This window comes from Dama dama, chromosome 4, assembly GCF_033118175.1.
Source record: "Dama dama isolate Ldn47 chromosome 4, ASM3311817v1, whole genome shotgun sequence".
Classification (NCBI taxonomy): Eukaryota; Metazoa; Chordata; class Mammalia; order Artiodactyla; family Cervidae; genus Dama; species Dama dama.
Window position 1 is genome coordinate 60,126,786 of NC_083684.1, and position 138,445 is coordinate 60,265,230.

General features: G+C 53.3%; 5 protein-coding genes and 3 non-coding genes across 13 annotated transcripts; 5 read left to right on the forward strand and 3 right to left on the reverse strand.

Annotated features, from left to right (window-relative positions):
• Positions 1–4,385: 4,385 nt before the first annotated feature.
• On the forward strand, positions 4,386–78,751 carry BICRA (BRD4 interacting chromatin remodeling complex associated protein). 5 transcript variants are annotated; one of them, XM_061139714.1, is made up of 16 exons: positions 5,357–5,491; positions 37,802–37,970; positions 55,169–55,269; positions 57,045–57,090; positions 57,189–57,231; positions 59,341–59,406; positions 61,372–63,342; positions 63,892–64,068; positions 71,980–72,624; positions 72,793–72,973; positions 73,273–73,382; positions 74,468–74,529; positions 75,565–75,713; positions 75,826–75,920; positions 76,140–76,242; positions 76,728–78,751. In XM_061139714.1, the coding sequence occupies exons 4-16, from the start codon at positions 57,050–57,052 to the stop codon at positions 77,849–77,851; spliced, it is 4,767 nt and encodes a 1,588-aa protein (XP_060995697.1). In that variant the 5' UTR covers positions 5,357–5,491; positions 37,802–37,970; positions 55,169–55,269; positions 57,045–57,049; the 3' UTR covers positions 77,852–78,751. The 5 variants fall into 5 exon arrangements, with proteins under 5 accessions (XP_060995696.1, XP_060995697.1, XP_060995695.1 ...); XM_061139713.1 differs by lacking the exons at positions 5,357–5,491; positions 37,802–37,970 and adding an exon at positions 4,386–4,631; XM_061139712.1 differs by lacking the exon at positions 37,802–37,970.
• LOC133055126 (proline-rich proteoglycan 2-like) lies at positions 6,428–53,832 on the reverse strand. Its single transcript, XM_061140579.1, has 3 exons — positions 53,601–53,832; positions 7,633–7,685; positions 6,428–6,925 (listed from the first exon to the last, which is right to left on the reverse strand). The coding sequence occupies exons 1-3, from the start codon at positions 53,830–53,832 to the stop codon at positions 6,428–6,430; spliced, it is 783 nt and encodes a 260-aa protein (XP_060996562.1).
• Positions 21,394–21,522, reverse strand: LOC133055362 (small nucleolar RNA SNORA11). The gene has a single exon (XR_009692647.1). It is a non-coding gene; the product is annotated as a small nucleolar RNA SNORA11 (small nucleolar RNA).
• A 4,829-nt stretch (positions 78,752–83,580) lies between the features above and the next one.
• On the forward strand, positions 83,581–102,107 carry EHD2 (EH domain containing 2). The gene is made up of 6 exons (XM_061139717.1): positions 83,581–83,711; positions 85,896–86,356; positions 86,903–87,000; positions 91,444–91,856; positions 97,384–97,548; positions 100,271–102,107. Exons 2-6 carry the CDS (start codon positions 85,953–85,955, stop codon positions 100,820–100,822), a joined length of 1,632 nt encoding a protein of 543 aa, XP_060995700.1. The 5' UTR covers positions 83,581–83,711; positions 85,896–85,952; the 3' UTR covers positions 100,823–102,107.
• Positions 102,108–103,840: 1,733 nt separating this feature from the next.
• On the forward strand, positions 103,841–112,286 carry NOP53 (NOP53 ribosome biogenesis factor). 2 transcript variants are annotated; one of them, XM_061139718.1, is made up of 13 exons: positions 103,841–104,089; positions 104,521–104,585; positions 106,214–106,322; positions 106,914–107,113; positions 107,482–107,552; positions 108,612–108,707; positions 109,926–110,030; positions 110,110–110,310; positions 110,646–110,821; positions 111,035–111,101; positions 111,733–111,809; positions 111,905–111,961; positions 112,226–112,286. In XM_061139718.1, the coding sequence occupies exons 1-13, from the start codon at positions 103,866–103,868 to the stop codon at positions 112,230–112,232; spliced, it is 1,455 nt and encodes a 484-aa protein (XP_060995701.1). In that variant the 5' UTR covers positions 103,841–103,865; the 3' UTR covers positions 112,233–112,286. The 2 variants fall into 2 exon arrangements, with proteins under 2 accessions (XP_060995701.1, XP_060995702.1); XM_061139719.1 differs by lacking the exon at positions 112,226–112,286 and having other exon boundaries at positions 111,905–111,965.
• On the forward strand, positions 111,140–111,249 carry LOC133055349 (small nucleolar RNA SNORD23). The gene has a single exon (XR_009692636.1). It is a non-coding gene; the product is annotated as a small nucleolar RNA SNORD23 (small nucleolar RNA).
• A 4,990-nt stretch (positions 112,287–117,276) lies between the features above and the next one.
• TRNAM-CAU (transfer RNA methionine (anticodon CAU)) lies at positions 117,277–117,348 on the reverse strand. The gene has a single exon. It is a non-coding gene; the product is annotated as a tRNA-Met (tRNA).
• Positions 117,349–125,929: 8,581 nt separating this feature from the next.
• SELENOW (selenoprotein W) lies at positions 125,930–129,984 on the forward strand. Its single transcript, XM_061139721.1, has 6 exons — positions 125,930–126,058; positions 127,785–127,809; positions 127,936–127,989; positions 128,172–128,246; positions 128,349–128,447; positions 129,589–129,984. Exons 1-5 carry the CDS (start codon positions 126,030–126,032, stop codon positions 128,427–128,429), a joined length of 264 nt encoding a protein of 87 aa, XP_060995704.1. The 5' UTR covers positions 125,930–126,029; the 3' UTR covers positions 128,430–128,447; positions 129,589–129,984.
• The last annotated feature ends 8,461 nt before the right edge of the window (positions 129,985–138,445 follow it).

A 138,445-nucleotide genomic window follows, 5' to 3' on the forward strand; every position in this document is an offset into this window, starting at 1 on the left:
GGTCATTGAGGTGAAGCAGCTCTTTCCTAACGCGTTCCCACTCCCCAATACCATTGTGGGATGCAGGGAGCGCAGATTGGGGGTCCATGGCCTCTATAGCCAAGTCAAGAGTTTTCCTAGGGGCAGTTGCTTCGAGATATGAGATACGTGGGGAGAGTTCTCAGAATTTAATATTTTTGTTTACCCCGTATGTCTTTGAATAGGTGCTACAAGTTGCTAACTTTACAAAGGTCCGAAGTGATCTGCCTTACACGCACCTCGCTCTCTCTCTCCACAATCTGCAGTTAGTAGCTTGTTTCTGCTTTCGAAGATACTCTGTGTTTAACAAGCAGAAGCTTATATTTTCTCACCCACCTTAAATTATTATACACTCTGCTTCCTTTATTGTCTTTTCCCCTTAGCTGAATTCATAGCTCATTTCGTGTCAGTTCATGTATTACTTCCTCATTTTATGTTTACTTTATGTCCCACTATGGGCCACTCCGAAGCTAAGTCGCTTCGGTAGTGTCCGACTCTTTGCAACCCCATGGACTGTAGCCCACCAGGCTCCTCTGTCCATGGGATTCTCCAGCCGAGAATACTTGAGTGGGTTGCCATTTCCTTCTCCAGGGGATCTTCCCCACGTAGGGATCGAACCCTAGACTCTTAGGTGTCTGGCATTGGGGGGCGGGTTCTTCACCACTAGCGCCACCTGGGAAGCCCACTATGGGCCAGATGACAGCTTATTTGAGTCCCCTATCCATGGGCAGCTAGATTGTTTCCGGGTTTGTTTTTCCTTATGCATTTTTATGGAAACAAAAACAATGGTCCCTACGCCCTTGGTTAGCATTTATCAAGGAGCCAGCGGAAGGCTCAAACCTGCCGGCCCCCGCTGCCCGCACCCGCCCAGGGTACTCTCGTCTCCAGGGTCCCGATGCTTCAGCTGCGCGTCCGGCGCGGGTTCTGCCTTGCTGAAGCTGTCAGGCTCCCGCAAGGGCCCTCTGGAGCCCCGCCCCGCAGCCGGCAGTCGGGCCGATTCAAATCCAGCCAATAGCAGAGTGTAAACAAACCCCGACCCCGCCCCATGGTGAATAACTCCCCCGGCCGGCGCGAAACCTATTTAACTTGGCGGAGAATGGGGGCGGGACGAAGACGTGACCCCGCCCCCAACGCGGGCCAATGGGCGGCTGGGCCCCGCCCCTCGCACTTGCCGCTCTGAGGACCCGAGGTCGGGCTGGGCTTGTATCTGCCTGATTTGCGGCCCCTCGCTGTTTTGGCGCTGCCGGCGAGCCAGCGTCTCTGAGAGCTAGGGCAGCGCTTTCCTGCTGTACGCGGCACGTTTAAAGGGCGCGGTCAGAGGGCGAAGGTCGCTCCGGAGTCAGTGCCCTCCGAGCCCTATTCTTACCCACTTGGCGGCTAGAATTCGGATCCCTGACGTTGGATTGACCGAGACGTGAAGGGTCCGCAGGGGTGTTCGGGGCAAGGTTTTTTGTTTTGTTCCTTCTTGTTATGGAATCATTTATACGCCTCCAGAAAGTGCACAAATCCTAAGCGTGCTGTTCAGCTGAGAACGAAAAACACCCGTGGAAACATCCTCCCAAATCAAAAAGCAACTTGAGTTGACCAAGTTTTAAACTTCGCAGCTGCGGGTGCGAGGGAGGAGCTGCGATGGGCGTTGTTTTGATTTTCAGAGGCACAAACCGCTTGTTTAAGAAAAAGAGAAAAAGGAAAACCACGCCTCTCTGTAGAGAGATGGTAATCAGGCCAGACTCTGGTCAGGCTCCCGCTGGGTAGAAGCTGGGCTGTGGGACGGGTAGGAGGAGGTGTAGGCAGTTAGAGATAAAGGGGATTAGGGTCTGGTAGAGAGTGGGGTGGAGGACTAGAAATGTGAGGGGGTGGGACAGAAAGTGCGGTGGGGGAGGGAAGCCTTCTGGGCTGGAGTGTTGGGAGAGCCTGGGGGACTTGGAACCGGTGGACTAAAAGTGGAACTAGGCATCCTGGCCACTTGGAGAGGGCAAATTAGTTCTCCAGTGTCCTGCACTTTTCCATGGCAAATGAGTGTGTGTGGGGGGTGGGGTGGGGGAGGCGGTTTCCAGCTATTCTCTTCTGCTGCACGATTATAATTAAAACAGCTCTTAAATGAGATGAGGGGCCCGGAAACCCAAGCTCACGTTGGCTACAGGGATGTAGCATATTTGCTTACTGAGAAAAGTTGGGTGCATCTTCTCCAGTCCTAATTTCTTACATCTGAATGCTGTTTTGTCTCTGCCTCATAAGAGCTTCCGCATGTCTTGTATCCATTTCATCCTCCGGGTGGTGTTCATAAAGTCTGGATTCTGGGAACAGACAGAGCTGGGTTTGAATCCCCAGCTGTGTGACCTTGATCTGGTTTCTTACCCTGTCTGGTTTCTCATTCACATACAAAAAATGAGAATTGAGGTTTAATTCTCTGGCTCAGGGGCTTGTTATTACAGTAGTGTTAACCATGTGTTTGGGAGAGATACACAGATGTGTGCAATGCATCAAAAACGAGACGGATTTGATGAGCGGATAGAGGCACAGGTGTGTGACACAGCAAGAAGAGGAACGTGCTGATGGTCGAATGTGCTCGTGGCGGGGATTTTGGTGTTCGCTGTTCTATTTCTTCCACTTTTCCATGTTTGAAAATGTTCATAAGAAAATGTTGGGTGAGGTGAATTCTAGTGTTTGATTCTACAGTCCCACTGTACAGATGAGAACATGGAGGAGCTGCAGAAGTGGCTTGCCCCAGGTTCATCTGGTGACTCAGAGACAAACAGAACACCCAGGTGCATTGAATAAGTCCTTCCCCTGGCTGGGGATCCCTGGGCCAAGTTGCTGAACCTTTCTGAGTCTCACTGCCAACTCCATTCTGAATCTTGAACTCCCAACTTGCAGCTCACCCGCAAAGTAAAGGTGTGTGTCACTCCCCTGCAAAAGATAGCAGGTCTGTTTCCATTTGGGCCCACATTGACCCCTCCTCTGGCCTTGGACATTTGACCTCCCAGGGCTTTGCCAGCCATGGCTAGACTGGGGGCTTCTTTCATACCCATGCCTATTCCTGGCCACCTGGTCCTACGAGAATGCCTGTGGAAGGGTGGGCATTATCTCATGGTTTCGTAGATCTTTCTGGAGCGCTTACTAAGTGCCAGGTACTGTACTGGGGTGTGTGTGTTGGGGGGTGGGGGGTACCACAGTGCACCAAAGAAGCCTGGGACCTGTCACAGAGGGCGGGGGAAACTGAGGCTAAGCGACTTATTTGCTCATCATCAGATTGCGTACTGGGGCAGGAACCAGGGTGCTCTTGGTCACAACTATATTCCTGGCAGACTAGATACTCATAAACAATACTTCCTGTATGAATGAATAGACTTGGATAGTCACCCCCGCAATGCCTCCTGTCTGCTAACTCTGAACCCCAGTCAATTCCCAAGTCCCCCAGGATTGGCATCTCTGGGACATCAGCGCCGCCCAGCTCAGATCAGGTCCCGCTTGCTGGCTGTGTGACCCTGGGCAAAACACTTGCCCTCTCTGAGCCAAGTTAGTTTTCTACACTCTAAGGGGGGAGGCCTGGTGGGCTGCACTTCATGGGGTCACTAAGAGTCAGACACAGCTTCCAGACTGAACAGCAAGGTGGGAATCACTAAAGACCTCCAGATGGGGGTCCCTGGAGGTCTCTTTTCTGGTGAAGACTGGAAAAATCGCACATACATGAATACTCAAGATGTAGCCCCTGAGGCTCAATCTTGGCAGATGAAAGGCAAACTGCACAAAAATAATGTCCATGTATACTGCTGTTCCTGGAAGGATCACATACCTCCACGGACTGTGGATGACCACTGTATAACTTATAGATTGACTACTGTCTTATGTTTGGGGCAATACATGTGCTCACATCTGGAAAGGATGAAATTTCCTTTTTGCTATAATAACAGCACTTATCTGCACTTCCTGTCAGGTGCTGCTCTTCATGAGAACATTCTCTCCTAATGACCCTATGAAATGAGGCCTGTTATTGATTGTCCCCTTAGAAACGGAGGTACGGAGTGGTGAAGTAGTTTGCCCAAGGTCACACAGCAAAGGAAGTGGGAGGATGTGAACCAAGGGCTCACTGGTTGGAGTCAGGGCCCTGCACCTCCGTGGTCTCTTCAATAATATGCATAGTGCCACCAAGATCCTAGGATCAATTCTAAAGCTTAAAACACAAAGCTTAAAACAATCACTCGTTTATTCAGCACACATTATTACTGAGTCGCTTCGGTATGCACGTGGCTTTTCCAGGGCACTGGGGAAGCGGAAGGTAACAAACCAGAGTGTAGGTGCCGTTGGCCTGTGTGCCCGGGGAGGGTAGCTCCGAGCTGTCTGGGTGCTCAATGGGGCCCGGGCACGGCGCCGGGCACACTGCAGGCGCTCTGCAAGCGTTCCCTGAATGAACGCTCGAATCGAAGTGTCACGCCCGCAAGGCGTACACGGCCCGGCGAGGCGGAAACAGACCCAACACCACCGAGGCGTCCCGGGGCTTCTGGGAATCCCATCTGCGCGGCCCGAGAAGCCTTGAGGAGGCGGTGAGAAAGGTCGGACCCGCATCCCCGGCGCCCTCCCCGGGGCCGTAGCAGCTCAAAAGGCCGACTGAGGTGAGTGACCAAGCCGCGTTCGGGGTCCCGGCGAGGAGCCCCAGAACACCCTCCGACCCCGCGCCTTCCACCCTTTTAACTCCGACTCCCGGCTCCTTCGCGATTCCACCTACGGGGCCTCCCATCTCCTCCATCCTCGACTCCCGCTACCTTTTCGAACCATCGGCGTTGCCCCTGCTCACGTCCTCCCGCCCGGCGACCGTCCCCCGAGTCGGGGCGCGCCCAGGGCGCACGGCGCCCCCTCCCCAGCCGGCCCAGCCGAGCCCGAGGTCCGGGAGCGCCAATCCCGCTATTAGCCTTTCTCTCTAACCCGGAGCATCGCTCGATGCTGTCGGTCGACTCCACCAGAGCCTGGGAAAGCGCGCCCCCGAACCCCCGGGACTCCGGCTGGGGAGGGGGCGGCGCCGGCTCGGAGGTCACCCTCCCGGGGAGTCCGCAGCCTCCCATTCGCTCGCGGGCCCGCCGCTCCGCGCCCAGAGCTCGAGCTGGTTCGCCGAGTCGCAGGGCGGGGCCTCCCCCAAGCCCGTCCCTCGGTGAGGGCGGAGGGAGGAGGAGGAAAGGGGGGGCGGAACACAAAACCTGCAAGGTTTTTTTTTTCCTTTTGCATTTAATTAAAAAAAAATTTTTTTTTTTTTTTTTTGCAAACCCGAGGGGTCCCGCCCGGAGCGGGCGCGGGTCCGGCGCGCCCGGGCCGCGGCGCGGGGCGGCGGCAGGGGCCTGGCGGAGGCCGCCGGGCGGCCGCCATGCGATCAGGCAGTGCGCTGACCGGCCCGGCCGGTCGGCCCCTTCTGGGTCCTCCCTTTGCAGCCCGTGCGGGGCCGTCTCGGAGACCCCGCGCCGACGGCTGCTCAAACATCAGGGTGAGTTTCTCACAATGTAGCAATTTCTCTTTAAATCTCTTAACTCTCTCTACCTGCGAGTCGGGGCTGTGACAGGGCGCAAAAGCGAGGGGGGAGTGGGGGTTGGCGGCGAGGGTGTGTGTGGGGGGAGCCGGAGCCGGGGCCGAACCCACCCCCCCGACACTCACACACTCAGCCCCCCAACCGGGGCGCAGCGCCCGCTGCCTCTTTTTCTGCTCCGCGCCCACCACCCCCGACAGCTTCCCCCCACCCCCCGCGTCTCTCCCACCATCACCGCCGCGCTGATCCTGCGGGGACCCCCCCACCCAACCACCCCGGGCTCCCCTGCCCAAACCCGGCGCCCGGTGCCTCCCCGGCCCTCCCGCCGGCTGCCGGAGATACAATGGAGCGGCGGAAAAACGAGACCTAACGTTCCACGGGGGGAGGGGCGGGGAGACCCCCTCCCCCGACCCGGGGGCCCCCTCCCCTCGCTCCGCTCCCCGCCTTTCGGAGAAGAAGAGAGCCATGGGGGAGCGGATGGTGGTTTCCCGGCCGGAGCCGGCGAGCCTTCATCTCCCCCCTCTTCGCCCCGTGCCCTGCGCCCCCTCCTCAAATCACTCCCGGGGGTGCCGGGGAGAAACGGGGTTCTGGCAAGCTGGTGGGGGGTGGTGGATGCGGAAGGAGGCCACTGGGTCTCCCCCTCCCCACCGACCCTAAACAATGAAAGGAGTTGACTTGGTCCCCCACCCCCCAGCAGTGAAAGGAGTTGACCCCCTCCCCCGCTAGCTGGCGGGTCCCGGAGGGGGCCGTTACGGGGAGGGCGGTGGGGGGGAGGAGGGAAGTGAGCCTTACCCCTGTCACCTCCCGAGATTTGGGGCGGCCCCCCATCTCCACCCCCTCGGCCGGGGAATGGGAGGCACCAGGCCCAGCCCGGGCACCGCGCTCGGGTGGTGACCTTTAGACAAAGGCAATCTTTTCCCCGGGGTGAGCCGGCCGAGCCGGGCCCGAGGCCGCCCCGGGCCCCTGCGGAGGGCGGCCAGGCCGCGGGCACCCGGAGGGAGGGATGGAGGAGGCGGGAGGAGGGCCGGAGCCATCTGGTTTTCCCATCCCTGGTTGCCCCTCGGCGGCTTCTCCGGCTCCTGTCACGGGCGGCCCGCGGGGAGACAAGGGACCGGGGAGCTGCCCAGGCCTTGGTCCGCGGCCAGCGGCGAGCGGGGCGAAGAGCCGCGGGCGGGCTGGGGAGGCAGCGGTGATTGGAGCCTCGGCGGCTCCTTCCTCTCCGCACCCCTTTGTTTTGCTTTGTGGTTCTGAGCAGCTGAACTTCCCGGGAGGTGGGGTCAGAGGCCGCTGTGTCAGCGCTCCCCGGGAGGCCGGGGTGACAGGTCCTAGCGCTCCGGTGTGCCCGGGCCGGGGATGCGGCTGCCGGTGCCCGGACTTCTGCCGGCCAGGCGGCCCCTTTTGTCACAGTCCGCCGATAGTGTAATCATCTGGGGGGATGTGTCTGCTTTCCCCTCACACCTCCTTTCGCCGGCTGCTCCTCAAGGAAACAGTTTTTCGGAACACCCCAGACTTCACGGCCTGAGGTTTCTGATAAGCGCTCCGTGCTTTCAGCCTCTCCCCTGATTTAGGATTTGCCCGGGGCGGTGGGGGGGGGGGGGGGGGCCTCCGTCATCTCTGACCTGCTGGAGTGATGGGAGAACCGGAGAGGTGGGCAGATCAGGGGCCACCCCCCCCCCCCCCCCCCGCGTGCCAGTGTCCAGCGGGCCTTAAGGGGTATTGCTTACCTACACCCCCCCCCCCCCCGCCCCTCCCTCGGAGCTCCCCCACTCCTAGAAGCCAGAAATAACATCTCCCTACCCAGAGAGACTAGGGATTAGCTGCTGTTAGGTGAGCTACACACTGGCTACAACCCAAGGAGGAAGTTGGGGGATCAGTTATGTGATTCCCATTTTGCAGACAGGCTAATGGAGGCTCACAGCAGTTGAGTGACTCGCCCAGGGTCACACGGCCCCAATCTGTAACTGTCTCAAGTTTTCCCTAGCTCAGCTCAAAACTGTTAGGTCTGCCTGTACCTGTCTTTGGCATTTTCGTCCCTTTGACTTCAGTTGGGTCTCAAATGTAGATGAGACTGGGAAGGAGTCGCCACATTTTTTTTCCCCCACCGAGTACCGGTAAGGGAAAGGGGTCAGCTGGGCTGAGGTCAGGGTGCTTTCACCTGTGGCCCAAGCAGAGCATTTACTTGCAGGAGCTGAGGGTTGAAAATGTGGGGGTTGGGAGAAGGGGGGCCCCAGGCCTTGCTGTGTGGGCCTTGAGCGGGGTGGGCACTTGGCGGTTGGCTCCTCCGTCATCCTCTTCCTGCACCTGAGCTGGCTCTTGGCCCAGCTTGCTGCTCCTCAGCCTTGCTGGTAGGGATGCTGAACTACTCGGGACCTTCATTGTCGCTCTGCCCTGTGACCCTGTGTGGTGCCATGACACAAGCTGGCAGAGAAGTCCCTGCTGGTTCTCCCCGTGGCCCCGGTGGCAGGCTCCTTGTCCCACCGTGTGACCTCAGGCACTAGATTCAACTCACTTGTCCTCAGTTTCCTCATAGGCAGATGGTGGGGGGAACCATTAGAGCCTCTTTAACTGAACTCACAGTGGCTGCAAGTTTTATCCACGCGTGTTATTTTTGTTTCCCCCTCTCCGGAAATATGGCTGGCCTGTAGGGGTGGGGAGGAATGTTGAGGGACTGGGTATTTGAGGGTGACCAGCAAAAGGCATCCACCCAGGAGGAATTCCCTGTGGTGGATGAGCGCCACCACACTGTAAATAGTTTCACTTTGGTGACCTCCTTCCTCCAGCTTTCTGGGACCCTTCCCCTTCAGCACTTACTGCTGCCAAATAAACCCTTGGGTGGGTGGCATGAGGGAGAAGGGCTGTGGAGGGCCCAACCTACCCCGGGAAGGAGGCTGTAGGGGTGATCTCGCCATTTTACAGATGAGGAAACTGCAGTCCATGGCTGAGAGGGGATTCCAACCCAGACTGCAGGGATGGAGGGGCTTGGGGTGCCGTTGGAGAAGGGTGAACACTTTCAGGGACCCCTTGCAGATACCTTCCTGAGGTGACAGGCATAATATGTCATAATAATTCCTGTGGGGTGGGGGCAGGAGGGGCGGGGCTGTGGGCCTCTCTGGAGTGAGTGCTTCCTGATTTTGCGGGGTTGGGAGGGAAGTGGGGGAAGCATGAGTAAGGCCCAAGAGTGACAGGCCTATGCCCCGCCCCCTTATTTGCCAACTTCCTTCCCAGAGGCCTCCTGGGCCTTCCCCAACTTTCCCTGGGGATGTGGGGGGGGGTCTTCCCCCTCTCCCCTCTGAAAGGGCCCAGGGGTCAGCACCAAGCCCTGAGAGCCTGGCTGGAGGGGTCCTGGGGTGTGTGTGAGGGTCCTGGGGGGGTCACCTTTTCTCCCCAGGCCCAGCCACCACCAGAGTTTGCCCTCCCCAGCTCTCCCCCCGTGGCTGTCTTGACTCCTGGTCTCAAGAATGCAGAGGGCTGCTGGTGGGGGGAAGTTAATTGGAAACAGGAAAACATGGCATTCCTTTCTAGACGGCCTGGGCTTGGAAAGCAGTGAAGGGTTGCCTTTCTGCCTCTCCCGCCCTGCAGGGGAGAGGGGTGGGGGGCATGGTTATCTTGCCTTGATCTCTTTGGGGTCTCTCCCTCACCAGGCTCCCTGACTTTTACTGGAAACAGCAAGTTGCCTGTTTCACATCCATGGTATGAAACACTCTTCTCCGCCAATCACAATCACTTGGGCGGCGCCACCCCCCCCACTCCCCCCATTCACTGGTTCATATCCATGTTTGTCCCCCGCACTCTGAGGGCGGAGGGCCTGAGTTGGCTCTCCAGTGTAGGATGTGTCACTCTTGAGACACGTGGGAAATGTTTGGTTAACTGGTCCCCGAGGATTCCCTCCTCCTTCCTTCCCTAGACTTCTCCCCTGCCTGGGGTACCACCATTAGAGTTCTGTCCCCATCCACTGAAGCCTTTGTGTCTCAGCGGCACGCAGGATCCCCCAGTGGGAAAGAGAGAGGGTTTTCTAAGACATCTCTGGCTTGGCAACAATGGGTGTTGTGTCCTGAGTTTATGGATATTCACTGATGCTGGGGATCTGTTGGCAGGAGAAGCTGGAGAGAAGGCCTTTGTGTCTCTAATTGTTCCTAATCAAACTTCCTGAGGGTCTTCTGTGTGCCTGGGCCCCAGGGCCCAGTTATGATATGGGGACCCAGTTCAGGAGGAGAGCAGAGAGAAGAGTTGTCTTCAAGGCTGCTGGAGAACTTGATCCATTCTGTCTGGGTGGTTTGCAAAGGCTCCAGGGAGGAAACACCTTTTTCTCTCTCTGTGTGTTTTTTTTTTTTTCTCCTGGATACCCAGGACAAATTCAAGATGCCAAACATAGCAAGTCTCCCCTTTCCTCCTCTGGGATATCCCCAGTCTCCTAGCTCATCTCCCCTGAGGCGACTCCTCAATCCTGATGTTCTGTGCACAAACATTTGTGTACATGTGTATGTCTTAAAAAATATGTATTTTACACATGCTGGCACCCTCTGCTCATTGTCCTGCACGTTGCTTGTTTTGCTTCATCTCCCTGGGAGATGTACACAGTACCCAGAGGGTTTCTTCTGGATTTTTCTCGACTGTGTTATATTCCTTGGTGTGGGCAAGTCCTCCATGACTCAACATGGATATGGAGGTGTTTCCTGATGTTTCTACCTGCTGAGCAGGAGGACAGGCATCCACCTGGCGTATCAGGAAATGGGTATGTCGGCAAGATATATTGGAGGCAGGATTGATGGGTCAAGAGCCTGCGATTTGTCATTGGGTCACACGGAGGAGGCACCTGTGCAGGTGAATCTTGGAGGAAGTCATTCCCCCTCCTGTTCAAGTCATCCCGCCAGTCCGCCCCATTGTCTTTGCTTCTCATGACCTCCTTGCCTCCTCCTTCCTGCCCGTAACCTGCACCCACCCCAGGTGGGCATGCATGGTGTGGAGGTCAAGGATGTGGGTGCTGTTGTTTCAAATCCAGGTTCTGCCACTTGCTGGTTGAATGGCTGCAGGCTGGGGGCTTGCTGACTCTGGGCCTCAGTTTTCCCTTCTGTGAAATGGGCCGGTCTCAGTACCTGTCTTTGGAAACTTTGTTATAAGGATTAAATAATATCTACCAAGTCAGCTGTCATTCTGCGGCAGTCTTGTCACCTGGGGGCAGGAACCCCTTAATCCTGGGCTGTGAACCCCCTTACTGACAGGCAGGGGAGGTGACTTTTGCACTTATCTGCAGTGAGACCTTGGGCAAGTGATCCTTCCTTGGGTCTTGGTTACCTTGTCTGTGAAATGGGCTCATGACATCTCCCCAGCAGGTGGGCTATGAGGGCAGAAGGAGGCAGTGCCCTCCCCAGCTGGGCGGGCAGTTGGCATTCGGGAATCAGCATCTGATGTTGCTGTTATTTTTGCTATGATTACTCTTCTCCCATGGGCCCCATGCTGACTTCCCTGCTCTGAAAGCTTTCCATTGTCTTCTAAAAAGGCACATAGGGAACATTGTTGGCATTCTATACTGCTTGGCTGCGGAGGGCACAGGGCAGACTGCTCTGGCATGAGGCAAGGCTGCGTGGCGCTGGGGACAGACGGGGCTGCCCTGCTCTGGGCCTCGGTTTCCTTACCTGGAAGAGTGGCTGTGACGGGAGACCCACCTTTGTGTTCAGTGCCTCACACGGTGCCTGGCATATCCCAAGTGCTCAGAAAACATTCGTGGTTGTGGTGGTGATGATGATGGTAATAGTGGTGATCATGGTGGTGATGTTGATAGTGGTGGAGGGAAGTACCAAAGTCTCCCATGGAATTAGATACGAAGTCCTTACCTCCTTCCCCTGAAAACCTGGGCAGTCAGTGTTGGCCATTTTAATTGAAAAGAAGAATCCAAGGGAATCAAATACCCCTCTGGGCCTCAGTTTCCTCATCTCTGACAAAACTCATGGGGTCACTGTGAGGCTTAACTGAGTGAAGATGTAGGAGAGCTTTTAAGACAGACCCTGGCTTGCAGGAGCGCACAGGGAAGGTTTGCTTTGCTTGTTGTTATTTTAACTTTTTATCATGGAAAATTTAAAGCACCCACCAAGAGTTGAGAGAATAGAATAATCAACCCCCATGTATCCATCTCCACCTTTGCCAGTTTTCTCCTGATCTTCCCTCCCCATTTCTGCCCTTTCCTTTCCCTTTTCTGCTAAAGTATGTTAAAGCAAATTCCAAACACTGTATCAGTTCAACTGTAACATTAATGTTATTAATGGTATTATTATTTTTGGCATCCAGAATCTACTTCATCACCTCTGGGATCTGTCCTATCCTGTGAGGGAAGAGACAGTAAGCCCATTTCACAGGTGGGGACAATCAAGGCTGCAGGCAGTAAGCTGTGGTCAGGTTGTCCCATTCTGTCTTGGCCACCCCAGGCTTTGCACTCTGGTAGCTGTTTCAAATCACATAGGCTCGGGGATTTATGCCTGGATGTGTATCGTGTGGGTTGGGGGTCCTGATATATTCTGTGCAGAAATCACAGAGAAGGTGGGCTGTTGACAGGGGGATGGATAGACGACAGTGAGGGGTTCGAGTCCTCTTTCTGCTCCTCCTGACTTTGTGACTTGGAGGCAAGTTACTATCCTCCTGAACCAGAAGTACAGGAATAATAACTAATGCTTCTTTTGAGAGCTGTTGCATTTGGTAAATAAGGTCCCGCGTGGAAAAGTGTTTTGCAAGTGCCTGGCTCCTCTTAAGCGCTTGGCAGGTCACCATTGTCACTGTCGTGATTACTTCCAGGTGTGCCCCAAGGGGACTGTAACCAAAGGCTCCTTCTAGGGTTCAGAGATCAGAGAAAGGGTCCACATCTCTGGAGTCCCCAGGCAGGCCCAGTTGCCTTTCTCCCCTCCTCTTGCTCATTCCGTCTCTCTGTAATTCTCATTTAAAGTGTTTCTTGTTCTTGCGGGGCAAAAGGGTTGCTGACTTCTAGATGACCCCCCACCCCACCCCCTGTGTCCCATAGGTCCCAGCGTGGCAGCCTTGGGAGCGGAGTGAAGGAGTAATGTCTGGCTGTGGCTGTAGGACCCTTGTTAATGACCCCTGGGGCCCTGGAGGGAGCCCTGGTGGCCTTCGCAACCTGTTCCCCCAGGACACCTGCAGATCGAGGGTCCCTGGGTCCCCTTTGTCCAGAGGAGGCATGCTGTCCTGCCTCTCGTTCACCGTGTGGTGCTGGGCAGGCTGATGCTCACAGTACCGACCTCCCGGGCGCTTGTGACAGTTGACTGGACTGTGTAACCACCCTCCTGCCCTTCAAGGAGGCGCCTCACCCATCCTCAGACACCCAGCCCCCCAGGTGAGGTGGGGGAATTGCTGGAAGAATTCTCAGCTCTTTACCTGGTCGGGCCAGGCTTCCCTCATCCTGGCAAGCTCTTGCCACGCTGGCTTCATTTCTCTCCCCGGAACCTGCCCAGTGACCTCCTGGTTCTGTGGATGTGCGTGTTCTTTCACAGAAAGGCGCATATTTCCCTCTATCCTTTATACTGGATGTAACTGACATACACAACGAAACGCACAGAGATGACCGATGCTTCTCCCCGAGTCTTGCCAAACGGTAGCCGCCTGTGTAATCCACACCCCGTCCAGACCCAGAGCGTTTGCATCACTGCCAGAAAGTTCCCTTGTGCCCCTTCCTCGTCAACACCGCCTCCCAGAGCATCAGAGCCACTGGCTTGCTGCTCCCTCATGTCGGGTCTTGCAGATCTGCCTTGCCTCTTCTCAAATCCCACAGACTCTCGCAGACCCGCCTGGTCCTTTGGGTTGAGCATCTCAGCATCACTGTCTTGAAATTCGGCCATGGAGTTGTGGTCTCAGGACGGCCTGACTGGTTTTCACCAAGCAGGAGTCCTTGGGAAGGTTTTACCTCCTTTCTCTCCCGAGTGAGAGATCTTCCCGTTCCCCACCCCCGTGAAATCTCATCATTCAAGAGCCCCTCGCCTGGGTGCCTTCCCCAGCCTCAGCCCCCAGTCTGGGGATGCTGCCTCTGCTCACTACACCGCCCCTTGTAGCTCTGTTGGGATGTAGATGTCCTGTGAGCGTCCCTTCAGGCCTGGCTTTCTCACTTGACTCTAAACTATGGAAGGAAAGAAACAGCGTGCCCATGTTCCCAGCTCCTGGCATGCAGTAGGAATTTCAGAGATGTTTGTTGACTGACGAGCTGACTGACTGAAGGATGGACATGTCACAGGGGTGAAGAAAGCCGAGCAAAGAGCCTGTGTGTGAAGTCACCATTCTGTTTTGTAAAAAGTGACCCATTTGCTTCCAAAGCACCAGCGGTGTTTGTTAACAGTGCCAATCCCTGGCTCCCACTTGGAACTTATCTCTCAAGAGAGTCCTGGTGGGTGGGGCCCGGGCCAACTCAGCCACCTTCATCACTGCCCTGGACCCATCCCCTTAGCACTTTTATCATCCCCTACTCCTGAGTGCCCCTTCCTTGGCTCAGGATGCCCAGCCCTCAGAGCTGCAGGGCTCCGGACAGGCAGCCACTGGTCTCCCGGCTGCTTGTGACCCTTGCTTCATAGGTGCTGTTACATCCTACCCTGGCTGCCTTCCCGGTGCCCAGTAGGCGCTCCCTAACTATCTACAGGGAGGGAGTGAATCAGGGCCCATGGGGCAGGTCAGGACGAGAGCCTGGCCCTTGCTCAATGGAAAGACTGAGATGCGGGGCGGTGGCGGGGGGAGCTCAAGTGTTGTCCCCCCGAGTTTAGTCACAGACTGGAAACCAGCCATTCTGTGTTCTGTCAAATCTTAGCTGTCGCTTGTAAGTTGCATCTCCTTTTATAGACGGATGCAGACTCAGGTCTTGAAGTTGGTAACAGTTTTGGGAGACTGGCTCCTCCGTTCTAGCCTTTGGGTTTCTGCAACCCTTCTGGCCGCCCAGGTGGCTCAGAGGGTCTCCTGCCTGCAATGCAGGAGACCCCAGTTCCATCTCTGGGTCAGCAGGATCCCCCCTGGAGAAGGGAATGTCTACTCATTCCAGTATTCTTGCCTGGAGAATTCCACGGACAGAGGAGTATGGTGGGCTGCAGTCCATGGGATCGCGAAGAGTCAGACATGTCTGAGTGACTCACACTTTCGCTTTTCTGAATGCCTACGGTTTGCCCCCTACGTCTCAAAACTACTTCATGAAGTGTTGTTTCTCTTTGTCAGATTTCTGTCTCCTTAGTCGGACGAGCAGAATTCCCTGACGTCCGCCCAACTCTTTTCCCTCCCCGCCTTCCTTCCACAGTCCTGCTTTTTTTTTTTTTGAGATCATTAAGGAGCAGGGCACTGGGTCTCCATTTGTCACAGGGACACTGAGCCCATTTCTGGGCCAAACTCTGTAGCAGGAGTTGTTGTTGTTTATGAAGTCATGTCCGATTCTTTGTGACCCCATGGACTGTAGCCTGCCAGGCTCCTCTGTCCATGGAATTTCCCAGGCAAGAATAATGGAGCGGGTTACCATTTTCTTCTCCAAGGGATCTTCCCAACCCAGGGATCAAACCTGAGTCTCCTGCATTAGCAGGTGAGTTCTTTACCACTGAGCCACTGGGAAGGCCCTGTAGAAGAAGAGGGAGATTTGTTTAAGGGAGTTCTTAACATAAGCCTGCTTTAAGCAAACAGGCAGTAAAAAATATATATATATATACACACACACACATTTCCATATGTTCTGTATCATTGTACTTTGTATAATAGTTTAATAGTAAATGTAAATTTAGCACTATGATGAGCATATAATAAATGTATATATTATATTCAAATACCTGCAAATATAGATTTATAAGTCTGTATAAAATTCCCTTTTATTCCCATCCCCTTCCCTGGCCCTCTGCCCTGGCAGATTGTTCGGTGCCCTGGCAAACTGTTCGCTCTGTGTGGTGGATTTTTGCTTTCTCCAGAGGCTCCTGCTGTATTTCTTCTTCTGTGTCTTTTTTGCCCAGCACTCCCACTTTCAGGCCCCGCCCCGTGTTGCCACTAGTCCATCTCGCCTCCTGCTTCTTCCGGCTGTGGGACTCCACTGGGTGTGGTTATCAGAGGTGAAATGTCTCTTCCAAGGTCAACACTGCTAGCTGCTAGTGGAGCAAGGATTTGAATCCAGGTGCATCCTGCTAGTTAATTCAGACCTGCACAGCAGGCCTCTCCTGTCCCTGGTCTCAGAGCTCTACCCTCAGGGACTGGGAGGGGAGTAAGCCCCAAACACACCCATCCTCCCAGCTAGGTGAGATCTGTATCTTGGGAGTGTCACCTGGGCTGGCCAGGAGGAGGCAGGACTGCTGGGGTATGTTGATACATCAGGGCAGGCTTCCTGAAGGAGGGGGCTTCAGGGATGGAGGGTTGGGAGGGGGCTTTGGGCTGTAGGCCATTTCTAGCAGAGGACCCTGGGATGCTTTGCATAAAACTTCCAGGGAAAGAGGGCCCAGGACACTGGGACTGAGATCTGGGGGTGCCCTGATTTTGTTGATGGGACATAAGAGAAAGAGGGTTTCTGGGATGATCCAAGGTCACTGCCTTGAGTGACTGAGTGGATGCTGGTACCCTTTCCTGGGACACTGTAGCGGTGTCTGGTTTGGGGAGTACAAACCCCAGAGAAGAGAACTCCAGCACCCTCTTGGCTGGTGGAAAGGTGCAGACAGGAGAAATGAATGAACTGGAGGCGTCGCGAGTGAGAAACGACGACCTGGATTGATCACTCGAGCCCCAGGGATGGGGACAGTTCCTCAGGGAGAGGACAGGAGAGGTGGGAACTTCTTTGGCCAGAACTGAGAGGGAGGGAGGAGCCTGGGTTTGATGGGCAGATAGGGGCCTGAGGCAGACTGGAATATGGTGAGGAGTTGAGAAAGAAGGATGGCTTCAGGGATAGAGGGATGGATGAATGGAAGATGGCTGGATGGATAGGTGGATAAATAGATAAATGGATGGATGGAAGGAAGGCAGGCAGATGGAGCTCTTGGCAGCCTGAGATTGAAAATATTTGTCTATATCTATACCTATATCTATATATCTGCTATCCTCTATGGCTCCCTAGTGTTCTCAGGTGAAAGTCTAACCTTCCCCTCCCTTCCCCTCCCCTCCTGAAGCCCAGTAGTCTGGCCTGGGCTTATCTCCTTGACCTCATCTCTTACCCTCCCACCTTGCTTTCTTCAGGCACCCAGCTGGTTCCTGCCCCCTCCCACCTTTGCTCTTGCTTCTCCTTGCCCTCATCTTCACCCACTCCTTCCTGTCTCTGGGCTCCTCGTCCTGTCCTGCAGGGCTCAGTTTAAATACCCTCTCCTCCAGGAAGCCTTCCTTGATGACCCTGTCCAACTTCATTCACGTCCCTTGGTTTATTTCCTTGTCAGAATTCGTCCTTCGGACCTGACTGGAAATAAGTCAAGACTCAGTATTCACTGCATGAGAGAGGGGACAGGCTTAGAGACAGAGATTCCTTGGATTGGAGCAGGCTTAGAGAAAAAGAAAGGAGAGAAGGAAGATTCTAGAAGAGGCAGGAGGGGGTGGTGCTGGTTGGGCTCAAGAGTGAGGTTTCCTTACAGGTCAGGAGATGAGGAGGAGAGGGGAGTGAAGGCAGAAGAAGGGTGTTTGTGTAGTTGGGAAGGAGTTCAGGAGGCCAGTGTGGACCTGCTTGGAGATGGGAGGAGAAGGTTGAGGGGAAGCTGGTTAGGTATTGCCAGCTGCTAGGAGGGAGGGAGCTTTGGCAGTCCTGCTGCTGCTGGGAGAAGGCAGCCGCCTCTTATCTTTAGAGGTCTTAAGAACACGTGCTGATGCTAAGTCACTTCAGTTGTGTCTGACTGCGATCCCATGGACTGTAGCTCACCAGGCTTCTCTGTCCGTGGGATTCTGCAGGCAAGAATATTGGAGTGGGTTGCCATCTCTTTCAGGGGACCTTCCCAACCCAGGGATCGAAGCTGTGTCTATTATGTCTCCTGCATGGGCAGGTGGTTCTTTACCAATAACACTACCCGGGAAGTCCCAAAGTGAAGCTGTTTCTGCCCGATTAAGAGCAGGTGGTGGTCCTTAGTTTGGGGGAAGGAGGATTCTTTGGGGAACCTGTTTGGAGGCCATCGACCCTCCCCCCAGAAAAATGCATGCTTGACTCTACATCCCAACCTTTGGTGGAGGATTTCAGTGGGGGTGAGGGAGGGGTGGGTCCAGTTACCATAGCAACACTAATACTAGCTCACTCGATTCTGGGCACTGGTCTAGGGCCTTCACAAGTCCTGACTCAGTTACACATGTGGAGACTTAGGAGTGGGTGCAATGGGCAACCCCATTGTACAGAAAGCTTGAGGACCAGAGAAGATGGGGCAACTGGATGAGATGGTTGGATGGCATCACAGACTCAATGGACATGAGTTTGAGCAAGCTTCGGGAGATAGTGATGGACGGGGAAACCTGGCGTGCTGTAGCCCATGGAGTTGCAAAGAGCAACTGAACAAGTTACACGTTGTACAGATGAGGAGACTGAGGCCCAGGGAGATTAAGTGACACTTGCCCGGAGTCACACAGCTGCTGAAGAGTAGAGGGGATTCCCGCCCACCCCTCCCCCCAACTCTGCCTCCCAGACTACTCAGTCTGGCCCCAGAGCCCAGGCTTTTAGCCATAAAGCCTCACTGCTTGCTTGTTACAGGGGCCAGGACCAAAGCCCACAATCCAGAAGCTGCCCTTCCCCCTTCCCACTATTGCCCTGGGATCTGGCTCGGGTGGGTCTCAGCTCAGCCAGTGGAGGCCTGGGCTCAGCAGGAGGCTTCCCTCCCTCCTCTTTCCCTCTCTCCCCTCCTTGGTGTCTTCATTAACATAACCTTGCGCTTCCTCCAGGCAACGGATGTGTTTGTGAGTTTGTGATGGAGCCGGGTGGGTGACTGAGTGTGAGTCAGCAAGGCCTGCCCAAAGGGGTCAGGACTCTGGAAGGCAGATCTGGCTGGGCACAGGGGCTCCTCCACCCCTCTCAGCCTGTTTCCCCATCAGCAAGAGGGGCCTGGAGCCTGCCTCACAGAGGTTTCATAGATGACGTCACATGTCAGCAGAAGTGCTGTAAATTTATGGCAATAACCAGCTTCAGTGGTGTTTCAACATTCAGAATATTTCAGAGCCAAGAGCAGGCTAGATGAGGTAGAACAGCTCCCAGCCGGGCAGGGCAGCTCTCCTTCCTCAAAGAGGCTAAAGATTTTTGCAGCAAATACTATTTCTGCTGCTGCTATTGGGTGGGCCAAAAAAGTTCTTTCGGGTTTTTCCAGAACAGCTTACTGAAAAGCCTGAAGCAACTTCACCCAGTATATCTGTGACTGTTTATACTAAGTGGGATATGGAAGGATAGTCACGGCAGGTCAACTTTTGCCTCCCCCCATTCCCCGTCCCCCAATGAGAGTAAAAGGGGGAAAAAGAGGGAGTTGGTTTTTAGAGAGTTTTGGAGGTCGGAATTGCAGAAATGGGGTTGTAGACAGAAACGATCTACCCATTGGGATGTCTGTGGAGTTTCATTGAGATAAGGCACCATCCAGGGCCTGACACTCAGTAAGCCCATTGTAAGTGTTGGTTGCTGTTATTAGCCTTTAGTCTGTACCTGCTGGTGTGGACAGGTTGGGCTGTGTTGCAGGTCAACAGTTTCTCCATCCTGAGCACAAATCCCCTGGGGAGCCTGTTCAAGTACAGGGTCTGTGGCAGCCCTCAGACTCTGCATTTCCTGCCGGCTCCCAGGGGACACTGAGGCTGCCCTTGGTCTGGGGCCACACATTTGAGTAGCAAGGGGTAGAGTGGTTTCCGGATGATTTCTGTGTTGCTTCATGGGTTCTGCACTGGATACTGAGGCTAAAGTGAAAATGTGAATTAGTCGCTCAGTCGCTCAGTCGTGTCCAACTCTTTGTGACCCCACAGACTGTAGCCCACCAGGCTCCTATGTCCATGAGATTCTCCAGGCAGGAATACCGTAGTGGGTAGCCATTCCCTTCTCCAGGGGATCTTCCCCATCCAGGGATCGAACCCAGGTCCCCTGCACTGCAGGCAGATTCTTTACCATCTGAGCCACCAGGGAAGCTAATGTCAGATATCTTTAACTCTTGTTGTTGTTCAGTCTTTGCAACCCCATGGACACCAGGCTTCCCTGTTCCTCACCATCTCCCGGAGTTTGCTCAAACTCATGTCCATTGAATCGATGATGCCATCTAACCATCTCATCCTCCGTTGTCCCCTTCTCCTTCTGCCTTCAGTCTTTCCCAGCATCAGGATCTTTTCCAGTGAGTCGACTCTTCGCATCAGGTGGCCAAAGTATTGGAGCTTCAGCTTCAGCATCAGTCCTTCCAATGAATAGTCAGGGTTGATTTCCTTTAGGATTGACTGGTTTGAGTTCCTTTAGGATTTAACTCTTCAAAATTAAAAGTGAAAATGTTAGTCACCCAGTCATATCTGACTCTGCGACCCTGTGGAGCCCTGTCAGGCTCCTCCGCCTATGGGATTTTTGCAGGCAAGAATGCTGGAGTGGGTTGCCATTTTCTTCTCCAGAGGATCTTCCAGACCCAGGGATTGAACCTGGGTCTCCTGCATTGCACATGGATTCTTTACCATCTGAGCCACCACTCTTTGGGGCTTATCAATTTGAAGGCAGATCTATATGAATTATTATACAGGGGAAAAAAAGTCATATATAGCCCTGTGAAAGTCTTTTCACTGTCTCCTTATCCTGTCCCCTCCAGAGGGCCTTCTGTGAGGAGTTTGGGTGCATTCATTCTGCCCCTCTTTTCTATGACTACATTTTTCTCCCCTCTTAATCGAATGTTTCATATGAATCATTTTACACCTGGCTTTTTTTTTTTTTTACACTTTAAAAGCACAAATTTTATAGTATTTTATATCACAATCCAACAAACACACACATATGTAATATGTATACATACATAAAAGCAAAAAAAGTTTTGCCAAAAATGTCTATCCTGAGTGTTAAATTTTTTTTTTGAGACCTTTTTTCTTTTTTTAAAGTAGTTTTAGGTTTACAGTATGGAGAAGGCAATGGCACCCCACTCCAGTACTCTTGCCTGGAAAATCCCATGGACGGAGGAGCCTGGTGGGCTGCAGACCGTGGGGTCGCTACGAGTCTGACACGGCTGAGCGACTTCACTTTCACTTTTCACTTTCATGCATTGGAGAAGGAAATGGCAACCCACTCCAGTGTTCTTGCCTGGAGAATCCCAGGGACGGGGGAGCCTGGTGGGCTGCCGTCTGTGGGGTCACACAGAGTCGGACACATCTGAAGCGACTTAGCAGCAGCAACAGCGGGTTTACAGTAAAACTTGACAGGAATGTACAGAAATTCCCCATATTCCCCCTCCCCTCACGTGAAACAGCCATTATCAACAGAATGGCACCTCTTTTTTTGTTGTTTTTAGGCCAAGGATGACTGCATTGACACATAATCAAAACGTCCCCAAGTTCACCTTAGGGTTCACTTTATTTATTGTTTTTCTTTTTTTTAGGGTTCACTTTAATGAGCAGAGCAGTGTTGCATAGTCTGTGGGTCTGGACAAAGTATGACCACATGTATCCATCATTGTAATGTCTCTCAGAGCACTTTCACTGCTCATGAGAACATCTATACTCTGTATATTCCTCTCTGCAAACTCCTGACAGCCACTCATCTTTTTATTGTCTCCAGAGTTCTGCCTTTTGCAGAATGGCACACAGTTGGAATCTTTTTCTTTCTCCTTGAAATGAGAGATTTGGACCATTTATGAGACCACTCCTGGCCTACCCAGGAGTGGACTGGACAGGCTCCGGTGGCAAGCTCCCCCACTGTGTGCCGAGGCTTTCCTTCCAGTATTGGCCCTGCCCAGCCGCCACGTGGAGGAGCAGGGTGCACGTGTCGGGTTTCTGCCCATAGGAAGGCCACACATTTTGTGCCACTTGTCACAGTGAACCAGGTTCCTGTCGGGTATGTTATAAACAGATGAGCCATTTCTTCAGGCCCCCTGCTCTGAGCACACCGCACACCTGACTTTTCTAACTTGAACAAATGTCTTAGAATTGTTTCCATGACAGCAATCCAGGACTCCATTTTTTTTTCTATTTATTTATTCATTTTAATATTTATTTATTTGGCTATGCCTGGTCTTAGTTGCACCATGTGGGATCTAGTTCCCTAACTAGGGATCAAATGAGAGCCCCCTGCATTGGGAACTCAGAGTCTTAGTCACTGGACCACCCTCTTTTTTTTTTTTTCCTTTTTAATTGAAGTATAGTTTATTTATAATGTGTTAGTTTCTGGTGTATAATAAAGTGATTCAATTTATATATATATATATGTGTATATATATATATACATACACATACACACACACACATTCTTTTTCATATTCTTTTCCATTATGGTTTATACAGGCTATTTAGTACAGTTCCCCGAGCTGTAGGCTAGGACCTTGGTGTTTATCCATTCTGTATGTAGTAGTTTGCATCTGCTAATCCCCAACTCTGAATCCTTCCCTCTCCCCTGCCCCGCTAGAACTCTTTCTTTTAGCAAACTAAAAGAGGAGTATTCCATAATTGATTTAACCTCTACTCAATGGATTTTTGTTTTGTTTTGTTTCAGCCACCAGGTTTTACTGTGAGCCTGTATGTGTCTTTGGGCTTCCTGGGTGGTTCAGTGGTACAGAATCTGCCTGCCAATGCAGGAGATGCAGGAGACAACAGATTCCATCCCTGGGTCAGGAAGATCCCCTAGAAGAGGAAATGGCAACCCATCCCAGTAGTCTTGCCTGGGGAATCCCATGGACAGAGGAGCCTGGAGGGCTACAGCCCGTGGGGTCGCAAAGAGTCGGACACGACAGAGTGACTCAACAAAAAGGGTGTTAGGTGGCACAGTCTCCTGATCTTGTTGAGCCTCCTCACCAGTATTTGAGCCGTGCTTCCTGCAGTGTTTTCGGATACATACCTGGGAATGGAATCGCTGGGTCATCTGGTAATTCTCTTTTTACCTTTCTGAGGAGCCACTGTTGACCACGGTAGCTGCACCCTTTCACATTCCCACCACAGTGCACAAGCGTTCCAGTTGCTTCACATCCTTGCCAACAGGTGTTGTGTGGTCTTCCCCCCAACCCCGCCCCACACTCAAGTGTTTGAAATCCAGTGTGTATTTTCCACTCAGGACATCTTGTTGGACCAGCTCTGTTTCTGGGGCTAGGAAGTCATGTGAGACTGCTCCGAGTGGACGGTGCAGGGTTGGACCATTCGTGTTTGCCCTCATTACTGATGTGGCCGCATTGAAGTCTCCCATCTTGCTGTTAGTTTTCAGTTTATCTCCAGGGTCCTTTGTTCCTTTTTCTCTCATTTCCCGACTCCTTTAGTTTGAGCAGTTTGGCATTCCATCTTACCTCCACTAGGAGCTGAACCACGCTGTCTCTCTGCTACCCTAGCGTTTCCATTCTGCATCTTTGACCAGGACTTGGGCTCCCATTCAGAGGGAGATGGGAGCCACAGCAGGCTTTCGAGCTGGGGAGTGACCCGACCTGGACATTTTTGTATCTGCACCTGCAGTGGCTTGTGCAAGAGGGTTTCTATCGGCCAGATTCCTGGAAGAGGACTTGCCAAGGCAAAGGGAAGCATGCACTGAGGTTTGGGGAGGCAGTGCCAAGTGGCATTCCAGAAAGGCCTCACCATTCTCAGCCCTGGCAGACAGCAGCCAGAATTTACTGAGTGACTGCTCAGTGCCAGGCATGTGCCAGACCCTGGAGTTGCTGTTGAGAATCAAGCCAGGTCCCGCTGCTTAGATAACTTTTGTCCTGGAGATGTGGGGCAGCCTCTGGAGCGGCCTCTGACTCAGAGGAAGGCAAAGCTTTCAGAGGAACCAAAAAAGGAGAGGCCAGAGGCCCTTTTAGGTGGTGGAAGGAGGCTTGGCCCAGCCTGGGTGGCGTGAGTACTGACTGGATCCGGAGATGGACTCTATTGGTCTGGAGAACGTGTGTGGGGGTTCCCCCTCCACGTGGGACATGTCGGGGTACAGTTGAGGAGTAAAATAATAGTACCTCCCCCTCGGGGCTTGTTTGGGAGGGTTCAGTGGGAGGCAGACAGCACGTGGTGGTTGTTTGACTAATTTATCCCCACTGGGAGGGGATCAACATCAGGAACTGGGCGGCCTGACCTAGGGGCTGGTGCTCTGGATGTGTTTAGGGCCTGTTGCAGATACACTTGGACTTGGAGCCCCAAGCTGTCTCCTTCCTCGGGCCAACTGCACCAGGCCTCTGTTAAAAGAGGATTAAAAAAACAGATGCCGCTTCCCTGGAGGGTGATAAGGGTCCAGTCAATGAGGTGGTGGCCACGTGGCGCTCGGGGCCCCCTGTACCAGTCAGGCTCCATTGTTTAGGCACTCGGTCATGTCCGACTCTTTGCGATCCCACGGACTATAGTCCGCCAGGCTCTTCTGACCATGGCGATCCTCCAGGCAAGAATACTGGAGTGGGTTGTTATTTCCTCCTCCAGGGGATCTTCTCGACCCAGGAATCAAACCTGCAACTCCTTCATTAGCAGGCGGATTCTTCATCACTGAGCCACCAGGGAAGCCCTTCCATAAAGGTTAGCTTCTGTTACTGTTATTGCTGCTGTCATCATTATTAATTTAAGGCTTATAGGCAACAGCCAGCTCCTTCCAGACCCCTCAGGACTGAGACCCCAGAGAAATGAGGTCAGTGGCTTGGTGTCAGAAAAACTGCGGTGCAGGGATCTGAAGCCAGGTTTGTCTGACCTGGGCTCAGGGGCGCCCCGCTGCTGGACTTTGGGGAAGCCTCATGCTTAACATAAAGACCCTTCCCTTCTTACAGCAGCAAGAGCAAGACGAACTCTCAGGGTAACACCACCTCCATCAGTGGCCATAACAGGCGTTCACCTGCGGTGACTCGTCAGGCACCTGACCTGAAGCCAGGCTATTTATAGTCTGTCTCTGTGCTCTGTGTGAATATTCATATATTCGGCTGCAGAAATATTAGCGTTTGAGTCCCGGTGGCATCCCACAGCCAGTTGTGGGTGTTCCATCATAGACACGTGCTCATCGCAGCACCTGGCCAAGTCTGTAGAAGAATCTGCTGCTCAAAATGCATGTCCCCTCCAGGGTTTTGAACAAAGCCTCGGGGACCTCTAAGCACATGGATTCTGTCACCCGCTGGCCCACCCTGCAGGGTGCATGTTGCCCATATAGTGATACTGGGTGGTGTTTACTATTCAGATTCTGCGCTTCTCCACAGACCGTGCAAAATGAGCAGCCGCGTTGAGCCTCGGTGGGTTCCGAGGGCAAGGACGCCGGGTGGGTGGGAGGAGTGGGTAAAGAGGCTTCTGGAAGCCTGTACCCTGAAAGCTGGGAGTCTGGAGTCTGTGTTGGGCCGTGACTGGTGGTGAGGGAGGAAGGGGGAGTGTGATGAAGGGCCAGCCCTTGTGATACGATGCTGCTTGTGCCTATAGACACGGTGTCCAGGGAGGCCACGCTGTGGCAATGGTCATGAGAGGAGTTAAGGGCAAGCGGGCCAGGGAGCAGAGGTTATTCACTTTTGTCTCCAGCCCCTCCAGCTCTTGGGCTTCCTGGGTGGCGCTAGTGGTAAAGAACCTGCCTGCCGACGCAGGAGACGCAAGAAACCTGGGTTCGATCCCTGGGTCGGGAAGATCTCCTGGAGAAGGGACTGGCAACCCACTCCAGTACCCTTGCCTGGAGAATCCTCATGGACAGAGGAGCCTGGCGGGCTACAGTTCATGGGGTCACAAAGAGTCGGACACAGCTGAGTGATTTAGCATGCGCACATCCTGCTCTGCTGAACACTCCCCTGGATTGTTTCATAGGCACCTCAAACCAAACACATCTGACACCTAGCTCCCCACTGCCTACCACGCCCCCTCCCCACCCCGACACACACACACACACACACACAAAATAAACAGCGGCCAATAAAGCAAAGCCTGCATCTTTCCAGTTTGTCACCATCTCGGTCCATCCATCCTCCCACTGACCTGGGTCAGGTTCTTTGGCGTCATCCTTGACTCTTCTTTCTCTCTCTAATTTGTCTTTTTTTTTTTTGGCCATGCTGCGCAGCTTGTGGGGGTCTCAGTTCCCTGACCAGGAATTCGGACTTGGGCCCTGGCAGTGAAAGCGCCGAGTCCTAATCACAGGACCGCCAGGGAACTCCCAATTTGAATTTTTCTTGTTGGGGTATAAGCAACACATGACACGAAATTGACCACCCCCACGCCTCTGTTATTCACATGTTGTGTCGATGCCTGTCTTCTGTCCCCCGTTGGTCCACCAGCGTAGCCTGTGAGCTCAGCCTGCAGAAGACCTCCACGATCTGTCCCCTCTCCCCACCTCCTCCGCAGCCCCCAGCCCCGTGCAGCCACCATCACTTCCCGCCTGAGATCAGCCTCCTCCTCCCGCCCGGGGCTCCCTCCATCCCCTGCCCCCTACCGGCCTTTTCCCTCACTCAGCCAAAGGGACCCTGTTATAACCTGAGTCAGCTCACATCCCTTCTGCTCAGAGCCCTCTCGTGGCTCCTGCCAATCAGTAAAAATGCAAGAACTCTGCTCGTCAGAGCACTGCCCACTGGATGAGCTGTGCGTTTTCAAGAAGAGAAAAATGCTGGATTTCAAAGCCTTAGAAGGAAAGGCGGAAAGAGTCAATCCCGCATTAACACTATTTTTATATTGATGACACGTTGAAATGATCGTATTTGTTTATATCACATGGTTGGTGTTTAGTCCCTGAGTCATGCCTGACTCTTTTGCGACCCCATGGGCAGGTAGCCCGGCAGGCTTCTCTGTCTCTGGGATTTCGCTGGCAGGAATACTGCAGTGGGTTGGCCATTTCCTTCTCCAGGGATCAAACCCACGTCTCTGACATCTCCTGCTTTGGCAGGCAGATTCTCTATTGATAAATAATTCTATATATGACAAATTCAAATATCTATTAATGTTTATTCAATAAATAGGAACTAAATATGTATATAAATTAAATATTTGTAAATAAGAAGTTGAATATGTTATACTGTTCTTTTTTTGTCTCGATCCTTACCCTCCTCCAGAACATAAGCCCCAAGTGAACAGGGATCTTTGTCTTGTTCGCAGCCGTCCCTCCAGCTTTTAGACCAGAGCCTGGCACGCAGCACATGTCCCGAGCTTTAATTGCTGAACGGGTGAATATTTAGTGAATGAGGAACTTGGGAGGATGTGAGTTAGCCATAAGCAAGTGTATTGAGCAGGGAGAGAAGAAGTTGGGAGGAGCAGAAGAAAGGCCCTGAGTGGGTGTCAGGGACGCTGGGGAACAGACTGGCCGAGGAGACAGGGTGAAGCCGGGGAGGGGGTGTCTGCGCTTCATCTGAGCTGTGGTTCCCTCACGTATGGGGTAAGCTTGAGTCAGTGACTTGCCATCCCTGGTCCTTATGACCTCATCTGTCCAAAGGGAGAAGAGCAGCTGTTTGCTCATGTATTCAACAGATATTTCCTGTTTTCCTGCCAGTGCCGGGCACTGTGATAGATAAAGTAGGCGGTGTTTGTTGTTGCTGTTTGGTCCCTGAGCAGTGTCTGACTCTTTTGAGAACCCACGAACTGTAGCCCACCAGGCTCCTCTGTCCATGGGATTTCCCAGGCAGGAATACCAGAGTGGGTTGTCATTTCCTTCTCCAGGGAATCTTCCCGACCCAGGGATCGAACCCGCGTCTCTTGTGTCTCTGGCGTTGACAGGTGGGTTCTTTACCGCTGAGCCACCAGGAAAGCCTAGTAGGTGGCGTCTTCACCCTCCTTTGACCTAGCCTAGGCTCCCACTTCCGGGGTCATGTGGAATTAAATTGAGCACTGTTATGGCCTGTGGTAAACCTCAATTCCTGTTGTCAAGTTGGCTCTTGGCTTCAGCTTTCCTCATTGGTAAAGTAAGGATGCAGGGGTTGTCATGAAAGCCTGAATCACTGTGTTGTATACCTGAAACTAACATGACAGTTTACATCAACTTCAGATCATTTCCGGTAATGGTGGTTTCTAAATGGGCGCGCTTAATTTTGATGTGGTCTTGGGCTGGAGGTGCAACTTGTGTCTTCATCATGGAGTTTGTGTTTCTTTTCAAATTAAGAACCTGTTGTGACTTAGAATGCATTTTGTGGATGTTACATCTCTGTCCTTGAACGTGACCCTGATGCTTCGCAATAGGCTCTTCTCAGCCAGGCACACCTGGTTTACTCTGGGACGTGCAGAGAATCAGTTTCCTTTCGTTCCCTCTCTGGAACGTCAGCAAAAAGGTTCTTCATTTGGCAGGCTGCTGAGTTAACCAGCTTTCATTTGGCTGCGGGGGCGGGGGGCGGCGGCGTTTATAAGTTAGCACAAGTAATGCTAGCCTCTGTTAACAAATAAGTCCTTTATTCTCCAGTGGCTTAAGTGTATTAAGCAGCTTAAAAGTATTTTTCTCCCACATGTTACAGACCAAGGAGGGTGTTTCTGTTGGGGCGGCCTCACTTGCATCCATCCAGAGAACCAGGCTCCTTCCCTCGTGTGGTTCTGCCCTCCCCTTAGTCTTTGGGGTCCTCTGTAGATGAAGAAGTGTGGAGGGATGTCTTTTGTGCCAGGCCTGGAAAACCCGAGTGTCACTTTTACCTATATTCTGTTGGCCAGAATTCAGTCACGTGACTACACCCAGCTACAAGGGATGCTGGGAAATGTAGTCCAGGAAAAGAAAATGGTTGGTGGTGGGGGGAGGGGGGGGGAGAGACCTACAACAGTCTTCACCATATTGGGTGTATATTTGTAGTTGCCCGGGTGGACAGTCGAATGAGTGGGAAGGCCTCAGATCTGTGGGAAGGGATATCTGGATTAGCTGTTCTCCTCACTTTTGAACCTGTAGTCTCTGATGAGACATATTTCACACTGTGATCCAGGAGAGATACACACATATACCCCTGAAACAAAGTTTTGTGGAACACTTAGCCTAACCACTTTTGAGTCCCTCAGCAATCCGTTTTTCCAATTTTATTCAATTGTTTTTCCTTCATTGTTTCAGTGATGGTTGAGACCCACTACACTGATTGCATCACTGCTCAAATTTTGCAACCCACAATTTGAAAAACAATGAAAAAAATGAAAGTAGAAATGTGAGAAAATTTGAACTGTTGGCAACTTCTAGACTCTTGAGAGAGTACTGCCTTGGTCCCCTTATATATCCCAGGCTCAGACCCAGAAGCATGTTGGAGGCTTTGAGGCGCTTCTGGAAGGTTAGAACACTTAGAACCAAAGCCCCTCACTTCCCCGCCTTACCTGTCCACCGTCCTCCCCCATCCTTTCTAATACCTCCCACCCACTTCACAACGATCTAATTGTTCTTGTTGCCAGTCAGGCACATTCCTCCCTCAGGGCCTTTGCACTCACTGTTCCCTCTGTCGGGGATGCTTTCCCCCCACCTATTTGCCGGGATCCCTCCTCACTTCAGGCTTCCCAGGTTGGCTCAGTGAGTGGTCAAGAATCCACCTGCAATGCAGGAGACTTGGGTTTGATCCCTGGGTCAGATCCCCTGGAGGAGGAAATGACAACCTACTCCAGTGTTTTTGCCTGGGAAATCCCATGGACAGAGGAGCCTGGTGGGCTACAGTCCATGGAGTTGTAAAGAGTTGGACATGACTGAACAATGACTGCTGGCCAATATCACCTTGTAGGTGACTTTGTTTACCAATTTAGGATTTGTTTCTTCCATGAGGGGTCTACCAGGGCCTGGGGCATAGTTGGTGCTCACTGCATACTCCTCGAGTGAGTGAATGTGATGTTTTTGGTTTTGTTTTTTTCTCTGCCTGGTGGGAAAGCAGCTTCTCAGCATTTTGGAAAGGTAGATTGTCCTCGGGGCAAGAGGGGCAGGGTAGGGATTGGGTGGGCTTCAGAGAGGTGAGCTGAGAAAGGGATTCCCAGGAATGCTATGGAATCAATAGCTTGAAGCAAGTTGCTTGAAGCAAGAACTTAGTCTGTAGATTATTATTTCATCAAAGGATCATTGAAGGAACCCTGCAGGTTTTCCTGTCCCCTCCTGCGGAAGTAACAGTCCTAAATCTCACCTCTTAACCAGCTTCACCTCGTGAAGCACCGCAAAGCCGGGGTAGGGGGTGGGAGCCAGGGGTGGGGTGGGGGTTCCCTCAGGTCCTTTCCCTCCAGCCCCTTGGGCCCGACTTGCTCTGTGTGGCTGTGTTTTCAGTTCTTGCTGAAGCAGGAAGTTTCCTCCGTGTGCTGGGTTTTGTGTTTTTGAAGTCTAAAGGCATTTATGCCTCTGCGATCAACACTTTACACACTTAAGAAATTCTACAAACGCAGCACATTTCACAGGCCTTTGTGGTTTCTGTGTTTTCTTGCCCATTTTTGGCTTTGGTGGGGTTGGGGCGGGGGCAGGGTGGGTGGAATGAGAGGTTAAAGCTTTGTATTCAGCCCTTGTAGGGGCCCTCCGGGGTCAGCCAGAGGGAGGCTTCCCAGGGACCTGCCTTGGCGATGGGGTTCCCACCCGGATCCTGTAGGGCACCCAGGAAGTACAGCCAGGACTGGAGGCTGGGGTCCAGGTGCTCCTGTGTGTTTGACTGGGTGGGGGGTGTCGTGTTGAGGGGACATGCTCTGGGAGGATGTGTGGCCTGGGAAGTGCGGGTTGGGAGTCAGGGTCCAGGTGGTGGGCTGCATGACCAGTTTCTTTCTTTTCTTTTTTTTCACTTGCTTAAAAATTTTTTTTTTCTTTTCTTTTTGCCTTTCTTCTTTCCCTTGCTTATTTATTTCTTTATTTCTCCCGCACCTCTCAGCATGTGGGATCTTGGTTCCCCCACCCCCTGCATTGGAAGGCAGAGTCTTAACCACTGGACCGCCAGGGAAGTTCCCCTCCTTGCTTCAAATTGTAAACAGTTGAATCGAGATATAGTTCACATACCGCAAAATCCCCCCATTTAAGGAGTTTGATTCATTGGTGTTTTGTATGTTCACGGAGTTGTGCAGCCATCCCCAGTCTAGTTCCAGAATGTTTTCATCCTCGCTGATAGAAACCCCAGTTCCCTTAGTTGCTCCCCATTCCCCCTGCCCTCCAGCCTCTGGGAACCCCTAATCTGCTCTCTGTCTCTTACGGGCTTGCCTCCTCTGGACTTTTTATACAAATAGAACCCACCACTATGCGGCCTCTGGGGTCTGACTTCCACGCAATGTGTTTTCAAGGTTCACCCCTGTTGAAGCATGTCTCAGAGCTTCGTTCCCTTTTCAACACTGAGATACTTGCATACCATTCATTTCTCCCCTTTAGAGCATTTCATTCAGTGGGTTTTAGTACATTCACAGAATTGTGCAACCGTCACCACACTCTAGTTCTAGAACAATTTCATTACCCAAAAAGAAACTCTATATCTATCATCCCCCTGCCCCTGGCACAAAGCCCCACTTTCTGACTCTGGGGCTTTGCCTTTTCTAAACATTGGAACCAACAGAATCGCGCAACATGTGGTCGTTTGTGTCTGGCTGCTCCCTCTTTGTATAAAGGGGTTCGTCCACATCGTAGCATGGATCAGTGCTTCCTCCCTTTTCCTGGCTGAGTAGTATTCCATTGTATGCACGTACTGCATCCGCTTCATCCATCCATCCATTGATGGACATTCGGGTTGTTTCTGCTTTTTGTCTATTATGAATGAAGCTACTTGGTGGCTGTTTTCTTCAGCCAAGGTGGGAGACGGCGTTTCCAGCCACCCCCTGCCCAGGCCTGCTCTTCCTGTGTGTTCTCACAGGTACACAGACCTCCCCTGCCGCCTCCTCCCCTTCCTCCCCCAGTTCTTCCTGAGCTGTATCTCCCCCTTCCCCAGCCTCAGCCAAGGGCTCCCAAATCTGGAAATCATTTCCAGGGAGCCCTGGGCAGTCCCACAGGGTAATTTTGCTCTCCTTGCTAAGTCTCAGCCATGCCTGCCCCCCGCCCCAACCCGCCACTTGCCACCCCATCCCCAGAGGGAACAGAGGGGACCACCTGATCCTTCTATTCCAGTTTCAGAGCAGATGTGTGGGGTCAGGGCCACACTTAGGAAACCGATCTTCTTCGGTGCTTAAAAACATTAAAAAAATTAAATAAAAAATAGGAAACAACGCTCCCAAGTGTAAAACTCAAATAACATCAAAGATTTTTAATGAAAAGCCTTCCTCCCCGCTCCACCACCCCTGCCCTGCCCCTCACCGTCTCCCAGCCACCTGTATCCACGTCCTCTTCCCAGAGGTAAATGGTTATGGTTTGGGGACCTCTTTCTAAACAGACATTCTGCCTGTGTTAGCATCTCTCTCTCTCCCCGCCCCCCACTTTCTCTTCACATCCCCCTATTTTTTAAGGTACTAATGGCAAGTTATTCTAACACGGTTCTGCCCTTTGCTTTTAACTTTTAATAATATATCCTGGAATTAATATATTATTAATTTTTAATAATATACCTATATATAGGATATATAATAACATATCCTAACTTGTCAAATTCTGTGTCTTTCTCAGCTGCATAGTATTTATTCCACTGGTGGACCCTAATTTACTGAAGCTAGTGCCCCTCTGCTGGACACTTTGATTAGTTCCAGGCTATGTATGACAAACAAGACTCCAGTGAGGCGCTGTGTGTACAACTGTTGATTTGCATCAATATGAGTGTGTGTGTGTGTGTGTGTGTGTGTGTGTGTGCACTTAGTCGCTCAGTTGTGTCCAACTCTGTGACCCCATGGACTGCTGTGCCCATGGATTCTCCAGGCAAAAGACTGGAGTGGGTTGCCATGCCTCCTCCAGGGGATCTTCCCAACCCAGGGATCGAAGCCAGGTCTCCAGCATTGCAGGTGGATTCTTCACCATCTGAGCCATCAATGTGAGTAGAGTGTAAGTTAAAATCCCATAGGGGGAATTGCTGGACAAAGGATGTGTGCAGTGAAAAAAAAAAAAAAAAAAAATGTTATCAATGTTATTAATGAAAAGTTCCAAATGTACACAGAATTAGAAAGAACAGTATGTTACTTAACAGCCTGTTACTTATTCCCAGGTTCCATAGATCAAGATCCGTCCACACTTTTCATGCAGCATGTGAGATCTTAGTTCCCTGACCAGGGATCAAACCCATATTCCCTACATTAGAAGTGCAGTCTTAACCACTGGACCACCAGGGAAGCCCGAACCTGCTCTCTAGACCAGCTGGAGTTCTTCCTCTGCTGGCTGGTCGTCTTATTCTGCTTCCAGCGGCTGGCGTGTTCATTTTTTGACAATCCATTACGCTTCTAATACGAGCATCTGGGGAGATGTGTGATGTCAATAAAAAGTTAAAGGAAAACACAGTCTCTTAACATGCAGCAAGTAATGCAAGATCATTAGAAGAAATAAAAGAGGGAGGGCAGGGAGGGGGAAGAAATTGGAATATACAGAGTTCCAGAAACGCTGAGAACACGAAATGGACTTGTTGTTCTGTCTCCCAGGGCAGAAAAGCCTTATTAACATTTTGGCATCCTTCCTCCCCATCAATCTGCTTTTCCTCTTGCCCTTGGGACAGTCATTCTTGCACAGTTGACAAGAGTGACATGTTTTGAGAGCTGAGGGCAAGAGCAAATTTCCGGAGGTCAAACTCAGTACAGGGGAGTTTGGGGAGCTGGCCAAGTGGGTGTCTCCTGGGTGGGGCGTGCACACTGGGAGTTAGTGCCCCCTGAGCTGTTCCCAGGGGAGAGGCTCAGAGGCTGTGTCCTTGAGGTGAGCAGGCAGCGCTGGATCCCTGCTGGAACGGCCCCTAGATTTCCAGGGCTCCTCACGAATGCTCTAAACCCAAAGCTGAACATGTATGAGGCTGGTAGCATCACACTTAACAGTTTTTAAGTGTTTTCATTTTTTTAATCTTATGACTATGAGAACAACCAGGGAAGACATTATCATTCCTATTTTTTTAAAAAATGCATTTTGTTTTTGGCTGTGCTGGGCCTTCCTTGCTGTGTGCAGGCTTTCTCTTGTTGTGGGGGGCGGTGGGGGGCTAATCTCTAGTTGCGATATCATTGCAGTGGCTTCCCTTGTTGTGGAGCATGGGCTCTGGAGCATGCAGGCTTCAGTAGTTGTGGCTCACAGGCTTAGTTGCTCCGCAGCATGAGGAATCTTGGTTCCTGGATCAGGGATCGAACCTGCGCCTTCTGCAGTGGAAGCACGGATTCTTAACCACTGGACTGCCAGGGAAGCTCCTGTGTTTTATTTTTTGAAACCTGAGCCTGGGGTTTGGGAATAGTAGTTACTCCTGATGATAATGCATATTCCTCTAGGACAGCCTCAGCACCCCAATCTTGTACTCTACACATATTCATTCATTTAATCCTCGTACAACACCATGGAGGTGTTATGGTTCCCTTCAGAAGTGGAAACTGGGGCGCAGAAAGAAATGACTTGGCCAAGGTCACACCGGTGCTTAGAATCAGAGTGGAATCTGAACCTGGGCAGTCTGGGCGCATCTGAAGAAACAGTTCACCTGTTTCTTTAATTATGGCCACCACGAGGCTGTGTGTGTGCTCAGTCACTCAGCCGTGTCCGACTCTTTGCAACCCCATGGACTGTAGCCCGCCAGCCTATGTGGAACTAAAAACAGACACCCTTTCTTATGACCCTTTTCTGCCATCTGTCAGAAAATTGTCCTTATATATATACCTGAATCTACAGTGTCCTAAAATAGGAATGCCCCACCCTCCCTGGCCAGGGTTGTGCAGTGTACGACCTGCACAGCTGTCCATGGTTAGCCAAGGTTTAGCCAGTATTTCCCAAGTGTTTACTTCAGAGACAGACAATAAACAAGTAAGTCAGTAAAAGATTTACTATGTCAGGTGTCAGTAAGTTTCCTAACAAAGATAAAGCAGGAGAACGAGGGATCAGGGTGCAGAAGGTTGGCGCTGCGCTTCCAAGGCAGGGGTCAGAGCAGGTGAGGTCACCGCAGAGGCGACATTTGAAGGGAGATACCTGAGGTTGAGGAGGCCTGTGTTGCCCGAGCTGAGTGGACACAGGAGAGAGGGCAGGGGATGTGGGCAGAGGGGGCAGGGGAAGGTCCTGAGGGGCCTGGTGGGTCACAGAGAGGACTTTACTTTGACGAATGAGACCAGAACTCTGCTTGGATTCGGAGGAGAGCGGGTATGGGAGGTGATTTGGGTTCAAACCAGGTCCCTGAACTGGGGGTGGGGGCAGGAAGACCTGTGAGGAGGCTACTGAAGAAATTCAGGCATAATGTGGGTTTGGGGAATATTCACTGATTTTGAGGTGAATGAAGGAATGATTTTGGCAAAGAAGCAGGCAGTCTTTGCTGGCACAAAGGCACAGGGGAGAGGGCTGGAAGGTCTGTCCCAGCCACACCCCCGCCACCAGCCGGGTCTCTCCTGTTTCTGCCTTCCAGAATGAAGCAGGGTCTCCAGAGGACCCAGCCCCCTAACAACCCAAAGCCTGGCTTCTGGGCAGACCCGCTCTGTGACCTGGGGCGCATTCAGGGGGGGTGTTGCCTCAGTGTTCATTATGTAAAATGGGGAAAATCAAGTGACTGGGTGTGGTCACCCGCAGGATCTTAGTTCCTGACCTGGGATTGAACCCATGGCCCCTGCAGTAGACGTGCAGAGTCTTAACCGCTCGACTCCCAGGGAAGTCTCTACTTTTCTTTTTAAATTGCGAAATAGAGGGTTCATACAGAAAAGTGGAAAACATGTGTTCTACCCAGCAATGGTAAGATAACACTCTCATGGTTACTGTTTTTTAAAAATAACTTTATAGAGCTTCAATTCACACACCATACAGTTTACCCATTTAAAATGTCCAACTCTTTGGTTTATAGTATATTCGCCGAGGTGTGTAACCCTCACTGTAATCCATTTACAGCATTTTCGTCACCCCCAAAATGAACCCTTTGCCTCTGGGCCATCACCATTATAAATGCCCAGTTGGGTGAGTTTTTGCACATTGGACACACCCATGTAACCAGCTCCCAGATTAAAAAAACAAACAGAACAAGGTGGTGTGGTGGTGGTTTAGTCACTAAATCATGTTTGACTCTGCAACCCCACAGACTGTAGCCTGCCAGGCTCCTCTGTCCATGGGATTTCCTAGAGTGGGTTGCCAGTTCTTTCTCCAGGGGATCTTCCTGACTCAGGGATCGAAACCGCTTCTCCTGCATTGGCAGGCAGATTCTTTACCACTGAGTCACCTGGAAAACCTCCTAAAAGATGCCTCAACCCTTTCTAGTCCCTCCATCCACCCCCCTGCCCGCAGGGAACCACCGTCCTGATTCTAGCTCCACAGTTAGAATGGGTGTATACTTTGTATATGAAACCACAGAGGGGTGTTTTCTTTCAGCATGTTTGTGAGATGCTTCTATGTTATGTGTACCAGTAGTTTGTTCCTTTTTCATCGCTGTGTAGTATTCCATTGTGTGGACGAACCACAGCATATTCATGCATTCTTCCATTGATGGGCATCTGGGTTGTTTCCAGTTAGAGGGTGGTGTGAACATTCTAGAATGTTCTATATCTGCGCCTTTATTCACAAGAGTGGAATTAAGAGGAGCCCCTGGCTTCATATAATGCTAGGTAGATATTGTCTGTAGGCTCTCCTCCCTTGACAGAGGTGTGCGCCACATCCCGTGTTCTAGAATCCTCCTTCCTGGGTGAGGATTGAAATCCACCCTGCAGATCCCGCTGCTGTTGTGACTCTTCAGGCTTTGCTCTGCGGATTGGAGAAATGTCCTCTTCCACAGAGCCCGTGAGCAAGCTGTCCTTGTGAGCAATGTCCATGGAGCTGCCTGAGGTTCTGGCCCCAGTGGACGGTGTCCTGACCAGCTTGATGGGGTTCATCCGGACAGGGTCTGCAAACATTCTGCACACTTGCCTGGAGTTTTTGTTGTCTTCTGTATTGGGGTGGCTCCTGGCATTTGGGGCAGAAGCCACTGGTGTAGACTGACCGGATTATTTTGCCTCCTGGGTTGCTGTGCTGGGCAGGGGTGGGTGGAGAGTCCTGTGGGGCATTTCCCCCCGCCCCGCCCTGTCCTGGAGAGATGCGCCCACCTCCCCTCTCTCTCCCTCTTTTTCTTTCTCTCTCTCTGAGTTGCTCTCTGTAGCGCTGGCCCCATCAGCCCCTCTGCTCAATTCCTCCTTCTCTGATCAGCTTTCTGTGCTGAGGTCCAATTCCCACCCACCCACCCCCCGTGACCTTTCACCCCTCCCATCTGCCACTGACAGGTTCCCTCTGGGTCCCTGCTCTCATCCGCATGGCCAGTCCCCCATTCCGAGCCCAGCCCCACGGGTCCCTGGTCTGCCTGTGGCTGTATGCTCCCCCCGCCACCACGCCCTCCCCCAAACCTGGTCACACACCACCTCTGTTCAGCGTCAGCCGTGACCCCTGAGAACGTCCCCCTCTGTCGTTCAGTCCCTGTTATACACGGTGGGAACAAAACAACTGGCTCTCACCCCTCCCAGCCGATCAGGCAATGGATAAGATCAATCACAGTCACACTGAGATGGTGATCAGAGCTTTGAAGATAAGCAGAGCAGGGCTGAGGGAGGTGGAAGTGCTGGGTGAGGGGGTGGGGCCCGCAGCTGTCCACAGGCGGAGCATCTCTGATCTGGTGCAAAGGTCCGGAGCAGGCGTGTGCCTGATGCCTTGGAGGGATGCGGAGCAGGCTGGTGTGGCTGGAGGGGACTGAAGGAGGGAGAGGGGGTGGGAGGCCAGGCCAGAAGCGAGATGGGGGCAGAAGAACTTAGACTTTAGTGAGGCAGGCATCACAGGAGGGCTCTGAGCAGAGGACAGCGTGAGCAGACAGGGTCCCTTTGGGCGCCGTGTGGCGGTGAGATTGTAGGAGAACCAGGGCAGAATCGGGGGGGACAGAAGGCATAGGACCTGGTCGAAGTTTGTCATAGCCAAGCAGCATTCCTATCAACCCAACTTCAGAACCGATTCCGATTTCCTCAGTTTTCCCCTGATGTCCTTCTTCCAGGACTCCACCCAGGACACCCCATTACATAGATGACATTATGTGTCCTTTTGTCTCCTTAGACCTCCCTCTCCTGGGCTGTGACGGTTCCTCAGACTTTCCTTCCTTTTGGTGACCTTGGCATCTGGGGGGACTGCTGGTCAGGAGTTTTGGAGAATGCGCCTCTTTAGGGATTTGTCTGATGTTTTTTTCCCTTGTGATTGAGCTTCCCTGGTGGCTCAGCTGGTGAAGAATCTGCCTGCAATGCAGGAAGACCCAGGTTCGATCCCTGGGTTGGGAAGGTCCTCTACAGAAGGGACCTACTCCAGTATTCTTGCAGAAGCAACCTACTCCGGTATTCTTGCCTGGAGCCTGACTGCAGTCCACGGGATCACAAAGAGTCAGACACACGTGAGCAACATTCCCTCGATTACACAAGGGCCTAGGGGTTTGGGAAGAAGACTGCAGAGAGGAAGTGCCCTTGCCCTTCCCATCTTATCACATCAAAGGTATGTACAATCAACTTGACTTATTAGGTTGATGCTGACCTTGATTGCCTGGCCAGGCTACAACAGCTTTTGAGTCTGCATTCTTGGCAGTAAAAATGGTAAGCGTGTGCCTTATGCATATCTATTTACATACGTCCATTCATTTTAGGGCTCACAACCCTCTGATGTGGGCGCTACTTTTAATCTTATTTTACAGGGAAAGAAACTGTAGGGAAAGAAAACAGGGAGGTTGAAGTAACTTGCCTGAGGTCACAGGTCAGTTAAGTGGCAGAGGTGGCATTTGAACCCAGAGGGTCTGGTTCCAAAGTCCAGGCTCTTAAGCGTCACCTGCTTATTATAAAACAAGTAAGGAAGATTTTTTAGAAATCAAACATTTTAAATAATGTTATATTTATCCGTAGTTATCACTAATGATAAAAACTGAAGTCAGAAAACAAAAAAACCTAAAGTCTGTATTTTGAATAATGTTCTTGATAATTAAAGTTTCAGTCAACTTTTTGTCAGTTCTGCTAAAAACATTACTGATTTTATTATTAACATTGTTTAGAAAAAGCTTACGGGGCTTCCCTCATGGCTCAGACGTTGAAGAATCTGCTGCAATGCAGGAGACTTGGGTTCGATCCCTGGGTTGGGAAGATTTCTCTGGAGAAGGGAATGGCAACCTACTCCAGTATTCTTGCCCGGAGAATTCCATGGACAGAGGAGCCTGGCAGGCTACATACAGTTTATGTGGTCGCAGAGTCAGATACAGCTGAGCAACTACCACACACAGACAGAAAGAGCTTATAGTAGGAACAGAACCGTCATCTTTATATTTACTTACTACTTACATTAACTTTGTTTTCCTTTTTTGAGTTAATATTCACATGGCATGAAGTTAGCAGTTTGGGGACGAAGAGATAAATTAGGAGTTTGGGATTAACATAAACACACTACTGTATATTAAAGATTAACAACAAGGACCTCCTCTGCAGCACAGGGAACAATACTCAATATTTTGAAATAACCTATAAGGGGAAAAGCAATCTATATAATCTGAAAAGTAATCTATATAAATATAAAAAACTGAATCACTTTGCTGCCCACCTGAAACTAATAAGATTGTAAATCAGCTATATGTCAATTAAAAAAAATAACCAATTAAAACTGTACAAGTCAGTGGCTTTTAGTTACACTAATAATGTTAAGCAGCCTTTGTCTAGTTCTGCCTTCCCATCTGTCTAGGATAATTTCCCTTTCCCAAAAGGAAGCCCTATGCCCATTAAGCAGTTTATCGTCATTTCTCATCCCTGCAGCCCCTCAGTTCAGTTCAGTCACTAAGTCGTGTCCGACTCTTTGCGACCCCATGGACTGCAGCATACCAGGCCTCCCTGTCCATCACCAACTCCCGGAGTTTACTCAAACTCATGTCCATTGCGTCAGTGATACCATGCAACAATCTCATCCTCTGTCGTCCCCTTCTCCTCCCGCCTTCAATCTTTCCCAGCATCAGGGACTTTTTCAGTGAGTGGGTTCTTTGCATCAGGTGGCCAAAGTATTGGAGTTTCAGCTTCAGCATCAGTCCTTCCAGTGAATATTCAGGACTGATTTCCTTTAGGATGGACTGGTTGGAATTTGCTTTCTATCTCTATGGATTCACCTGGACATTTCCTATCAATGGAATCATATGGTATGTGACCTTTTGTGTCCATAGATTATTATTTTTAATCTCCTGGTTTCTTTGTGAGTACTTTTTTATGCCTTCTGTCTCTTTCTGTGAGGATAGTTTTGTTAAAGGTTGGCAGTGTGATATTCGCCAGCTTACTGAAGGCTGTGTCGTCCAGCAAAGGGACATCAGAGTCTCTGCTTTGGGGACCTTGTGCTCTCCCGAGGCGTCTTGCTGTCTGGACTGTGCCTCACATCCTATGCCGTGTCAGTCCGTGGATTGATTGCCTGTCCAGCTGATTACGTTTTATCTCTGAGATTAGGGAATAAATTGAAATTGACATTCTACCAATGGAATAGAACAGAGCCCAGGACGAGAGCCAGACCACGTATGGACCTCTGGTGTGAGGCCAGAGTAGCCACTGGTCTCACTGATGGGAAAGGAGAGACTTAGTAAGCCAAGCTGGGGACCAGAAGCTACTCACTCATTTGCAAAAAGACGAAATGGGGTGGGTCCATTTGAAGAAAGAAATGGCATCCCACTCCAATACTCTTGCCTGGAGAATCCCATAGACAGAGGAGCCTGGCGGGCTACTTACTGTCCACGGGGTCGCAAAGAGTTGGACACGACTGAGTGACTGAGCACCCTAACGCACACCATATACCCCCAGGTGGTTTAAGGATTCAGAGTTGGATCTAAACTGTGAATCTCAGTTTAGACTTTGGGGAAAGGCCAGACTCTGAAACAAGATACACAGAGAGCTGCCGGGTGCGGAAAATTTGGAGGTCTTGCTTGTCTCAGCTATTCCTCTCTGTCTAGACACTGAGCAGCTCCGCCTGCTTTTGCCCCAGGTGGGAGGTCAGTCCTTCTCCTAATAAGATAATTAGTAGCTGTGAAGTAATTAGCCTCCAACTAATAAAAAAATTTAAAAAAAAAATTAAGAAAAAAAAAAAAAAAAGATAATTAGTAGCTTTGGGACCATCAGAATACCTAAATGAGAAATGGCCTTAACTGGAAGGTGCTAGGTCAACCAAGAGAGCTGATACAAGAGGGCGTGTGAGCCTGGCAGGCTATAGTCCATGGGGTTGCAGAGAGTCAGAGACGTCTAGGCGACTGACACTTTGACCTGTCACCATTCTCTCCTCTCTGGGCTCCCTACCCCCATCCTCCCCTCTTGCAATCCACTCTCCACTCAGCAGCCAGAAGGACCCTGTGAAAGCCCAGGTCCGGTCACCTCCCTGGACTCACGCAGAATAAAACCCCAAGTCCTCCGTGGCTTGTCCTCGTCACCTGTCTGACCCCACCCCCTTGACCCCGCTTCAGTGCCTTGCGGTTGCTTAAGCGTCCCCAGCACATTCCTGCCACAGGACCTTTGCATCTGCTCTGCCTTCTGCCCAGAACGCCCTTCCCCATTCGCCTAACTCGCTGCTTATCTTCTGCGCATCAGCTCAGATTCCATTCCTCGTGTGGACACCCTGACCACTAAAGATGCACCCCCAGCCACACACCCTCCCCCCAGCGCATCACCTTTCTCCTGAATCCTTGCTTTTCTCCGTTCAGCGCGATGTCTCTGTTTCGTGGTCTGACTCCTGCCCTAGGCTGTGCCGGAGAGCAGGGATGTCTGTTGTCCTTGCTGCTGTCTCCCCAGCACCGCTTTGTTAGTGGGGTTCGGGGGCAGCAGAGCGTCCTGAGAAGGGGAAACCATGTGACCTCTCAGGGCACTCATCTTGTTGGCCCTGGAGTGGGAGCTGAGTTGAGAAGGGACTTGAGCAGAAGCAGGAGGCTGAGGCCGGTTCACAACTCCCCTTCAGCCTTCCAGCTGGTGAGCACAGACAGGCCTAGAGGAACCATGCTGCCTATGAGTGGGCTTCCCAGGTGGCGCTAGTGGTAAGGAACCCGCTTGCCAATGCAGGAGACATAAGAGACGCGGGTTTGATCCCTGGGTCAGGAAGATCCCCTGGAAAGAGGGTGTGGCAACCCACTCCAGTATTCTTGCCTGGAGAGCACATACGCATGCACGCTACTTATGAGTAAGCCCTGGAAGGGGGTGGGGGGTGGTCTTCCCTGGTGACTCAGATGTAAAGAATCAGCCTGCCAATAAAGGAGACACAGGAGACTCAAGTTTGATCCCTGGGTTGGGAAGATCCCTTGGAGGAGGAAATGGCAACCCACTCCAGTATTCTTGCCTAGGAAATCCCATGGACAGAGTAGCCTGCTGGGCTACAGTCCACAGGGTTGGAAAAGAGTCGGACACAACTTAGCAACTAAACAACACAGGAAGGTGCAGACATTTGTTAAGAAACAGGATGAAGTGTGGCATCTTGAAGCCAGGATTGTAAACTCGTGGCTGGCTCAGGATCTGCCCACCCAGCTCCCCGCCCCTTCCTGGCATGGGCCTCTGGCTTGCACTTCTCAGGATTCTCCTGTATTTCTGCCTCAGTCATCATGTGGGAGAAATCAGGCCATGATTAGGAAGGCTCCCTCCAAGTTCAGGGAGAAAAGAATTTCTGCTGGGGAAAGGAAGGGAGGTCATGCCAGCAGATGGCCGGATTCCCAGCATTTTCACAGGCACTGGAAATGGGGCAGGGCCGTGTCCTGGAAGGCAGTCCAAGGCTTCCACAGAATCTGGGTTCAAATCCCAGCACTTGCTGTTACCACTGGATAGCTTTTAGTTTGTGTGCGTTTGGCTGCAAGTAATAGCGGATCTGATGAGCCATGGTGGGAACATTCCTCTTGTTGTTTTTTAACCCATTTTTAATTTATTTCTGTAACATTCTTTCTATTTATTTATTTAACTGCCGCTGGTTCTTAGTTGAGGCACATGGGATCTTGGTCGCGTCATGCAGGACCTTTCATCCAGACTCTAGCAGTGGCTCTCGAGTTTCTGTAGTTGTGTGCGGGCTTCGTTGCTCTGCAGCATTTGGGATCTTAGTTCCCCGACCAGGGATGGAACCCACGTCCCAGTGCAAGGCAGATTTTTAACCACTGGACCAGCAGGGAAGTCCCTAACCCAGTTTTTAATATTTGCATTTTTGGAATGATTAGGACATTGGCTGAAAAACCAAATATTATTTCTGAAAAATTCGCAGCAGAATGTCTCCCTCCCATTTGTCCCCATCTGTGGGTCCCCCATCCAAGTTCATCAGGTTTTACTAGAGGATCAGGCCCATGAGGGACATCTCCGGGTAAAGAGTAAATGTGTTATAATCCTGATAATAATTTCCCTATATGGTCGATTCTTGTTCCCTCTTGCCGTTTTTGTGAATTCATCTACCTGCTGAAATTTCTTTGTAAGCCCCAAGTCAGCACTCATGATGCTTTCCTGATCGTTTGCAGACATGCGCAGAGCAGATGAAAGTCTTGAGTTGTCCCCGTGTGCCTGTTCCTAGCTGAGATCGACCGCGGCGACACTCTGACTTCTTGTTTCAGCTCTTCCGTCGCAGACAAGTGGCTTTCTCTTGGTCTATTTAGTGCCACGTTTTTCCCACTCGGGGGCTTTTCGCTGGTGATTCATTTCACTGAAACGCCCCAAGCATCATGCAGAAGTGTCGGCTTGTGGTCCTAAGCTCCAGAAATCTGTGATGTGTCTCAGATGAGCTTCGTTCAGGTGCGGTACAGTGCCACTGGTTATGAGTTCACTGCGAATGAATCAGCAGTATATATCAAATCAGGTGTCTTTAAACAGGAACACTCGTAAAAACAAGGTTATGTATTGATCGGTTGATGAAAATGTTGGGACCAGAGGCTCATAAGAACCTGTATTTCTCTCTGGAGCAATAGTTCCTTGTTCTCTAATTCAGTGTTTGTGGCAACTCTGTAGAATGTAACTACCACAAGTAACAAGATTTGATTGTGTAGGCTTTATTATTTTAACACAGTAGTTGTGCTTTACTGGGATACAAATTAGATATAATAAAATGTACAAATCTTACATGCACTGCTTGATGAATTTTGGCAAATATTACCTGGGAAACCATCACTCAGATCTAGCTATAGACCATTTGCGTCATCCCAGAAGATTTCCTTGTGGATCTTCCTGGTCAGTACTTAGCCCTCTACCCTTCACCCCACCCACTTGAGGCAACTACACCCCTATCTTTTTCCTGTCAGTTTCACTAGAACTAGACTTAAGGAGGGTCACACAGTGGGCCATCTTTTGTGCTTGGCTTCTTTTGCTTAGCATGGTGGATTTGAGATTCATCTATGACTTTGCCTGTATCAGTGGTTTATTCTCTTTCGTTATTAAGCTACATTCCGTTGCGTGGTTATAACACAGTTTGTTTATCCAGCAACCAGTCAACAGGCATCTGTGCTGTTTCCAATTTGGGGCTTTTGTTAATAAGGCTGCTAGGAAAATTTTTGTACAGATGTTTTTGTAGACATACTTTTTACATCCACTTAGTCAATGCCTCGGACTGGAGTTGCTGGGTTATAGACTAAGTGTTTGTTTAACCTTAGTTAATCAAGGCTTTTAATTCTTTTCTGGAGCAAGACATCTAGTGGAAGGCCTTTCCAGGGATATTTTGCAGCTCAGTACTGCCTGGTCACTGGGTCTGTCTCTGATTTGCTTGACCTTTCCCCCTCAGGAGTGCAAAATGGCTGCGCTAGCACCAGCCATTATCACCATGTTTCACATCATCCTTTCAAGCAGGAAGGAGTAGGGGCAAGTAATCTTCCCAATATAAGGCTTTTTAAAAAAATCCAAATGTAAAACTCTTTCCCATGTCCATACTTAGCTGCAAACGAGGCTGTGAAAGGAAGTTTCTGGCAAAGGGACAAAAGACCTGCGATCATGGTGAGTCATTCTCTTGGGAAGGTTCATTGCTGAATGGAACGAAGTTCAAGTTCTGTTTAACAAGATGTCAGACAGACTGGCTGTTGGATCCTCCTGAGCCTCGGAGAGGACCCTGTGAGGTCACTTTGTCGGGGGCTTGGACACTGGCCCGAAACCGGTGGCTTGTGTTCTATAGGAGAGCAAGAGCCCCAGAAGGAGAACTAAAGACACCCAAGCTTCTAGAGCAGTGGTTCTCCTGGGGCCAGCAGAATCAACATCACGTGGGAGCTTGTTAGAAGTGCAAATTTTCAGTTCCCCGCCCCTAACCTTCAGGTTCTGAAGTCTATTTTTTAAAAAATAATTTTATTTATTTATTTATTTGGCCACGCTGGGTCTTCACCGCTGCGTGGGTTTTCCTCTGGTTGCGGAGAGCAGGGGCTACTCTCTGGTTGTGATGCACAGGCTTCTCACTGTGGTGGCTTTTCTTGTTGCAGAGCTCAGGCTTAATTGCTCCGAGGCACGTGGGGCCTTCCCTGTTGAGGGATCGAACCTGTGTCTCCTGCATTGTCAGGTGGATTCTTTACCACTGAGCCACCAGGGAAGCCCCTCTGAAATGCATTCTTTATTTTAAAAACCTTCCAGGTGGTTCTGGTTCCTGCCCATATTTAGGAACAAGTGGTCTAAGGCATATGTGGATGCTGTAGGGGCTTTTGTTTCCCCTTCACTTCTTTTAGCTCTATTTTGTGCTGAACTTGAAGCCTTCTGTTGTTGCCTGATGCCCTGGGTGACTCTGTCTCTGGTCAAGGTAATCACTGCTTCTGTTTCCTTCACAACCCCCCTGCCCCATTGCCTGTTCCATTCCTTCTCAGAGTTTCCTCTTGTTTTTTATACACTAGTATTAAGAGGGAAAAAAAGCAAAAACCTTTTCAGATGCCTGATTTTCTTGGCAGGCCTGCAGCTATATGGCTGCATTTAGAACAGCGGTGAATAGCAAAAGGAAAAAGAAAGAATGTACAAAACATTTCTAGTGTGTAACTACCTGTGCAAACGAGGCTTTTAGGAGCTAGACACCAGTCGCTTTATGAGCAATCCAAGTTTTATAGGGCACACTTTTATGTTGTTAAACTCATTCAGTGATTTGAGAACTCTAAAGGTCACTGAAAATAAAGCTGGTGTCGACTTTAATTGCTCTCCAAATAGCTTTCTTTCTCTCCCCCCAAAAGGGTGGGAGTAGGTGAGGAATCAACATTTCCCCTCCCTGTTCTTCTTTTCTGGCTTTGAAATTGACATAGCATGCCAGTGGCTACATGTCTGGGGTCCAGTTTACTCTTACTGGGTCTTTGCACGGAGTTGCAAAAGGTCTCCTCTGGGAGGGCACAGTCCCTAAGAGTCTCCCTGTGAGTGAATTAGGAAAAGTGAGTCCTTTCTCCAAGTGTGGATGTAGCTCTTTTCTGAGTCTCACTGCTGGGTGCGGAGCCTCAGCTGGATTTCAGGCCCCACTCGTACCCATGTTGAATTCCTTTGTGCAGTGAACAACCTGTGCCAACTGTACACGGTGGTTGGTGTGTATATATATATATCCTATACCTAGTACAGATGACAAGCATCTATCTTATAACAAGTTCAGTTCAGTCTCTCAGTTGTGTCCGACTCTTTGCGACCCCATGAATCGCAGCACGCCAGGCCTCCCTGTCCATCACCAACTCCCGGAGTTTACTCAGACTCATGCCCATCGAGTTGGTGATGCCATCCAGCCATCTCATCCTCTGTCGTCCCCTTCTCCTCCTGCCCCCAATCCCTCCCAGCCTCAGGGTCTTTTCCAATGAGTCAACTCTTTGCAGGAGGTGGCCAAAGTCTTGGAGTTTCAGCTTCAACATCAGTCCTTCCAGTGAACACCCAGGACTGATCTCCTTTAGGATGGACTGGTTGAATCTCCTTGCAGTCCAAGGGACTCTCAAGAGTCTTCTCCAACACCATAGTTCAAAAGCATCAATTTCTCCTCTCCTCACAGTCCAACAAGTTAGAATAACAGAAATTTATTCTCACAGTTCTGGAGGGCAGATGTTCAAAATCAAGGTATTGGCAGGGCTATCAGGGCAGAGTCGTGCTCTCTCTTAAGGCCCTGGGGAAGAATCCTTCTTTGTCTTTTCCTGTTTCTGGTGGCTCCGGGTGGTCTGGGGCTTGAGGCTGCATCACTAATCTCTACACCCACCTTCATGTGACATTCTCTTTTTGTATCTTCTGTCTGTTAAAAGGTCACTGGTCAGGAATTCCCTGAAGGGTCAGTGATTAGGACTCTATGCTTCCACGGCAGGGGATACGGCAGGGGATACAGGTCCGGTCCCAGGTTAGGGAACTAAGATCCCGAATGCTGTGTGACATAGCCAAAAAAAAAAAAAAAGTCTTTGGGATCATATGCTAGAAAAGAAAAGAAAAAAAAAAAAAAAGTCTTTGGTTGTTGGATTCAGGGCTCATAGATAATTTAGGATGATCTCATCTTGAGATCCTTCACTTAGTTACAGAAGCAAAGAGCCTTTTCTTCCCAAATCAAGAAGGCCACCTTCAGAGATTTGAGGTCGTGGACATATCTTTTTAGGGGGACCATCATTCAGTACACTACAGATGCCTTAGAAATGCATCCTGAGGGAATTCTCTGGTGGTTCAGTGATTAGGACTCTTGCACTCTTGCTGCTGAGGGCCTGGGTTCCATCCCAGGTCGGGGAACTAAACCATCTTACAAGCTGTGTGGCATGGTAAAAAAAAAAAAAAAAATGTATCCTAAGAGCATGACTTCTCGGCATTATGGTATGTTGAGTCTACCGTGGAAAGCCCGTCGGGGAATCACCCCATCTGTGTGTGTGACTCAGGTTTGGGGAAAGTGCTATGACTTCTGTGTGGCATTTCAGGAAAGTGTCGGGGAAGAGCACCTGAGTGAGTGCCTGGAGGAGGGTGGGGGGCCTATGAAGACATTGCAGGAAGTACACCCATGGCAGGGTGGATAGGGGATAGCCAGCCAGGCAGCCACCTCTGTGTAGTTCCCATGATCTCGGGAGCCCGTCAGCCAGGATTCGAATCCCAGCTCTGCCATCCTGCTACCTGGGCGAACCTTGGGCAAGTTACCTAATCCTTTTCGCAGGCTCAGTTTCCTCAGCTGTGAAATGGGTACGAGAATATGGGCACCTGCCGTGTAGGATTGTTGTTGAGACTGAAATGAGGTAGGATGGAGCACTGAGGACAGCACCTGGCCCTTGGTGAGCCCTGGGTAAACCTTTGGTCGTGGTGATGAAGAGCCGACAAAGCGGGAAGTGGTGGTGACCAAGGGCGGAGGGCACAGCCCTGCACCACCTCAAACGCCTGGACTTCCATACTCCAGCTAGCTGAGCACGTTTCCTTAGCTGGGGGTTGGTTTTGTGGCTGAGCAAGTTGGGCTGGTGGCCGATGAGATGGGGGCTGGCGTGCGTGAGCAGAGGCCAGTGAGACCCTAGCTAGTAGTAGGAGGCGGGCATTATATGGTCATCTCTGTGTAGCTTCATTGGCATCGTTACCTGTGGCCTTACCTCTGTGAAGGTATATCTCTGTTTGCCCACAGCTGTATCTCAGCACCCAGCCTGGACCAGGAATATAGGAGGGACTGAGTGACCCTTGCCCATCAGTAGGTGAATGGCTGGATGCAGCAGTGGTGATATTTAAAATTCATGACAAGCAGCATGGATACCAGTTAGGCAGTGTCCAGCACAGTCCAAGGGACGGACCTGCAGTCTCCCGGCTGTGCTGGGTCGTGGGGGTATCGAGGGCAGGCGAGGTTCTGGGGGTTGGGGCAGCATTTAGTTACCAACCAGTAAGGAAGTGCTTGAATATTTTAAAAACAGAGTAGCCAGTTGTTACCCTGCATGTTAAAGCAGGCTGGTTGGATGGACAGATGAAAAGAGAGACAATGAGACTTAGATCTGGGCAGGAATAGTGGTCTTAGAAAGGAGGATAAAGAGTGGAGAGATTTGGGAGGCGGAATGGATAAGACTTGGGTGAGTCAGGTGTGGGGTCATCGCTGGTCCTTTGTCTCTAGAGAGGGCTGTATCAGTTAGCTGCTGCCGCATAACAAACAACCCCCGGCATTTAGAGGTTGTTAGTGCTGTTTAACAAATGATCCCAAAGCTTAAGGGAAAAATTGTATTGTGCACATGAGTTTTATGGGCCAGGAATTTGACATAGTGAGTCTCTGCTCCAAGACGTCTGAGTTCTTAGCTGAGAAAACTTAAAGGCTAGGGGCTGAAGGCTCATTCACACACATGCTTAGCATCTGGGCTGGGATGACTGGGAAATATGACTATCAACCAGAGCACCTACTTGTGGTCTCTCCATGCACCTAGCTTAGGCCTCCCCACAGCATGGTGGCCTCAAAGTGGCCAGAATTCTATGAAGGTGGCTTAGGGCTTCTAGGGTAAATGTCCTGATGGACACAGCAGAAACTGAATTGGCTTTAAGAAGTCACATAGTGGTGATTCTGTTTCACTGTCCCGGTTGAAGTAGTCACAAACTTTGCTTAATTCAAGGGGACTAGCAAGGTTGCACTGTGGAAGATCATGGGGGATTGGAGACATTACTGCAGGCATCTTTGAAAAACACAATATGCCACAGTAGGTCAAAACAAAATTGTGATCCTAGTGGTTGGAAGTTGGCCTGGGCACCTCTAGTTACTTCTCTCTGACTTCAGTGTGGTCAGCTGTAGGTCAGCTAGGTGGTTCTGCTTCGAGGGCTTGGCTGCCTGTGAACTGGAATGATGGCGGTAATAGCATTTGTCTCTTGTCCTCCAGAAGGCTAACCTGGACTTCTTTACATGTCAGCTGGGCAAAGAATAGGCTCAGAAACACACACCGTCACTTCCCCTACATCCTGTTGGCCAAGGCAAGTCAAAAGGCCAACCCAAGTTCAAGAGACTTCATCTCTTGATAGGAGGCCCTGACAAGATCAGGAGGAGAAAAGTTTCTGGCTGCTTTTGCAGTCAGTCACAGTGGTCTGTTTTTTTTTTTTCAGATCCCCTTACCATCAGCCCTCTCTCATTTTGTGGGGCCTCTCTTCTCAGTGGATTCAGAGTACAGTCCTTGACTCATGGAAGGCTGCAAGAGTCCTTGTGATGGGTTGCAAAGATATCTAGAAGTTCTAACTCATTTGTGTCAGGTTCTGTTTAACTGCAAACAATGGAAACTTAATAGTGGATTAAACTGTAAGGATTAAGAAGTCTAGAGGCAGGCAAGCCATGAGGAGTTTTTAAAAACCTAGTCTTTTTCTCTCCTCTCATCAGTTTTTCTCTACAGGTAGGCTTATCAGCCTCAGGTTTATTGCCTCATGTCAGCAAAATGGCTGCCACAGCTCCAGTCTTCTCAACTATATTCAAAATGAGAAATGACTTTCTCCCTAGAGAAGCTCTATCTTTATATTCTGGAAGAAAAACTTTCTCAAATTCTCTCTGTCTTCCCTGAAATACTCATTGAGCAGAACCCAATTCTATACACTTTGCTTTTTACTTATTTGAAAAACTGTGGCTACTCTGGCTGCAAGGAGGCCTTGGAAAGTGAATGTCTGATAAAAGGATAGTAGCTGTTTTGGCCACAACCTACAGTAGGAAATATGTACACACACATACACACATAATTGAAACCAGTGTCCATTGAAACCTTGTGTGATGCCTTTTAATATTTTCTATTCGATCCCATGCCATTTGATCCTATACTCTGACTTAAAAGAAATCCCTGGTCACAACCTGCTAATTTGATTTCACAACCCTCAAAGGCGTGACCCATAGTTTGAAAAAGACTGACTCAGAACAGCCTTTGTTTACATCTTGGAGTTGGCAAGTGTTACCCCGAGACTGGGCTTCTATGAGCAAGACAAGGAGGGCTGGGGAAATGGTGTTTGGAAAAGCAACAGCTAGACTTTGCCATATCCTCATCTCTGCCTGTCACTTCCCATCAGCAAATGATAGGGTTCCATTGACTCTTTTTTATGACTTGCAAATAACCTGAGGGTTAGTAGCATTCCTATCAGGAAATTAAAATAAGCCTGTTTATGGAGCTTCACGGGGACTTTGAATTCTGTGTCCTGCTCAGCTCCTGGCTTCAGCACAACTCCTGATGACAACGCAAAACTCCGAAGGCATTCCAAATGCTGGAGGAATTCACACAATTTTCTGGAAGGACACTTTGTCATTGTTGCGTCATGGCTGTTCTCTTGAGCTGGTTGTGGTTTTGCAGGCCTGGCTTCTTATGCTTTTTATAGCCTGGTGCTGGAGAATGAGGTTCTTCGGAATCACAGGGCCTGGCTTCAGAGTCTGGTCCCACGGTGTGATTTGGGGCAAGTGTCCTGATCCGTGTGAGCCTCAGTTTCCTGCACTATGAAATGGGAAACATTCCTCCCATCTCCCTGGAGACTGGGAGGAGTCAATATGGAGTTAACACAAGGCTTGATACTGAGGAAGCACTGGGGTAGGGGGGTGCTCTTCCAAGGTGTATCAGTCAGCTTCGACTGAGTGATGTGGAGTAACAGGTGAGCCCCAGATCTCAGTGGCTGACAGCTGCAAAATGCTCCTCTCTCGCTCATGTGTCCAAGCTTCGAGGGTTGGCTGTGACCCTATCCGTGTGTCCGCATCATACTGGAACTTGAGCAGAACCATGCAGTGGCTTTCTAAACTAATCTGCAGGGGCGGAAGACGTCCTCTCATGTGGATATTTTGGGGTCGCAGCTTTGCATGCTAATTGTGTGTCCCCTGCCCCAGTCTCCCAGTCTTTTTTTTTTTTAAAGCTTTTGAGTATGTGTGTGACATTGGGCATCTAGTGTCATCCCTGGTTAAGAACCACTAAGCATCATCTTCCCCAAGGTCAAGGGCTGGAGGATCTCTTTGCTCATTTCCGGATCCTCACACAGAATGGACAATGAGTAATTGCCCTTTTCACCAGGCTGCTCTTTAAACGAATGAATGAATTTGTTTTAACCCTCCCTGAAAATTCATTCATTCATCCCACAAATATTTAGTGAGCTCCTTCCATGTGCCGTGTGCTGTGTGGACTCTGAGCGTCCCACAAGGAACAAAACAGACAAAAATCCCTGTAGTCGGAGGGTTGACATTTTTGTAGGGGAGACAGACAGTAAACGGTCAGGAACTCGTATGATTTTTGATGCTCAAGTATTTTCAAAGTAAAAATTTTTCATTGCGGACAATTGCAAATGTGCACAAAGCAGAGAGAATAGTAAAACTTGAACTGCATCAACCAATGCCTTACCAGTCTTCAGTTTTCCACCACTCTGACAGGCCAGCCCTGTCCAAGGGGGCTTCCTGCCACCACGGGAATGTTCTAGATCTGTGCTGTTCCTCGTGGAAGCCACCAGCCACGTGTGGCAGTCTAGCCCACAAAGTGTGGCGGGGGTGACTGTGAACTTGGTACTTGAATTTCCTTTACACTTTTAATGTGACTCTGTTTTATTGAAAACGTTCATATTCCTGATGGTCCCCTCTTTTTTCCATCTGTTTATTGTGGTTAAAACACACATAACAAAACTGGCCATCGCAGCCATGTCTAAGTGTACGAATCAGCGACATTAAGTGCATGTGCATAGTGGTGCAGCCGTCACCCCCGTCCTTCTCTCAGACCTGCTGCGTCTTGCAGAACTGAAACTGCACACCCACTAAACAGTAATTCCTCGTTTCTCTCCACCCCACCCCCCAATCCCTGGCAAACTGCATTCTACTTCCTGTCTCTCCATCATGCGTGGAATAAGATGGTATCCTTGTCTTTTTGTCACTGGCTGACTTCACTTGGCACAAAGTCATCCATGCCGTGCCTTCAGCCTTTCCCCCCGAATGATAGTTCTGTTGTAAACAGATACCAGGATTGGCTTATCCATTCATCTGTTGGCGGACACCTAGGTGGTTGTACCTCTTGGCCCTTGTGAATCATGCTGCTGTGAACAGGGCTGTATAAATATGCCTTTCCAGATCCCACTTTCAATTCTTTTGTGTTATATATATTCAGAAGTGGACATGCTGGGTCATACGCTAATTCTATTTTTAATTTTTTGAGGAACCACCAAAGTGTTTTCCACAGCAGCTGCATCATTTTATGTTCCCACCAACAGGGCACAAGGGTTCCAGTTTCTCCAGGTCCTCAGCGACACTTATTAATTTTTGCATTTTCACTGCTGCTGCTAAGTCGCTTCAGTCATATCCGACTCTGTGAGACCCCATAGACGGCAGCCCACCAGGCTCCCCTGTCCCTGGGATTCTCCAGGCAAGAACACTGGAGTGGGTTGCCATTACCTTCTCCAATGCATGAAAGTGAAAAGTGAAAGTAAAGACGCTTAGTCGTGCCCGACTCTTAGTGACCCCATGGACTGCAGCCTACCAGGCTCCTCTGTCTATGGGATTTTCCAGGCAAGAGTACTGGAGTGGGTTGCCATTGCCTTCTCCATGAATTTTTGCTAGTCACCTTTTAATAGGAGTGAGGCAGCATCTGTGGTTTCAATAGCATTACCCTAATGATTGGTGGTGGTGATCATCTTTTCGTGTGCTTATGGCCATTTGTATGTTGTCTTGGGACAAATACCTACTCCATTCCTTTGCCATGATTTCATTTCATCAGCTTGAACTTAAATGTACGTAGTCACACATGGCTAGTCATGCATGGCTAAGTGGATACTGTTTTGAACCGCACAGGAGAATATGCCTCTGAACTCACACAACTGGGTTATTCTGAAGTTAATCACAGTCGTTTTATCATGTCACCTATTTTATGATGTATTTCTGAAAGGTAAGGACTCTAAAGGAAAAAAAAAAAAGAATACAATGCCATTGTTACACACCTAGAATCCATTCTTTCTTTGCTTTCCTTCCTTCGCTGGGTCTTCATTGCTGCCGGGGGCTATTCTCTCGTTGCGATGTGTGGGCTTCTCATTGCAGTAGCTTCTCTTGTTGCGGAGCACGGGCTCTTGAGAAAGCTTCAGTAGTTGCAGCTCGAGGTCTCTAGAGCCCAGGCTCAGTAGTCGCAGGGGTATGCTGGGTTTTCGTGGATAGGGGATCGAACCCGCGTCTCCTGCATTGGCCGGCGGGTTCTTTACCACTGAGCCGCCAGGGAAGCCCTGAGCTGTGAATTTTTAAACCCCCATATAACTGACTCCGCATCGCAGTGCAGGATCTGTCCTCTCCCTGGAAAGCCCGCCTCACCCATTGCGCGGCTGTCACCATCAGAATGAAAACGCAGGGATGACAGATTCTCACAGCCTGGTGCCTCCTGCTGGACATTCACCCGCAGATCCCACTTGGAGAGCTCCGTTCGGGAAACACCCGCCTCCTGGCTCTCCTTCTGGTTCGAGGTTTGCAGAACTTGGGCCACACCCGAAACTCGGGGCAGGGAGGAGGGGTTGGGGGGGACCCACGTGGAGCTGGCAGCTCTCATGAAGCCGCTGCGGGCGCTTGGGATTTCTTCCGGGCCAGGGCAGTGCCCCTGGAGCCTAGATGGGCCAGGAGTCCATGTTTCTGGGGCAGAGGCCTTGTAGACCTTTCCGGGGGTCTGGGGCTCTCAAAAGGAGCAACAGCTCCCGTCCCTCCTCTCTCTCTTCCATCCACTCGCCCTTATCGCATCTTTGGATCTGAGCTATCCCAGGCATTCACAAAATGCTAACAAAGGCTTGTCACTCAGCTCTGTCTTATCTTGACGCTGTGGCCATGTTTGCTTCACATTTTGAAGAGAAACAGCAGGATGAGAGGGCCGTCTGTGGGATTGTGGTTAAGGGCGGGGACTCTGCAGTCAGCCTGCTTTGGCTCAGATCCCAGCCTGGCCACTGACCACTGGAGGCATGGGGGGGGGCGCGGTTTGGCTTATGGCTCACCATTTGGAGCCTTGCCATCCTCATCTGCAGAATGGGGCTATGCAGAGCACCCGCCTCGTAGGGATTCAAGGATGGTGACACAGGTGAAACACGCAGAGTACTTAAAACCAGCAGCTATCATCACCATCATCACGTCAGGTCAACGCTCGGTGTTCGTGGATTCCGTATTTGCGAGTCCGCCCACCCGCTGACATCAATAACCCTCAGATCGGTGTGGGGCTTTCCCGGTCACGTGCAGAGTCTTGAAGTGTTCGAGTCTCCCAGTGCACACCCCCCAGCGGAGGTGGAACACAGTGACCCTCTGCCTTCTCAGTTCAGCTGTCAACAAGCATCCCCCGTAGGGCCCTGTGGTTTGCGCTTCTGCACTTTTTGTGAGTGGTTTTGCTGTGAAACACAGCCCCTCCCGCACAGAGGTGGAAGGCCACCCAGTGCTCGTAAGCCCAGGAAGGCTGCAGTGAGCTCTATGGAGGAAGCACATGTGGGAGATGAACCTGAGTTACAGCACCGTTGGCCACAAGCTCAGTGTGAGCAAATCGCCGATTTATATTCAACAAAGTGTCTTAAACAGAAACACACATAAACCAAGGTAGTGTGTTGCTGGGTTGGTGAGAATGGGGCCAGAGGCTGGCAGGAAGCTAACCCTGTGTTTCCTCAGGGCCGATGGCTCAGGAGTGCCGGCCGATTATGCCGTATGGCGTTGTATGCTATTGCGTGATGTGTGTATATGTACATACACAATGCTGGTAGATGCGGTGTTGTCTGCACTTACCATGTATGTGATCGTGTACGGCGTTGTTTCCTGTGGTTGTGCACTTGGGTTTGACCTCTCCTCTCTCTGGCTACACCTTTCTCTTTTTCACTGACGGTCCCACTCACAGCCTCTCTCTCCCTCTCTCTCCACAGCTGGCCCCCGAAAGGACACTCCCCAAGTCCCCAGCTGGGGGCCCCGCGTAGACCTGGAGTGGACACCCCCTCCTTCCCTTCATGATTCGTTTGTAGCGCAGGTAACCAGCCAAGCGTCAGCTCATTCCCAGAGGGGCTGTGGTCCCCCACCTCCTCCATCCACCTGCCTGGATGGGACGGTCCCTCCTTGACTTACCCACAACCCTCAGCCCCACCCTTTCCAGCCTGGGGCCCCGGGGTCATTCAGGCCATCCGCCTGCTTCCTCGCCATCCGCAGGCGAGGTGGGATCTCCCTCCCACATCCCCCTCTTCTCCACGTGCTCTGCAGATCTCGCCAGGTTGCTCCCTGGCCAGGCCTTGCCCACTGTGGGCTGGTGGGGAAGGGCAGGGGCTCATCGGCCGCAGAGCTGGTGACACGGGAAGAAGGAAGCGTGGGTGGGGGCGGGGATATGAAGCCCGGTGCAGCCGGAGTCTTGGAAGGGAAGGGCCTCTCTGGGGTCGATGCCCAGGGCCAGCTCTAGAGGGGAGGGTGATTGGCGTGTGAGGCCCTGAAGATGGATGTTTCTGTTCTAGACTGGTCTTGTAACCCCGGGCCCATGAAGTGTGTTTCTGGCCAGAGGGTCTTTTTGCTTTCATCAGACCCAGTTCAGAGAAGACCCTGAACTAGCGATTCGGGGTTCCTCCCAAGGCTGTGTCACAAAGCCGTTGAGGTTACTAGGGGTTGGGGTGGTGTTGGGAAGTTCAGAGGATGCTGTCGGGGTGAGGGATCGTGACCCAGCTGAGGGCACAAGTGAGATTTTATGTGTTTTGAGGTGGAGGGAGGGGTAGATCCGTGACAGTCACCACCTCCTAAGTGAATTCATGACCACCCCTGCTGTCCCTTCCCCCGCAAAAAAAAGAGGGTAAGAAGTCCATGGCTGTGCGCTGGGGTTGTGTGTGATTTCTCGTGTCCTTTCTTTATCGCTGGGAGGGTGTGTGGGCAGATGGAAGGATGGATCAGTTGGTGTGTTTGGAAGACAGGAGAGATGGACCATGAGGCGGAAGTTTGGCGAGATGGGTGCTTGGAAGCCTGGTGGGATGTTTAGAGCAGTGGGAGGTTAGGTGATGTAGGGGTGGGTGGGTGGGAAAGCACAGAGAACTTCAGTTTTCTCGCTATAAAATGGGACACACAGCACCCTTCCCCATGGGGATTGAACAAGCTAACATTATTAGTGAAACGCTTGGGACAGTACCTGGCGGGCGTGTGATCAGCATGGGCCAAATGTTAGCCGTCCTCATCCTCATCACTCTGACAGGCCCAGCCCGGGTCCAGCGGCTGCTCTGACGCCGAGCGCCCACCCTCCGGGTCCTCCTCCCTCTCTTTCCCTCCTTGAGAACCGCGCTGCATGTGTCTTCCACGGGGACCCAGAACCTGGGCCCCTCCATGCCTGCTCTGGGCCAGCCCTGCCCTCAGGAGGCAGAGCACAGGCTCGGGGGCCAGACCTCTGGCCCTGTTAGCCGGGAGACGGAGAACCACAGTCTCTGCTCTTGCATTAACTCCTCTGTGAAGCTGGGGGGTGGCAGGACCCACCTCGAGGGATTCCCTGGGGATTAATTGCGTCAGCGTGTGTGAAGCTCTTAGCACGGGGCCCGCACGTGATCAGGGCTCACTTAGTCAAGACTGACGTCATCATCATCACTGGATGCTGGGGTAACAGAGGGAGGAGGAAAAGGCAGCCGTGTCTCTCTGGTCAGAGCTGCTGGCGGGGAGGGCTGCTATCCCGCCCCCTGCCCCCACCCATGCCCATAGACTCCAAGGGTCTGGGCCCCCAGGGGAGGGTCCTGGCCCACCGCTGCCATCTAACCTGTCGCCCTCTTCCCACCCCGCCCCGTCCAGTGGCGATGGATGATGAGGATGGGAGATGCTTACTAGACGTGATTTGGTGAGTAGTGGGCTTCCCATCCCCCCTGCCCCGCCTCGCTCTCCGTCCCCTCCCCTGTCCCTCATCTCCTCAAGTGTCTCTCCCCTTCTCTCTTGCAGTGACCCTCAGGCCCTCAATGACTTCTTACATGGATCCGAGAAGGTGAGTGCTGGGCAGGGTGAGGCATCCCCCAGGGCAGCAGGGAGCTGTGAGTCAAGCCCCACCCCCCCACCCACATTGAGTAGATATCTGCCTTCCAGGAACCAGGCCCCAAGGTCATGGCGAAGGGGGAAAGAGACAGCAAATCCCTGCCCTCACACCATACACATTTCCTTGGTAAACAAGCAACCAGTAATTAATAAGGGCAGTGGTGGAAAGCACCACGCTGGGCAGCATGAGAAATAGTAACATCACTTTTGCATCGCAAAAGAGGATCTGAAGAAAATGAATGGGAAGTGGGGGGGGGGCAAGGGCAGGGGCTCCTTTAGCTGCAGCGGGCAGAGAGATGACATTGAGGGTGAACTTGAAGGATCAAAGGGAGGTACCCACTGTGCTCTGACCAGGGGAAGAGCAGGTGGGAAGGTAGGAAAGTCTGACACGTTCCAGGAACAGAAAGAAGGCCAGTGGGGCCAGGATGAAAGGGAAACTAGTAGGTGGTGAGACTGGAGTGGACAAAACCCACCAGGTCATGCAAAGCCTAGAGGAGCTTGGCTGAGGAGTTTGGACTTTATTCTGAATGTGACAGGCAGCTCTGACAGGTTATATGCATGGCATATTCTGTTTGCACTCCAGAGAATGGAACAAAGCGGGGAAGAGGGGACATTGGTTGAGCCATGAGGGGTTGTATCAGTTATCCAGGGCTGCATAACAAGTTACCCCAGCACGCTGTGGCTTCTCATGACTTCTAATAACATTTGTTAGCGCTCTCAGTTTCTGGAGGTTGGGAATAGGGGAGCAGTCTAGCGGGGTGTCTGGCTTGGGGTCTCCCCTGAGTAGCATTCAGGATGTTGGTTGGAGCCATTGTCGTCTGAGGGCTTGCCTGGGGCTGGGGGGCCTGCTTCCACAGCGACTCACCCCTATGACTGTTGTCTGGAGGCCTCAGCTCCTCCACGTGGGCCTCTCCAGAGGATTACTTGGGTGTCCTCATGATGTGGCAGCTGGTTTGCCCAAGCGAGGGACCCAGGGAAGAGAGCCAGGAGGAAGCTGAGTGCCTCTTATGACCTAAGTCTCCGAAGTCACACTGCCTTCGCTGGAGCGAGTCACCATGCCCACCCACACTCTCAGGGGGGGAAAAGAGCTCCACTCCTCAAGGGGATGTATGGGATAATTTGCGGAGCAGAGGCAAGTGCAGTGGGAGGACGGCGGCCCAGGCCCCAAGGCAGGCGGTGGAGGAGGTGCCAGGAGCTGACTTTGGGGTGGGTCTGGAAGGCAGCGTCACTCGACTTGAGGGTTGATTAGATGGTGAGGAAGAAGTGTCCAGACTGCCTCTTGGACTTGACCTGAGCAACTGAATGGGTTTTACCGTTCCCCTGAGACTGGGAGTTTGGGACAGGTCCCAGAAGTCCAAGGGCGGCTGTTAATATTGAATTGACCAAATAAGTTGGTTTGGGTTTTTCTGTAAGATGTTATGAGAAAACCCAGATGAACTTTTTGGCCAACCCAGTACCAGTCTAGGGTTCTGGGAGGGGATCAGCTAGAAACTGGGGGGCTCGGCTGTGGACAGACAGTGGGCGCTTGAGGCCTGTTCTCGGCATTGATGATAACTTCTGGAATGAGACCGGTCCCTGCCCTCCAAGACGTGGGAACAGCTCACACGTCCGGCACCCGGGGAGCCGGGCTGTGCAGAGGAAGGACTGCTTTCATGGGAAGGGACAGACGGACACGTGTTGGGAGGAGGTGGCACATGTGACAGGATGTGTTACCAAAGAGGCAGAGGGTGAAGGGCCAGGGGCACTGCTTGGGTTAAGATGCGGAGGCAGGGTTCTAGAGAGTTCCAGGAAGGTGTGTTGGGGAGCCTCGGACGTAGTGCTGGGGGCTCCTTAGGATTTAAACTTGCAGCCAAGCCCCTTTCTTTGGGGCCTCTTTTCTGGAGGTGGAGTTTCCCGTACCCCTTGAACCTCCCCCACCCCCTGCATCCCCCCCCCCCCCACACACACACCTTGTGTTTGTCTTTGTGTCCATGTAACCCAAAATTGGTTTTTGTTCTAGCCTGTGGGCCGGCCCACTGCCCAGCTGACCTTTGACCTTGGGTGGGGGCGGGTCTTGTTGCAGCTCGACAGCGATGACCTCCTGGATAATCCCGGGGAGGCCCAAAGTGCCTTCTATGAAGGTCCTGGGGTAAGTGGCCACAGGGGCTCGGGGAGGACGGTGGGCTCTGGTCATCACCCGGGTTGCCCATGGTAGCAGCCAGTGGGGGAGGCTTGGAGGGGGTCACACTCATTCCCTGAGGCACTTTGCCTCAGAGGTTGGGGGGGGGGCGCGGTCACTGAGAGCATAGTGGGGTACAGGTGAGGCCAAGGCTGCCAGATGCCCCCCTACCCCCAGGCTGTGCCTCAGAGAAGGAGGTGCAGTTCCCGGGTCCCTGGCCTTGGGGATCATCTGCTACAGCGCTGGCATGGAGGCTGAGGCTGGCTCCGGAGTTTATGGGGGGGTGTGCTCCTGAGGAATGGGGGCTGAGGGGGGCTTGGGGTCCTGTCTTGGCTCAGCCGTGGCTGGAAGGTGACCTGGGGAACAGGATCCACTGGTACAGACCTCCGTCTCTGCCTAGAAAATGAGAGCAGGGATGATGAGCAAAGCCCAAAGAGGAGCACGCAGTGGGCATCTGCATTATTGTGCACCTCCTGCGTGCCAGGCCCTTCCCTCCTCTTCCCCTTCTGTGGTCTCTCCCCTCCCCTCTTCTCTTCCCACACCATCCCACCCCCTCCTTGTTCCTTCTCCCTCCCCCTCCTTTGTCACCGTAACTGTCATTTACAGAACACTTATCATATGCTAGACCCTTTACGGTAGTTTTCATTTAATCCTCACAACCACTGTAATAACACATTCCAAACAATTGATTCGGCGTAATATACATGCCTAAATCCAGAACCCAGCAAATAATAGTACGTTCATGTTATTACACTCATAGATTGGTTAGAGTATGCGTTGTTCTTATCCACGCCGCCCTGTCTTAATTTAACCTGTAAGGTCCCTGGTCAGGTTCTTAGCACCTCATGTGCATGATGTCAGTAAATGTCACCACCATCCTAGGAGGCAGGTTTGGTTATAACCATTTAGCAATTAGGAGCTCAGAACCCCCTGGTCTTTGGTTGGGGGCTGAGCTGGAGCCTGTCTGGCCAGGCACCGCCCCCTGCTTGGCAGCGGGGTGGCCCTCTCCCAGTCTAGGGGGTGAGGAGGGAGCAGTGCCCACCTCCCTGGGCTGTTACTAACAGCAACAACCTAGACAGTAATAGTAAGGCCAGCAGCAGTGACAGATGATGCTTCTCGGGTGCCAGATAGGAGCCAGGTACTGCTCTGAGCCGTCCATGTGGGATGAACTCAGAATCTTTTTAACAACAGTTTTGACCCATTATCAGTGGGTATTCCATGCTGCTAGCGTACTCGTTACTTATGGAATATTTGCTCAAAAATGCATACATGTATTGATTGTGCGTTCGTGACCTGGATCACCATCTGGAAAGCACTTAAGAAACCTCATACTCACAGTGCACTTGGGACCGACTAAGGCTGCTGCTGCTCTTGCGTTTAATGGAACCATGATCTTGATCCAAAACCTTTGGGGCCAGGCTTGTTGTGGGATTCAGGGTTTTTCAGATGCTGGAAAGGCGATGCTGACTACGTGTGTGCTGCGTGTACCGTAACACACTCACTTTTCTGTGGTCACACTGAAGGCAAGTCCTGTTAAATGGCCAAATAACGCCTTTCCCTCTTGAGCATCAGTTGCATTCTGGTCAGGGCTTTCCAGCTTAAAGTTCTCAAAACATTTGCGGTTTTCAGAGCCTTTGGGGTTTTGGAATTGCAGATAAGCATCATGGGGCTGTGTGGCTGTTTAGAAAATGGTTTTTGTTACATTCTGCTGATGTGCACAGATGGGGAAGAAAACAGGCCAGATTAAGCCAGCCCCAGGGTGCCCAGCTCAGCCCTGGCGAAGCCGGGATTTGAACCCAGGTCCAGCCACTTCTTGTAGAAGGTTCTTTCTCTCCCTGCCGCCCTGACACCAGGTACCCTTGGTTTCAGCTGTGTCCTGGGCCCAGCCCCTTGCTAACCTAGGCTCTCTCCTCCCCCACCTTCCCCGGCCTCCAGCTCCACGTGCAAGAAGCCTCTGGCAACCACTTGAACCCGGAGCCCAGCCAGCCGGCCCCCAGTGTGGACCTCGACTTCCTGGAAGATGACATCCTGGACTCGCCCGCGGCCGGGGGCGGTGGTGGGGGCGCGGGGGGTGCCGACCAGCCCTGCGACATCCTCCAGCAGAGCCTCCAGGAGGCCAATATCACCGAGCAGACACTCGAGGCTGAGGCCGAGCTGGACCTGGGCCCCTTCCAGCTGCCCACCCTGCAGCCTGCGGACGGCGGGGCTGGCCCGGCGGGGACCGGAGGGGCTGCTGCCGTGGCCACGGGACCCCAGGCGCTCTTCTCCGGGGGCGCTGACCTGCTGGGGCTGCAGGCCCCGCCCACCGTGCTGACCCACCAGGCCCTGGTGCCGCCCCAGGACGTGGTCAGCAAAGCCTTGAGCGTCCAGCCCTTCCTGCAGCCTGTGGGCCTGGGCAACGTGACGCTGCAGCCCATCCCGGGCCTCCAGGGCCTGCCCAACGGCAGCCCTGGGGGTGCTGCAGCGGCCACACTCGGCCTGGCCCCCATCCAGGTGGTGGGCCAGCCTGTCATGGCACTCAACCCACCCACCTCCCAGCTCCTGGCCAAGCAGGTGCCCGTCAGCGGCTACCTGGCCTCAGCGGCCGGCCCTTCGGAGCCAGTGACCCTGGCATCGGCCGGCGTCTCACCCCAGGGGGCCGGCCTGGTCCTCCAGAAGAACCTCCCCGCCGCAGTGGCCTCCACACTCAACGGGAACTCAGTGTTTGGAGGGGCAGGAGCCGCCCCGGCGGCGGCCAGCGGGACGCCCTCAGGACAGCCGCTGGCGGTGGCCCCCGGCCTGGGCACATCGCCGCTGGTTCAAGCACCCAACGTCATTCTGCACCGCACGCCCACGCCCATCCAGCCCAAGCCTGCTGGCGTGCTGCCCCCCAAGCTCTACCAGCTGACCCCTAAGCCGTTCGCCCCCGCGGGCGCCACGCTCACCATCCAGGGCGAGGCTGGGGGCCTCCCGCAGCAGCCCAAGGCCCCCCAGAACCTGACTTTCATGGCGGCGGGCAAGGCCGGCCAGAACGTGGTGCTGTCGGGCTTCCCGGCACCCGCCCTGCAGGCCAATGTCTTCAAGCCGCCTCCAGCCACCACCACGGGGGCGGCCCCCCCGCAGCCCCCCGGGACCCTGAGCAAGCCCATGAGTGTGCACCTCCTGAACCAAGGCAGCAGCATCGTCATCCCCGCCCAGCACATGCTGCCGGGCCAGAACCAGTTCCTGCTGCCCGGCACGTCGGCGGTCCAGCTCCCCCAGCCGCTCTCGGCCCTGCCGGCCAACGTGGGCGGGCAGATCCTGGCGGCCGCGGCTCCCCATGCGGGCGGACAGCTCATCGCCAACCCCATCCTCACCAACCAGAACCTGGCGGGCCCGCTGAGCCTGGGCCCCGTGCTGGCCCCCCACTCAGGGGCCCACAGCGCCGCCCACATCCTCTCGGCCGCCCCCATCCAGGTGGGCCAGCCGGCGCTCTTCCAGATGCCCGTGTCGCTGGCCGCCGGCAGCCTGCCCACCCAGAGCCAGCCGGCCGCCGCCGGGCCGGCCGCCACCACCGTCCTCCAGGGGGTCACCCTGCCCCCCAGTGCCGTGGCCATGCTCAACACCCCCGACGGTCTGGTGCAGCCCGCCACCCCCGCTGCTGGTGGGGAGGCCGCGCCTGTCCTCACGGTGCAGACGGCGCCCCAGGCGCCCCCCGCGGTCAGCACCCCACTGCCTCTGGGCCTCCAGCAGCCGCTGCCTCAGCAGCCACAACCGCCGCCACCACAGGCCCCCACCCCGCAGGCCGCCGCCCCAGCTCAGGCCCCCACCCCGCAGCCCAGCCCAGGCCTGGCGTCCAGCCCGGAGAAGATTGTCCTGGGGCAGCCGCCCTCTGCCGCCCCCACAGCCGTCCTCACTCAGGACTCCCTGCAGATGTTTCTGCCCCAGGTAACCAGGGCCGCCGGGGCAGGGGAAGGGGGGCTGCGTGGAGGAGGGGGCCAGGACCTGGAACCGGATGCGGTTGAAGCAGCAAGTGGGGAGGAGCCCGGGGATCAGGAAGGGCCCCCAGAGCTGCCACCCCTGTCCCAGATTGCTGAGGAGGAGGCCCCGGGGCGACAGGGCCCAGCTGACTGGCACCAAGACAGACAGATGAGGGGAGGGACAGAGAGATGGGCTGCCCTCTTGCTGGAGAGTTAGAGAAGGGTCCGAGAGAGTGGGCGAGACGCAGACGGACAGACAGATGGGGCAGGAGAGGTGGACGCTGGGGGGTGGAGCCGGAAGACAACTTGCGGGACCGAGGGGACAGAGCTACCCCAGGTCACGCCCCCGGACCCTGGGGCTCCCAACCCCCTGACCTTGGCGTCTAGCTTCTGGGTGCCCTCCAACTGGTTCCCACCACCTCCTTCTTCAGAGCATCGGCGGGGGCAGGGTGTTGGGGTGTGGAAGCCTTGGGTCCGTGGGGGTGGCCTCTGACCCGCTGTGGGCTGCCCGTTGCAGGAGAGGAGCCAGCAGCCCCTCTCCACAGAGGGCCCCCACCTCTCCGTGCCCGCCTCGGTCATAGTCAGCGCCCCGCCTCCCGCCCAAGACCCAGCCCCGACCACCCCAGTCGCCAAAGGAGCTGGCCTTGGCCCTCAGGCCCCCGACAGCCAGGCCTCCCCGGCGCCGGCCCCCCAGGTAGACGAACCCCAGCAGCCTCCGTCCCAGCGCAGACCAGCCCTGCCCCTCGCCCCCCCTCCCTACCCCCTCCACGCGCTCTCTGGCTGCCCTGCCTGCCTCTCTGTCTCGCTGGCTTGGGAAGCGGTGCTCCCCTTGGCTTCCCAGATGTTTCCTGAGGGTCTCCTGACAGCCGTGGATGCTTGAGACCACACTCTAGTCAAGGACACATAGTTAGGTCCTAGAATGATCATTTTTCTGTCTGGATAAGTAGCTCACATTTTGAGGAAGACACCAAGAAGTCTAGATCCAAGCCTGGCTTTCCCTCCCCAAGGGGATTTCTTCCACTCCTTTCCCACGAAGAGACAAACGAAAAGACAGCGGGGTTCTTTTCCTTCCATTTTTACGAAAATGAAAGCAATACTCTACATGCATTCTGCACCTTTTATCATTTAGAAGTTCATCCTGGAGACTGTACTCCATTCTTTTACACGATTGCATAGTATTCCATCATGTGTGGGTGCTATTTATGTAACCAGATATTGTTGTTGGGAATTTATGTCACTTTTGGTCTTTAGCTGTCAGATGAGCAAGGCTGCAAAGTACAACTCTGTACATATGTCTCTTTGTAGGATAAATTCTAAAGGGGCATTGCTAGGTCTAAGAGCATATGCATTTATAATTGTGACAGATATTGCCAAATTGCTCCCTGCAGAGTATAAATTGGTTTAATGGATTATCTGTGGTTGATCAGTATGTGATCTGTGGTTGTTTGCCCCCACTCTTAAGTGATTTTGAACTTGGCCACTTGGATAGGTGAAAAACAGTATCTTGTTCTGTTTTAATTTGTATTTCTTTTACTGTAAATGAGGCTGGGCAGGTTTTTGTAGATTTAGACTTTTAGAGTTATTTGTGTTTTCTGTGGAATTACGTGTTCATACCCTTGGCCATTTTCAAATTTGGGTTGCTAGTCATTTTCTTGTTGGTTTGTAGAAACTCTTTACATATTAGAGAAATAGACATTGTCTCATATGAGTCATTAGCACATCAGCATCTGAGAGGTTAGGATGGGCCCCTTTTATTCTGGAGGGATAGATGTTGCACTCATTCAAAAGGGATCCATGGGTAGGTAGATAAGGATAGGCAGAAAGAGGAGGAAATAAGATGAGCGAGGTCCAGGCAGGCAGAAATCAGCTGGACTTTGGCCTTCAATAGCCATGATTTCACGCTCAGGCTCTGCTACTCACCATGTGACTGGAAGCAACCAGCTTCTTCATTCCATCAACTGTTGTTTAGGGAAAAGAGAGCACGAAGTACGTGCCAGGCCTTGTGCTAACCCTGGCCAAGTCCCTGTAACCGCTGAACCTCAGTTTCCTTATCTGGAAAATGGGGATAGTAGTCTCTTTATTACATCTCCTAAGACGAGTAACTGAGTTGATACGCACTTTGCACAGAGTAAGCAGTCCAAAAATATTTGCTATTGTTAGTATTACTTGGGGACTTCCTAGGCGGCTCAGTGGTAAAGAACCTGCCTGCCAGTGCAGGAGAAGCAAGCTCGATCCCTAGGTCAGGAAGAGCCTCTGAAGAAGGAAATGGCAACCAACTCCAGTATTCTTGTTTGGGAAATCCCATGGACAGAGAGGAACCTGGCAGGCTTCGGTCCATGGGGATCACAGAAGAGTTGGACTTGGCTTAGCGACTCAACAGCAACAAATGATTGTTTTAGCTGTTGTATTTGTGGCGTCGAGTGCGGGTCAGTCCAGAGGGACATGGGGCCAAGATTTCCTCAGGTCATCTCTACACAAGGAGGAAAGGCAGGGGCCAGGGGCCACCTGGGCTGTGAGAGACTCAGGTTGAAAGTACTGTTTCTAGGGTGGTCAGATGTGGGCCTGGGTCCTTGGGGCAAGGGCAGTCCCCTCTCCGAGCCTTCCATCCTCAGCTGGAACTTGGGGCTGGTAGGAGCCCTTCTTCCGAGCGCTGGAGTTGAGAGCGGGGTCCCGGCATGTATGTGATCTACCCCTTCAGTGTCGGACACCCTGCAGGTGCTTATCTGGACTCGCTGCTTGGGTGACCAGCAGTACCAAGATGGTGCCTCCCCCAAGCCCCTTGACCTCCCTGGGCCTCAACTTCCTGACCTGTCAAATGGGTATGAGGACAATGGCTGTTGTGAGGAATAAATGAATTGGTGTATATAAAGTGCTTCATCAGGGCCGGGCATGTCGAAAGTCCTGGAACGTGAGAGAGAAGCCCCGCGAATTTTCTACCAAGGGCCAGTAGTAAACGTTTTAGGCTTTGCAGGACTGTCACTATAGCCTAGAAATGGCTCTAGATAAATGAATGAGCCTTGGTGGGCTCCCATAAAGCCTTGCTTACGCACACTGAAATTTCAATCTCCTATCAGTGTCCCGAGTCAAAGAATATTCTTCTTCTGACTTCTTTTCAACCATTTAAAAGCGTAAAAACTATCCTGAGCTTGCAGGCCATCCAAAATGGTCAGCCAAGTGGGGCGGCAGGCCACATTTGGCTTCTGGGCCTTGGTCTGCCAAACCTTTTGAGATCTTTATTTTATTACGTAGATGTGCAAGTCTTCACTTATTCAGTCCCCTACTCGTGAACACTTAAGGTATCCAGTCCCACGGAATTGCTAACGAACACTCCCTCACATATTCTCATAGCGGGCTTTGCATGTGCGTGAGAATTCCCATAGATTGAATGTCTAGAAATAGAATTGCTGGATCGGAGGGTATCCAGTTGGCCCTCCGAATCTGCAGATTCCGCTCCCTTTGATTCAACCACCAGTGGATGGAAAATATTCAGGGAAAAATATTCCAGAAAGTTCCCAAAAGCACTATTTGAATATGCTGTGTACAGACAACTACTTCCATAGCATTGACGTTGTGCATGTGTGCCAAGCCACGTCAGTCGTGTCTGACTCTGTGACTCCATGGACTGTAGCCCACCAGGCTCCTCTGTCCATGGGATTCTCTAGGCAAGAATACTGGAGTGGGTTGCCATGCCCTCCTCCAGGGGATCTTCCCAACCCAGGGACTGAATGCGCGTCTCTTATGTTTCCGGCATGGGCAGGTGGGTTCTTTACCACTAGCACCATTTATTAGGTATCATAGATAATCTAGAGGTGATTTAAAATATGCAAAAGGTTGTGTGTAGGTTATATGCAAATACTGCACCATTGGTATGAAGGACTTGAGCATCCTTGGATTTTGGTATCTGATGGGGTGAGCCCCTGTGGATATGGAGGGTTGACAGTACGCACTGCCCAAGTATGTTATGGACCAATCCAGCTGCTCCTTCATTAGGTTCGTGCCAGTAAAGGCCTCCGTCAGCTTCCTCAACCCCAGATCAGCGACCCACTCACTGCCCACCACGTGGGAAAATGCATGCCCCCCAACTCCTGTGCTTCTCTTAAATTCTGCTTGATTTGAACATCTTCCCATCTCCCCATGGGCAGTTGGAATCTCTCAGTAAACAGTCCACTCATGTGGGAGCTTTAAAAAAAAAAAAATGTAATTATAAAAATAATTTCATGCTTCTCTAGAGGATTTAAAAAATACAGAAAAGAACCAAGAAGAAAAACAAATCACCCGAAATACCAGCATGCAGAAGCTGCTGGCAACATTTTTGGTATGAAGTCTCCTTTTAGCCTTGCTTTTCTTCTTCCCATCCATTTCAAACATTGGTCCCTTTTGACATTAGGTAGTATACTCACATGGTTCAATCATGAAAAAGCTTTTTTTTAAAAAAAAAAAATCTTTTTTTGTCTGTGGTGTGTGGGATCTTAGTTCCCTGACCAGGGATTGAACCTGCGCCCCTGCAGTGGAAGCCCAGAGTCTTAACCACTGGACAGCCAGGGAAGTTCCACAAAGGATTTTTAATGTATGGGGGGAAGTATCCCACCCCATGCCTGCATTCCCAACCCCTCCCCATAGCCGCAGCACTTACTTTTTGTATTTTCTTCCAGCTCCGTGCATATACAGCCTTGTGCAAGTGTACGTTAACATTTCTCTCTACCCAGCAGGTGGCACATTATCCATGTGCTTGGGCAGCCCGTGGGGTGTTTCCTCGGTCCCTTGTTACAGTGGAGAAGCATTCCTCTGTGTAGATGGGGCTGGATGAGCTTTCATCCTCGGACATGCTGTCCTGATGCCCTTAGACCATGTCTAGGCTTTGATCCTTCACACAGAGCTTGCAGTAAACATCCATCATCTCATGTACGTGTATCTCTCCGGTCACTTCCCAGAAGCCTGTCTGCTGGATTAAAGCATAAGTGTACTTAGAATTTGCACAGCGCCTGCTGAATTGCATTCCTCTGAGGCTGTAGCAAATGGTGCCAGTTTAGACTCCCACGAGCAACATGCGAGTGTCTTTTTGAGACATATGACTTATTTGTAATGTGCGCCTGAACTTGGCTCCACAGGGCACCTTTGATCTGCATCTCTTATTACAAGGGAGGTTGGGCATCTCTTGACATATTTAAGCCTTTTGTGTTTCTTTTTCTACACTGTGTCTGATCCTATCCTTTGCCCCCGTTTTTCTTACTGCTTGTTACTCTTAGTGATTTCCAGAGGCTCTTTGTATATGAGAGATGAGCTTTGTCTCGGCTATGTTGTTGTTCAGTCACTAACTTGTGTCTGACTCTTTGCGACCCCATGGACTGCAGCATACCAGACTTCCTTGTCCTTCACCATCTCCCGGAGCTTGCTCAAACACATGTACATCCATCCGGTGATGCCATCCACCATCTCATCCTCTGTCGTCCCCTTCTCCTGCCTTCAATCTTTCCCAGCGTCAGGGTCTTTTCTAATGAGTGGGGTTCTTTGCATCAGGTGACCTAATAAGTATTGGAGCTTCAGCTTCAAGATCAGTCCTTCCAATGAATATTCAGGGCTGATTTCCTTTAGGATTGATCAGTTTGATCTTGCTGTCCAGGGGACTCTCACTATTTCCCCCAGTATGTCATTTGCTTCTTGACTTGGTTTGGGGGGAATGTGTGAGTATTTGTCCCTGTATGTTTAATGAGGATGCGAGTTTTTAAAAATATTTTTCAATTTTTTTGTTATTTTTAAGCTTTTCATTTTTAATTCATTTCAAACATATAGCAAAGTTGTAAGACTAGAATGTGGGATTAATACCTATGTGAATTCTTTACTCTAACCAGATGTTTTAGTTATCTGTTGCTGTGTAACAGATTATCTTTCTTCCAAAGCTGAGCAGCTTGAAACAACAAACATTAACTTACCTCACATGATTTCTAAGGATCAGGAATCTGGAAGCAGATTAACTGGGAGGTTCTGGTTTGTGATCTTTTGGGAGATCATAGTCAAGGTATCAGCCAGGGCTGAGTCATCTGAAGGCTTGGCCAGGCTGGACAGCCTGCTTCCAAGATGCTGCACTCGTGGGACTTCCCTGGTGGCCCAGTGGTTAAGGCTCTGTGATTCTGCTGCAGGGCGTGAGGGTTCGATCCCTGGTCAGGGAACTAAGATTCTGCATGCCGCACTGCGCAGCCAGAATAACAACAAAGATGGTGCACTGGTAGGGCTGCTGGCGGGAGAGCAGACCTCCATAGAGAGAAACTGAGGCCTCCCCGAAGGGCAGCTCACAGCATGATCCACAGTCGGCTTCCCCTGAACACGTAATCGACTAGAAAGAGAGCAAGGGAGCTGCCCAGGAGAGAAGCCAGTCTTTTTTAGAGCCTAATCTTGGAAGTGACACGTGATCACTTCTGCTGAGTTCCTATGGCTTTGGAGAGCAACCCTGGTACAGTGTGGGAGGAGCCTGAAAACAGGGAGGCGGGGATTACTGGGGGCCACCCCTGATTGGAGCCTGCAAACAGGGAGGCGGGGATCACTGGGGGCCACCCCTGGTTTAACCACTGTAAATATTTGGCCACATCCGCTTTAGTCATGGCCCTCTCAACATGTATCCCTTATTCTTTGACTGAATCATTTGAGAGTCAGTTGCAGACACCATGCTTCTGCACCCCCTTCATATTTTGATCTGATTATTTCTGTCTTTGACAATAACATCCTCTCACTCAACCACTGGAGAGTCATCAAATCCAGTGCATCTAGCATTGCGACAATACTGTTATCAAATCCACCGTCCGTAATGCGGTGCAGCCAGCTGTCTAGCAATCGTGTCGAGGATCGCTGTCCTTCTCTCACTCAGCATCTGATCTGTGTTGCCTCGGAAGCCTGTGCTTAGGAGTGCCAAGCGGGACAGCTCCCTTGGTTCTCACTGTCAGCTCCTCGCCTGCGGCTCCCCCCAGCTTTCTTCTCTGGTTTTCTCTGTTGTAAATAGTCCCACGGTGGCCAGCCCTGTGAGCAAGAACCTGAATGTTCCTGATCACGAATTCCTGCAGGAGAGATTACCAGGTCCACTTGAGGCTCTTCTGTGTTGTTTGTTTCATTTAATATCTATTTATTTATTTCCAAACTTTAAACTTCTTATTTTGTACTGGAGTATAGCCGATTCACAATTGAGTGATAGTTTCAGGTGAGCAGCCATACGTGTACATGAATCCATTCTCCCCCCACTCCCCTCCCACCCAGGCTGCCACATAGCATTGAGCAGACTTCCCTGTCTCTACAGTAGGCCCTTGTTGATTATCTATTTTGAATACAGCAGTGTGTCCATGACCTTCCCAAACTCCCTAACTATCCCCTTCCCCCTGCCCCGCACCCCCCAGGAAACAGTAAGTTAGGTTTTTAAGTCTATGGGTCTCTCTCTGTTGTAAGTTCATTTGTATCATTTGGACTGGTCATTTTGGTTCCCTGGCCTCAATGTGTCATCTATGAAGTGGGTCAGATATGATCACAGCTCTCAGGACCATGGAGAGAGCCCACTAGTGGGTACACGTTCCCAGCCAAATGCACTGGGTCAGTGGGCGCTGTTGGGGGTGGGTGGGTGGTGAGGATTCTGTGACCGAGAGCAGAGAGGTGCCAGTTCAGTGTTGGGTGCCCAGCTGTTGCCCGTGTTTCAATAGCAGCTGCTGAGGTTTGAGGTTCTTGCAGAGGCGACCTTTAGGGGGAGAAGGGTGCACAGGACCAAGGCGCCCTGACTGAGGTGTTTTGGGTGAGGTCACTGTGTACGTGTTACAGACTAGTGCTTAGATTGTATATGCAAGCCGGATACACACACAACACGCACGCACACACTCACGCCCGTACCTGCAGGCTCCCACGACCCCCAGGTAGGCTTGCAGCCACGACCCCGCAGGCACAGGTCGTGGACACTTAGAAGGGGACTCGAAACTCATGTGCTGGCATCCAGGGGGACCCGACCCTGACCTTGACCCTTGGTTTCCATCCTCATCCCCGGCTCCCCCGTCCCCAGCGTGCCCTCCTCAACCATCAGCCCCCCCCCCCCCCCCCAGTTGGCAGTGGCCGCGGTCTCCCTGCTGGTGTCTGTTTTCCTGGGTCAGCTGGACGGTGGGGCCCCTCCGGCGCCCTCCCCCCGCCCCCCGCCCCTGCTGCTCTGCTCTGCTCCCCGGCCCCCCCTGCCTACCCGCCTCCGGGCAGCTGGTGTGGTGCTCCCGCCTCCACTGCTTCCCCCGCTGCTGCCCCCAAAGCCTGCAGAGCTCGCCTTCCTCTGGGGGGAAGTGGGGGGCTTGGGGGGGGGAGGGGTGAGATCAGAAGGCAGAGGTACGGGGTGGGGGTGCAGTTGGTGGGTCGAGAAGGGATAGGTTGAGGGAATGAGGTAGGTGGACAGGTAGGGGGTGGGGGGCAGGTGCAAGGTGGGGGACGGAGGTGGAGCGGCGAGAAGGATGGCGGGGGCATCAAGACAAGGGGTGGCCAAGAAGGGGGGTGGGGCTTCCAGGCGGGAGCGGCCGGGGTCCCCAGCATCTTGGGGCCAGGGGAGCCGAGGTTGGTTCTGACCCCCGCCCCCTCCCCTCTCCCTCCCTCCCCTGCCCAGATCCCCGCGGCGGCTCAGCTGAAGGGCCCCGGCCCCTCCTCCTCCCCGTCACTACCTCACCAGGCCCCCCTGGGGGACAGCCCCCACCTGCCGTCCCCTCACCCAGCCCGGCCCCCGTCCCGACCCCCGTCCCGCCCGCACTCCCGCCCCCCCTCCCAGCCGCAGAGCTTGTCCCGCCCCCCCTCAGAGCCCGCCCTGCACCCGTGCCCTCCGCCCCAGGTCCCCCCCGCCCTGCCTGGCATCTTTGTCATCCAGAACCAGCTGGGCGGCGCCCCCCCTGCAAACACCCCGGCCCCCACCGCCCCGGGCCCGCCCCAGCCTCCCCTGCGGCCCCCGTCCCAGCCCCTGGAGGGGCCACTGGCCCCCGCCCCCCACCTCCCTCCGGCCTCCACCTCCACTGTCGGGGCCGCCTCCTCCGCCTCCTCCGAGACGTCCTCCCGGCTGCCAGCCCCCACGCCGCCCGACTTCCAGCTGCAGTACCCGCCCAGCCAGGGGCCCCACAAGTCCCCCACGCCCCCTCCGACCCTCCACCTGGTCCCCGAGCCCGCAGCGCCCCCCCCACCGCCTCCTCGGACCTTCCAGATGGTGACCACCCCCTTCCCGGCGCTGCCCCAATCGAAGGCTCTTCTCGAGAGATTTCACCAGGTAATTGGAGGCAGGGGCCGGCCCACCGCCCACGCCGCACCCCCCGCCCTCCCCGCCGATCCCATTCCCTGCCGCTTTCTGGCTTTCTCTTCACCCCCATATCCTGGTTCCTGGCTGCCCCTGCTCCTAGTGTGTGTGCCCCCCCAAACCACCTGTCCCCCTCCTCAGGTGCCGTCCGGGATCATTCTCCAGAGCAAGGCCGTGGGGGCCCCCGCCGCCCCACAGTCCTCCACCAGCCTGGGACCCCTCGCCAGCCCCACTGCCTCCGTGCTGGTCAGTGGGCAGGCTCCGTCTGGGACCCCCACCATCCCCAGCCATCCCCCCGCCCCAGCACCCATGGCCACCGCAGGTGAGGGAGAGGGAGCCCGCTATGGAGCCATGGGGGGCCCGAAGTGGGTGGGTGGGAGTGACAGGGAGGACGGGTGGGCCAGAACTGTGGGCACCGGAGCCCAAGGGTCGCCCAGATCTGCAGGAACAGGGACAGTGGAGGGGGGCGGGCTGTACTCCGCAGACCCCCTCCAGGGGCGCTCACTCTGGGGCCGACACGGCCACCGAGGCTCGAGAACCAGAGCAGTGTGGGGTGCAGGGTCTCGGGGGGCCTTTGTGCCTGTGACCCCTGAGCCCTGTCTGCCTGCACCCCCACCCCAGGCCTGCCTCCTCTGCTTCCTGCGGAGAACAAAGCCTTTGCCAGCAACCTCCCGACCCTGACCGTGGCCAAGGCCGCCCCTTCCGGGCCAGGGAAGTCCTCCGGGCTGCAGGTAAGTGGCACCCAGAATGGCAGGCTAGGGCCCAGGCCAGATCGCTGGGGAACTGGGATGGGGCCGGAGGGGTAGGGGAGGCCGGCTGGCAGGCAGGGAGGTAGAGATTGGCAGAGACAGAGCCAGGTGGGGGGTGAGACACCAGGACAGTCCAGGCCGGGGCACGTGGGAAACCAAGACAGTTGGCCGGAGATCCATCCCCAAACACCATAACGACAGAATGAGGATGGCAGAGATGGCCTGAGAGAGACCCCAGGCGGTCACTGGGGGCACGAGCAGGTGAGAGATGGAGGCTGTAGAAGGAGAGGAGACTGTGTCGGCTCAGGACAGGCGGGGGGAGACCCTAAAAGGAAGGACAGGGCAGGGTGGCCAGTGAGACACTAAGTCAGAGATGGCAGAGGGACTGCCTTGGCGGTTAAGACTCTGCACTTCCAGTGCAGAGGGCACGGGTTCAATCCCTGGTCGGGGAACTAAGATCCCACATGCCTTGCGGTGCAGCCAGAGAAAAAAGAAGGTGGTGGTGGGGGGGGGGGGGGGGGGGCTGTGGTCAGGAGGAGAGCTAGGATGGTGGTACCCAGGCCAGAGGGGCATAGGCAGGGAGGGTAGAAGAGACTGAGGCGGAGACAAGATTTGAGAGAGCCTGAAGGGGAAGACCAGGCAGGACAAGGGAAGTCAAGGTAGAGATTTAGGCAGGGATGGGAGGAAAGAGGCCATGCCCATTAGGTGCTGGACAACGAGGGGGGATTTGCAGGCCTTTTGATGGGCAGGGAGGGAGGTACCAGGTGGAAGCTGAGAGACTCAGGCCTAAGAAGAGGGGCTGGAGAAGGTGACCCAGGCGAAGGACGCCTGGAGCTTGAGGGTGCCTGTCACCCTCTCCTCGCTGTGTCCCCCCTTGGATCCAGCCCCAGTCTTCCCCACAGGTTGAGTGTGCTAGGTGGGGAATCCTGCCCTAGGACCAGGACCCCATCTCGGCTGAAATCAGCCCCTCCCATCTTTGTCCCAGGCTGGGGGGTAGAGAGGCTCAGGTGCCAAGGGAAGGCTCCTCCATCACAAACCCTCCTCACTGGCTTCTCTCTCCCCTGCAGTATGAGAGCAAGTTGGGTGGATTGAAGAAACCACCCGCCCTTCAGCCCAGCAAAGAAGCCTGGTGAGTGCCTCCCCTCCTGGCTTCAGGAGGTGCCATTGACCCCTCTGCCTTACCCTCTAGGGAGGAGGGTGGGCTAGTAGTGATTTTAGGGTGAATGGATGAGGATTCTGCGTGGCTGTGTTAGGAGGATTTGTAGGGCAGCTAGGCTGCTGGCTTCAGGCAGGGATGGATGTTTGGTGTGGCTTGGTCATCGCTGTGCCCTGAGTGCCTCGGACCAGGCTGGCAGGCAGTGCCTCCTGTCCAGGCGTGGGGGGGGGGCTTGTTCAGGTGGATGGAGGGATGCATGGGGGCCAGGGTGAATGGATGGGTGGACGCTGCTCAGGCAGATGCGTGGCTGGACGGATAGTTGTTTGGGCGAATGGGCAGTAAGTGTTGGATGCTCGCGTTCTGTCCCTCTCTCCTGCCCTCGGTCCACTGAGAGGGTTGGTCAGATCCTCATCGGGTGCCCAGTCCTAGACTGGACTCTGGAAACACTGGACAGACCAGGTTCCGCATCCACAGTGTGTAAGGGCTGCTTGCCTTCAGCACTGGGTACAGACAAGCAGGCATGTCTGGTGGGAGAGACAGCCGTACATAGTAGGCGATAGTCTACTGCCCAGTGAGAAAACAGATCTTATCAACCCACCACCCAAGGGCCCAACCTCCATGCTGGCCTCCCCAAGCCTGCTGCTGGGTTCCAGGTAGAGCAGGGACATGCTGACCCCAAGTGGCAGGAGGTGGTATTGCATGGAAGCTGAGTCCCAAGCTCTGGCATCTAACTCCCAGCACTGCCTCTAGCTGCTTTGGATCAGTGACTTCATCTTTGCAGGTCTGTTTCCTCATCTGTAAAATGGGCATAATGATAGCACTTCCTGCCATGGGTTGTCCCCAGAGATGCAGTGAGGCCGACCAGGCACACGTTCGCACATACTTCTGCAGTGTTCCTTCCCTCATCCTCTGCCTTGTGGCCTGGGGGCTCAGAGTCCGGTTCTGCTGTCTCCTGGCCTCACCACGAGTTCTGTGTGTGTGTGTGGTCCTCCCCCCCCCCCCCCCCAGCTTCCTGGAGCATTTGCACAAACATCAGGGCTCTGTCCTGCACCCTGACTACAAGACGGCCTTCCCTTCCTTCGAGGATGCCCTGCAACGCCTCCTGCCCTACCACGTCTACCAGGGTGCCCTCCCCTCCCCTAACGACTACCACAAAGGTGAGGCCTCCCCTGGGTGTGGCCGCGGGTGGTGAGGACCAAACGGGGTGCAGGCGCCCTTGACTGCCAGGCCCTCCCCAACATCTGGGTTTCTGGACCTCTTCCTCCGCAGTGGACGAGGAGTTTGAGACGGTCTCCACGCAGCTGCTGAAACGTACCCAGGCCATGCTCAATAAATACCGCCTCCTGCTGCTGGAGGAGTCCCGGGTAGGGTGGCCCGTCGCCTTTCTCCTCAGGGGACCCTCACCCCCCACGCCCCCCCCCACCCCCACCCTCACCTCCCCGCCGCAAGGAGGAGGGAGGGAGGGTGGATCAGATCACAAGAAGGACAGTTTGGAATCTCTTCCCGTCCATCCCCAGCTATCGCGTCCCCCTCCCCCTTCTTCACTGGCTCATCTAATCGCCTCTCCCCCTCTCTGCCCCCAGAGGGTGAGCCCCTCCGCAGAGATGGTAATGATCGATCGAATGTTCATTCAAGAGGAAAAGACCACGCTGGCCTTGGACAAGCAGCTGGCCAAGGAGAAGCCAGGTAATGAGAGCGCAGGGAGCCGGGTCCCCGCCGCCTCCTCGGGTGCGGCGCGTTCCCTCACTCCGCCACTGGGCGGCGCCCGAGCCCCGCCTTCCTGCCTAGTCGAAAGCCCTGAGCGTGGATCTCCGCTTCCTGCTCCGCGTGCCCATTTCACCCCCTCAATCCTGGCCCTGCAGGGAGGGAACATCCTGCCACCCCCGGGGGCACAGAAAAACGGGAAAGCAGAGCCAGGACTGGGGTGAAGCCGGCATAAGTTGGTGGGTTGCAGAAGTTAAGGTGGTATCCTCCGTCCGGTGCCGAGGGCTGCTGACACATTAGGGGGACTTGGGGAAAGGGTCTTGCCTAGCAGTGTCCTCATGAGTGAAGGGTTTACCCCCGGGCCCGGCAGATGGTCAACACTCAGTGGACACCAGCTCCTCTCAGCTCTGCGGGGGCCTCCTGCCTTGGCTAAGCCCCAGGGTTTTCTTGGCCCCCTTCTCCTACAGATGAGTACGTGTCTTCCTCCCGCTCTCTTGGCCTCCCCATCGCCGCTTCTTCCGAGGGACACCGGCTGCCCGGCCACGGCCCGTCCCCGTCCTCGGCGTCCGGGGCCCCAGCCCAGCCCCCTCTGCACCTACCCACCAAGCTGGTGATCCGGCACGGCGGCGCGGGCGGCTCCCCCTCCGTGACCTGGGCCCGGGCCTCCTCGTCCTCCCTGTCTTCCTCCTCCTCGTCCTCCGCCGCCTCCTCCCTGGACGCCGACGAGGACGGCCCCATGCCCTCCCGCAACCGGCCGCCCATCAAGACCTACGAGGCCCGGAGCCGCATCGGGCTCAAGCTCAAGATCAAACAGGAAGCCGGGCTCAGCAAGGTCGTCCACAACACGGCCTTGGACCCGGTGCACCAAACGCCTCCGCCGCCCCCCGCCTCCCTCAAGGCGGCCGAGCCCCCGCCCCGGCCCCCGCCGCCGCCCCCGGCCCCTGGCCAGATGAACGGTACGGTGGACCACCCGCCACCGCCGCCGGCCGCCACTGACCGCAAGCCACCACCACCGGCCCCGCACTGCCCCCGCCTGCCCCTCCGCAAGACCTACCGCGAGAATGTGGAGGCCCCGGGTGTCGGGGTGACCGAGGGGGTGGCGGCGGCAGCGGCCGTGGGCAGAACCCGGGGCGGCAGCCCAGCCCCGCTGCCCACCAAAGTGGACGAGGCCACCAGCGGGCTCATCCGCGAGCTGGCGGCGGTGGAGGACGAGCTGTACCAGCGGATGCTGAAGGCCGGGCCGGCCGAGCCTGCGGCGGGCACCGGGCAGGGTAGCGGCAGCCGGGAGCCCGGCTGGGAGGCGCCCCCGCTGCCCCCAGCCAAGCGGCGCAAGTCCGAGTCGCCCGACGTGGACCAGGCCAGCTTCTCCAGCGACAGCCCGCAGGACGACACGCTCACGGAACACCTGCAGAGCGCCATCGACAGCATCTTGAACCTCCAACAGGCCCCCGGCCGGACGCCCGCACCCCCGTACCCCCACGCCGCCCCGGCGGCCGTCACGCCCACCTCCCCGACGCCCCTACACAGGCCGGAGGCCTACCCGCCCTCCAGTCACAACGGTGGCCTCGGCACCAGGACGTTGAACAGATAACACCGGGCTGGACTTCCCTTCCCCGTCCCCTCGCTCCGCAGGGACGCAGCGGGGAGGGGGGAGGGGGGCAGCCGGGCGTCTGACCTCAGCCTCCTGGGGGACACGAGCCGGGGACCCCTTGAGTTTTTCTTGCCTAAGTTATTTGAGTCACAAAGTCCTCGTCCCCCCCACCTCCTGCTTCAGCCGGGTGGTTGGGTGGGGGTCGTGGATTTCGGGGAGGGGGGCTGTAATGTACAAGGTCCCCCCTGCCAAAGGGGGGGGGGGGTAATCCTGGTGTGTCATCTCCTATTTCTTCCCATTTCCTGCCACGCTCCGCCCCTCGGCCGGGGGGGACACGTGTGCATTGGCCAGGGAGGAGGGCTCCCTGGCGGTCCCCACCGCTCACGCGCATCCAGGTGCCCACTTTGCCCACGTGGCTTCAATCTGTCCCTACGCCCTTCGCTGGCAGCGTCCGCGTCTCTCCAACGCCCCCTACAGGCCGAGACAGGAAACGCAGGGAAAGAGCGGCTTGAGCCTGCCTCCCGGGGCCCCCACCTGGCAGCGCGTGCCCGCGGGCACCCGTGTCGCATCCGTGTGTGTGTGTCCCGCTCCGTGTCCTATGTCCCTCAGTATGTGCTCGAGTGAGAAAGATTTCAAAGCCTCCAGTCCCTCGACTGAAATCTGAGCACCTCCCAAACAAAACCGGGATCTTCCACCCCTTTCCCCAGCCAGTCTTCCCCACTCTGTTCTTCCTGCCGCCAGCCACCCGCGCCAGATTTTGAAATCTTGGAGACAAAACTAGTACTGTAAGATAAATTTTTTTGTACTGTATTTATTGTGTATAACGATTTTTTTAAAAGGAGAATTCTGTACATTTAGAACTCTTGTAAATTAAAAAGCGATCCTTTTTTTAAAACTGTACTGACGCCCCCCCGCCCGCATTGCTTTGGGATTTTCGGGACCTTGTTTGGAGTCTGCGGGTTGGGGCTACAGGTGGGTGGAGAGGGGGATTGTGGGGACTTACTACCCATTCATTTGTGAGCCCCTGCTGGGGGCCAGGTCCTATTCAAGGGACAAGGGTGCAGCTGAATATGATGGAAATGCCTGTTCTGGGAGGCCTGACTTCTTAGTGGAGGCGGCAGACAGTGGAAAACTCAATCAGCCAGGCGTTTTCATATCATTCCTGGTGGGGTTCTGTGGTCTCCAGAGCACGGAATTTGTCAATATGCAACCATCCCTCCTGGGAAAAATACAGGGCTAGCTTCTGGCCAGCCTCTGATCACATTTTTGTCAAACCCTCAACACATCACTTTGTTTTATGTGTTTTCTGTTTAAAGACCCTTCACTTAATATATAGTGTTGATTCATTAACACTGATCACATAGCCAGCAGCATTAACTCGTGCCTGAATGAAGCTTCCGTCACACGGGCTTTCTCTGTAAGGCACATCCAAGCCTTCTTGGGCTTAAGAACTCAAGAACCCCGGTGCCATTTAAAAGTGAAATCTACAAAAGCACCAAAATGCGAATACATCCACAGAAGGATGATGCTTCGTGTCAAGTAGGAGAGCGTCCTCACCTATTCAGCGTTCAGTTGGAAACGTGCCTGCTGGGTGACTCAATGTTTTCGCCACTCTGTGCATGTCCGTGGAAGTACCACGGGTTTTTGGCAACAGACAAAAGTTTCAACAAGTAGATGAATTCACAAGCAGGGTACCTATTAATAAGTGAGGATTGACTAAATGTGTACAGTATCAGAGATATGCGGGGAATCAAGCAGGATATGTTAGCTTCCCCTAGATACGAAAAAAAGTACCTCCAGGGACTTCCTCATGGTCCAGTGGTTAAAACTCCACACTGCCAAGGCAGGGGGCATGGGTTCCATCCCTGATGGCGGAACTAAGGTCCCACATGCCACGTGGTGCAGCCAATAAATAAATAAAATCACTTTATATGAAAAAAAGAAAAAGAAAAAACACCCATTTGGGTGGGTGGCTTAAACGAAATTTATTCTCTCCGTTCCAGAGGCTAGAAGTTCCAAATCAAAAGTGTGGTCAGGGCCACAGTTCCCCTAGAGACAAGGGGAGGGTCCTTCCATACATTTCCAATCTCTGGTCATCCCGGGTCTTCTTTGGGTTGTAGCTACATCCCTCCATTCTCTCCTTCTGGGCCATTTCCCCTCTGCATCGGTGTGGCTTCTCTTATGAGGAAACAAGTCATATTGGATTCGAGCCTACATTACTCCAGTATATGCTGGTCTTAACTTGATTACATCTGCAAAGACCCTATTTCCAAAGAAGATTACAAATTCACAGGTAATTCACTCAGGGTTAGGACACTGGCATATCTCTTGGGGAGACGCAACTCAATTGGACACAGCAGCTACTCGTCCCTACAACCCTTTTGTGTGAACTAGAAAACAGCACCCCCTTTCTCTGGGAATTTGGAGAGCAGCACATGACCCGGATTCCAGCCCCCTTCAGTCAAGCCTTGTGTGGTGAACAACCTGCCCAACCGCACATGAAGGCCCTCAGGATCAAGTGGGAAGGGAAGACTTCTTTGAGGAGGTGACATCTGAACAGAGAACTGCATGAAAGAAGAGAGGGGACCACGGGAAGAGAGCACCCAAAGCAGCGAGAACAGCCAGTGCAAAGGCCCTGAGGCAGGAGCATGGATGGAATGTAAAACTACCAAATGGGTCTGTGACTGGAACCTGGGGGAGAACGGAGTGCAGACAATAGGTGAGGTCAGTGGGAACAAAGCGGGGCGCTCCTGTAGGATCCTATAGCTCCACGCTGAAATCTTCGCTTTGACTCTAAGAATGAGGCAGGAGCCACCGGCAGGTTCTGAGCAGACGCTGTGAGCGGACTTCGTTTTCCCAGGTGCCCTCTGGCGGCCATGTACGCAATCTACAGGGCGAGGAGGCAACTGCCACAGTCAGGGGGGTGTGACGACGGCTGGACTAGGGTGATCCACCCCGTTCCTCGGCAGGCTTCTGGGGTGTTTGGGAGGGGAAGAGCATATATCTGGGATCTCCAGGAGAGAGACCATCCCCGCTTCCTAGCTCTAGACCTACTTCCCCCGCGTATGTTATAAAGCACTAAAGGAGAAGAGCGGTTCACAACATCCTTGAATCCCCGCTCCTGGAAGACCTCACGTGGCTGTGGAAAGAAGTTTGCCGGTCATTTCCACCGGCTAACATTGGAAGGCTAGCTGAATGCAGCTCGGGCAGAGGAACATGATGACTGACGTTTCCAGAACACTTACCTTGGGCATGACTCACAGCTCTTCACCTGGGATATCTTATTTGATGCTCACAGCAGCTCCTGTGTGGGAATTAATAACCGCAACTTGCAGATGAGGAAACTGAGGCCCCGAGGGATGTAGTAAGTAGCAGACTGGGCTGCAAGCCAGGCGGTCTGGCTGGGAGCTTGCAATCTTCCCCTGTGCACACCCAGCCTGGGGGGAGGGGTGTATACAGCAACAAGGCCTTGGCCAGTCTGCTGTGCAGAAGCCAGAGACAGCCCCCTCCCCTCGCCCCGGGGTATGAGACCAAAGCTGACCTCAGCTTCTACAGTTAGTCTTTGGCATACTTGCTCTTAGATGCTAGATGCAGCAGAGTGGGCATCTGGAGACGGTGTCTGTGTTCAGTTGTTCAGTCATGTCCAACCCTTTGCGACCCCATGGACTGTGACCTGCCAGGCTCCTTTGTCCTTGGGATTTCCCAGGCAAGAATACTGGAGTGGGTTGCCTTTTCCTCCTTCAGGGGATCTTCTTGACCCAGGGATCGAAACTGAGTCCCTTGCATCTCCTGTATTGGCAGGTGGATTCTTTACCACTGTGCCACCTGGGAAGCCACTTTCTATAGCTGAGCCATCTGGAAAAAGAGGCCAGAAATGACTATCTCGGGGCCCAAATCACCTGGACATGGAGCATGACTGGAACCCAAGACTGACCAGTGTCCAAAGTGAATCACAGAACTACCAAGCTCACTGGCTGCTTTCTCCATTTTTTTTTTTTTAATTGTGAAAAAAATACCCATAACGTAAAATTTACCCTTGTAATCACATCAGCATTAAGACATTTACATTGTGCAACCATCAATCCTCAGAACTCATTTCATCGATTTTTTTTTTTAATTTGGCTGTGCTGGGTCTTAGTTGCAACATGAAGGATTTTGTTTGTTTAGTTGCAACATGTGGGTTCATAGTTTTCTGACCAGGGATTGAACTTGGACTGCCTGCAATGGGATCTCAGAATCTTAGCCATTGGACCACCAGGCTGCTGGTCAGCCTGGAAGTCAGGAACTCATTTCATCTTGCAGAATCGAAACTCTGTGCCCATGAAACCATGACTCCTGTCCCCACTCCACCTCCACCCAGCTCCCAGATGACCACCATTCCACTGTCTGTCTCTGTAAATCAGACTACCCTAAGCATCTTGTATGAGTGGAATCACAATATTTGTTCTTTTGCGAGTGGCTTATTTCACTCAACCTAACGTCTTCATTCATGTCGTAGAATATGTCAGTTTCTCCTTTCAGTTTTGACAGATTGGGGGGGAGGCGGAAAAAAGAACATCTGAGCTTGAGCTTTGCAGTGGGGACTCCAGAGACTGCAAGGGCATCAAGGAGATTGGATGACACTGGGGACATATGTCAGAGACTCCCTGATTCGGAGGTCAGCAGGCAGCAAGATGCAGCCGCCACCCCGGTTATTAAGGGCTCAAAGGGTATTTAATGGAGCAGAATACATCAATGTGGAGCTTTTTCACTCCACTGACCCCTTCCTAGAATTTTATGTTTAATGCACAAAATGAAACCCTCAGGATCACAAGGGAACCAATTATACTGAAATACAGTTATCAGTATTTTTTAATATCGACAAGGCTGTGACATGGTAATAGGGTCTGGTGTACCAGCGCACGATTAGAAAGCTAGCTCGCCGTGGGTCTAATCAGTGATGAGTAAGCAATCACTGGAAATTCCAAACGCAGTGTGAGAACATTGAAGCTTCCTCTTGATGAGAGTCTGAAATCCTTGCTCTCACAGGATTCATGTTCTCGTCGGGGAGACCCTCCCTGAAGCAGAGAAATGTAAACTATGGTGATAAAGGCTGCGGAGAAGAATAAAGCAGCCAGAATGGATGGATGGTGGGTATTGCATTAAACAGGGAGATCAGGGAGGGCTTCTCCGAGGAGGTGACATTTGGGTGGAGACCGGAAGGAGGGGAGGGAGGGAGCGAGGATGGGAGAGGCCGGGTGGGACTTTCCAGGTGGAGGAACAGCAAGTGCAAAGGGTTGTCTGAGGAACAGTGGAGAGGCCAGTGTGGCCGGAGCTGAGTGATCGAGGGGGAGAGAGAGGGAGGCGAGGACACAGGGATCCTGCAGATCTTTCAGGGTCTTCTGAGCCACACTGAGGGCTTTGGCTTCTGCTTTGAGTGAAAGAAGAACCATGGAGGGTTGTGAACGAGTTTTCATGCACTCGTTTCCGTTGAAAAAATTATTATGATTCCTTAAAATTATTATTGTTGGTGGTGTTACTGTTTTATCATTGCTGTTCCCATGTCAGGAAGGGAGACGGGGGTGGAGTTTGAATGCAGGACGGGAAGCCCGCGCGCGCACCCATTTCGCAAAGGCGCCCTGCCTGTCCCCACCAGGGGGCGCCAGAGGCCGGGCGCCCGGTTTGGGGATGGGGGGGCGCCTCGTCCCGCCCGCCCCCCCTTCTCTGCCCCTCCCGTCCCTCCTCCCCGTTCTGGGCCCCACCCGGCTCAGACGGCTCCGGACGGGACCGCGAGCACAGGCCGCTCCGCGGGCGCCTCCGATCCCCGCGGGACCCCCGCCCAGCTCTCCCTTCCCGGTCCTGCAGTCTGCGCGCCCCGTCGGTGAGTGACCCCCAACCGAGGCTGTCGCCTCCCAGCCTCCGCCCGCGGAGCCCTCGGGCCTGCCCTGCCCTGCTCGCCAAAGACCCTCAGTCTCCACCCCAGGCAGTGTGCAGGGGTCTCAGTTCTCCCCAGCTGCTCCGGAAACCTCTCTATCTCCCTCACTGCCCCCCACCCCACACCAGCCCCTTCAATCTGTAACTGGGTTCCCCATTCTCCTCATCCCTTCGCGCGTCGGTCCTTGCGGGCTCCCTCCACCGCATTCATACCCCTCTGTTCTATTCCTCCTTCCACCCCAAAAGCTCCTCTCCTACCTCACCAACCCCACTGCCTGTCCAGCCACCCCAAAGCGTCCTCACTAAGATGTCCCCCAGGTCCCTCCCCGTGTAGGACACCGCCCAGGGCCCCCTCCCTCTGCCCAAGTCCCAGGTCTTGGCTCCAGCCTCTCCTTCACCTTTCTGGCACACCCTCCCTGAATTCTCCCCCTCCCACACGCGCACACTTTTTTTTTTTTTTTAAAGCATGGTTATGATTTTATGGACTTTAACATATTGGATGTGCAGTTCCTTTTGGTGCTCAAATTGTCCCATCTTTGGCCAGTGGGAGTCCTGTCGAGACTGTGACATGCCCCATCCTGGTTTGAGCATTTCCCCACTATCTGACCCAGACTCACTTGTTTTTTCCCTGCCTCAGCCCCGGAATTAGCCATTTCTCCCAGAAGCCTCAGTTTCTCTTTTAGTGGAAAATGATATCTAGAGACTCCAATCTGACCAAAAGTCGGTTCTGTACAAAGATCAGTAAAATTATAAACATCCACTTAGACTGATCAAGGGGGAAAAAAGAAAGAAAGCAAAGACACAAATGAATGATAATCAAGAATGAAAGGGGGAGGGGGGACATCACTACGGATCCTACAGTGAATGAAAGGCTAGTAAGGGGATGTAGAGAATACAGTCTAGGTGCTGGGGGTGCTGGTTGCTGCTGGGTTGGTAATTCGTTCTCTCCCTAACTCCTTAGATCTGTGATAGTGTTGGCTCTGAGGTCAGGTTACCTGGAGTCCCAGCTTGAAGCACTTGCTAACAGTGATCTCAGGGAAGTTATACTATCTTCCTGAACCCCTATTTCCTTATCAGAAAAGTGGGGGTAATAATAGCCTTACCTTACAAGGCTATTGTAAAGATTAAATGCGTTAAAGCAGTGTCTGGCATGCAGTGATCACAAATGTTATTATTCTTGTGAATTATAACATCATGATCTGGGGGGGATCCAGGCAGTATTGAGACTCATTTCTCATCCTTGTGCCCACATGCTCAGCCACTCTGTCCATCCATTTTACAGTTCCAGGTCCTGAAACCCACCATCCTCTCTGCCTAAATGCCCTTGTCACTCTTCAAGGAGCAGCTCAAAAGTCAGTCCGGGGGGCTTCCCCTGTGGCTCAGCTGGTAAAGAATCTGCCTGCAATGCAGGGGACCTGGGTTCAATCCCTGGGATGGGAAGATCTCCTGGAGAAGGGAACAGCTACCCACTCCAGTATTCTGGCCTGGAGAGTATGTATGGGAAAAGATTCCACAGGACACAACTAAGACGTGGTACAGCCAAATGAATAATAAATGTGGAAAGAAAAAAAGTCAGCCCAGCCAGAGCTTTCCTAATCCTGTGACTGGTTCACCCTGTCCCCCTCTGGTGCCTACAAGTCCACCACCCAGCTTTTCCCAGGCCTCGTTGACTGCTCGGTGCCCCGGTTCTCTCCAAATGGAGGCTCTGAGTGTGTGGGGACTGGTCTCTGGTCTATTTTTGGATCCATACCTCTTGACACATGGTGCGATTTCAGTGAAAACTGCAAAATAATGGAAGGGGTGGGGATGGAGAAAGAAAAAGACGAAGGAATCCTTTTCTTCAGATCAGCTTCTGCATCCTTCCGCTTGTTTATCTCTTGGGCTTCCACCACCAATCTCGCTTCTTCCAGCATGCCATTGTTACTCTCTTTCTCTTCCTCCAGCTGGAATAATCACCTTCTTCCTCCTTCAGCCGTCATCACCTGCCATCCACCCTCAGTGCTCTCAGAAGCTCTCCGCACCCCCCCCACCTCATCCCACCACCCTTCTCCATCGATTCTACCTTCTGGCTCCCTTTCTTCTCCACCTCCTCCTCCAGGCAGTCCCCCATCAACATCCTCTCCTCCCACAGGTAGCCCTCGTGCTGTGCATCTCCGTCAGCGAGCTCAGCGGGCAGTGTGCAGCCACCATGTTCAGCTGGCTGAAGCGGGGCGGGGCTCGGGGCCAGCAGCCGGAGGCCATCCGCACGGTGACCTCGGCCCTCAAGGAGCTGTACCGCGAAAAGCTGCTGCCTTTGGAGGAGCACTACCGCTTCGGGACCTTCCATTCTCCGGCCCTGGAGGATGCTGACTTCGACGGCAAGCCCATGGTGCTGGTGGCCGGCCAGTACAGCACGGGCAAGACCAGCTTCATCCAGTACCTGCTGGAGCAGGAGGTGCCCGGCTCCCGGGTGGGGCCCGAGCCCACCACCGACTGCTTCGTGGCTGTCATGCACGGTGATACAGAGGGCACCGTGCCTGGCAACGCCCTGGTCGTTGACCCGGACAAGCCCTTCCGTAAACTCAACCCCTTTGGGAACACCTTCCTCAACAGGTGTGCGGCCAGCAGCCCGGAGGGTGTCTTCCTCTCCCTGGGCCCCATCTTTGTCCCATCCCTGCCTGTGTCTCTCTGCTTTTCAGTCCTATTCCCCTTCTCTCTACTAGAGCCTTCCTCTTCTTGCCTTCTCTTGGGGAGCAGTTAAGCCAGTGATGCCTGAGTTCGACTCCTGTCTGGCTGTCTAGCTGGATGACTTTGGGCAAGCAGCTTAACCTCTCTATTTCTTATCCTCATCTGGAAAATGGGGATAACCATAGTCCTCCCTCCATAGGCCTGTTGTGGGGACTAGATGAATGAAAACATACAAAGTGCTTAGAACAGCACCCCGCACGAAGTACGTGCTCAATTAACATCAGCTCTGATTTTTTTTTTTTTTTTTTTCTTTTTAGAGTCCTTATTCTCTGTCCTGATCTTCCTTTTCTCTTTTAAGATTCTTCCCCTCTCCGAACCTGAGTCTCCTCCGTGCAAGTCCTGGGTTCCCTTCTCATGTGTCCCTCCTCCTGCCGGTCCCTGCATTGACCCCTGACCTTCCCTCTGCCCCAGGTTCATGTGTGCCCAGCTCCCCAATCAGGTCCTGGAGAGCATTAGCATCATCGACACCCCGGGGATCCTGTCCGGAGCCAAGCAGAGAGTGAGCCGTGGTGAGTGAGGCTGGACCCCTGGGTCTGAGGGAGGAGGGCCCAGGGTCGCTGCTAGGACTGTGTGGGCCGGCCCTGAGCTGGCTGCGTAGCCGAAGGGAGCTGGTGGAAGGCTGTGACTCCTCCGAGCTGGCGCGCGCTGAAGGGTGGGGGAGGCGTGTGGATGAACACGTGTGAACCCGCTGCGGCTGCATGTCTGCGCGGGTCCAAAGGATGGGGGGGCAGAGATCGAGAGAGAGAGAGAGACTCAAAGGTGGACAGAGATTCAGAGGGCGAGGCCGGGATCCAGAAAGAGGATCCGGAGAGATGGGAGACCCAGCAAGAAGGCAGAGCCGGGTGGGGAGGCCCTGGGCCGCTGTCAGCGCCTGGCTCCACCTCTGGGCCACGGATGGAGCTGAGGAGGGCCCGGGACGGGGAGTCTGGGCAGGGGCCAAGGGCGGCCAGGAATTTATAAACAGCTGTGCGGGGAGAGCGGCGGGGGGAGGGGTGAATTCCAGCGGGGCCTCCGGGTGAGCCCGGCCCCCACCCCTGCCCCGCCTGGCTCGGTCTCTGCGCCGCACCCCCCTCATTTCTAGCCCCTCCCACCCCTGCCCCGCGAGGCCTCGGAGGCCAGAAACTGGGGCAAAGGAGGCTGCAGTGTGGGGCAGAGGGGACCGGGAGGCCTCGGCGAGGAGGCAGGGAGGCTGGGCCTCGCTCTGGCGAGGGCGCGGAGGGTTACCGGTGTCCCTGGCGGCTGCCCAGCAGGAGCCTGTCCCCGGGAGAGAGGCAGGAGACAGCTGCATAGGACATGGGGGAGGGGGAGGGGAGCTGCCAGCCCGATCGGGAAGGTGAGGGGGGGCGGGGGGGGTCCCTCGGGAGAGTTGGAGGGGGGCCACTTCGAGTCTTGGCGGGGATGCCAGATGGAGGCCCAAAGGAAGTGGGGGAGAGAACGGGGGTCTCTTTCTGTGGCTGCGGGAGTAGAGGAAGAGGAGAGTGTGTCTGTCTGTCTGTCTGTCTGTCTTGAGGGTGCGTGTGTGTATGAGCGTCTGTGCCCGTGTGGGTGGCTGGGTGTGACTTTGGGCAGCTCCAAGGGCCTGGGGGGCGGGGCGGCGCTTGTGGAATTGTGTGTGACTGTGACTGACCGTGTCTCTGTAGGTAGTTGTCTTGTGAAACGTGTGGTTGGTGTGTTGTGCAGGGGAACTTTTCTGTGACTTTGTGGATCATTTAGTGTGTGTCTGGGAAGGTGTGTGGGATTCCCAGGCGGCTCAGTGGTAAAGAACCCGCCTGCCAATGCAGGACATGCGGGCTCAATCCCTGGGTGGGGAAGATCCCCTGGAGGAGGAAACCGCAACCTACTCCAGTATTCTTGCCTGGAGGATCCCATGGACAGAGGAGCCTGGCGGACTGCATCCGTGTGACTGTGGGTGTGACTCTGAGGTGTCAGCGCTCTGCTCGTGCCTGTGTGTGGCCCTGTAGGACTGAGATGATTTTGTTAGATTGGGTATAACCGCATCTCTATATACAGTTGTGCCCTTGTGTGTACAAGTGAGAGTGTGTGTGTGCATGAGTGTATCTTTTGTGTAACTGTATATAATTGTGTCCTTTGTTTGGTGGGTGTGCAAGTGTGCACAGGCACGTTGTATGCCTGCTCCTCTCTATCTGTTACGTTGCCAACATCTTTGCCATTGTGTGACCTTGGATATCTATGTAGGTTCCGGATTGCTCGCGAGGGTGTGTGTGAGGGTCTGCATCTTGTAGCGTGTGACTCGGATGGTGTCCAGGTGCATGCTTGCTCCTGAGTGCACGTGTGTATGTGCATGTGTGTGTGCACTGCTGGAACATGTCGCCTCTGTAGAATATCTGTGAATGCACAGGTGTGTGACTGAAGCAGAGGGGAGCCTTCTGGCAGGTTCAAATCTGGCCTCTGCTCCTTCTAAGCTGTGAGACCTTGGCCTAACCACTTAACCTCCCCGTGCCTTAGTTTTCTCACCTGTAAAATGGGAACATGATAGTCACATGACATACCTCGTTGACTTCCCCAGTGGTCCAGTGGTTAGGACTCCATGCTTCCATTGCAGGAGTGTGGGTTCAACCCCGACAGGGGGCTAAGATCCTGTAGCCTGCATGCCACGTGGCGAGGCCAAAAAAAAAGAGTCAAACTGTGTGAGGCACTTAGAGCAGTATGTGGCCCACGGGAGGTGCTACGGAAGGTCCTGTGATGACTGCTTTTCGCCTGTGAGGCTGTCATTGTGCACCTGGGGTGTCTGCCTGCCACGTCTCCCATTCCCATGCTGACTCAACCTCCGGCCCTCCCTCTCTCCCTGCATGAGACACACTTTCCAAATCTGGACGTGTGTGTGTGTGTGTGTGTGTGTGTGTGTGTGTGTGTGTGTGAGACATTGCGGACAGAGGAGGGGCCCTAGCTTTGGTCCCTCTGTTGACCTGGCCCACCCTCCCCGCAAAACAGCGTCCCCCACCCCCTCCCGTCCCATCCAGTCCCCTGTGTCTACAGGAACCTGCTTGCGCTCAGGCAGGATGGGCCCGGCACCAGCTCCCCAGCAGAGCATGGAGGCCCCCGGGGCTTCGGCTCTGTGTTTCTGTGTCTGGAGCAAATTAACCAGTGGACTCCTTAACCACTCTGTTCCTCAGTTTCCCCTTTTGGAAAATAGGGGTCATAAGAGTGCTTGTCCCCTGGAGTCGTTTTGAAGATTCAATGAGTTGAATTGGGGAGGGCATGCGATGACTTCTGGTGAATCGGCCATGGCTGTCTGTCCCACCAGTTAACTCCTCGCCCCCCAGATCACCCCTCAATGTTTCCTCCTCCGGGAAGCCCTCCCTGACCACCCAGCCTCGGTGGTCAGGCACCCGTCTCTGGGCTCCTGCGGCTCCCTGGGTTTTCCCATCCCAGACTGGCCACTCTGGACGGTACCCACCCTGTGTGCCCAGCACAGAGCAGGCTGCTCTGAGGGCGGCTCCTGGAGAGCTCCACCGCAGTGACTCGCAGGCATTGTGAGGACCTTTTGTGGGTTGCTCGCCGTGTGCCTAGCTCCGTGGGGATTTCTGGTTAGTTTTTAATGTTTATTCATTTGATTGCATCGGGTCTTAGTTGCAGCATGTGGGCTCCAGAGTGTGCAGGCTCAGTAGCTGTGCTGAGTGGGCTTAGCTCTTCCACAGCATGTGGGACCTTAGTTCCCCCACCAGGGATTGAACCCGTGTTCCCTGCTCTGCAAGGTAGATTCTCAGCCACTGGACCACCAGGGAAGTCCTTGTTGTTTTTTTGTTTTGTTTTTTAAAAGTTTTATTGTATAATTTACATGCCTAAAGCTCACTCTTTTTAAGTGTATAGTTCAGAGCCAGGCACTCTTTAAACTCTTCATATAGCTTAGCTCATGTGTGTTCTTTCCATCTTCACACAGTCCTAGGAGGTAGGTTTTATGATGATTCTCATTTTACCAAAGAGGAAACAGAGGTTCAGAGATGTTACTTGCTTCCTTAAGTAGCTGATAGAAGCAGAGTCGGGATTCAAACCCAGGCCTTCCCCGACTGCCAAGTCAGGGGGTCTCAACGGCTCCTATCTGCTCTCCCAAGGCCTCGCTTGCTGCTGAATGGATGAGTGAACGAAGAAATGAATGGTGAAAGGAATGAATGAATGGGCCCAGGAGCCAGCTGTTGGTGGGATAGGTGCCCTACAAAGGCAAGGACTTTGTGTGTTCTCTGTGGGATCCCCAGTGTCCAGGATAGGGCCCAGCACACAGGAGACTCTTGGTAATTTATTGTTAATAAATTTATAATATTTAACATCTGCTATGGCAAGACTCTAATAAGGGCCCATGTAAAATCTTCAGTTGCTGGATGGTAGGGCGATCTGACACATCCTGGGGAGGAGTTGGAGTTGATGGTGGCATTTGGGGGACTCAAAGGTCCATAGAAGCATAGGGAGTTTATTAGGAAACATTTCAGTGTTCTAATAAGGGGACCGATGCAAGCTGCTAATATTTGCCCAAAGAATGAATGGAAAGGTGAGGGGGTGATTGTCCTCCGTAGTTGGATGGCTAGAGGGCCGGAGTGATGGCGAAATTCTGGAGGCTGAGGGCCTGGAGCTATTTCCCACAGACAAAATTTTCAGTGGTTAACAACCTGAACATCTGTACAGTCCAGTTTGAGCCAAAAACAATGAATGTGTCCCAATGGCTGAAGGCTGGGGGCTGACCTCTGCTTTGGGGGACTGGAGCCCCTGTGACTGAGTGGTAAAGAATCCGCCTGCAGTGCAGGAGACACAAGAGAAGGTTGGACCCCTGGGTGGGGAAGATCCCCTGGAGGAGGGTCTGGCAACCCACTCCAGTATTCGTGCCTGGAGAATCCCATTGGACAGAGGAACCTAAGGGGCTACAGTCCATGGGGTCGCAGAGTTGGACATGACTGAAGCGAGCTCGCAGGCACACGCCCCGTACCACCCCTCCCCTGCAGGCTACGACTTCCCGGCTGTGCTGCGCTGGTTCGCGGAGCGCGTGGACCTCATCATTCTGCTCTTCGATGCTCACAAGCTGGAGATCTCGGACGAGTTCTCGGAGGCTATCGGCGCCCTGCGAGGCCACGAGGACAAGATCCGCGTGGTGCTCAACAAGGCCGACATGGTGGAGACGCAGCAGCTGATGCGTGTCTACGGGGCGCTCATGTGGGCGCTGGGCAAGGTGGTGGGCACGCCCGAGGTGCTGCGCGTCTACATCGGCTCCTTCTGGTCCCAGCCCCTGCTGGTACCGGACAACCGGCGCCTCTTCGAGCTGGAGGAACAAGACCTTTTCCGGGACATCCAGGGCCTGCCGCGCCACGCGGCGCTGCGCAAGCTCAATGACCTGGTGAAGAGAGCCCGGCTGGTGCGGGTGAGCAGTGATGGGGGGTGGGGAGGCAGCGGCCGCTCTTGCCTTTTCCCTGATCCTCCTTTGCTTGACTGCTGGTCCCTGATCTGGCATCAGCTCTCTGGTGAGTTAGTTCTCTAATCTGAGAAAGTTCTCCTGTTATGCCTGGCCCTCTGCCAGGTGGTACTGGGAAGGGAGCTCTGACCACGGCAGTCCAGGGGAGAAGACCATTTCATCCCCAGAGTGACCATCCGGCATGGTCAGGGCTGAGAACTGGGGAGCCCAGGGGAAAGCCCTGGAGAACTTCTTGGAGGAGAGAGCATCTGAGTTGCAAACTGGAGGATTATGAGGATGAGGAGGGAAAAGGATTCTAGAAAATGGGGCCAGCAAGTGCATGGACTGGGGTTGAGAACATGGCCAGTTCGAGGAAGAGGGGAAATGCCAGTGTGGAAGCCACTGTAGATGGTGGGAGTAACGGCATCTGGGGGGTGGGGGTGGGGTGGGGTGGGGTGGGTGAGAGTCAGATCACCCGGGACTGTGGTCTGGAACCTGTGCTTTGTCCCAAGGGCACTGGGGAGCCACGGAAGGACTCAGGGTAGGGGAGGGACAGGGTCAGACCCTCGCTGCCTTCTGGAGGGTGGATCCAAAGGCAGTAAGACTGGGTTCCCAGACTAGGAAGGAGGCTGGGGGACCGAGGAACCAGGAGGAGCCTGGATCAGGACATAGCCTTGGGGAAGGGGAGGGGAGCACTGATTTAAGAGCGTTTTTGGAGGCCGAATGGAACATTCGCAGGGGAGGCTGCCAGCCAGGCTGGAGGTGGGGCAGGAAGCCGAGCAGGCAAGGAGGCCTGGAAGGTTATGGGGGTGGAGGAGCCTGAGGTGTTGGTTTAAGGAGCAGCAGAGGGGGTGAGTCAGAGCCCCCACCCCCCACCCCAGGAATCCTCCTTAGGAGGGAGCGGCCCAGTGTGGTCAGCTCCTGAAGCCTCCAGAAAACACCTTTCTCTCCTCTGCCCAGGCCCTGGACTGTCTCTGTCTGTCTGTCTGTCTAGATCTCTTCATTTCTACCTTTCTGTTTTTTTCTCTTAATCTTTTTTCCCTCATCATTCTCTTTTCTCTTTCTCTCCTCTCTCTTCATCTTTTCCCTCCCTCGGTCTCCCCCTAGTTCACCCGCTTCCCCCACGGACCCCGGTCCCGCAGGCCCCTCGGGGAAGCCGACAGCAGCGGGAGCTAGAACTCCAAGGTCCGTGGGAGCGAGGGGCGGGGTGGGGCCGGACACCTGGTGCCCCCACCATGCAGGAGGCGGCTCCGGAAACCCAGACAAACCCCGGAGTCCCGGACCCGCGCCCCGGCTCAGCCCGCCCACCCACCTTATCTCTTCCTGGCACCTTCCCCCGCTTCCTCTCTGGAAAAGCCATTAGCGCCCTCCCTCCTCCCGTCTTCTGGGTTGCAGAAGAGCGGCCCTTAGGCTCCGCCCCCTCTCCCCATTGGCCCGCTCTCGCAGGCCCCACCTACCGGGCTGGCCACACCCCTGCCCTGATTGGCCCCCTCAGACCTGCAGGCCACGCCTCCCCCTTGATCCTGCAGCTCCTCTGTGGTTCCCCCGTGCTACAGAAAATACGGGGTCTACTGTGACCAAGCCTCGGTGCCCTTTCCTGCCGTGTGTCACCCGCTCATCCCCCACGTGTGATTCTGCCACACCTGGTCCAGCCATCAAACAACAGCCCACACCATTCACTTCCCCACCTACTCTGCCCCAACAGTACAAGGCCTCTCCTCACTCTTGGTAACTACCCCTCTATGCCTCAGTTTCCCTGTCTGTAAGGATCTAGGATTTGGGTGAACCCTCTGGCTCTGCCCTTTGTTTGAAGCGACAGCTGCTGTTAGAAGGGGCGATTTCCATGGGCTGTGTGATTTTTGAGCACAGGTCAAGACCCTTGATGGGCAGGGTCTTGGGAGGTTCTGATTCTAAAGAGGCCGGGATGCCCTGAGCCTTCCTACGGAGCTCTCTGAGGCAGCTCAGTAGCTTTCATTCCACAAATTGTGACCGAGGGCCGACAGTGGGCTCCTGTACTGTTCTAAAAGCTGGAGATGCCGCAGGAAACAAAAGCAGATAGTTTCTTTTCTTGTAGAATTGCTTTTTAATGGGGAAGTGAGTATTAAATTCAGCTCTGATACACTGAATGTGATAAGGATTATGAAGAAACATGAAGCAGAGGAGAGACTGGTGGGCTATTTAAGGGACTAGGGTCATCAGGGAGGGTCTCCTGGAGGAGGTGATTCTCGAGCAGAGAACTAAAGAAGCGGGAAAGGTGAACAGAATGGACATCTGGGGGAGACTATACCCAGGCAGAGGAAATAGCAAGTGCAAAGGCCCTGAAACCGGGACGTGCTTGAATATGGAGCCCTGGAGGAGACAGGATGGTGGAGATGAAAGGATATGAGAATTCAAAGCCAGCCAAGGTGCCACCAGAATGTTTAGCGTTCTAAATCTATGACTCACTAAAAGGAATTTTTAGAGAGTGTTTTTAATTGAACATTTAAGACCATCTCATGGGAAAGCACTCATGTACTGTCAAAGGTGCCCCCTCCCACCCCTGACCCCAACAGCCCCCAGGTTCTCTTTCTTGCAGACAACCCCCAAGAATAGTTTCTTCTTTTTCCAGATACATTCTATTTTTACTTAAGCATATCCATTTAATTATTGAGCTTCCTATTTAAAAATAGGGCTTCCCTGGTGGCTCAGATGGCAAAGAAACTGCCTGCAATGCGGGAGACCTGGGTTCCATCCCTGGGTTGGGAAGATCACCTGGAGGAGGGCATGGCAACCCACTCCAGTATTCTTGCCTGGTGAATCCGCATGGACAGAGGAGCCTGGTGGGCTGTAGTCCATGGGGTCTCAGAGTCAGACACGACTGAGCGACTAAGTACAGCACATTTAAAAACAGGACATGTGAATGCTGGTTTTCTCTCCTGGTTTGCTTTTTGATAACATACGAGATTGTGGCTCAAAGGCTCTCAGGTTCACTGGTTTACTTCACAAATATTTCTTGAGTCTTTTCTCTGCACACTGTGCCAACGCCAGGGACAGAGGAAACAGAGAAGGTCCCAGCCCTCCTGGAGCGCACGTTCTGATGGAAGGAGACAGAATAAGTAAATGATGATGGATTGGGATAATTGCTGTGAATGAAACAATGAAAGTAAAGATTGAAAGAAATTGGATGGTGGTGCTTGGGGCACCTGCTTCCCACAGGATGGTCTCTGGCAGGAGGTGACATCAGAAGGAAGCTGAAGGGTGGGATTTCCCCGGTGGCCCAGCTGTTAAGCCTCTGCCTTCCAGTGCAGGGGGCACAAGCTCAATCCCTGGTTGGGGAACTAAGAACTAAGATCCACATGTAGCCTGGTGCGGCCAAAAAAGAAAAAGGAAGCTGAAGGTCTCAGTTGTTGGAAGACCAGGGCGGAATTCCAGGCAGAGGGTAGCATGTGCAAAGGCCTTGATGTAGGAAAGAGTTTTGCAGGCTGATATAAAAATGAAAAAAAAAAAAAAAGGAAGGCAGTTGAGGAAGCTGGAGCAGATAGGGGCAGGGGGCAAGGCATGCAGAGCAGTGCTTCTCAAACCTTTCCATCTCAGGACCTCATTACACTCTAAAATATTACTGAAGACCCCCAAAGAGTTTGTATATACACAGATTAGATCTTTCTATATTAACCATATTAGGAAACTGAGGGAATTCGCTGGTGGTCCAGAGGTTAACACTTGGCGCTTTCACCGCCATGGCCTGAGTTCACTCCCTGATCAGGGAACTAAGATCCCACAAGCCTCGTGGTGCAGCCCAAAAAAGAAAAAGTTAAAACTGAGAAAACGTTTCACTTTCTCTCATAATATTAATTAACCAACAATACTTATATTGGCCTCACCATGAGGCTTGTAGGATCTTACTTCCCCGACCAGGGATTGAACCTGAGCCCTTGGCAGTGAAAGTGTGGAGTCCTAACCACTGGACCACTGGGGAATTCCCAAAAAATACTTACATACTTAATAGTAGATAACAGTTTATTATAAATGTTATCAATACATTATTGAGCATGCCAATATATTAACAGATATTAACATCTTAATATCTGTTAATATAGATATTAATATCTATATTAACAGATATTGATAGTCTTATCAAATCATTTAAATAGCAAGAAAAACCTACTGCCTGTTAACCTAAGTAACAGATGTTTTGGGCTTCCCTGGTGGCTCAGATGATAAAGAATCTGCCTGCAATGCAGGAGACCTGGGTTTGATCTCTGGGTCTGGAAAATCCCCTGTAGAAGGAAATGGCAACCCACTCCAGTATTTTTTTTTTTAATCCACTCCAGTCTTCTTGCCTGGAGAATCCCATGGACAGAGGCGCCTGGTGGGCTATACAGCCCATGGGGTCACAGAGTCGGACATGACTGAGCGACTAAGCCCGCTAACACACAACAGATGTTTTATGAAAATTAACTGTTTTCCAAAACCCCCCAAAAAACAACTTAGGACAGTGGCCCTGTTTTACATGTTTGCAAATCTCTTTAATGTCTGGCTTCAAAGGCGACATCTGGATTCGAACATCTGTTTCTACATTCAGTTAGTTGCAGGATCTTTTAGCCTTTAACAATTGCACGATTCACTCAGGAGGAAATGAAGGTAAAAAAGACACATAGCACCTCAGCATTCTTGTGAAAGTAGTTTTGAGTGTGCAAACCCCTAAAAGAGTCTTGGGGACCCCTTGGGGATTCCCCGGACCACACTTGGAGAATTGCTGCCATAAGGCCTTGGCGGCTGTGGGAGGAATTTTGCACTTGGATAAGAAGCAAATTGAGACTTGGGAGCAGTGTCTCATGGTCTGGCACTTGTTCCTAAAAAAAAAAAAAAACAAAAAACTCCAGCTGCTGCTTCATGGGGAAAGGATTGAAGGGGCCAGAGGGTGAGCCAGGAGTCCAGTGGGGTGACAAGTCTGTCCCCCACCAGGCAAGAGATGGTGAGGTGGAGAGAAATGGGAAAGTGTAAGAGAGGTTTAGGAGTTTAAAGGAACGACTGATGAAATGGATGTGACCAATGAGGAGGGAGGATCAAATCAGGAGTAATTTCCAGATCTCTGGGCTCCATTGGGCAGGCAGAGGTGGGGGGGGTGCCATTGGCCTCCAGAGATGGGCACAGCTGAGGGTGACGCGGCGGGGGCGGGGCCTGAATTCCACCGAGGGCGTGAGATGGAGCTGTCCAGGAATGTTGACAAGGCAGTGGCTCTGAGTTGAGCTCCAGGGAGAGGCAGAGGCTGGTATGTAGACTTGGCAGTGGACGTGGAGGGATATTGAAGCCACGGGAGGGGCTGAGATGACCTAGAAGAGAGGGGCGAGCCCCTGTACTCACGGCAGCAGCAGCTCACCTGTAACTGTTAGAAATTCACACTCTCAGGCCCCACGCTGGACCTGGTGAATCGGAAACTCCAGCCAACCCATGTTTTAAGGAGCTCCCCACCCTGGGTGACAGAGGCAGGCTCAGGCGAGAACTCTCCTCCCTCCAGGTTCATGCCTACATTATCAGCTACCTGAAGAAGGAGATGCCCTCCGTGTTTGGGAAGGAGAACAAGAAGAAGCAGCTGATCCTCAAGCTGCCTGTCATCTTTGCCAAGATTCAGTTGGAGCATCACATATCTCCCGGTGACTTCCCGGACTGCCAGAAGATGCAGGTGGGTGGACGCCCAGGTGGGAGGGACAAGGGGTGATGGGAAGGTCAGCTTCCGTAGGCTCAGGATGGGGCTTCAAAAACTAGAGGGATGGATGGCAGGTTCCTGAAAGTACCTCCCACGAATGGTTCCGTGAAAGTATGGTTGTGTGAGTTAGGATAAGGGAGTGAAGAGAAAACCCAAAGTAATAGTGGCTTAATTAGGATAGAAGTTTATTTTTCTCCTTCATAAATATCTTGGAAGATGGTCCAGGGCTGGTTTGGTGCTTTACAGAATCAGGGACCCAGTTCTCTTCTGTCCATGCCTGGCCCCTTCTCCTCCATGCCTGGCCTCCAGGCCCAAGAACCCCTCATGGTACAAAATGGCTGTGGAAACTCCAGCCATTGTGTCTGCATTCCAACCAGCAAGACGTGGGGGAGGGGGGAGCTAATGGTACAATCTAAGAACAACTTGTAGAACAGTGCCGTCCAATACTACTTTCTATGAGGATGGAAATGTTAACTAATTTAAATAACCACATGTGGCTACTATATTGAACAGGGTAATTCTGGAGTTGCAAGCACAACTTGTGTTGACTTCTGGTTGGCCAGAGCATAGTCACACGGCCACAGTGCTGTAAGGGAAGCTGGGAAGTGCAGTTTTTCCTCTAGGTGCCGAGGTAACATTCGGGGATTCTATAGTGAGGAGGAAGGAAAGATGAATATTGGGGGATCACTGAAGGCTCCTCCCCTGTTCAGGCGTAGGATTAGACCGTGACGCGGAAAGCCCTGGGTCTGGGTGTGGCAGCCTGGGGTGAATGAAGAGCCGCTGGAGGTGAGCAGGGGCAGGAGCAACCAGTGGACGTGGGGGGACAGAGGTCCAAGCTCAGGCATGGAGGCAAGGACTAGCCCCTTGGCCCAGGCTTTGCTTTGAGGCTGTGTTGGGGTGATTCTCAAAGCCTGTGACCTTTGGGTCTGCGATGTTTCTACTCCAAGACTGAAGAATTACAGTACAGTGAAATTCCTCTTGGCCACTGACTAGCTCCGTGAACCTGTGCAAGTCACTCACCCTTCCTGAGCCTCAGTTTCTTCAACTGGAAAATGGACATCATCCTGATTGTATCTACCCTGGATGCTGAATTGGCTGGTGTTAGTGACTTCCTCAGGACAGTATCTGGCACTGAGTTAGGGCTGGATCAAGGTTTCTCAACCTCTGAGCTACTGACATTTAGGACTAGATAATTCTTCATTGTAGGGGGCTGTCTTGTGCATTGCAGCCCCCTGGGTTTAGCAGCATCCCTGGGCTCTACTCGCTAGATGTCAGTAGTACTCCCAAATTACAACAGTCAGAAACATCCCCAGACATTGCCCACTGTCTCCTGGGGGATACTACCATCCCTGGCTGAGAGCTGCTGGACTCGATAAAGAGCAGCCGTGAAGATTACACTGATGTTTACTGAGCACTTGATCCAGAGGAATTCATTTAGCCTTTGCCACCTCCCAATGAGGGCAGTGCTAGTTCTCAACCTGTTTTACAAATCTGAAAACTGACAGGGAAACCAGAGAGGTCAAGTCACTTTCCTGAGGATGCACAGCTCCCAAGTTACAGCTGGGCTGGAACCTGGGCAGTCTGGCCTTGGAGTCCTCCTCACTCACAACCATCACACCCCTGTCACTTTTTTGTCGTTATGATTTTTTTTGGGGGGGGCTAGGCTGGGTCTTCGTTGCTGCTCAGGCTTTTCTTTAATTGTGGTGAGTGGGGATTACTCTGGTTGTGGCGCGTGGGCTTCTCGCTGTGGTGGCTTGTTTTGGAGCACAGGCTCCACGGCATGTTGGCTTCAGTCATTGCTGCACCTGGGTTCAGTAGTTGCGGCTCTCGGGCTCTAGAGCACAGGCTCAACAGCGTGGCACTCGGGCTTAGGTGCTCCGAGGCATGCGGGATCATCTCAGATCAGGGATCACACCCGTGACTCCGGCATTGGCAGACAGATTCTTTACCACTGAGCCCCACCAGGGAAGCCCCCACACCCCTGTCTCTTTATGGTCTCTTATGATCTTTATGCCTTGGCTCTGGAAATTTAACCTGGCGCCAGAATGTGGATCAGTCTTTGCAGTGACTCTCCTGTTGCAACTGACTTGGCAACAGTGCATGCGAGAAGCAGGGTGACCACAGACTCCGCCCAGCAGCGGCTCAGCTCTTGCACCAGATGACTTCTTGCCTGGGGCCAGGATTCCGGGGTGGGGGGGTGGGGGGGGGGCGGTCCCAGGATCTCCTGATGACTTGTCCATCCCAAACCTAACCACCAAATAGGGAGCAAGCTGCTTAACCCTTTCTGTGTGGTGGGGTAACAGAGCCAGCAGGGTGGCAGGAATTGCATTTTCTTAACTTGCATGATGGTCGGGGGTGCTGGCTGGGCGGCCGGGGTGCCATAGCGGGTGGGCAGGGCTGAGGGCTGTGCTCTGGTAAAGCTCATGTCCTCCTCCACTGGCTGGCGGACAGCTGCTCCTCTGAGTCAGAGGTCCCTGTTCTCCCTCTCGCCCAGTGAGTCACGGGGCGGTGGAACCTTACTGCCAAGTCTCTTCTGAGTGGTGGGTACCCAGGTGAATTGGGGTCTTCCCTCATAATCAGATACTTCTGCCTGTCCCCATCAAGAGCTGCCCAAGTGTCCTGGAGCCAGCACGGGGCTGGGGGGCCTGGGGATGGTGCCTCCTGACTTGTCTGTGTCCCCCCCTCTCCCTACAACCAGGAGCTGCTGATGGCTCATGACTTCACCAAGTTCCACTCGTTGAAGCCGAAGCTGCTGGAGGCCCTGGATGAGATGCTGACCCACGACATCGCCAAGCTTATGCCCCTGCTCCGGCAGGAGGAGCTGGAGAGCACGGATGTGGGTGTGCAGGGGGGCGCTTTCGAGGGCACCCACATGGGTCCCTTTGTGGAGCGGGGGCCCGACGAGGCCCTGGAGGACGGCGAGGAAGGCTCGGATGACGACGCCGAGTGGGTGGTGACCAAGGACAAGTCCAAGTATGATGAGATCTTCTACAACCTGGCGCCGGCCGACGGCAAGCTGAGTGGCACCAAGGCCAAGACCTGGATGGTGGGTACCAAGCTCCCCAACTCCGTGCTGGGTCGCATCTGGAAGCTGAGCGATGTTGACCGCGATGGCATGCTGGACGACGAGGAGTTCGCCCTGGCCAGCCACCTCATCGAGGCCAAGCTCGAGGGCCACGGGCTGCCGACCAACCTGCCCCGCCGCCTGGTGCCACCTTCCAAGCGGCGCCACAAGGGCTCGGCCGAGTGAGCCAGCCCCCGCCCCACCCTTGCCTGCCCTTCCTCCCTCTTGCCCTGCTGTGGCTCCCCAGCTCGGATGGCTGCACACACATCTCCACCCCCGGCCCACAAGCACGCTGCCTGCCCACTCTCCCAGCTGTAAGGATGGGGGTCCCGCTGCCCCCACCCCCCACTGTCAGACAGTGGGGACCAGGGGAGGGGCAAGGCTTCTCTGCCCACCCTTCACACCTCTACCCTCACGTTACACTCAGCACATCATTCCACACTTAACGCACAGAAGCACCCATCCGTGCCTCATTCATTCACGTATTTATTGAGCACCTTCTATGTTCAGGGCTCCTTCTAGACACTGGGGAGTAAAGCAGACACATTTATCTGCTGCTCTCATGGAGCTGACATTCTCAGGAGAGGGCACACCCCAGGGTCACTCACACTCAGACACACACCCAGCCGCAACCAGTCTGATCCCTGGTTCTGAGCGAGACCCCTCGTCGATCCCGTAAGTGAACTGCCTCTTGGTTGAAATGACTAACACCCCACCGCCCCACTTCCTCTTGCCCATCCGGGCAAGGCCCCTCCTCCCCATCGGGTCCTCAGGCCTAGGGACCGCGGCGGGGGGGGGGGGGGGGGGGGGGGGGTGCTCATAGCGGGGGAGATGCAACCTCCTACTTCCTTCCTCCGCGGGACCCCTCTCAGCCCCTCCCCCCAGCTCCGGCCACCCCCCCTTCTTGACTAAGGATCCTCCGTGGACGAAAAGCCCCCTCCACGCCTGCTCCTCCCAGACCCGCGCACACTCTGAGGCCTTCTGTCCTCCGCGGCTCACCTGCTCTGGACTGAAAGTCTGGCCTGCTACCTGCCCCCCCCACCCCAGGCTCCCCACAACTGATGGTCTGCATTTCAGACGGCGCGGGGCACGGCCTCTCCGCCCACCGTCCATATTTAAGTGGAGCCCCTGCCAGATAGGAAAGCCCCAGGTTGTCATTTTAGTCCCCTTTTCAGGGACGTCGTGGGGGGAGGGGTTCTTGGTGCTACAGCCCTCCCTCCCCTCCCCTAAAAGGAACTCTCATCCCCCACTACACACACCTTTCCCTGCCTTCACCACATACTAGTGCCTGACCCTGGTGGGGGACCCCACGGAAAAAGATGGGGCGAAGAGCGAAATAGATGGGGATGACGCCCCCTCCAGGGAGCTCGCTGGGATTTCCACGCCCATCACCCCTCACCCCAAGCCCGGGAGGGGACTGGGAACGGAATAGCGTTCCCACAGTGCAAATAAAGCCAAGGCTTCTTTCCCAGTGCGAGTCTGGCTGTCTAGAGATGGGATGAGGGCAGGGATCGCTCTCCGCCCAAACCCCCCGGGGAAGGAGGGCCCTGGGCATGACTTCACGGCGCAGGGGCTGGGGGGAGGGGGTCCCTTCCAAGCTCTCAAGGGCGGAGGTGGAGGCCATGACTCAATGCATCGGGAGCCTGATGACTCAGGCCTGGGCTGGGGGCCAGACCGACATATTTTCCGTAGAAAAGTTACTCTGGGACCCTCCCTCTGGGACATCCCTCCCTCCTACCTCCTGCCACGGGAGCCTGGGAACCAAGCCCTGGGGCGTAGGGGTGTGTGTGTGTGTGTGTGTGTGTGCGCGCGCGCGCGCGTGTGTGTGTGTGTGTGTGTGCGCGCGCGCGCGCGCACCCCTGCCCTCCTCCCTCTCCTCCAACGTCCACCCACACAACCTGGGTACACAGTTCTTGACACGTAACACCAGCGGGCTCCCGGAGGAGAGGCGGTGATGCTGCCCATCAGGACCACCAAGTGTGCGCACGCGCGGGCTCACACCCGGGGGGCTCGGCCTCCGCAACGCAGCGGACCCAGCTCCTGGTTCCGCGAACTCACACCCAGGCCACACCCACGGCGCCCGGGGACACGCTGTCCTCGCGCCTTCCCCGCCCACGCGCGCCTAGTGGCTCGGCTCCTGGCGCCCCCTGGTGGACGCTCGAGAGCTAGGCTGGCGAGTCGGTGACCACACACCCCCCTTCTCACACTGCCGCCCCCTCCCCACCCCGCCCAGTCCCAGGTGATGGGTAAACGGGTCTCCAGGGTCACAACCCGGGGGCCCGTCACCTTTCCCATGCCGGGTTCTGCGGTGTGAATCCCCGAGTGGCGTTTTCCCTCTCTGTGCGTTTATGAGGCTCTGGATCCCTATGGATGCTTGCCAGGGCCCCAGGGCCTCTGAGCTTCCTTCCTTATTTGTAAACAGACTAGATTTGTTAATTATAAGATGAAGTCTCAAGGGGCAAGGCAGTAACAATAGCAAACGTTTAGCTCCATCTTAAGGGCTTTGTATATATTACCTTGCTTAATCTCCAGAATAACCCTTGAGGCAGAGGAACCAGTATTCTGAGCCTGCTTTTCTAGGGTTCTAATATTTTATGTTGCTAACATTTGGCGTAAGGCATGCGTAACGTTCTGTGCGCCCAACCTCGAATTCTGAAAGCTCTTCAATTTCCAAGATTCTAGGATTGGAACATTGACAGGTCAAACGTTCTGAGATTGGAATGTGCCTTGTCCTGAATCTGTCCTGACAGTTTTTTTTTTTTTGGCTGCACAGCAGGGCATGTGGGGTATCTTAAGTTCCCCGCTACGTCCCGCAGTGGAAGCGCAGAGTCTTAACCACAGGACAGCCAGGGAAGTCCCATCTAACTTTACTTTTTAAAGAAAACTACTTTTATTTTTTATCTTATTTTTTTTTAAACTAGACTTTTAAAAAATATTCAGCAAATTAAAACATTCATATTAAAAAAGTACTACTAGGTTGTCGGGAAAGGTATTTCGCCTAGGGCTAGAACCCGGAACCTACCACCGGGGCCCGGCCCGAATCTGCAGAAGAGGGAGGAGCCATTTATCCTTTACCAAGATGGCAGCCTTCACGCCTCTTTGTGGCTCCAGCCACCCTACCAAGATGGCGGTCAACGGAAGTACGTCACGAGAAGGGGCAGGATTTCGGCGCGCGCATGCCCCAAACCGGAGTTCCGGGTGCCGGCGCCCTCGTTCTTTCTTTAACAAGATGGCGGCAGGAAGTAATGGTGGTGGTAGTGAGCAGTGCTCGAAAAGCGAGGCCGATACCGGCTTCTTGGGGCTGCGGCCCACGTCAGTCGATCCAGCGCTGAGGAGGCGGCGGCGAGGCCCAAGAAATAAGAAGCGAGGCTGGCGGCGGCTCGCTCAAGAGCCTCTGGGACTGGAGGTCGATCAGTTCTTGGAGGACGTGCGGCTGCAGGAGCGCACGAGCGGGTGCGTAGGGCCGGACTTCCGGCAGCAGGACCAGGTTGTGTGTGGAGGGTTGGGAGGCCGTGCTGCCGGGGGGTAGTTCCGGCGGGCTGGGAGCGCCTTTTGGGGCGCAGCCGAAGAAACCCAAGCAGGTGGGCCGGGGACTCTGGGCGAGAGGCTGGGAGACTTGATCAGGTTACCAGATACGAGACTCCCAGGTAAATCCCGAATAGTTTTCCTGATGTCAGTGCGTCCAGCGACCCACCGTCGTTTAGTGCGTTTTACGTATTAAATTCTGCAAATTGGACGGAGGGACCCTGGCCTGGAGGGGACTCCAGGCGGTTAGTGCGTGGTTGAATGACCATCATAAGAAAACCTGGGCCTGAGAGGTTAAACCTGCTCCTTCCGCAGCCCCCTCCCATCTATGGCTGACATTCTGCATTTCCATCTCCCAGTGGCTTGATATCAGAGGCCCCCGATGAGAAACTTTTCTTCGTGGACACTGGCTTCAAAGATAAAGGTGAGGAAGGGTTTCAGTGGCGGTGTATGGCGATTAGTCGTTACCTAGGCCACCTTGGCCTCCAAAAAACGGCGTGGCTTGGATGGCAAACACCATCAGAAAAGGGTCTCTGCTATAAACAAGAGGACCTGAAATGAGCAGAAAGCAAGCTAAGGACTAATCTAAGTAACTCATTTTCTTTCTGAAGTTTCAGAGAGATCTCAGTGCCTAGAGAAGAAGCTAGTAGGGATCTGCCTTGGTGAGTAGATAGGACATAACTTAGGAGGTCTCTGTTAATTTGCAGAAAAGCAAACTAAGGACTTGTAAGGAATCAGCCCTGTTTTAGTCAGTAAGATGTGCTTTAATGAGAACAAAAGGATCAACTCGAATGAGTTGGTAAGAAACTTGTCTTGGCCTGCTTGCTTTAATTTGTCAAAATACAGGGTTGGGACCTGCTAAAACAAACGGAGGAGAAGCAAGTTAGGGTTTGCGTCAATGAGTAACAGGGTTTACTCTCAATACCTAGAAAGATAACAGGTAAGCGGCCTTCTTTAAGGAGAGGATAGAAAAACTAAGAGATGCATTTTAATTGGAAAGCCAATAGTTTTATAAGCAAAACACCAGGCGGCTGTTACAGGAGGGTACCTTTTACAAGCAAGTATGAGATCAGGGGATCTGGTCTAAGGAAGATGAAGGGCCCTCTTTGGTGGGTGGGTGGAGTCTTTGAGCAGCTAAGAAAGGGTTATTAAAGAGGCTGGCTTTTACTGAAGGGAAGAGATTTGTTCTGTGAATTGAAAGGTCAGGCAGGGAGCTGCCTTGGTGAACAGGCAAGGAAGTAGTTATAGATTCTTAGTTTTTTTTTTTTTTTAAACAATGACAATGATTACATGCTTTCACGGGTGATCACTGCTGTGGGATCTTGAAATGCAACAGACCCTTGAACAGTACAGGGGTTTGGGGCACAGACTTTCCCACATGGTCGAAGATTCACATTGTGGTCAATTATCTATTTTTGGTGTTCTATCTGTGGATTCTTGTAGTATTTAGTATTGAAGCAGATCTGGGTATGAGTTCAAATCCGTGTTGTTCAATGGTCAGCTGTAATCATATATTCACCTGACCTCTAGGCATTAAACAATCTTGTTTTGGCCGCATAGGAGCAAAGTCACTTTCATGAGGTTTCGTAGCAAACGGAAGGATACAGATTCTGTCCCAGTATGTTTTGCCGTGGAGTTCTTATTATGCTTTAGAAGTAAAGGCGGGAAATTACCCTGTGCTGAGAATCAATGGTCTTGGGTCCGTCCTGAGTCCAGCTCCCTGGGCCTCATGTGACCTCATCACTTGCTTTATCTTTAGTGTTGAAGTTTCTGTGGCCACTTTCCTGCTGCCTCAGGAAGCCCCTTGTCTGCAGGGCTGTGGGTCTGGGTCCCCAGCACAGGACTGCCTCCAGCTGGCCCAGGAAATGGGTGTGGTGGATGGTCACAGCTCGGGGCCCTTGGGCTCTGCCCTTGGGGGCCTCTTTCCTCAGGTGGAAGCCTGGGGCCTGCAGGTCTGATGGCTCCAGTGGGTGGGGGGGAGGTGGGGTGGGAAGGGCAGGAAGTCCCTCTTGGTAGTGAGGAGGCCTGAAGTGTTGACTCTGCCACCCCTAGAGCTGAACAGGAAGAGGACCAAAGGCCAGAAGAGGTCACTGCTTCTCAAGAAGCCCCTCCGGAGCGACCTCATCCTAGAGAACACCTCCAAGGTCCCTGCTCCCAAAGAGTGAGTGTCCCCTGACCCCCCTGACCCTCCTCCCCTCCCCCACCACCCCCAGGTCTGGTCTCGTGCCTTCTTGGCCCTGAAGGAATTCTAGGGAAAGAGGGTGACAGGTGAAGGGTGCTGGTGGGGAAGATGGGGTTGGATTTAGGGGCTTTGGAGGACAGACTGGAGGCAGCGAGGCTGGGGCTGGGCTGGGGCAGGCAAAGAAGAGCCTAGACCTGCCTAAGGGCTTTGGGGCTGGAGGGCAGGGCTGGACGGGCGCCCCAGTCAGGAGCAAGCAGGGTCCGACAGGGCTTAGTGACTGACCCTGAAGGAGTGGGAGGGGGCTGGGTGAGTGATGGGGTGGGGGATGGAGGGAGGCTGAGGTTGGTTTTGAAGCGCTGTGTGAGGTCCCTGGGGACATGCCAGGCGAGGGCCCCCCGGGTCTGGGGCTCAGCAGGGAGACAGGTGTGGGAGGCCAGCTCTGAAGCTGCTGGACCAAGTGAGGAGTAGGAGGGGCCTGAGGAGGCCCTCAAGGAGGGAGGAGACACTGGGGGTGCCTGAGGAGCAGGAACCGATTCACCCACCACTCCGTGCCGCTTTCCCCCCACCCAGTGTCCTCGCCCACCAGGTTCCCAACGCCAGGAAGCTTAAGCGGAAGGAGCAGCTATGGGAGAGGCTGGCGAAGCAGGGCAAGCTGCCCGGGGAGGTACGCAGGGCGCAGGCCCGGCTCCTCAACCCGCCAGCGGCCAGAGCCAAGCCTGGGCCCCAGGACACCGTCCAGCGGCCCTTCTACGACCTCTGGGCCAAAGGCAGTGAGTGTCCCTGCGCCAGGCCCAGCGCTTTGGGTTGGGCAGTGATCTCGGGGGGCACCCTGCGGGTGTCACTGAGGGTCTTCGGCACAGTCTGGTGTGTTGAAGTGGCTCCCTATCCTCGTTCCTGCTCTGCTTCCCGGAACGGGCAGATGCCTGTCTCTTGGCCTTGAGTCTTTTCTCCTTTCTGGACCCCGTCCACGTGCTCTCTTTCCTGGCGTACGAAGCCCTTTGGGGTCTGAGAATCAGTCCTTCCTTGGCTATCTTTGCATAAGTACTTTGGTGCCGTCTGTCTGAAGGGAGGAGGGCTAGGAGGGAGCCCCTGGGGGCCACGTTGTTGCCCCAGCAGCCGCCCCTCGCTGCCTCTGCAGACCCTCTGGACCAGCCCTTGGAGGGCCAGGATGAGTTTTTCCTGGAGCAGACCAAGAAGAAAGGCGTGAAGGTGAGAGTTCATCAGCAGGGCATCCTTGGAGCTCTAGCGGTCAGAGGATGGGGCCATAGAGATGCCATGTCAGAGCCCGAGCATCTTGGGACCATGAACGCACAGGCTGGAGCCAGGCCGCAAGTCCGCTGCCTCTGAGGGAGGTAGCAGAGTGGTGGGACGCTTTTTAGGGAGACGAGGGAAGACCGTCACAGGGAAATAAGATGCTGCATGCAAATGGGTTGGAGTCTTGGGGTAGCTAGGGAGCCTTTGGAGATGGAAGGGCAGAGCCTCCTGGTGAGGGCAGGCCCGTGGGGCTACCTGGTGGGGAGGAGAAGCCCAGTTCAGTCTGTGAGCTTTATCTCCAGTGCTTCTGCACAGGAGAGCGGCGCTGTCATGGGACGCTCTGCGGAGGTGGGGTTGTGGTGGGGCAGGCACCCTGGCGTGGAGAGGAATGGGGGGTGACCCAGGAGAAGTCCTCAGGCAGAAGCACCCAGCCTGGCGGGCAGTGGGGGCTGGGGAGGGGCAGCCTGGTGACCCCCAGGCTTTAGCTGGGGTGGGAGCCAGCTGAGCAGGGAAACGGGGGTCTGGCTGGGGAGGTTCTGCTCAGAGCTGAGCCGGTGCTTGGGCCCCCCGGGCCCTGTTAGAATGTTAGAGTGCCATTCCCACGGGTAGGTTTCAGCTGAGCCAGGAACCATATGCCTTTATCACAGGCTCCTGGGGGCCTGCTCTGAGGGTCTGTCGGCTCTTCGTCGGCTGTGCCCTCTGCCCAACACGGCTGCTGATTTCAGTAGCGGCCTGATGACTGCCGCACGACTTTGCAAGTGTCCCCTACCACTTGGACGACAGGGACTCTTCTCAGGCGAGCAGAGCCCCTGCTTGTCCTGGGGACGCTGTACCCGGGGTGCCAGTCCCTCTCTGCATCGTTCAGATGCCACAGGCCCCTCCCCGCTTGAAGGCCGTGGGCTGTGCTGAGGCCTCTGCCGCCTCCCGGACCCGCGGTCCCAGCACCGGTGCCTGCGGGAGCTTGAGTCGTGGGGCTCCCGGGCCTCACCCGGCCTTGGTCTTGTCGTCTTCCAGCGGCCGCAACATCTGCACACCAAGCCCTCCCAGGCGCCTGCCGTGGAGGTGACGCCTGCGGGGGCCTCGTACAACCCAGCCTTTGAGGACCACCAGGTACGCGGGCCGCCCCGCCAGGCCTCTCCTTGGTGGGCGCTTGGCCAGTGGGTCAGCATGCGCTCCCAGGGCTCACAGTTCTGTTGGGCAGACAGACCTGTTCCTGGACCATGATGTCCCACAGTGGCCAGGGCTGGGGTAGGGGGGCACGGAGGGAGCATCGGATCCAGCTATGGGAATCAGGGAGGGCTTCCTGAAAGAGGGGGCATCAGCACTGAGGCTGGGGGCAGTTTGCTGTGGTAAGAGAGGATGGGGTGTTCCAGAGAGAGGGAGCAGCGTGTGTGAGAGCCCAGATGTGTGGGAGACCGCGGTACCTTTCAGACATAAACACAAGAAGCCTTCAACTGTTAGCAACAAACCACATGACCGTATGAGCCTTGGGGATTGGCAAAGGTAGTTTAGCGACAGGAGAAGCTGGTTGTGAGAGTCACTGTTTGCTTCATAGGTGTCTGTCAGGCACCGGTGTCATGGGCAGAGAGGACAATCCCCTGCCCTCGGGGAGCACAGATTTCCCAAGAGAAACCCAGGTCACTAGTGGACAGTGGTGCTCCGTCAATGCCGTCCAGGGTCATTTACTGGGAGATGGGTTCCTAGCCAGTGGGGCGGGAGCTGCGACCCTCACCTGGGGAGGGGGGTCTCCGGGAGCAGACCCGTGCTGAACTCGCAGAGGACGAGGCTGCTCGCTAAGGCTGTTACGGAGAGATCGGATAGTCTTTGTCTTTTTAAAAAAAATAATTGAGGTCTGGTTCCCAGGCCGTTGCGATTTGCCTGCTCAGAGGGCACAGTTCAGTGGTGTGAGGTGTATCCAGAGTTGTGCAGCTGTCACACAGTCAGTTTTATACCATTTTCCCCCGGAAAGAAGTCTCATGCTGGTCAGCTGTCATCCCCCCCAGTGCCCCGTCTTCCTTGGCCTTGGACAGTCCCCGCTCCGCCCTGTCTTAGGAATTTCCGTGTACTGGGGGCTTCATGTGTGTGCAACCTAGCAGTTTATAAAGAGCACACCGTCCTTGAAGAGAACGGGCAGAGCAGGTGTGAAGTTAAGGATTGGAAGCCCCTTGGATGCAGCAGGGAGGCCAGGGTTGGGAGGAGGGTCGGAGCCAGTGCAGGGGGCTGGGTACCAGAGTGGGGGTGCAGGTGGGAGATGGGAGGCCCAGGTCTGTGACTTGGGGAGAGGCCCCCGGGGTCTGGGTCTTCACCCGCGTCCCCGCCCCCTCCCAGAACCTTCTCTGGGCGGCCCATGAGGTGGAGCTGCAGCGGGAGAAGGCGGCTGAGAAGCTGGAGCGGCAGCTGGCCCTGCCGGCCTCGGAGCAGGCTGCCACCCAGGTGAGCTAGACCCACCAGCAGCCCGCCCGCCCCGCCCACAGGCCCCCTGCTCAGCGCCTGACCCGCCCCCTCTCCCCAGGAGTCTGCCTTCCGGGAGATGTGCCAGGGGCTGCTAGAGGAGTCGGACGGGGAGGGCGAGCCAGGCGAGGGCCAGGAAGAGGGGCCCGAGGCTGGAGACCCGGAGACAAGAGCGGAGGCCTCGCCCACGCCCGGCCGCCCGGCTGCCCTGGAGAAGAAGACAGAGCAGCAGCGGCGGCGGGAGAAGGCTGCCCGGATGCTGGTGAGCACCGCGGGCCCCGGCCTGCCTCTCCCAGGCCCACAGCCTGTCTCTCGGGGCTGTTTGGGGTCCCTGAAGCCACTTGGTCAGCGGAGGACTAGTTCCCAACCTCCTCTCAGAGGACACAGTGGGGAACATTCTAGGTCAAGCCCCTGCCCCCGTGGGGCTGATGTTTGGGGTGAAGCTGGGGAAGGGTGTGTGAGCCGTAGAGACAAATGGGTCAGGATCACGAAGGTGGGCTCAGGGAACAGTCACCGTGGAGACAGGCTTGTGACATGGCAGTGGGTGGCCAGGGCGGGCGGTGTCTGGCCGGGCCCCTGACCCCGCTGTCCCCGCAGAGGACACAGCAGGCCGCTGTGCGGGCCGCCCGCCTCCGGCACCAGGAGCTCTTCAGGCTGCGCGGGATCAAGGCGCAGGTGGCGTGGCGCCTGGCGGAGCTAGCCCGGCGGCGGGAGCGGCGGCAGGCAAAGCGGCTGGCGGAGGCGGACAAGCCCCGGCGGCTGGGGCGGCTCAAGTGAGGCCCGGCCCGGGGGCTCCCCGGGAGGCCGGGAGGGGTTCCCCACCCCTTGGCGGCCGTCTTCCTACTTTTGCTCAGCCTGGGCTCCTCCCGGGAGACCCTCTTTCCCCAAAGCCCCAGGTTCTGTAACCCTCACTGCTGGGCCTGCTGTTCCCGGGAGCGGCCTCAGGCCCTGCTGACCGCCTGGACACCCCACCCCGTGTTCTCCAGGTATCAGGACCCCGACATCGACGTGCAGCTCAGCTCGGAGCTCTCTGACTCGCTCAGGACCCTGAAGGTACTTGTCCGGCTAGAGTGCTGGAGGGGAGACGCCTGTGCCCAGTGATGATACCCATCCTTGCTCCCCGTGTCCGCCAGGGACAGTGGGCGACATCACGGCTGCCCCAGGCGGGGCCGGTTGGGCTATTGCCTGGGGGCTGAGGGCACGGGGTCCCCCAGGGTGACGGGCTGGGTGATGCGATGGTTGGAGCCTGGGATCATCAGAAGGTCTTTCCTCCTGGGCTGTCCCTGGTCCCCCAGCCCCACCCTCCATGTCTTTGGCCCCAGAGGGGTCTCTCTAAAGCTCAGGGCAGAGCCTGTTCTTCCCTCGCTCAGAAGCTGCTGTGGCTCCCTGGTGCCCCTCCCCTCCCTCGGGAAGCCCGGCTCCCCACAAGGCCACGGGCCCTGTGTGGTCCTGCCAGACCCGCCCGTTCCCACTTCTCCAGCCGCCTCTTCAGGGCTGGTCCGCGGGTCAGTACCTGTCACCCCACGAGCTCAGGAGCAGGCCGAGGCCCTGGTGTACACGAGGCCGGACTGGGTGCCTTGGCTCACGGGGGGACTGCAAGGCTGACCCCCACTGACCCCCGTGGAGAGGTCAGGGCCCGAGGGTTTCTGCCAGGCGCCTGCTGAGGCCTCTCCGTGTCCCGCAGCCCGAGGGCAACATCCTCCGTGACCGGTTCAAGAGCTTCCAGAGGAGGAACATGATCGAGCCTCGGGAGCGAGCCAAGTAAGGGCCGGCGCCACGGTGGGGGCGGGCCTCCGGGACCTTCCCGCGAGGGATGGGCTGGTGGTCGGCTGACTGCTGTCTCCTCCCTCCTCCAGGTTCAAGCGCAAGTACAAAGTGAAACTGGTGGAGAAGCGGGCGTTCCGAGAGATCCAGTGAGTGATTCCCCCTCTCCCCAAGGGTCTCCAGCCAGTCCCAGGGCCCGTCCCAGACCCAGTCACTGTGGCCGGGGGTGGAGCAATGCTGCCTTGGCCAAGCCCAGGAGAGGCTCGGCCCGCCAGAGCCACCGGACCCCAGGGTCGGGCCAGGGAGGGCGCCCCAGGGGACGTGGGAGGGCCACACTGGAAGAAGGGTGTCACGTGGACAAGGGTGTCGGGCCCCCTCCCCTGGCCCTCCCTCAGCCTCCCCTCTGTCCCCAGGTTGTAGCTGCCGAGAGACGCCGGAGCCCCCACCCCCCAATAAAGCACCTTCTGACCAACACCTTGGGCCTCGTTTCGTGTGACTCATGATTCGTCTCCCTCCTGGGGGCAGCTGTCCCCCTGCCCGCCCCGTTTAGCGCACAGGGATGTGGGTGCCGGGACCGTCCTCTCCTGGAGCGTGGTGGGAAGCTAGGGCGGGGCTCAGCCGGCAGAGGCAAGGGCAGAGGAGGCAGGCCTGCGGAGTGGGCTGCTGGGCTTGGGTTTCTGACTCGGGGTGTGGCCATCCAGTGGTGGGGAGGCAGACCTTGATGGCACCCCCATCACAGGCCGGAGCAGCAGCTGACATTTGCCACCTGCCTGTCCCGCCTCATCCAGCCACCAGTCAGGGGGGCAGGAATGCCCTCCTTTTAAAAGTGGGGAAACTGATGGGCATCAGTAGGGGTTAATCCTCACTTTCCCCAAGCCCCCCCAGACCCTCCCCACCATAAAGGACTTTTTCACATCTATTCTACAAGTAGTAAAGTGTTGTGGTCTCACTGTAAGTCGTCACTGTGGTTCATAAATGTACCAGAGAATGGGTGAATTTTTGCCCTTGACCTTTGCTCTCCATTCCAAACCCCTTTGCACAGGTAGCTAGCTGTCTCTGCACTTTGCTGTGAATGGCTCCCTCATGTACCCTGTGTGAGTCTATTTAATTGTGTGCAGGGGCATCAGCAAGTAGAAGTCCTTTCATTTTTCTGCATTTTGGATGGGATCATATTATGTGGTTCTATAATTTGCCCTATATGCATGTTGGGGAATTTTTTTCCTGCATCTGTGTGGGCTGCATCTTTAGTCTTTCACAGCTGCATAGAATTCCACTCACCCAGCCCTATATCACTCCTGGTGAAGCTGGAAGGGGATGCCTGTGTACCTGTGCCATTTCAGATGAGCTTATAGGACAAGTGCCTGCAAGTGGATCTCTGGGCTACAGGGGTAGTACCTAAAGGGTCGTTTGGATTCAGCCAAATTGCTGTGCGTGGGCTGTGCTGAAGTTTGCCCTCCAACAGCCGAGGAGCCCCCTTGCTCATAGCTCCACTACTGTATGGTCTCATGAATTTTCAGTTTATTGTGATTACCAGTGAGGTTGAGCATCTTTTCAAATGATCACTGGCAAATTCTTCCATGTCTCTCCAAACCTTTGGACTGTTTTCCTCTTAGACTGTTATTTATTTGTAGTTAGCTGCTTGTTTATTACGGATCTGAAGACTATCATACATGTTACAGACATTTCTCCCAGGCTCTTCATTTTGACATGCATGGTATCTTGCCAGAAATATTTATTGCTTTTTAGTTTTCCTTTAGTCTTCCTCTCTTGTTTGTTTTTTTTTTTTTTAAACCACAGCGTTAAGGCAGGTTGCTCCAGGACAAGATGCTTATAAAAATAGAGCAGGCAATTTATAAAACAAATGGCTGAAGGGAGAGACTAATGTCAGAGCCTCCCCCTTCCCCCCCATATCACGATTTAAGGGGCTGTTTCTGCTGTTCCTCCCCTTCTGCCATCTTAAAAATAGAAAAGACTGTTGTACAGACAAGAAAACAACTCTTGTGCGTATATGCAGTAGGGGTCAGAAGAGGGTAAGTTGAAGTGAAAGCGAAAGCCACGTCTAGTAAAGCCTTAAGCCCCAGCCTTTTGACCCAGTAAGTCTGTCCTGGGGAGGGAGTCTGAAGGAAGCTAAACTGCTGGAAGAAGGGAGGAGATTGTTAATGTCCACAGATGGCCAGCAGAGCATCTGCCAGATACTGGGACACCTTCGGGGTGCGGTGGTCCCAGCTACCCCAGAGCAAATGCTGAGTCCTCAGGAAGTGCTGTTTAATGGCCCCGGGGAATGTGTGTGTTCCTGTGCAAAAAAAAACAACCAGGGTCGGCCAAGAAGACATTTGTGGGTTTTCCTGCACGTGAATTACATTTTCACTTCTGGTTTTTACATTAAAAGAAAAGAAAATGCTGAACTCTAGTTAAATGATTTGCAAGCTGCAGTGACATCCCCGTGATCTGCAACTCCTTTTGAAAAGAATAAAATAGTAAAGGGGGGTGGGGGACAGGTCAGGGAGGGATAGATACCTAGATGTGACATCAGACAAGCTCAGGGAAGTGTGATGGTAGAATCTAGGTGGCAGTCCCGGGAAAACTCGCTTGCCTTTACTGTCTGAAAATCTTCCTAATAATTACTGGGGAAAAATACATTAGGATTTAGCATGATGCTGGTGAAACTTAGGTTCGAGGCCAGTTACTTGTACTAGTCCCTTTCAAGGTCCTACACCTCCTTTTGAACTTGTAATTTGCTATTTTTCCTACAGTGAGTCCCCCCAGTTGTAAAAAGCTTCCAGCACCACAGAACCTGTATCTGCCTGATTGTGGTATAAAAATGGAATTAACCCACCAGCTGGGTGCTGACTGAATAAACGATAGGACACTGATACTGCAGAGGGACCGTGAGTTGGCCTTCTAAAGCTTTAGCTGCTTGGGACTTCTCTCCATCCTTTGCCACTACTGTACTGGTGGTTCGGTAGGTTAGATTCTGCGCTGCCACCGCAGGGGGCGTGGTTTCGATCCCCGGTCAGGGAACTAGATCCCACATGCTACAGTTTGCATGCTGCAACTAAGACCCAGTGTGGCAAAAAAACAAACAAACAAAAAAAACCTGTAGGCAGCAGCCTTAAATTGTGGTTAGGAGGGTGGACTTGGGAGCCAGCTTCTGATTTCAAATCCCAGCTCCATTACCTACTAGCTGTGTGACCTCATGAAGGTTACTTCACCTCTTTGTGTCGAGTCCCTGTCTGCAAGTGTGGGTTATTCCAAGGATGGAATCTGTACATAAGAGTGCTTAGAAAAAGGGCCTGGGACAGATTAAGCCCTAGAGGAATCTTGGTTATTATAATAATGTTAGGGAAAATGAAAATGGTTGGGGAAAAAAAAAAGTATGGAAACTTGTAATCTGTGCCAAAGACTCCTCATACATGTTCTTACCTTTTGACCCACTGATTGCACTCTTGGGAACATGCCCGAAGGAAACAACCGGAAATTTGGGGGAAAAAACATAATGTAGAGACAGGTTGGTCAGAGGGCTGTGCAGAATGGAAGGAAGCGTGGTGATGGCTGTGGGGCGGGCGGGCCTCTCAGGGGAGGGAGGCCGTCACCCAGGGTCGGAAGCGTGTGTGATAACCGGAATGCGCTTGTGTTCTGCTCTTTGTGGAATAAAGCAAACAGGATCTGCCCGCATCCACGCTGCGGTTCACTGAACTAACCCCAGAGTCTCTTGGGGGACTCTCTTGGGGGAATTCCAGGAGATTCTTTTTCCTTCTTAAGATTTTTTCCAGCTTTTCCACATTTTTTTCCCCAAAAGGAATTCAGATTATGGACAAAGATGCCTTGATGGATGCAAAGATGTCAGCCATTGTGCTCTTTGGAAGACTGGAAACAGAAACAGTTGAAATTAGAAACTGACTCCAAATGTAGACAATAGAAACGGGTCTTTACAAGTCGGATGTCTACACAATAGGGTATTTCATCACCATTTAAGAGAACACCATCTTTGGGGAGAATTTTTTGGGAAGGGGAAGAATTTTTAATGATCAGGGGAATACACTTAAGGTCTAAGAGAACTGTTAAAATAGGGAAAGGAAACGGTATGACTCTGACCAGTGTATTTATTTTTACAATATTTGTATTTAGCTGCACAGGGTCTTAGTTGCGGCATGTGGGATCTAGTTCCCTAACCAGGGTCGGAACCGGGGACCCCTGCATTGGAGAGCAGATTCTTAGACCACCAGGGAAGTCTTCCTAGTTCTTCTAAGGATAAAGGTTAGATTAGGGTGTGTTTTACCACAGTTAAAACACATAACTCCCATCGCCATTCTTTCCTGTAAGAAATTATTAATTTCCTGTAAGAAAAGATCATTGTTTAAAAAAGAGTATCTGTGAATGTACCAAATGCCAGTGAATCCTACAGCCTAAGATGGTTAATTTTATGTGATGTGAATTTAACCTCGATTTTTTAAAAAAGGAAAAAAACGCACAACCGCCCCCCCAAAAGAAAAAAAAAAAAAAACTCTGAAGAGGCAGTGTGTCGGTCGTGTTCCGGGAAAGCAAGGAGCGCAGTGTAGTTGGAGCGTCGTGAGGAGGGTGTAAGATCAGAAGGTAAGCGGGAGTCGGAACCTCAGTCTCTCTGCTCCACCACGCTGACTGTGGGTGATGAAGCCAGGCGTGAGCGGCCGCTGGTTGCGGACCGGCGCCCCCTGGCGGCCGTGTGGGGGAACAGACGAGGGAAGCAAGGCCTCCCTGAGTCCCGCCCGGAGGTGGTGGCCGCTCCATCAGCGCCAGCAGGTCGGGGTGCAGAGGGGTGGGTGCATCCAGGATACATTTTGAGAGTGAAGCCACCATCAATGGCTGACCTACAAAGAAAAAAGCCAATGGGCTCCAAGTTATTTTGCCTGGTCTGGAGTTGTCATTTCAAGATGGGGGCAGACGGGACAAAGAGGTGCCCAGAGGTGGGGTGGGCGAATCAGGAGTTCAGATTGCTGGTGCCCGTTCGACGCCCAATTGGCTGTGTCGAGTAGGCAGTTGGATGTAAAAACCTAGCATTCAGGGGCTAGCAATACGCATTTGGAATCTGCATTAGTTACATCCCATACCCATGAAAATGCCCAGTCTCTCCCCACTTAGTGCTGTGCTTCGTCGCTCAGTCGTGTCCGACTCTTTGAGACCCCCCAAGGACTGCAACGCGCCGGGTCCTCTGTCCATGGGGATTCTCCAGGCAAGAACACTGGAGTGGGTTACCCTGCCCTCCTTCAGGGGATCTTCCCAACCCAGGGATCGAACCCAGGTCTCCCACATTGCAGGCGGATTCTTTTACCGACTGAGCCACCAGGGAAGCCCAAGAATACTGGAGTGGATAGCCGATCCCTTGTCCAGAGGATCTTCCCGACCCAGGAATTGAACCGGGGTTTCCTGCACTGCAGGCGGATTCTTCATCAGCTGAGCTACCGGAGAAGCCCAAAAACATTGCAGCTAGCAGAGAATGGTTTCGATCCATCGACCTCTGGGTTATGGGCCCAGCACGCTTCCGCTGCGCCACTCTGCTAACAGTGCAATAGAATTTAAATTTCATAAAGCAATTCCTGGCAGCCCACACACAATGGAACAGCGAACAGCATGGTGTAGTTTGCATTTTTAGACTTTTTCTTTCAGGCACTGCCCCCTCTCCATCTGGGTCTGACCCAGGGTTTTCAGGTGAGTCAGGGTCTCCAAACCACTCGCCGTGTTCAGCGACTTGCTAGGAGGTCCTACAGGAGTCAGTATAGAGTTGATACAGTATAGTCAATACTATAGATGTAGTAGGACACGCAGCGGATCAAAGGGGAGAATCCTGGGGAATCCACAGGCGAGCTTCCTGCCTCTGGCTCCTCCCAGCGGGGCTGCCCCAGCACGTTTCCCTAGCAACGAAAATGCGGCCACGTGCATTCGACGTTTCCGCGCAGAAAAGCGCGTTAGAGACTCAGGACCCACCCGAGAATTTGGGGGAGGCTGTTCACGTAGGCACAATCTACCCAGCATGTACCTAAATTCCAGACTTCCAGAAGGGAAGGGAAGCAGACACCAGGAGCATAAGCTATACTGCTTTGTACAGTCTAGGCAGAGTGAGCGGTTCGTAACTTCAGGAAAGTTTAGGGTTAGGGAAGGAAAATGCTTATCAGTCAGTTTCCCGGATACACGGGGAGGGCGGATCTTGCCTGCAGTCCTTTCTAACGCTAGTAATTGTTTCTGGCGCTCCAGCCGCCCCCACCTCCCACCCCTTGACGCCTGCTGTCAGGCTGAATCTGTATCTCTCCACTAGCAGTGATGGATTTGAACAAGACAAGAAGCCAGATAAGAAAAAGAAAGCCTAAGTCCCCAAAGCAGAGCTAAAACCATTAATCTTCTTTAAGAAAATATAGGCTCATGGGTTGAGAATCGGCCCGCCAAAGCAGGAGACACACAAGAGGAGGGTTTGATCCTTGGGTTGGGGGAGAACCCCTGGAGGAGGACAATGGCAACCCACTCCAGTATTCTTGCCTGAAAAATCCCATGGACAGAGGAGACGGGCGGGCTACAGTCCACAGGGTTGCAAAAAGAGTCAGACACGACTGAGAGTGTACATAGGTTTGATATGAACACCTTATATAACCATAAATCATGAAGTATAATTAAAGAAAAAAGTACCTTGGACTTCATCAAAATGAAAATCTTTTGCTCTTCAAAAGACACTGTTGCAAAAGTGAATAGGCAAGCCACAGACTGGGAAAATATTTCCAAGACAGATATCTGACAAGAAACTTGTATCTGGAATCTATAAAGAATTCTTACAATCTAATAAGAAGACGAATAGCTCGATAAAAAAATGGGCCAAAGATTTGAGGAAGTAGACACTTCATCAGAAAAGACTGGCAACTAAGGGCATGAAAAGTCTTCATTAACCTTTAGGGAAATGCAATTTTAATTTTTAAAGCATTTCTTTTAAAAAAAAATTATTTGTTTGACTGCACCGAGTCTTAGTTGCACCTGCAGGGTCTTTGATCTTCTTTGCGGCAGGCGGGATCTTTAGTTGTGGCAGGTGAGCTGTTACATGTGGCATATGGAATTCCTGACCAGGGATGGAAGACAGGCCCTCTATATCGGGAGCTCAAAATCATAGGCACCGAACCACCAGAGAAGTCCCGACAAATGCAAAGTTAACACAATGAGATAGTTCTCCAGGCCCATTGGAATGTTGAAATGAAAACAAAACAAAACAAAACAAAACTGAGTCTTCCAAATGCTGGTGAGTGTTAGGATGGGGATGAAGCAACTGGAACTCTGGCACCTGGCTTGTGGGAATATGAAATGTTACAACCTCTATGGACAACAGTTGGCAGTTTCTTTAAAAAATGAACCATATAGCCCTGTATGATCCGGGAATTTCACACCTACGTATTTATGTCAGACAGAGGAAAGCCTATGGCCATGCAAAGACGTGTGTAATCAAAGTACAGAGGAGCTTTGTTTGTGAAAAGCTAGGGGAGCTTGCTGGGCTTCCCAGGTGGTTCAAGTGGTCAAGAATCTGCCTGCCAGTGCAGGAGACGCATGACACAGATTCAGTCCCTAGGTCTGGAAGATCCCCTGGAGAAGGAAATAGCAACCACTCTGGTATTCTTGCCTGGAGAATCCCATGAACTGGGATTTTAGAGGAGCCTGGCAGGCTACAGTCCATCAGGGTGGCAGAGAGTCGGACACGACTGAGCGACTAATACTCCAGGCCGTGGGACAGGCTCCAGGCTGGGGCAGCCAGCACCATGTGGGGAGCGGGGTGTACCCCCCAAGGCCACCCAGCCAGGTGTGGCTCTTGGGACCTGCGGGCCCCCGGTCAGCATCCCCAGGGAAGGCGGAGTGTGGGGAGGAGTGAGGGGTAACCCCTGATGGCAAGGAGCACCCCGAGATCACTGTGCCCCCTCACACCCCCGATAGAGGGCTTCTCCCACCCCCGCCTGGGCTCCCGGTCCCTCGGCTCCCGTCGCCGCCCCTGGCCGCCTGCTCCTGCGTGTGCAGCACATCGGGGCTGCCGGCGAAGACGCAGGTGGGGTGCAGCACGACGCCCCGCTTGGCCCGGGTGTGGAAGATCCTGCTCTTCCCGCTGCCAAGTTCCCTCCTCTGTGTCGCAGAAGTCTCCTCCTCCAGGAAGCCCTCCCTGACACAGAGCCTTGGGTAGCATCTTCCCTGGGACAGGGACGAGGCAGAGGCTGGAGCTCCCGGCTTTTCAGACGTCCAGGCCTCCTTCACCCCCTTGGAGCTTTCAGCATCAGTCTCTCAGTTGTGTCCGACTCTTTGTGACCTCATGGACTGTAACCCGCCAGGCTCCTCTGGCCTTGGGATTCTCTAGGCAAGAATACTGGAGTGGGTAGCCATTCCCTTTTCCAGGGGACTTTTGGACTCAAGCATCGAAACCGCATCTTCAGCATCGCAGGCATATTCTTTACGGTGTGAGCCACCGGGGAAGCTTTCAAGGTCCCTGACAAGTCCCCACCTCCCCACCCCGCTTTTATCCATTGTGCTGGCAGGAAGCTGGTTTAGAGCACAGGCTCCACAGTCAGACAAGGCCTGGTGTGACCTCAGCCAAATGCCTCAGTTTGCCCATCTGTAAAATGGGATGATCACAGTTCCTGCCTTTTAGGGCCTGAAGGAGGCATTTATGTCATTGTATATTCAAGCGCTGGCTGCCCTTATTAATAACAGAGCTGCCTTCCCTGATCTGTTTATGAAACTCCCCACCATCCTTCCTGGCTTTATTTTTCTTCCCAGCACTCACGACAGCCTCTCGAAATCCCTGTTTATTTCTGTTTTCCTGTGTCTGTCTCCTTGACCATAACGTTGAGTCCCAGAAGGCAGGGACCATGTCTGCTTACTGTGTGACCCCGGGCCCGCGGAGCTCGGGTGTGGGTCACCGTGGGGCTGTGGGTGGGAGCCTCTGTGCGCCGTGTAATTGGGCTGCAGTGTCTCTGCCTGACTGTGTCCCTGGGGTGGTGTGTGGTTGTGCGATGGTGTTCAAGTCCAGATGCATCCCAGGGAGAGACCGGCTGGGTTATTGGGTTAGTTAATGTTGTGTGTGTGTGTGTGGTTGTACAGTTGTGTGCTGGGGTCTGCCTCCCAGGGTAGCACTGTGGTTGTATGATCTCATTGTCTGTCTTGCCCCTGCCATGGTGACGTGTGCTGTTGTATCACTGTGTAATTGTGTGCCTTTGTCTCTTGGGAGCAGGTGGAGCTGTCTGTTGCTGTGTGCGTACGTCAGGGGGCGTTAATGATCCTGTGTGTGTGTGCAGCTGTGCGGTTGTGTATCAGCGTCCGTGACCAAATCCAGCGGTGTTGCTCTGTATATAATCGTGTGTCCCAGTGAGCAGGATCTCAGGGTGGGCTGTGGTGGCTCTGGCTGGATATGGGTGTGTTGTGTTATTGTGCGTCCAGGGTACAGTTGTGTGTTCCGCCGCATGGCCGAGGAGAGGTGGCAATCATTGTGAGTTGCGCGTTTGGAGGTGTTGATGTTGTGATCTCGCTGGGTATGGGCTGGGCTGTTGTGTATTGAGAGTTAGTGTGTTTTTGTGTCGTTGTGTAGCAGAAGAGAGGTATGTGCTGTGTTGTGTTGTGTCTCTGGTTGGGCTTTGGTTTGTCTGGATGTGCAGTGGTTTAGCCAGATGAGGGTGAGAGCTGTGTGTTACCATTTGTGTGTGTGTGTGTACACGTGTGTGTGTGAGGGAGAGTTAGCAAGAAGGAATGGTTTCCCAGCCCCAGAACCATGACTAAGGCCTCCAGCCTCCCCTACTTCTTGGCGACAGAGACCTCTTTGTTCTCAGTGGCAGAGAGGGGGTGTTTCACTCTTCAGGCCCCTGGCAAATTCTCAGCCTTAAGTCCGGTCAACAAAACAGCCTCTGGGCATTTGCCCTGTGCCCAGCCACTTGCTGTGTGTTTGAGAATGTCGGACTGGGGACAACCAGAGTGGTTGGGGTAGTGATATGGGAGCCCTACAGGGACCCTGGCTAGCCTGAGGGGTGTGGGTGGGCTTCCTTGAGGACAGCATTGTTAGAAGATAATTTTGGGAAGAAAAGACTTGGGGAAGAGACTTTGGGGAAACCAAGACTCATACAGATCTAAAAGTGAACACGTGTTAAAGATTTCATTTAACACTGTGAAGTGTTACAACTAGTTCAGAGGAGACTCAAGGAACAGACACACTGACTTCCCTGGAAGTCCAGTGGCTAAGACTCCGCACCTCTGGTGCAGAGTTGCAGGTTCAATTCCTGGATGGGTGTGGCCAAAAAATAAAAAGTTTAAAAAAAAACGGACGCATTTATAGATCAGAGATAGTGAATCAAAAATGCAAGTAGAGGCAAAACATCTGGGGGGGGGGGTCTTATGGTCTCAAAATTTGTGTTCCCCCCAAATTCATATGTTGAAATTCTGTTCCCAAAAGGTGATGGTATGAGGAGGTGGGGTCTTTGGGAAGTGCTGAAGTCAGGAAGGTGGAGCCCTCGTGAGTGGGATTAGTGCCCTTAGAAAACAGGCTCCAGGGAGATCCTCAGTCCCTTCCACCTGGTGAGGTCACAGTGAGAAGGTGCCAGCTATGAACCACGAGAAGGCCCTCCTTCAACCATGCTGGCAGCTTGATCTTGGACTTCCCAGCCTCCATAACTGGGAGCAATACATATCTGTTGTTTATAAGCATATAAGCTGTAGTATTCTGTCATAGCAACCCAAATGGACTAAGGGAGGTAGGGTTTTCCTCCCAGACAGAATTTATGTGCATACCTCTACAGAAGATTTATTGTGGGATTTCCCTGGTGATCCAATGGTTGAGACCCTGAGCTTCTAGTGTAGGGGGTGCAAGTTCCATCCTGGTTGGAAGACTAAGATCCCACATGCTGCATGGCATGGCAACACCCCCCACCCCCGCAAAAAAAAACACGAACAAGCAAACAAAAACAGAAGATATATCTTGTGTTGACATCACTTACCTATAGTTTATGGAGTTGTAAAACAGACCCCATAGAATCAGGTAACTCTGAATGATTGGTTAGAGTTCGAATTATCTCCCACCCAGAATTCATCTGTGAAGTCCTAACCCCCAGCAGCTCAGAATGTGACCTTGTTTGGAAATAGGGTTGTTGCAGATGTAATGAGTGAAGAGGAGGTCATTTGGCATAGGGCGGGCCCTAACGTAAAATGACTGGGTCCTTACAAACTGGGGAAACTTAGACCCAGACATGCGCACTGGGAGAGTGTCATATGAATGTACAGGCAGAAACTGGGTGATGCGCTTATAAGCCAAGGAACACCAAAGACTGCCAATCAAACACCAGAAGCTAGGGGAGAAGCAGGAACAGATTCTTTCTCACAGCATTCAGGAGAAAACAACCCTGCTGACACCTTGATTGCTGACTTCCGGCCTCTAGAACCATGAGATAAATGTCCATGGTTTAAGCCACTTGGTTTCTGGTGCTTAGGGATGATAGTAATGATTAGCAAACTCAGTCCAGCAGTCATGTACGGATGTGAGAGCTGGACCATAAAGAAGGCTGAGTGCCAAAAGATTGATGCTTTCGAACTGTGGTGCTGGAGAAGACTCTTGAGAGTCTCTTGGACAGCAACGAAATCAAACCAGTCAGTCCTAAAGGAAATCAACCCTGAATATTCATTGGAAGGATTGATGCTGAAGCTGAAGCTCCAATACTTGGGCCACCTGATATGATGAGCCGACTGAATGGAAAAGACCCTGATGCTGGGAAAGATTGAAGGCAGGAGGAGAAGGGGGCGACAGAGGACGAGATGGTTGGATGGCATCACCTACTTGATGGACATGAGTTTGAGCAAATTCCAGGAGATAGTGAAGGACAGGAAAGCCTTGTGTGCTGCAGCCCATGGGATCACAAAGAGTGACCACGTAACTTAGCGACTGAACAGCAGCAATAGATGTATTAAAAATATGGAGAAGGCAGTTTACCAAGACACAAAAATTCTCCTACAACATGTTGGAACTGATTCCTGGAGGATGAGCAGGATCAGGCAGCAGGGAAGGGTAGAAATAGCTGTGCAAAGGCCCAGAGGTGGGTGAATGGGTGAGGTAAAAGATTCCTTGCGGCTAGGGCACTGAGAGGGACCAGAGGGAATAATGGGACCAATCAGGGGTGGAGCATGCTAAGTCTTGGGTTATTTTGTTGCAGGTTTTTTTTTTTTGGGCCAAGTTTCCCCTTCAGTTCAGTTCAGTCACTCGGTCATGTCTGACTCTTTGCGACCCCATGGACTGCAGCACACCAGGCCTTCCTGTCTGTCACCAACTCCCGGAACTTACTCAAACTCATGTCCATCGAGTCAATGATGCCATCCAACCATCTCGTCCTCTGTTGTCCCCTTCTCCTCCTGCCTTCAGTCTTTCCCAGCATCAGGGTCTTTTCCAATGAGTCAGGTCTTCACATCAGGTGGCCAAAGTACTGGAGTTTCAGCTTCAGCATCAGTTCTTCCAAAGAATATAAAGGACTGATTTCCTTTAGGATGAACTGGTTGGATATCCTTGCTGTCCAAGGGACTCTCAAGAGTCTTCTCCAACACCACAGTTCAAAAGCATCAATTCTTTGGCACTCAGCTTTCTTTATAGTCCAACTCTCACATTCATACATGACCACTGGAAAAACCATAGGTTTGACTAGACGGACATTTGTTGGCAAAGTAATGTCTCTGCTCTTTAAAATGCTGTCTAGGTTGATCATAACTTTTCTTCCTAGGAGCAAGCGTCTTTTAATTCCATGGCTGCAGTCACCATCTGCAGTAATTTTGGAGCCTGCAAAAAATAAAGTCTATCACTATTTCCACTGTTTCCCCATCTATTTGCCATGAAGTGATGGGATCAGATGCCATGATCTTAGCTTTCCCTTAGAGATCCCAGTTTCCCCACTAGGGGCTGAACCCTGGCCACCATAGTAAAAGCCTGGAATTCTAATCGCTAGACTACCAGGGACTTCCGAAGGCTTGGGTTTTTTTTTCTGAGCACCCTGGGAGCCTGAAAGACACCTGATTATGGGACACTGATTACTCCCGGCTGCGTGTTAACTGCTCAGCATCACAGGCTGGTTATATTGATACCTGCCCAAGACCACTAAGATCACACAGCCGGCAGCAATGGGAGGTGGGAATTGAACCTAGTCTGCCACGAGCCCCGAGATATCAGGATCACGGCAGGTGAGGATCAGGGGGTCAAAGATGGAAGCTGGGGCGGGAAGAGCTCGGGCAGGGCTGATGGCAGGGACTTTGGCTATTTTTTCATTGCTGTATCTTCCGATGGCATCACCGACTGAATGGACATGAGTTTGAGCAAGCTCCGGGAGATGATGGACAGGGAAGCCTGGCCTGCTTCAGTCCATGGGGTCGCAAAGTGTTGGACATGACTGAGCGACTGAAATGAGCTGTATCTTCAGAACCTTTGACTGCAGCAAGGTACCCAATAGGTATTTGCTAAATGGGTAAACATTCTCTGAAGGCATTCATGCCCGGAAGAGGAAACAGGCTCATAGAGATGCATCGGCTTTCTAAGCCCTTATAACTCAGCTGCCAACTTCTAGCACTTTCCATGAACCCCTTGCCGCAAAGAGGTCTGAAAGACGCAAAAGGGTGTGTGGGTTGGCGAGGCGGGGACTTCAGTGCTGATCAGGCGGCGCCCGGGTCTGGATGCCAGGCTTTATTTAATAAGGCAGCGGGTTCCTCGGACCGCTCATTGAAAAAAAAAAACCTCAGCTTCAGGGGCCGCCCACGTCTACCCCGAATCCTTTCGAAGTCGGCCCCCTCTCGCTCTCAGGCCGCCCTCAAGGTCCTCGCAGCGAAACGAGCAAGGTCAGTTGCAATTCCGTTTGCAACCGGTAGCGGTTAGCCCTGAACCCCCGCCCCACGAGACCGTACCATTCTGGCTCGGAGGAGGGGGGGGCCGGGAGCGGGGTGCGCAGAGGGCTCTCCTGAGGACCCCCTCTGCCGGGGTTTTCCCTGGCCTCACAGCAGGCTAGGGGGAGATTTGCCTGGGGGGCTCAGGGAGGTGGGCGGCAGGGTGCCCGTCGCCTCCGCTCTGGGGGCCTCCCCTCATCCCCCCTCCCCCGGCGTTGGTCTGCGCTGCGGAACCAGGCTGTGTGCGCACGCCCCGCCCAGGGCCCAGACCTCGCCCTGCCTCGCCCGAGTTCGGATCGCGAGTCCGCGTCGCAGCGGGCACCGCGGTCCGGAGCGATGGCGGTAGTCGTCCGAGTGGTTTATTGGTGAGCACGCGGGCCAGAGGTGCCCTCTTCGAATCCCGCCCGGGTCCCGCCCTGTCCCGGCAGAGCTGGGTTCTGGGGGAGTCGGGGGTGCGCAGCGGGGGGGGGGGGGGCGGGCAGGACCCTTGGAGAGCCTTGCACTGGGGAGAGGGTTCCGTGTGGGTGCGGTGGGCATGGGAGGAGGCGGAAAACAGGGGACGTTGATTCCTCGCGCCCCCCCCCCCCCCGCCCCGTCCCCAGTTTGTGACATTCTAGACGTCTCAGGTCCTAAAAGGTAGAACTGAGACACCTGTGTGTCGTTTTAAACCCCTCCCCCCCCCTCCGATTCCCTGGTTCAGGGTGGGGGTCGGTTTGTAATGCCAGAGGAACCTCCCTGGGCGCTTCGGTCTCCCGGGTGGGGCCGGCCAGAGTCAGAAGGTTCCAGATCGTCCCGGCCTGGGGTGGGCAAGGATTCAAACCCAGACGGTGGATGCTTTTTTGCTATTAACCCTCCTCGTTTTCTGACCCCACTTTTCCCATCCGTAGAGGGAACGATTTTTTAAAAATTTATTTTAAATTGTAACATCATTGCTTTACCATATTGTATTGGTTTCTGCCATATGTCACTGTGAATTGGCCGTAGGTGTGCATATGTCCGCTCCCTCCTGAACCTTCCTCCCACCCCTCTAGCCTGTCGTCTTAATGGTTATGGCGGAGGGAGTGCGGTGTGTTGGGTGTTACACATTTGATCTAATTGCCCGCTTTAAGGGTGAGAACGTGTCTGCTCGGCAGGAAGTGTTCCGTCCCTTGGACGGTGTCATAGCGCTGGCGCCTTGGATTGTACTGACCTGCACAGGCGTGCTGGTCTGTGGGCACTTAATAAATACATGTTCCCTGAATTTCCTTTCCCAGAAACTCCTTGGGCAGGGATTTTAGCTCCATTTTACAAGTGCGGAAACCGAGGCTGGGAGTGGGGCACGGGCGGATCACAGGGGTAACCCGCACCTGGGTCTGTTGGCTGTCCTGTTAGAAATGCCCACTTGGTGCGGGGGAGGAGGGTCCCTGCCTGGGGGTTTGAAAGTTTCAGATCTGCCCCTGCGTTAGTGAGCAGTGTTCCTGCCCGCTGAGTCAAGCAGAGGGTAGAGTGACATTTTGAGGCACCTCCCCTTCCCCGCCCCTCGCCTGTGCACCGGACTCCGGTCCCGAAATGGTCTGCAGGGTGGGGAGGTGGGGAGGCGGTTATTGCTCACCCTCAGGCCTGGGAAGGCCTTGGGAATCCTGCAGTAATGGTTTCCCTGCCCTGGGTGGGGCTGCTGCAGTTGGGCAGCTCTCATCCTGACCTGGCTCTCCATTTTGCCTCCCTCTCCCCTCTCCTCGCGCCTGTGGTCTCTCCTTGTCGCCCGATTCTGTGCACCGCCCCCACGTGCTGTCTCTTGTCTCCCTTGCTCTATGCATTTTCCTCGTGTGGCTGGCTCTCTTCCTGTGCTTTTCCATCTCTGGGCTGCACCCCGCCTCGCCCTGTGTGCCCCCCTTGTCTTTCCCCCTGTCTGTCTTCTCCTCCTCGTATCATCCATGTCCCTCTTCATCTCTTCCTGCTTCCTCCCCCCATTTGCCTCCGTCTCCTTGCCTGCCTTGCCTCTCCCCTCCCATCCCTGGATCCCCGCTGTCCCCTTCTCTCTCTCCTCCCCGGATCTCCACTGTCCCCCTCCTTCTCTCCCGGGACCCACTGTCTTGGACACGCTCCCACCAGTGGCGCTTGAGGCTACAAGCCCAAGGTAAGCGATGTGGTCCCAAGAGGCTTCCCTGGAAAGTGGGGGAGGGGGGCTAGCCCCAGGCTGGGGGGAGGTGGGGCGCCCACGTGGCTCCTGTGGGCCCTGGTGTGACCACCCACCCCTTTCCAGTATCTTCAGCTCAAGAAGAAGTTAGAAGATGAGTTCCCTAACCGTCTGGACATCGTGAGTCTCGGGGAAGGGGAAGGAGTCAGACGTGGGTCCTGTCTGTCTGTCTGTCCCTCAGCCCTGGTGGCGGGGGTGGTTTGGGTCAGCCCGCGCCCCGCCTTGTTCTCCCTTCCCTGGGAAGGGGCAGATGTCCGCAAGGGGGCGTCTGCGCCCCTCCAGCATCTCTTCCTTCTCCCCAGTGCGGTGAGGGGACTCCCCAGGTCACTGGCTTCTTTGAAGTGTTTGTAGCAGGAAAGCTGGTTCACTCCAAGAAGGTATGTCTGTCCATCCTGCCTCATTGGGGGCCACTGGGGGGTTGGGACTGGGATTGGCCTGTTGGTCCCAGCCCACCCCTCTCCTGGTCCTCCCTTCTCCAGGGAGGCGATGGCTACGTGGACACGGAGAGCAAGTTTCTGAAGCTGGTGGCCGCCATCAAAGCTGCTTTGGCTCAGGCCTGATGTGCCCTGAAAGCAAAGGTGAGGGGGGCCCTGCCCGAGGCCACAGAGCTGACCCCTGGTTCCCAGAGGACTCCAAACCCAAAGACTAGTTTCCAGCCCAGTACATTCCAGAACACGTAGCAATCTCCACTTTGTTCTCTGGACCATAGCACTGCTTTTCAGCATCTTCTGAGCTTGGTTTTCAGTGTTCGAGCTTCTGTGTTCCCGATGGGCCCCAAACTGAGCCTACTCTAGAACTGGGCCCTGGTCACTAACCTAGTCCCTAACCAAGCTCTGACTCCTGGCTTTTGAGATCCTGGAAGCAGTTTCCACCCCCATCTAAGCGTGAGTGCCAGTTCCCGCCCCACGTGTGCTAGAACTGAGCGTCTGTCCCAGGAGCCTGTGGACCCAGCCCCCTACCCCCAGCACACTTTGCACCAGAAACCTGGTTCTCAAGTGCTTTGACCTCGAGTTCTGTTTGTCGTCATCCTTACCGGAGGAGAATGAGGCCACTTTCAGTGGGAAATTTGACCTGCAGATTTGAATTAATGCAGTACAAAAATACAAATGTCTTGCCTCCTATGCAGGTCTGAAAAGGAGGGAGTCTCTCCAAATTACACAAAAAAAATCAAGAATTGCATAATTCCAAAAAAATGAAAAAAGATGCACAAAGAAACAGGGGAGGAAAAAGAATTCCATAATTCCAGGGCTGCATGAGCTGGCTACGTGTGGGCTGTTGCTGTCAGGAGGGAGGGGGTGCCCCTTTGAGGGGGACTTGAATTCTTAAATGGAGCACAACCCTTGCAGAAACACACCATTTGCCACCTCCAGACTGTCAGTCACTCAAAGGTGTTTGCTTAAACCAGCACGAGGTTTGCTTGGATTCTGGAGAAGTCCTCCAATGATGATTTTATCTAAGATAAGCCAAGATATGGGATTCATATAAAAGAGAGGGGAAGGAGTGACTCTTGTTCACAGGTTGAGTGCAATTTCAGGAGCCCCGAAACCCCCCCTCAGGCTCAGCGATTCTTGCAGGACTCAGAACACAGCAGAGCTGGTCCACTCCTGGTTAGAGTTTATTACAGGGAAAGCTTAAGAGATGAAGGGCAGAGAAGCGACTGGCTTTCATCCAGCCTCTCCTGGTAGTCTGAACCCCCCTCCCCGCCTCTTCTCCGCACAGACCAGTAACTGTGGCCCAGCCCCTCCCGGCAGACGCTTCATGACAGGAAGGACTGAAATGTCTCTTGGACGCCTGGTCCTTCCCTGATGTTCTTCCGGCCGCCGGTTGGAGCAGAGATGGACACGCCTGGTCTTTGCCTGTGTGTGTGTGTGGGAGTGTGTGTGTGTCCCCGCACGCTGGTCCTGCTGCCTTCCCCGTCCCTCATCTCCCTGCATCTCCCCCCAACCCCACTCGGCCCTTGTCTTCCCTTCTACCCCGTGGTGTTTGGGGTGGTCCTTCTCCAGGCTTCCTTTTCAAGGGGAAGCCGAGAGGAGGATCAGGATGAGTGAGTCTCAGATTTCAGCAGTGATGGCAACAGTTCACAACTCAATAAATGGTGATGAGGTTAACAAAACAGGCCTGTGTCTGCGTGTGTCCATTTTGCTCCTGGAACCTCCTCCCCCTGGTCTCCACTCCAGGACATTAGTGACTTGGGAGTACGGAGCTAGGACCAACTCAGGGTTGGACTTCTCAGTGGTCCCTCAAGCCAAGGTGGAGGTGGTCTCTAGACCCCCTGGAGCTCCCTGGAGCCGTCACGGGCGTGCATCCTCCAGGGTGAAGCGGGTTCCTGGTTCCTGTGTTCAGGAGGTAAAGGCAGTGATTGGGAGAAAAGTGCTGGGTGGTGTGTTGGACCGTGTCCCTCACGTTTCACCCCTCCTCACGTTTCACCCCTCCTCACGTCTGCCTTGCCCCCTTCACTGTCCTCACACGAGATGAGCTGTCCTCACCTCCTAGCTTTGAGTTTGATCCCATGACTTGCTCTGACCAGTGGAGTGAGGCAGACGTAACCACGTCAGGTCTGAGCCTGGACCTTCGGAGGCCTGGTGCTCCCGCCAGTGTGAGGACCCTGGGAAGGGCCTGGGAGTCTCACAGGCCCGCTTCTTAAATCTCTCATGTGGGAGTCTGGCCACTGATGTCCTTGTGTACAAACCTCAATTTATTTTGAGGGAAGACCCACCATGGTCAACTTTGGAACATTTTCACCACCTCAAGGAGAAACCCTCATACTCTAGAGCCCCCCTCCAGTACTGAGCACCCCTCTGGTCCTCAGCACCGACTCGGCCCCCCACCCCGGAGCAACCACTAATCTGCTTTCTGTAGATTTCCCTATCGGGAGATTTCATAAAAATGGAGCCATACAACATGTGTGGTCTGTGTCTGGCTCATTTTGCTTGGCATAATCTCAAGGTTCATCCATGCTGTGATGATTGGCACACAGAACGTCATTCATTTTTATGGCCGAATGATTTTCCACTCTGGACCACCATTTCACCGCCTAAATTGGTGAACATTTAGGTTGTTTATATTCCTTGGCTACTGTGAGTAGTGCTTCTGTGAACTTCTGTGTACAAGTTTTTGTTTAAACACCAGTTCTTAGTTCCTTTGGGCAGATGGGAGTGGAACAGCTGGGTCAACAGCAAATGGTTTTTTAAAAAAGAACTTTCCTGGCAGAAGGTCATGCGAAGACCATTAGATTCACTCAGAATTGAGGAACTTGTTTTTCCTTTTGTTTGAGGAACTCTTTTTTTTTGTTTGTTTATTTGGCTGCACTGGGTCTTAGTTGCAGCATGTGGGATCTAGTTCCCTGACCAGGGATCGAACTAGGGCCCCCCTGCCTTGGGAGCACAAAGTTGTAGCCACTGGACCACCAGAAGATTCCCTCAAGAAAGTCTTAATGCTTCTGGTCGCCACAAAGTCTGCACTTATTTCAAATATAATTCTAACCCAATGAACTAAAAAAATGTCACTCATTCTAGGAGGCAGAAATGAAGTCATTTCTCCCCCTGAGCCAAATGCACCTGTGCTCCATGGATCCATACCCAGTATCATCTGGAAAAACTCCCATGACAACCATCAATAGTACCAACAAGAAGCAAAGCCCTCACTCATCTTCATTGGTAACAATTCTGACAATTCAGTAAATTCTGGCGGTTTAGATCTAAACCAGGTAGGTGGTCTAGGACTCAAGGACGCTTGATTTTAACCCCACTGGAGCCTGCGTGGTGTTACCTTCAGCTCTGCCTTTGGTTTAGCCATGACACATCTTGCCACCAGTGGGTAATTTAAATAACACAAGACTCTCAAGTCCTTTGTTTAAGCAAGAAATCTAGGGGGTCAGGCTAGGCTGGGTTATGCTTCCGTGGCAACACACAAAACCAAACCCAAATCTCAGTGGGTTAACCCAGCACATGCAAAACCATCTTCAGGGCAGGTGTCTCCCTGCACCCATTCCGGGACTGAGAGCAGCATTTGCCCAGTAGGTCTTTGTGATGATGGAATTTCTCTGTATCTGCTCTGTCCAACACCGCGGCCACTGGGCACATGCCACATGGTGCTATGGAGAGCTTGAAAGGTGGTGGATGTGACTGAGGAACTGAATTTTTAATTAATTCATTTATTTTTGGCCGTGCTGAGTCTTCATAGCTGTGCTCCAGCTTTCTCTAGTTGTGATGAGTGGGGGCTATTCCCTAGCTGTGGGGCACAGGCTTCCCATTGCGCTTACTTCTCTTGTTGCGGCGCACGGGCTTTAGGCATGCAGGCATCAGTAGTCGTGGCACACAGATTTAGTTGCCCCGAGACATGTGAACTCTTCCCAAACCAGGGATCGAACCTGAGTCCCCTGCACTGGCAGGCAGATTCTTAGCCAGTGGACCAGCAGGCAAGTCTGGAACTGAGTTTTTATTTTACTTTATTTTAACTGACATTCAAATTCATGGCAAGGGTGGCTCGTGGCTATCTTATTGGACAGTGCAGATCTAGACAGAGATTCTTTTCTCCTGTTGTTGCACCTGGACCCACAGCATCCTCAATCCGCATGGCTGGGGAAAGAAACACGCACTAGCTCTTAAAGACCTTGGCCAGGAAGTGACACGCATTTCACTTCTAGTCACAGCCCATTGGCCAGAACGGTCACAAGCTCCACCTACCTGTAGAACACACCTGGGGGCGGTGGTCAGGAAAGGGAGGGGAGCCCGAAAAAATAGTAAGCGCTGGAAATATCTACCAGGCTCCTTTTGATTTTGCCTATGCGTGGAGGAGAAAATACCATGACCCTATTGTGGCTTAACCAAGACAATTCACGTCTTCAAGAAAAAAAAAATCAGCAGGATTGTCACTGGAAGCCCAAACTGGGAAAAACACTGAATTCTTTTCCAACAGCGACACCATGTGGCCATTTCGGAGAATTGCAGCTTCCCACATCCCCTCGGATCACTCGTATGCATTGTAGAATCACTTCGTGGAATCACTTCCACGAGATTTGCTGTAAAGTGAATCACCATGTTAGGCTTGGTGACATGACACTTTTTTTTTCTTTTGCCATACGGCATGCAGGATCTTAGTTCCCCGACCAGGGATCGAGCCCACACCTCCTGAATTGGAAACTTGTAGTCTTTTATTATTATTATTATTTTAAAAGATACATTTATTTATTGGTTGTGCTGGGTCTTCCTTGCTTTTGGTGGACTTTCTCTAGCTGCAGCATACGGGGGCTACTCTAGAGTTGCAGTGCGTGGGCTTTTCATTGCGGAGGCTTCTCTTGCTGCTGATCCTTGGCCTCTAGGCGCACAGGCTTCCATAGTTGCAGCGCACGGGCTTTGTTGCTGGGTAGCATATGGGATCTTTCCGGAGTAGGGGTCAAACCGGTATCCCTTGCATTGCAAAGCGGAGTCATATCCACTGGACCACGAGGGAAGTCTCCCAGAACTTTTCTGTATTTTCATGTTTTCCTTTCTTTAGCTTTTGGGTTTTCATGTGCTTGGTTTATGCCTCATGGTGGCAAGATGGCAATGTTTAAATCAGAGCTTCAACCAATTTCTCTCTCTTTTTCCCTCCTCTATTTTTGAGGACCATTATGAACCTATGGGTTTTTACATATCTGACATCTTTCAACCTGCTGTGGACGTTCTTCTTTTGACACTTGAATGGTCCCACTTTTGGTTTCTTCAGGCTGGTCCCCAAGCATTTGGACAGAAACCCCATCACCTCTGAGAGCTTTATGCTTTCTCTGTGACGAGATGGTCTCAGTTCACCTTCATTTTTTCCTGCCTCAGACCTGGATCCAGTCTTTACGCCAAAACTCAGGTTACTCCCAGAGGGAAATGGTATTTAGAGACGATAATCTGTGCTCCTAGCAATCTAGATGAGAGATATCAAAATCTCCAGGCCCTCAGGGGTCAAGACGCCCCACGTCTATGAGTGGGGGAAACGCTCCATGTCTGTGAGTGGGGGAAACTCATTCCAATCAGCAGTGCCTCTGCCTCTGGGTCTCCGTCCTCTGCCCCTGTTTCTTCAATGTGCTTCTGCATCCATCCCTAACAGGGTCTGTTGGATAAGCGGGAGGAGCTTCTGTTACATCTTGGCAGCCCCCAGAGCCGTCCATCCTGTTATGTCTGCCCACCCCCACCCCCAGCCTCCGTAACCGGTCACGTGACTCCCTTCCCTCTCTCTCCAATCTGATCTAATTTTTCTCTCTGCTCTCCTGAGGCTGGCCCAGCATAAGAGGATTGGAGCATTTGATAAATGGGACCAGAACAGGGCTGTGGGGGAGACTCAGGGGCCAGGACGGCCGCAGGAGGGCGGTAGGGGGCGGTAGAGGAAGAGGGAGCTGGAAAGAGAGGTGAGTGATGCTCCCACCCGAGACGGGACGAAACAGAGGGAGAGGGAAGCTTTTAAGAGAGGACATGCTCCCTGACTGTGACGGTTTGCAGTATTTGCATGGCCGTGCGTGCATGCGTGCTAAGTCATGCATGCACGCGTGCAGTCGTGCCCGACTCTTTGTGACCCCACGGACAGTAGCCCGCCAGGCTCCTCTGTCCATGGGATTCTGCAGACAGGAATACTGGAATGGGTTGCCACACCTTCCTCCAGGGGATCTTTCTGACCCAGGGATCGAACCCCAGTCTCCTGCATTGGCAGGCAGGTTCTTTAGCACTTGCACCACCTGGGAAGCCCTTTGCAGGGTCACTGGCTGCATATTTAAAGAATAAATAAGATAAGCTATAAATGAAGAGGGTGTGAGCAAGAGGGGGATGGAGGAACTGAGAGAGAAAAGAAACATTGTCTGGAGTTTCAAGCAGTGTGCGCTGGTCACTGTGCAAAGGACTAGAATTACATCAACTCCTCATAAGCCTCTTTTATGGACCTACAAAAACTATATATATTTAATGTATCCAGCTGAATGAGTTTGGAGATAAGTGTACCAAAATTTTGAATAAAAATGCAAATGCAACCAAGTATGTCTGTGAAGATCTACACCGTGCTCCGTCCACTGCCTGAGTCACTGAGGATCAGTCAGAGCTAGAGGAGACTGGGCAGCTTCATCTTTCCTTCCTGAGAGGATCTCCCTGGGACTTATGTTGGGGAGGGGATCCCGGAGACCCCAACAGCACCAACTGCAGAAACAGAAATCTCATCACCAAGGAAACACAGGAAGATGTGAGTGGGGGTTTGAGAAACTTATGAGCTTCATCTGCCAGTGAGTCCCATGTCCCCTTCAGCCCACCTCTGATCATGCCTGTGCCCATACTCTGCAGATGCTGGTCTGACTGGCCTAAGAGGTTGGGGCATGTGGTGAGTCAGACTAGGTCAAAGCCAAAGAAACCTGCTGGGGAGAAGTTCAGGGACCTGTAGGGGCCGGAGAGAGGCCAGAGAGAGGGAGAAGGAAGGGAAGCCCACAGGGCAGAGAGATGGGAGATGGGTGAGTCAGAGGAGGGAAAGCATGGGGATGGGGGTCGGGGGGTTTGTCTCAGTGGTAGAATAGTGCCCGCATGCGTGGTAACTCGCTTCAGTTGTGTCCGACTCCTTTCGACCCTACGGACTGTAGCCCACCAGGCTCCTCTGTCCATGGGATTCTCCAGGCAAGAATACTGGAGTGGGTTACCATGTCTTCCTCCAGGGGAATCTTCCCCGATCCAAGGATGGAACCCGAATCTCTTAAGTCCCCTGCATTGGCAGGCAGGTTCTTTACCTCTAGCACCGCCTGGGAAGCCCGGCAGGATAAGACCACCCGTTTACTCAGCACTTCCTGTAAATCAGTGTCCAGCGTGTCAGTTGCACACTCCGTGTAATTCACACCCACCCCCAGGTGATGACTGTTACCCAAAGTCTCACAGAGGTCCAGCGGTCCACATGGCTTTCTCTGAGTGGTCCAAGAAGCAGATAAACTTGCTAAAACTCGAGAGAGCGGAGGAGTTAAGGACTGAGGTCTTCAGCTGGGCAGCCTGGTTCATGCTCAGCTCAGACGCCCACCGTCTTCTCAGAGAGGCAGCTGAAGGCTCTGATGTTTGGTGTGACCTCCTGTAGGTAAGGGCTTAGGTTGCTGGCCTTAAAGGACCTTTCGTAAGGATATCAGAGCATGGAGGACAGCAGCTGTCACATGGAAAGTGACACATGCGGGAGGGACCTTGTCTGTTTTCGTTTAGGGAGCAGGGCTGGGGCGCCTCAGTTCCCTTTCCTTTCTGCCCCACCCCCTAACTCCCCCTCTCTGTATGTTTCCTCTGCCTTCAGTCACTCTCCTTCTCTGCCCCTCAGTCTCCTTGTGGGGTCTGTGTGGTTTTTTGTTTTTTGTTTTTTTTGGCTCCATTCCTACCAGGGCCTCTCTGATAAGCACGGTCTCATTCTATCCTCGCAACTGTCTCTCCACCCCCCCAAACCACAGTCTGTCACGTGGACCTTTAAATCCCTGCTAATTCTCACTCTATTTTGCTGAGGCTGGCCTGGCCTAAGAGGATTGGAGCATTTGCTAAAGGGGACCAGGATGGGGCCAGAAAATTGGCTGTGGGGAGACCTAGGGGTCAGGATGAGCAGCAGAGAAACTGGAGGCAGAAGGAACAGGTAATTGATGCAAAGTTATAAAGATCGAGGACCCCAAGTGAAGACTTTGTGGACATAGATCCATCTGTGATTGGACCCTTGATTGATGACAAATTAACCAACCTGTCCACAAACTGACCACTGGAAATCCATGTGCATGCTCAGTTGCTCAGTCATGTCCAGCTCTTTGCGACTCCACGGATGGTAGCCCACCAGGCTCCTCTGTCCATGGGATTTCCCAGGCAAGAATACTGGAGTGGCTTGCCATTTCCTTCTCCTGGGGATCTTTCTGACCCAGGGATTGAACCTGCGTCTCCTGCATTGGCAGACAGGTTCTTTACCACTGAGCCCCCTGGGATGGAAATCCATGAGGAAAAAAAACAAAAAGAAATCCCTACCTCACACCACACATCCACAATCAGTTCCAGTTGTTTTAAGACCTAAATGTGGGAGTTAAAACTGTTACGATTTTAGGGAAGAAGACATTATCTTCATGTGATAATGAAAGAGATCTTAAACAAGAGGAAAGAGAAAAGCAGTAGGGACTTCCCTGGTGGTCCAGTGGTTAAGAATCCTCCTTGAAATGCAGGGGACTTGGGTTCCATTCCTGGTTGGGGAACTAAGATCCGACATGTTGCAAAACAATTAAGTCTGCATGCCACAAATACTGAGCCCGCATGCTGCAATGGCTGCAAGGAAACAGTGACGATCCCACATGCCCCAACTAAGACCAGATGCAGCCAAAGGAATACTTTTTAAAAAGCAGTAATGCTAGAGGAGAAAAGAGCAGCTCCTCCCTCCACACCCCCGCCCCAGAAAGCCCCGTGTTAGTCGCTCAGTCCTGTCCCGCTCTTTGCAGCCCCAGGGACTGTAGCCTGCCAGACTCCTCTGTCCATGGGATTCTCCAAGGCAAGAATACTGGAGTGGGTCGCCATTTGAAACCCCTGAGCTATACTGGAAACAGCAGACTGGGAATCTCAGACTAAGGCTATCTGTAAACTGTTTTTAGCTTGTGACAAAGCAAGTAGACCTTGAATGTCAAGTTTTTAAAAAAAAATACTTTTGGCTGTGCTGGGTCTTCATTGCTGTATAAGCTTTCTCTAGTTTATTGAGGTGACTTCTCCTGTTACAGAGACCACACTCTAGGATGTGCAGGTCTTAGTGGCTGTGGCGTGTGGGATCTTCCTGGACCAGGTATTGAATTCGTATCCCTGGCATTGCAAGGAGGATTCTTAACCACTGGACCACCAGGGAAACCCCAAACAGTCAGCTTTTATAAACTTTTATGTCAACTTGAAAATGGGGGCCTATCTTGTAAAAAATCATTTTAAATTTATTTAAAAATTTTTTATTCTATTTCTTTTTCAGCATAACAGCGTGCCACTGATGTGAACAAAAGAAAAACACGAATTCATCACAAAAGATAAGGATAGGCATTGAAATACACAACATTAAAGTCAAGAAAATTCTACTTATAGAAAATACAAATGGGAAAAATATTTGCAGCACTTTAACCACCAAAAGAGATAGACATATAAATTTGAACAAATTGAGAAAAATGGAGGGGGCGGGGAGAGGACAATTTACAAGTATTTCTAATGTCCAGTTAACACCTGAGAAGAGCTTAACTTCTGCACCATTGGAGGCATCAGTATTAAAACTACAAAGAAGTCGCAAGAGGGCAGATCAGCAAGTATGAAAATGTCTCAAATCCTCAACATTTGGGGGGCTGGGCAAATGATGTTGGTTTCGCTTGCACAGAAAGTTCTCATCCAGCGTCCAAGAAGCTGGAACACACACGAACAGCCAGATTCCGTGGACAGCAGTTCCCACCTGCGCCCCAAATAACCGGGCAGGGATCTTCAGGGCTGCGCCACCAGTGGTGGCTTCACAGTGACACAGAAATGCCCCCTCCCCAGGCTGGATCAAGGGAGGTGCACACAGTAACCAGCTGTGAAGACCAAGCCATCACACCTTCCCGGGTCCGCATGGGCGCCGTGTGCAG

Bases quoted from the DNA above. Each gene is read 5' to 3' on its own strand.
- LOC133055126 (XM_061140579.1), bottom strand. From the start codon at position 53,832: ATGAGAGCTGCCAGCTCCACGTGGGTCCCCCCCAACCCCTCCTCCCTG. The intron at 7,686-53,600 runs GTGAGGCGGGCT...CTTGGGCCACAG, and splicing joins TGGTGACAGCCGCGCAATGG to GTGAAAGCACCCTGACCTCA. The intron at 6,926-7,632 runs GTGGGGGAAAAA...CTGTGACAAAAG, and splicing joins CTTTCCCTTACCGGTACTCG to GGGCCGCCTGGCCGGCAGAA.
- BICRA (XM_061139713.1), top strand. From the start codon at position 57,050: ATGGATGATGAGGATGGGAGATGCTTACTAGACGTGATTTG. The intron at 59,407-61,371 runs GTAAGTGGCCAC...CCCGGCCTCCAG, and splicing joins CCTTCTATGAAGGTCCTGGG to CTCCACGTGCAAGAAGCCTC. The intron at 73,383-74,467 runs GTAAGTGGCACC...TCTCCCCTGCAG, and splicing joins GGAAGTCCTCCGGGCTGCAG to TATGAGAGCAAGTTGGGTGG.
- EHD2 (XM_061139717.1), top strand. From the start codon at position 85,953: ATGTTCAGCTGGCTGAAGCGGGGCGGGGCTCGGGGCCAGCAGCCGGAG. The intron at 86,357-86,902 runs GTGTGCGGCCAG...CCTCTGCCCCAG, and splicing joins GGGAACACCTTCCTCAACAG to GTTCATGTGTGCCCAGCTCC. The intron at 87,001-91,443 runs GTGAGTGAGGCT...CCTCCCCTGCAG, and splicing joins CAAGCAGAGAGTGAGCCGTG to GCTACGACTTCCCGGCTGTG.
- NOP53 (XM_061139718.1), top strand. From the start codon at position 103,866: ATGGCGGCAGGAAGTAATGGTGGTGGTAGTGAGCAGTGCTCGAAAAGC. The intron at 110,311-110,645 runs GTGAGCACCGCG...CTGTCCCCGCAG, and splicing joins AGAAGGCTGCCCGGATGCTG to AGGACACAGCAGGCCGCTGT. The intron at 110,822-111,034 runs GTGAGGCCCGGC...CGTGTTCTCCAG, and splicing joins CGGCGGCTGGGGCGGCTCAA to GTATCAGGACCCCGACATCG.